General features: G+C 33.1%; 7 protein-coding genes and 1 long non-coding RNA gene across 19 annotated transcripts in view; 5 read left to right on the forward strand and 3 right to left on the reverse strand.

The window, feature by feature from the left end:
* Nucleotides 1-4,693: 4,693 nt before the first annotated feature.
* On the reverse strand, nucleotides 4,694-58,530 carry LOC132699211 (probable chitinase 10). 3 transcript variants are annotated; one of them, XM_060665799.1, is made up of 15 exons: nucleotides 58,449-58,530; nucleotides 20,564-20,657; nucleotides 18,456-18,875; nucleotides 18,225-18,404; nucleotides 17,859-17,990; nucleotides 17,631-17,804; nucleotides 17,445-17,572; nucleotides 17,147-17,385; nucleotides 16,886-17,088; nucleotides 12,370-12,587; nucleotides 9,175-9,331; nucleotides 8,838-9,124; nucleotides 5,726-6,034; nucleotides 5,470-5,671; nucleotides 4,694-5,412 (listed from the first exon to the last, which is right to left on the reverse strand). In XM_060665799.1, the coding sequence occupies exons 1-15, from the start codon at nucleotides 58,479-58,481 to the stop codon at nucleotides 5,198-5,200; spliced, it is 2,991 nt and encodes a 996-aa protein (XP_060521782.1). In that variant the 5' UTR covers nucleotides 58,482-58,530; the 3' UTR covers nucleotides 4,694-5,197. The 3 variants fall into 3 exon arrangements, with proteins under 3 accessions (XP_060521782.1, XP_060521784.1, XP_060521783.1); XM_060665801.1 differs by lacking the exon at nucleotides 58,449-58,530 and adding an exon at nucleotides 57,991-58,037; XM_060665800.1 differs by lacking the exon at nucleotides 58,449-58,530 and adding an exon at nucleotides 52,209-52,401.
* A 368-nt stretch (nucleotides 58,531-58,898) lies between these two features.
* Nucleotides 58,899-70,763, forward strand: LOC132699893 (guanine nucleotide-binding protein subunit gamma-e). Its single transcript, XM_060666865.1, has 3 exons — nucleotides 58,899-59,007; nucleotides 61,280-61,516; nucleotides 68,582-70,763. The coding sequence occupies exons 2-3, from the start codon at nucleotides 61,404-61,406 to the stop codon at nucleotides 68,685-68,687; spliced, it is 219 nt and encodes a 72-aa protein (XP_060522848.1). The 5' UTR covers nucleotides 58,899-59,007; nucleotides 61,280-61,403; the 3' UTR covers nucleotides 68,688-70,763.
* A 2,933-nt stretch (nucleotides 70,764-73,696) lies between these two features.
* Nucleotides 73,697-75,884, reverse strand: LOC132699551 (uncharacterized). 5 transcript variants are annotated; one of them, XM_060666340.1, is made up of 9 exons: nucleotides 75,764-75,884; nucleotides 75,464-75,650; nucleotides 75,157-75,366; nucleotides 75,031-75,108; nucleotides 74,916-74,975; nucleotides 74,787-74,864; nucleotides 74,677-74,739; nucleotides 74,429-74,628; nucleotides 74,010-74,373 (listed from the first exon to the last, which is right to left on the reverse strand). In XM_060666340.1, the coding sequence occupies exons 1-9, from the start codon at nucleotides 75,798-75,800 to the stop codon at nucleotides 74,159-74,161; spliced, it is 1,128 nt and encodes a 375-aa protein (XP_060522323.1). In that variant the 5' UTR covers nucleotides 75,801-75,884; the 3' UTR covers nucleotides 74,010-74,158. The 5 variants fall into 5 exon arrangements, with proteins under 5 accessions (XP_060522319.1, XP_060522320.1, XP_060522322.1 ...); XM_060666336.1 differs by having other exon boundaries at nucleotides 73,697-74,628; XM_060666337.1 differs by having other exon boundaries at nucleotides 73,697-74,628; nucleotides 75,031-75,088; nucleotides 75,157-75,377.
* Nucleotides 75,885-82,851: 6,967 nt separating this feature from the next.
* Nucleotides 82,852-105,654, forward strand: LOC132699237 (myeloperoxidase-like). 2 transcript variants are annotated; one of them, XM_060665849.1, is made up of 9 exons: nucleotides 82,852-82,991; nucleotides 89,645-90,072; nucleotides 91,344-91,473; nucleotides 97,028-97,245; nucleotides 98,363-98,601; nucleotides 98,655-98,874; nucleotides 100,160-100,651; nucleotides 102,377-104,021; nucleotides 105,509-105,654. In XM_060665849.1, the coding sequence occupies exons 2-9, from the start codon at nucleotides 89,673-89,675 to the stop codon at nucleotides 105,648-105,650; spliced, it is 3,486 nt and encodes a 1,161-aa protein (XP_060521832.1). In that variant the 5' UTR covers nucleotides 82,852-82,991; nucleotides 89,645-89,672; the 3' UTR covers nucleotides 105,651-105,654. The 2 variants fall into 2 exon arrangements, with proteins under 2 accessions (XP_060521832.1, XP_060521833.1); XM_060665850.1 differs by having other exon boundaries at nucleotides 82,867-82,991; nucleotides 89,648-90,072.
* A 2-nt stretch (nucleotides 105,655-105,656) lies between these two features.
* LOC132699238 (clusterin-associated protein 1 homolog) lies at nucleotides 105,657-111,771 on the reverse strand. 3 transcript variants are annotated; one of them, XM_060665853.1, is made up of 7 exons: nucleotides 111,692-111,771; nucleotides 109,831-110,027; nucleotides 109,581-109,763; nucleotides 109,431-109,526; nucleotides 108,266-108,483; nucleotides 107,879-108,159; nucleotides 105,657-106,692 (listed from the first exon to the last, which is right to left on the reverse strand). In XM_060665853.1, exons 2-7 carry the CDS (start codon nucleotides 110,014-110,016, stop codon nucleotides 106,442-106,444), a joined length of 1,215 nt encoding a protein of 404 aa, XP_060521836.1. In that variant the 5' UTR covers nucleotides 110,017-110,027; nucleotides 111,692-111,771; the 3' UTR covers nucleotides 105,657-106,441. The 3 variants fall into 3 exon arrangements, with proteins under 3 accessions (XP_060521836.1, XP_060521835.1, XP_060521834.1); XM_060665852.1 differs by lacking the exon at nucleotides 111,692-111,771 and adding an exon at nucleotides 110,748-111,082 and having other exon boundaries at nucleotides 107,888-108,159; XM_060665851.1 differs by lacking the exon at nucleotides 111,692-111,771 and adding an exon at nucleotides 110,748-111,082.
* A 140-nt stretch (nucleotides 111,772-111,911) lies between these two features.
* On the forward strand, nucleotides 111,912-122,307 carry LOC132699848 (sodium-independent sulfate anion transporter-like). 2 transcript variants are annotated; one of them, XM_060666779.1, is made up of 12 exons: nucleotides 111,912-111,966; nucleotides 112,753-112,952; nucleotides 114,067-114,326; nucleotides 115,234-115,506; nucleotides 115,561-115,752; nucleotides 118,455-118,675; nucleotides 118,734-118,911; nucleotides 118,964-119,128; nucleotides 120,338-120,640; nucleotides 120,692-120,837; nucleotides 120,890-121,063; nucleotides 121,122-122,307. In XM_060666779.1, exons 3-12 carry the CDS (start codon nucleotides 114,152-114,154, stop codon nucleotides 121,347-121,349), a joined length of 2,055 nt encoding a protein of 684 aa, XP_060522762.1. In that variant the 5' UTR covers nucleotides 111,912-111,966; nucleotides 112,753-112,952; nucleotides 114,067-114,151; the 3' UTR covers nucleotides 121,350-122,307. The 2 variants fall into 2 exon arrangements, with proteins under 2 accessions (XP_060522762.1, XP_060522763.1); XM_060666780.1 differs by having other exon boundaries at nucleotides 118,584-118,675.
* Nucleotides 122,308-124,495: 2,188 nt separating this feature from the next.
* Nucleotides 124,496-128,178, forward strand: LOC132699349 (uncharacterized). Its single transcript, XR_009618500.1, has 3 exons — nucleotides 124,496-124,653; nucleotides 126,787-126,846; nucleotides 127,446-128,178. It is a non-coding gene; the product is annotated as an uncharacterized LOC132699349 (long non-coding RNA).
* An 8,562-nt stretch (nucleotides 128,179-136,740) lies between these two features.
* The window catches only part of LOC132700203 (uncharacterized), a 17,259-nt gene continuing 9,820 nt past the window's right edge, over nucleotides 136,741-144,179 (forward strand). For both annotated transcript variants that reach the window (XM_060667392.1, XM_060667393.1), the window contains exons 1-3: nucleotides 136,741-137,301; nucleotides 139,269-139,505; nucleotides 142,032-142,328. In XM_060667392.1, coding sequence (XP_060523375.1) covers nucleotides 136,972-137,301; nucleotides 139,269-139,505; nucleotides 142,032-142,328 — 864 coding nt within the window. In that variant the 5' untranslated portion in view covers nucleotides 136,741-136,971. The remainder of the gene's footprint in view (nucleotides 137,302-139,268; nucleotides 139,506-142,031; nucleotides 142,329-144,179) is intronic.

The following is a 144,179-nucleotide window of genomic DNA, read 5'->3' on the forward strand; positions in this document are numbered from 1 at the left end:
TTGTTAGGAACCAATTTGTTTATTGCATCTATTGTACGTTTTATCGTTCGACTTCTGTTTCCTTTAATCTTGTCTGCATTGACATGATTTTAGAGCAGCTCGTCAATTTTAGTAGCGAATCGTTCTATAGATACGAGTTAATTAAAATACGAGTTCATTAAAAACATCCCAAAATAGGAAGCAACATATATAATATAAAGGCCAGCCCTATTGTTGTTGCTTATTAACGATTTAAACCTAAACACTACCAGTTTTAATTTAGAAGCCTCGAAAATTCTCTACAATTATCACAGAATAGTTTAAAAAGAATAAATCAATTCTAAATAAAAAATAAGAGCAACATACTTGTGTTTAGGACAAAATAGTCGAACGAAATGAGATCATTACACATGGAGAAAATAGGGGAACCAAAATTTTTAGGCATTTGTATCAATAAACATCTTGATTGATGATGCCATCAACAATTTTATAAAAAAAATCTTTAACTCACTATTTACATTCTAGTTATTTTCAGATATATGAACCAAGAGTCACTTAGAAAAATAGCTTGATACGAGTTATTTTTACTATACCAAAAGGGTAATTTGAATAATTATGAAATCAAGAAAGTTGCAAATCTAGGTTTGGAAGCGTACATGTACACTTGCATTAGTCGAAGAATCACTTCATTATATGTGTACCAAATTGTTTAATGGTCTCTCAAATAATCTTTAAGAAATATTTGTTTACAGGAAAAGTTTAAATTAGATCTACAAAAATTGTTGAGAAACTTAGTTTCTTCTTGTCTATATGTACATTTTTAGGACATCTTAATTAAGTTAATTAAGTGATTAGGTAGTTAACTGATTAAACAAAACTAAAATGTACTGATCTAAGGGGTTGAACATTGATATTTTAGTCCCTCCAAGGCACCGTTTTAATGTCATACTAATATAGTTTGCAGATGCAAAAAGTAAATATTATTATTATATAACTGGAGAAAATTTTAATGTTGACAGTTATCAAGCATGATTTTTATACGAAATAAATACCTTTCAGAAGTCATTTGGTGTGAATTTGTATTTTCGCTGCCAAAGTAAATACCAATCAAATTATCATTTCTCTAAAAGTCCATGCCTGTCTCTAGGTTAAGAGTTTACTAGTCGCGAGCAAACAGTGTTGACCGTTCACATACTGCACCGTTGACCAGGACAGGAATAAAATACCGCGAAAACATCCACTTAGCGCATACCGGGTTTTTGTAGTACCATCCACAAAGGCGGCTTTGTCGACGCAGCGTGCTTGCAAAGCGCAACACAACAAGGAAAGTTCTTAGAAACGCGACTTTGCAACATTTTCATCCGTTTTACGATAAAATAATTTCGTTTGCAAAATAAAGTTTTGCAAAAGTTAGTTTTGGCAGTTTTTTAAATTTAATTTTTATTCATGTGAGCAGCATTTCTCTACAAGGAGTAACGTAAAATTACAAAACGATTCCACTCGTTGCGATGTATGATAGTTACAGTCATCCAAAATATCATGACTTGCTCCATAGCACTACCCAATGACGGATTGATATATTGATAGTTTGGGAGAGTAAGATTTTGCCTGTTTGTTACTGAGACATAAGGGATCTGTTATGACTCCCTCCATAGACTTACTTAGGTTTCATAGCACCGGTAGTGGCTCATTGGTGCAGTTTGATGTCTCCCCTAATTATAAAAACGCACTCTCGTTGGCATACGACGTGTGGGGTAGTTTACTCTTCTTCTTTTCAGAATCTGCATTCGGTATTTTCTTCCGCTCTCCTTAGGCTTAGATGTCTCTAAAGTCAGCAGCAACCTATTAATACCATTATTCTTACATATTTTACATATTGTTACAATATTTGTCCAGTCTCGCTCTCCATCATTGCCTGGATTATTTTTTCATCTATTTCTGATTCCTGATTTTGCAACAGGTTAAGACACCTCAAGAAAGTCTTCTGGTTAAATCGTGCTCCTCGGAAAATCTTTGTCGGCGCTTTCGTTCCCTTGATCGCCTTTCTGTCTTGGTATCCCATGATGGCATGGCTTTACTCTGACATGCTATCTCGTTCAATACCTTCTGACAATGCGAAACTAACTTAGATGTTGTTTTGCCTGATTGCATAGCTTGTCTGTCGATGGTGCATGCAAATGTATTCAGAAATTCCGGACGACTTCCAAAAAATTACGGTAAGAATTCCAGCGAAATTCCAAAGAATGAGAAACTAACCAAAACAATTAAAATGTAAAGTGTACATACACTCTTCCATTTGCGGTTAAAAATAAACTTCATTTGGGAATACTCAAATCCGATAGCACGATTAAAATGTCTACTAGACTAAATGTTATACATACGGGGAACTTAATGTTGCTAGTAATATATACCTTTTACCTACCAACTTTTACAATAATTTTCCTTTGACTTGAAGGTAATGCCGAAGAAAATTGATTCGCCACTTATGTTGATGTAGAAAGAAGAGGGCATGGGCAACGTCGTGCATTTTCCAATTGGATCCTACAGATGAAGGCAAATGACCAATAAATTTTGCAATAAAATCATTTTCATTAATGAGGCTCATGTTTACTTAAACGGTTACGTATCATCAACAAAATATCCGCTATGCTGACGATGCGGTCTTAATTGCTGATAACATACAACAACAAGTCAACCAGATAGGACAACAGAGCAAAACTATGAATATCAAGACCAAAAAAACAAAATTTATGATTATCTCTAGAAACCTAAATATGTTTGAAAACTCCACCATAACATTTTAAGCAAAGTCCAAGGAAAGAGTAGATAAGGGGCATCTGGCTTTGCGAAGAATGAACATCAGACAAGGAAATAAAATGTCGCATTGAACAGGCTCAACAAGCATTCTGGAAGTTTCAAAAGGTGCTTACCTGTTTCGATTTTGACCTTAACCTAAGACTTAGATTCATTAAATGCTATGTGGCTGCACGCAGAATCCTAAAAATACCTTGAGCCGCGCCAGCTAACAAACGAAGAAATCCTGACACGTGCCCAAACAACATGAACTGTTTGAATTTGTTAAGAAGAGTAAAACGGCATAAATGGCATATATAATGCGAAACAACGAAATACTAATTCTTGCATCTGCCGATCGAAGGCAAGAGAGAGATCGGAAGGAAAAAAATGTATTGGCTACGAAATATCACACAGTGAAAAGGGCTACGCGATGTACAGTGACACCGCAAAGAATAGAAAAGTAATGAAAAATGTCAAAATTGTCGTACCTGGGGCAATAAAAATCCTAGAAAAATCTACGAAATCTCCATGCACGTTGGGCGCCAAAAGAGCAATAAACCAAAATTGTTTTAAATTTATTACACGTGTCACAGTTTGGAGCGGGTTTTGGGCTGAGAGTATCATTAGGCCGTACTTTTTTGAAGATGAAGATGAATGGAGAACGATACCGAACAAGGATTGATGTTTTTTATTGGATGAAATAATGGACATGGATATAGAGAATATGCAAATATTCAGGAAGGTGAAACAGTAAATTTATGGCGTGCACATTTTGGAGATTTATCTCCAGGAATAGGGACGTAAATTGGTCACCAAGGTCATGCGACTTGCCGCCGCTAAATTATTTTTTGTAGGGCTATGTAAGAAGCATAGCCTGCGAAAATAGTATGCAAACAATTCAACAATTAAAAGAAGAAATTAGGAAAATAATTCATGCTATACCTCAAGACATGTGTTCAGCAGTAACAGAAGGTATTTTATGAAACCTATATTTTATTTTTTACCAACATTATTGGAATACCCTTTAGATCCAAAACCAAAATCAAACGAGTTTGTTATTTATTTGTATTACTATTAATGCAGGGCTAGCAATCTTGCTCTTTTATCGCCAGCAGGTTTTCGTCTATTAAGTAGGTAGGTAAGAGTGTTCCCCATCCGGCATTAACTTTTTTCTATATACAGGGTGTTCCTAATTGGTGAAGGGCCTTTTTGATCTAATTTTAAGAAAAAACTTTATTAACCTATTTAATAAATATATAACTTTACAAATTCACGGACGAAAAATTTTCAGTAGGGTTTTTTGTTTTATATTATCTAAGAAATTAATTATTTCTGTACATCAAGAGAAATTTTGAAGAGCACAGCACTTGGAAGGAAAAATATATTTAGCAAAGTTCACAAAGATATTTTCTTCTTGGAAGTTTAAGAAAACGTTTTTAGGGCGCTGATATGACACCTTGAAAGAACACCCAGTATATTTATCATTTTCCACACTGGATGCATGTCCACAATGATCCAAGCTATCTTGAAGCACTATTTTATATATTGTCAATTGCTGTGAAGCACAAGTTGTGTACATTTTTCCCCTTTTAGCAGCTCGTCATAGATATACCTTAACTTTTAATTTTTTGATAAATTATGTAACCACGTGTGGGTTGGTTAGTTTAGATCTAGATAGATTATATTAGTTATAATTATATTTTGCAAAAAAAAATCATTTGGTTATTAAACATGCGTTTCAGTCTCGGGTAAAAGCCAAATATTCATTCATTCATCATAGTCGAAAGAATGCTTTCGAGCTACTTTACAAAAATTGTACCCAAAGACCCATAAACCTAGAAAAAGTATAGTTGTAATATTTTTTATTTCATGTGGAACTATTTGTAGTTTAGAAAGGAAAAGCAACTTTTGTGTTTATATATCTATATTTACAACAAAAATCTATATTTATATTAAATATACAAACTTATAAACATAGAAATAATTAAAAAAATATATTTTAGCGTTTATAAATAATATTTATAAATATAATACCACATTTACATGACGTAACTAAAACAACTCGAGCGATTAGTAAGTGAAAACGTAAACATGTCGATAGCGGGAGAAAGAAAATATGGAAAAACGTCTTTAATATGGCAGTGTATTGTCATCCCTTTATGCTCTGTAGATCCTCAAAATTATTCGGCATCCGAGCCGAATCTTCGTTAAAGTTTAAAATACAATAAAACGACGACGAACTCTCAATTTATACTATAAAATCGGAAAGCGTAACCGCTATAAAACAAAAGAAAAAACAATAACATAAAATCTACAGGCACTAATCGTTAGGTACATTTTTCAGTAATACATGTTATATCGTACCACGTGAAAACACTTCACAACCTATTGCAAAAGCCCATCAAACGTTTCCATGTTTATTTTATCTGCTTGCCGGTGGCGCCGGTGTAAACTGCGAGCAACTTTCAACATTCTCCGGCCAATCACAGACGTTCTGATCCGGATTGAATACCAAATTGGCCGGACATGGCATGTGGTGCTTTCTTTCTCCCTCGCACATGTAGTACATTTTGCAGTCAGACTTGTCCGGATGGTAACTGATATGGCCGTCTTGCTCATCACAAGTGATTTCATTTGCTATAAAGTACGGGTAAAATTAGATTAAAGACAAATCGAAAGCTCGAAAATAATTACGATCTTTGGTTGTATATTGCCCTGAAGACACGCTGGTTTCGTATGGACCTTCGTATTCTAATTTAACTTTGTATCCTTCTAGTTCCTGCCTCATAGCGTTTATCAGAGGATATTTACTGCCACCGCACGATCCTCTAAAATCGTCCATATCAATCGACCAAATCATTATGCCTCCGAAGCCTTCTTCTTTCAGCCACGCCATCTGAAATAAACACGAATGTTACTCAAAGTCCAATCAAACTCCTGAAAATTTTACTTTGGTTTTCAAACTTCTTTCGTCGTCGAATCCAACCCATTGGTCATTATTGTACGCGAAAGGTACTTGCTGCTCGTTATCCCATACCAACGTAACGTTGTCTTCGTGCAAGAATTCGCATATTTCGTAGAAACTCATGAATCCAGCTTCGGAGGTGTATTTTCCTGGTTTTCCTCCCCCGCTAGCCGGCGCTCCGATGTCGAATTGGGTGGTGTTGACCAACTCAAAGCTGCGCCCGTATGTGGGCATGCCTATCATTAGCTTTTCTTTTGGTGCACCTTGCTTTACCCACTCTCTCGCAGAGTAATCCTGAAAATTATTATTAACTACTAAAAACAGCGAAGATAAAATAGTTTTATTTGACTCTTCAGGAGTCCTCTAGACCTCTAGACTAGGGTGTTATTTTGGAATTCTGACTCTTCAAGCCTAACACTTGCTATAGAATAAAAATATTTTAAATTACACATGAGGCAAGCTTATAAGATCATTACGACTACAACTTTAAAGTATATATGGGGAGCGACCATTCAATTCCACCTTTTACTTCAGAGTTACAATATCTTTTTAAGATTTTATAGAGTATTTAAATAAGGCTCGTTCAAAATCGGCAATATCCATTTGATATATCCAAAATGTTTTCTTCGAAATTAATTTATAAGGACATGTCTGGTTTGATTTGGGCTCTATTTCTGCTAAAATACTATGCAAATTCTGAATCCGTTAACACAGAAATTGTATATATATATTTTGTATATCTATGCGTACTGGCTCTATTAGTCCCTTTATTACATTCAAATTTTATATACTGTGTTACGTTTGTGTAATACCTTTCCCTATGAGAAACAGATTTGTATTATATTTTGTAACATTTAATTTCGTTGGACTGTTTGCTTAAAAAAACCTAATACTCAAACAGATTTCTTGTAATATTTTGAATTATAATTGTTTAGTGTACTCCGTTGCCTATTATAACCCTAAATATAATTTTTAAAAACATTGGAGTGCTTTAGAAATGCAAACATTTACCATTGTTAAATTGTGATAAATAATAAAAAATAAAAAATATATTTCAGGATATGCTAATGCTCCCTTACGTTTTTCTCACGCCGGATTATAAGTTGCCTGATGGCACATGATGTAAGGATATGGAAAAATGCTATCGAGAAACGACTATATTCAAATAATTTTGACTTAAAAAGTTTCTCTTTGTATATTTATTTCATATCGGATTGGTCAATAAAAATATTTTGATGCACTTTTTTTGTAAAACTTTAGAATATAAACAAATTTCACAATTGAATTACATATTTGGACCTACCTTTAATTTTTAAGGAATTCTTGTTGTAGTTTGTCCGTTGTGATGTAAATCTCTTGTTTTTTTTAACAATAAAACAGGTCAAGCCATAATTTAGAAAATTGTCTATTTGTCTCATTTTATAACTGACTTTTTGAATTTATCTATAATCAATTGGGTTTTTCATTAGTTTCTGCTATTTCATTCATTTTTGGGTATTTTCCCACGTGCGAGTGTTTTTAAAGTCTACAATTATATAAGTATTAAGTGAAACTGTTAATTAGTTCGTGCTATTCGTAGTTGCTTTTAGGTAAGTCATATATAGTCGGTACGATTTGCGATGGCATAGTCGATCATAAAAGCAAGAGAAAAGGAGCTTCAGGATTTTACCTGCTTCCACCCGTATACTAAGAATGGCACAATCCACCCATTTATCTGCCAGTGTTCTACCTTTGTCTTTTACGCCCCCCTGCCGTAGACTCTCGACACAGATAGCACAAATTACAGGATAGTTACAGTAGTGTCGTCTAAAATGTCAGTTGTTAAAAACTTTCAAAAATTAGAAAAAAAAACTTGCAGTATGCTACAAACGAAATAATTACTGAAATAGGTCATCACGTTTTAAGATTGCCTCCTTGTATATTTAATGCCATAGAATTGGTATGGCCTCAGTACAAAATATTTTTTAATAAAAATATCGCAAGTGAGGCAAGGCACGAAGATACTGCAATAGTATCTGTGTGGAAAGCAGCTCTCCAGACAGTTACCAAAGAAAATTGTACCTGTTGTATAACATGTGCAGAGGATATAATAAAGAAATGCTGGGAGAAAGAGAATACGCTTGATGTAACGGTAGTACCACTTGTTATTAATTTCGACGAAAGATCATTTTCTGGTTGTAGCAGTTCTAATTTTGGCTCTGATGATAAAGATATTTCATCGTTAAATACCAAATATGGTGTACTTACGATTTTTTTTGTATTGTTTTAATTTTTATTGCATGGGCAGAGTCTTCGGACTATAGTTTATTTAACAAATCATCATATTTTTTTCATGTAGATTCACCTACTGAAATATTCGCATTAAAGAACCCCCTGATCTACTATTACATAGAAAATCCACGAATCTATATGGGCGAACTAGTTAAATTAACAAATGCCAAGTGTAACTGACTCCTTCTCTCTTACTCGCCGGTAATATAATCGTGATTGTTAGTGACGGCTGTCCTGCATTGAACAGATAGACATTTAGGGCGGAACAACATCTGTTGAAGTACAAACTGGAATAATGGTTCTATTTTACTCTGTTTGGCATTTTATTGCCGACTATGTCTTCACAAATCGTACCGACTAATGACAACTTGCAGGTGCTTTAAGAACTTTGAGTGTCAGCTGCTGCAGGTAGTGGTGGCGCTCATCAACATATTACAGAAAAACGAGTATACCATTAATAATTGATTAAAACTTACTTCCCTAAAAGCAGCTACAAATATTAAGGAGATCTGCCTAAAATATATGATTAACCAAACAATAAGCTACTTGCACCAACTAATTAACAGTTTCACTTAATACTTATATAATATTTGTAGACTTAAAAAACACTCAAATACGTGGAAAAATACCCACCAACGCACAAAATAGCAGAATCTAATGAAAAACCCAATTGATTATCAATTAATTGCAAAAGTCACGTATAAAATGAGTCAAAAAGACAAAAATACAATTTTCTAAATCAGGTCGTCAATTTATCACTAAATATTTCAATGGAAAGGAAGTTATTTACAAATAAATTCGATGACTAAGATCACGATAACCATACCACTGTCAATTTCTTTTGGTAACTTGTCGCACTCTCCAGAGGGAACAAGGGAGAATTATGACCAACGGTTCTCTCCCACTGGCCGTGGAAATCGTAAGTCATAACATTGATAAAGTCCAAATACTTGGCAATTTCGGGCACGTCGTAACCAGCAGCTATAGCTTCAAACGAAGCCGGCACGGCGGCAGTTAACAGCAATCGGGGTTGCTCGCTGGATTTTGCTTCCCCTTCGAATGCAACCCTAAGCTCTTTCAGCAGGTTGACGTAAGCGGCTCTATCGTCGGCACCTAAAAGCGACCGATGTCCAGCTAGGGCGATTATGGCGTAATGAATTTACCTCTGGGATACTCCCAGTCGACGTCCAGTCCATTAAATTTATACTCTCTCAGGAAATCGATGGCATCGTAGACGAACTGATTCATTCGGAAAACATTGCCGGTCAATTCCTTAAACGGCATAGAGCCGAATGCCCATCCACCAATAGCAAGAAGAATCTAGAAAAATATATATCGATTAACTGTTAACAGGATCAAAAATATATGGCAAAATCACTAAATTTAATGTAGGTTTTGTTTTTTCCTTATTCTCTTATTAAGAAGTTTTGAAGAATTGAAGGTCAGGATAACGCTGTTGGTAGCTATGTTGTTAAGAAAATAGTGTTTAGTGATGCTGCAATGCTTTCATTTAAATGACTTTTCACAAATCAGGATCAGGCTATAGTTACAGCAGTCAGATGCTCGAATCATTTGCCTGTAAAGAATATGCATTATCTGTCCTTGATCACTGTGTATACGTCAAATTGGACTAGAATTTTTTATCTTTTTATTTTAATAAGAGCGCAAGCCCTATCCTGACTTAAAAAACATCTTGGATCACACTGAGAAACAATTTTCAGTTTTTGGATGTTTTCGTGAAAATTTCCATTATTTATAAGTGACAAGAATCAACTTTTTTTCTGAGTTTCCTGAATAAATAATTGCAATGCATAGCTAACCAACAATTTTAATTACACCTTGGGTTAAACCGTAAGTGCAATAAAGTAACCCCGAGATTGAAATGTAAGGAAATAATATAGATGGTACCTTATTTCCATGGAGAACACTGCATTGAGTACTTAAATGCTGGAAATGGGGCTAATTTTTTTTTTTTTTGGAAAAATGTGAAAAATATTGCCAAAAGTTTTTTTAGTGTCCAAGCCCAAGTAGGCTTTTTGAAAGTTATTTTTTTAATGTAACTAGTTCTTTGTTAGTTAAAGGTACCATAAATCGAAAAACATGTAATACGTAATAGACCATCATACCCTTATTACATAAGATTTGCTCCAATTTTCTGCTATTTGGAAAAACAAATTTAGTTAAAAAGTAATATTGCTGAAATGCCTGTAGGAGTTTTAAATTGGTTAGACTTGTCCTATGACCTCAGAATATAATAAATGTTAAAATATGAAACAATATTGTCATTTTTTAGTTACACAGGTCTACAGTGATTTAGATGTTTGAAAGCTGTTTGCTTATTTGTATAATTTTGCGGCCCATTTTTCCAAAAAAACTGCATATTTTTGCTCTATCATGTAATTTTTTTATAGCGCACTATATCTTAAAAATGTTATTTTATTAATATACATACCTATGACATGAATATGTTTGTTCCACATTAGGTGTGATTTTTATGAAATTAAATCTGATTTGGCAACACTGAATAATATTAGATTTCTCTGCAAAGCAACGGAGTTGGCACAGAAGTGTCGACACAGCATTGCAACCTGATTATGCGCAGTTGGTGTTGGTCGTCGTGCTATTTTGTTTACAGCTGTTGTCTTGTGAACAATCAAAACAACTTTTGTTTTATCTGTGGTAGTTATGTAGTAGTGAAGCAAAGTCAAACTATAACTTATTTTGGGAAAAATGTATACCACGCTTATTTTGGTTTTAAATTTAGCGACCAAGACAAGTCCTGGGCTCCTCACACTATTTGTTCCGTTTCAATCTTGACTCTGCTATTCGACCAGTCCCTCACGGAACCTCAGATGTACCGATACCTATCGCCCCAAAAGAACAAGAAAACGTTATATCATCAGAATCAGAGGAATCTAATTCCGACCCAGATGACAGAGATTGCACAATAGATTTCAGAGAGCTCGAAGTGTGTGTGTGATGAAGCAGTTTGTTAGCCCTAGTCAAAAATGAACACAAATATTTGTGCCAGAAATTTCAAGCCATATCTGATGCCAAGATAAAAGAAGGTATTTTTGTTGGCCCGCAGATAAGAACATTATGCAAAGACTAGAAATTTCACAAACAATGATCAGTGTCGAGGAAAACGTCTGAGTTTCATTTGAAGAAGTAATTGAAAAGCATCTTGGGAACTGTAAGGATGAAATCCACGAAAGTATTGTTCAAAATATGTTACAAAACTTTGAGTTTGAAAGTGCGTTTCTTGTTTTCACACTTGAACTATTTTCCTGAAAATCTTAAGGCAGTTAGCGAAGAACAGGGAGAGAGGATTCACCAGGACATTAAAGAAGAGGAACGGCGATATCATGGCAGATGGAGCATAACGATGATGGCAGACTACTGCTGGATGTTAAAACGGGATATGCCCTTAAAAACACGCAGCCGAATATCGCAGCTTTCTAACAAAAAGACGAAGATTTCACTCAAAAAAGTCTACGTAATTTTTTTCACTTTTTTAAACTAGGATTCAACCATTTTGCTGAATAAAAAATAAATTAATTTAGAAATATCTTTTTTTTTCAATAATATTTACAATAAAAAAAAGTTACGCAAAAAGAAATGCATAGAATTTTTGAAATCACCCTACCAAAATTATATAAAATCAGTTTTCAAAGTAAAAATATCTGTCAAAAAGTTTAATTTTGTAGACCTGCGTTATCGAAGAGTTAGTTATATTGAGTTAATGTTCTTGGAAAATATTAAATGTTTATGGTTCCTTGTTGAACTAATGTTTAAGGTATATACTGCATGTTACATGACAATAAATAGCTTCTTAAAACTTTGCATGGGTTTATAGATCACTGATAATTCTTACCTTACCACTTCTAAAAATGGAACACTATTTCAATAAACCAACACAATTCTAATTTTTTTTTAATAGTATTTTATTTTGCATTACAGCCTGTCAATTTTGTATAGCTTCAAAAGATGACATGAGAAAAATTGCAATATCCAACAAAATGTATGTTGTATTCTACTGTGCGGTTTTCAGTATTATCAGCATTCCTTTGTTACAATGAAGGCTTAACCATAGATTGTATAAAAGCCACAGTCTTAGTTCTAGGCATTGCGGGCTAATTCGAATACCACACGTTACAATTTTCAAAGATTGACGCACGAAATTAGGTGAATCAGCACACAAAGATTTCATCGTCTAATCTATATGAATTTAAATTGGAATTTACCGCTATTGAAGTTATATGCTACCGGTTTTTCAATTTTCTGTTTTTGTTAATTGGTACAATAAAATTTTGATACATTTTTCTATATAATATTTAAATTTAAAAAAAAATTCTTACCTTCAACTCGGGATTTTTGTCTCTCAATGCGATCACTCTTTCGTACATTTCTGGATCAGTGTCCGCAGCCTCTGCCAATTTGTGATCAACCAGCGTGGCGAATGCGTAAATGACGTGGGTACATAATGCAGGGTTCACATCTTCCGGGGTGAATTTGCCAGCACCCGGTCGTTTCTGAGACCAGCTCGTCATGTAACAGAACACTTGAGGTTGTCTCACTGGAAGAAAGTATTAATTAATTAATTTCTACAGTTCAAAGAAGATAATCATTCCGCCATTATAGAAAACGTTACCTAAACTAACCACTTAACCCTAAAGATTTTTTATGTCTTTACGAGCTTTTGTGCAATTTCAATTGTTTTAATTTTTGATAATAAGCAAAGTAAAACTGAGATTGAAAGCGTCTTTCTACAAATAATCACTATTTTTATGGACTCTGTAAGTTAAGGTAAGGTTAAGTAAGTAAGAGGTAACTATGATGTCATTCTTAAAATCCAGATTCCCCGAGGTTACCTGCCAAGAACTTGACTCCAGAAGACCTGGAGGATACTCTTCATTTAAAATTGGTAAATTCACAAGAAAATACGGACAGTTTTGTGAATCCGAAATACTGGGCGGCAGGCACGAAAATAAATAAGTTTCTTCATCTACGGAAAAGACCAGCGGCGAGGAATTAGTCTTCTGTAATCCTTTTGACGAGGCTCTCAATAAAGTGTACAGTATTTTGCACTACAATATTCAAGTGTTTTATGGCGTACTTGACAGCTTTATGTTACTCTTTTTGACTTTATCTGTTTGTCTGAACAACAAATGTTTAACTAGTTTCTGTAGGTCTGATCACCAGAGAGGAAGAGTGGGTATATTTGTAAAAAATAATATTAACTTAAATTATAAAATTTTGGATGTCAAACAATTTTGCTCTGAAATTGACTGTGAATTTTGCGCCATCTATATACCAACTATGAAACTATCCATATTGATAGTTTATCGTTCTCTGAGTGGTAATTTTATAAAATGTATGCATAGTTTAGAAAGTGTAATCAATAATATTTATCGAAGAGGTATATAGGTGGTTGTTTGGAATATTTTAATATTTCCAGCTCTAGATTGGAAGATTTTCTATCGCTAATTCGCCAGTTTGGATATTCGGGAATCCACCAGAGTGGCCAATGGCTGCGCTAACTGCTTAGATAATGTTATTAGCAACATAGACAACCATCAGTTTTACACTAAGGTAATCAATCCTTATTTGTCGGATCATAGGGCTTGGACTATTCATATTGAGTCTAATAATCATAATTTGAAATTCTCGAATAATAAAATAGAGTGTCGAAATCACTATGGAAAAAGTATGAAAAATTTAATAGGTCTCTTCAATCATCAATTACACTAAATTATCATACTATTGGCACAAACGTTATTGATTTGACATTTGCCTTGGTGAAGAATATCGGGCGAACAGATGTTGCTGTGTTTTCCTTTGATTAGAAAGGCATTCAAACCTAAATCCCCAGTTCTCTGGTTCAATGACGATCTCAGAATCATGCGAGATAAATGATCAAAAATTCGTAGTATAGCGTAAATTACAAAGAATCCAAATGACTTTTCAATATATAAAAAATACAATAAAATAAAATAAAAAATACAATAAAACTAGCTTGTACAAACTATTTACAATTATCCAAAAATAAGAGCAAAAATTCTTGGCAATTAATAAATATAATTTTATGAAAGATTTATCCCCTGATGAACTCAACATATTTTTTTACTACGGAAGCGCATAAAATATTAGAAACTTTGGATGAAACTCCTGCTAGACTATCTCAGTTGATGCATGACTTGATTAAACCTAAATGCTCTCTCAAACTTTCCCTGGTTTCTTCACTTGAGGTCGGCCAGATCAAAAGCTTTAGACTTTTATTGTTTGAACAGTAGGATTATTAAAGAATGCTGCAATGTAATAGTTTTACGATTAACTGACATAATAAATAGGAGTTTCCTCACTGGAATATATCCGGAGGTTTTGAAAGTATCTAAAGTTGTGCCAATTTAAAAGAAAGGTGAAATGTCTGATTCTAATAATTACCGACCCGTATCAATTATCCTGATAATTTCCAAAGTTTTAGAAAAGATTATGTATTCTCAATTATCTTATTATTTTGAGTCAAATAATTTGATAAATCCAAACCAGATTGCATTTAGAAAGGGTCGTTCCACCATCTAAGCACTATTACGTATAGTCGCTGGCATAGTTGAGGGCTTTGAGGGTGGTGGTATAGCACTTTAATGCTGTGTCACCTCTCCAAGGCCTTTGTCAGTCATTCAATTTTAATGGAAAAACTGGAATTTTACGGTTTTGAATCCATTGCGCTAGAGATATTATCTTCTTATCTCCCTAATAGAAAGCAAGCAATTTTTTGCAGTAATAAAATGTCAAGTTTACGAAATGTAATACACGGAGTTCCACAGGGTTCCGTTATGGGTCCACTATAGTTTTTAGTATATATTAATTATTTCTTTGGCCATAGGGACCCTATGGCTGCGGTTAATTTTGTAGATGACTCTATATTTAAAACATCAAACACGAATGTAGATACTCTTAAAGGGAAACACAGTTGGGGAAAGAACATGCCAATATGTGGTTTACAGCGAATCGCCTAAAACTGAAACGCACTCGTTAGTGTTTTCAACAAATGCAAACGTTTCGGAAGGAAAATCTGCGAAGTTGTTGGATGTGGTCCTGGATGATACGTTCTCTTGGAGGGACCATATTGCTTATTTAGAACAGCGCCTCTCAAGTGTAAACTTTTTGTTACCACGATTGAAAATTTTGATATGAAAGGATTATCTAGTCTCGAGCTGCTATGCTCTTTTTCATTCAATTTGGCATATGCTGTTATCCTGTGGGGAAACGCAATAGATTGCATAAAAATTTTTCATAGGCAATAAAGCTGATTCAGAATCTTCAGGTTATGCCACTGCCATCGGTATTCATGTATCACACGGTATTGGAAATTCATAACTCAAAAAACATGTTTTCACTTCACTCAGATAATCATAAATTCCCCCACATTCAAATGCGCATCGAACTAAGAAAATTTAAATACACTAAAATCATGATAAATTCTCTTGAATTAAGTTATTCAACTTAATTCCAAATCAAGTCACAAATTTGCTATTTAAAAATTTTTAAACAAAAATAAAATCAAAACTGAGGAGGCTTTTACTTCATGAAAATCCATTTATCACAATAAATAAGAACTAAAGTTCAGATTTTCACGAAATTATATATTTTGACATGACAATTGTTTCGACAACAATCACATTTGATAAAGACACGGTTTGTCGAAACAGTTGTCATGTCAAAATATATAATTTCGTGAAAATCTGAACTTTTAGTTCTTATTTATTTTGAAAAATAAAATCTTTTTTTGAGCATTGTTGTTACTCTGTAGAGGAATGCAAACAGAAGATAGAAGATAATACCTCATTATCCGATTCTTGATGGTTTGATGGCTACTGTTTGGTTGTGTTCGGTATCTTCCTTTGTTTTTCATTTTTATTACTGTTTGTTTTTATATGTTATGTATTACGTTGTTATACCTGCGATTACGTAGATTTTATCTAATCGTATGTGTATGTGTGTATGTATATAATTGTTTTTTTTTCCCTTTTGTACTTTGACGTGCTGTAAACATACTATGTATTGTAATTCAGTGGAATAAAATTCTCTCTATCTATCAGTCACATCAAAAACGTTAAAATTAGTGCTGCATATTATATATCTTAAACCCACTCCGCATCTTATCGTTGTTAGTTTGGAGTTAGAGACGTCAATCATGTATCGCACCCCAATCTACGTATGCATATAAGAATTGTTAAAGTCAATGCCAATGCAATGTAACTGTAAAAAAGAATTGGAAGCAATTTAGTTTACGGACGTCTTTTCGTAATTGTCATACTATTATAGCACGAGTTCTATGGAGAGATTTGATCTAAAATATCTTTCAATTTTGTTTATTTTTTCTTGTCCTTCAATGTTTTAAATTATATTCCGCATAGGATTGAATGGAGACGATTACATGAATTTGTATGAAATGCCTTCATTAAACCATCGCAAAATTACTTTTATTAAGCCTTCGCGACAGTCTTATATAATACCTTTTAAAATACTATGACATACACCAATAAAAGGTCAAAGGCTTGAATAAAAGCCTATTAACCTTGTGGTGCAGATTTTCTAAATTGCCGCCGGACTGTTTTAATGGACAGCGCATATTTTTGCATTTGAAAAATAATTGTATAATATATACATTCCAATAATTTAACGTGCAGAAAATTGATACATACTAATGGCGAGAAAACCGAGCCCATTGAAGCGAAATAAATTTATGCGAGATTTATTTTGACCAAAACGCTTTTGGGCGGAACGCGGCAGGTTTTCGTATTAAATTCAAAATTATTCTAGAATATGTTTTCTCGACGGCCAAGTGATCAAAAACAAACAGGTGTGTACCTTTTTTATTTATAATGTTCTTGTTCTTTTTAGTTAGTGGCTTTCTCGCGCGTTTCAGAACCTCAGACACCGCTATCTTCATGGGTTTTGGTTTTTCGACAACTTCCTCTTCTAATTCCCCTTCTGATTCCTCGGGCCCCGCCACAGCGGCCCAGTCCACGTCTTTGGCACCCTTACCCCTAGATATACCTCTTAGTTCTTCTCTAAAGTGTAAAATGTTCGCGTTTATTTAGATTGAAAACTCAACCATTTCTTTCGTACCTCATGGCTCCTATAAGCGGATACTTGACTTCACCTCCACATACAGTACCTGTGAAGTCATCCATATCAACGGTCCATACCATGGCGCCACCGAATCCGTTCTCCTTGATCCAGTTCATTTTGTGCCTGATTGATTTTTCGTCGTCAAATCCTACCCACTGATCGCCGTGAACCAGATAAGGTACTTTCATTTCGTCGTCCCAGTAATAAGTGGCGCCATTTCGGAGCATCTCGCATATCTGGGAAATCAATTTGGTGCTAGAGTTAGATGTTCATTGTCTTCGCCACACAAAATTACCTCATAATACGCTAAAAACCCAGACTCCTTGGTGTAGGTCCCTTCTTTTCCGCCTCCGCTAGATGGAGCATGAACGCCATGTTTGTCAACGTTTGATAGCGCAAACGATCTACCATATGTAGGCATACCTATGGTGCAAAATTCTTTCATAAGTCGTCGTGCCCCCGACGAAAACAAAGTACTTACCGATTATCATCTTCTCTTTAGGCGCTCCGAGTTTTACCCATAGATTAGCAGCGTGATCTACGTTGAGTTGCTTCTGGTACTGACTGTCTGAACTGGGAGAGTAAAGTGGAGCGTTGTGGCCTGTTTCCCTCTCCCATTTACCGTGGAAATCGTACGCCATTAAGTTAATGAAATCTTGAAAAAAACAAAGATATTACCAATGTAATAGTATGTGAACAAGTGTATTACCTAAGTATGACGCAACAGCTGGTACATCGTAACCACCCTTGATGTTATCAGGTCCTACCGGTACCGCTGCTGAGAGAAGAAGCCTAGGTTGTTTAACTTCCTGTGCTTCAGCTTCGAAAGCCTCCCGCAGTTCTAACCAGAGAAAATATTTAAACGATACGCACCATCATTAGATTGATTGCTTAACAGCCAAAGAAATTAGCAATTTATCCGACAGATTTCTCACCGATCCATCATTCGTCACCGTATTTTCACACGCTATTCAAAGACACCGACTTCGGTGAAAGTGCAATTATGTGGCTATATAAATTTAAGTTGCGTATTAAAAGAAAATTATTTAATTACAGCATAATAGCGACATTCTACCTTTCAATAGCAAAACGAAATTTTTCTTATCCTCTGCGCCTTTGGGATACTCCCAATCCATGTCCAAGCCGTCGAAACCGCGATCTCGAAGGAACGGGATCGCACTGTAGATGAACGTTTGTCTCGTATACCTCGTTTTGGACATGTCCTTGAATTTTTGAGTGCCAAACGACCATCCACCTATAAGCCACTATAATTAAACCTCTCTTGTATACAAGCAAATTGATTTACCAATAGCCAGCAGAGTTTTAAGTTTAGGGTTCGCTTTCTTCAACTTGAGGATTCTCTCGTACAATCCGACTTTACCGTCTTTCGTCTCGTCGTTGCTTTCAAAAGACGAGAGCTTTCCCTTCTTCAGCCAACCGAAAGCGAAAATGATATGGGTGCAAAGGTCGGGCAGTATATCTTCCGGCGTAAACTTGCCGATTTTGACTCTGTACTGCGACCAATTGGTGTAGTAACACACAATCTTGTGGCCATCCTGGTCTTTTTTCGGGGAAGTTCCGCTGACTGCGTTGTCCGACGTTCTCTTGTTTCCCGGTCTCGCTCGCCTCAACTTCGTCACGCTAGGAGCCACTTCTTGGTCGTTCGAAGCGGATGATATGCCTTGGGATGTGGATTTCAGCGGCCTTCGAAGCCTCCGCCTCGAAGCTGTGGAGAGTATACTTTTTTAAGATTTAATTATCGTCGGTGAATGATGAAGGTGCTTAAAGAATGCCCTTGCTTTAGCACTGTAACCAATTGAAAAATTGGATTACGACGCCATGGCAACGAATTCCCATTAGCCCTGAGCTCTTGCAATTTTTCTGTTTTGCTGGTTGTCTATGTAAGATAGTAAAATAATGATAAAGGCACACCTTTTTTAATTATTTGTTAGTGCAAGGATGCTCGTGGAAATGTAAGTGTTCAATGTTTGTTGCCCTTTATTCAGCTTTTAACAAAGTGTGCTATAACCTTGATTAAATCGGTAATAGAACGGCCAGTGAAGCAAAATAACCGTCTGCTAGAAACTGCGGTATTACCAATATCTAAAATAATGTGTTTGACCAAACATGTAGATATGAGAGCCCCATATATAATTTCTGAAATCATTTGCTATATGTCCTATCCAAGATAATATTTTCCATTTAAATTTTAGACTTACTCCGAGAGGGTGATTTAAATAATTGAAGGAAACATTTAACAAATTAATTTAATTGAAATTAACCAAATCTTTATTATCACAACCAACAGCCTTCTAATATAACTAATTCTTTTTGACTTCATTCACTGGTTTTTGAAACAATATAACAATTGCATTGCTGACAAATAATATTTTTTATAATTCGCAAAATCAAATTTCAAAATTTACAATATAACCACATATAGCAATTTTTCAGCAACTTGACATTTTGAGTTCAATCGGAGGACATTTTTATCAAACTCTTATAAGTAAATTTCATAAAAGAGTCATCAGTAGTCATGTTATCTTCGATTTAAGTAAAAGAATATCTCAGACAAGTGTGTATTGCCGTCATCCTAGCATTTTATTGTACATTATTTTAATAAAAGCATATTTTTATTTTTTCACCTTTAAGGGTTTAGTTTCAAGGGTTAACTTGACCCAACCTTAGTTACCCTTCATATAACAAGTAATGACGAACGAGATAACAGGTTCCCAATATCAGGGGATTTGGCAAAAGGCTTCAATTTTTTCAAGTGAGTATGCTTTTTGTATGTTGTTTTCGGCTAGCATAGCGAAATGGCGAAATGGAAGGCCCATATTCCATTTTGAATATATATACTGGTTATACCACATCAACCACACCAACTTTAACGCATGTAATAGGGTAGCCGTCCTGCCGTCCTTTTAACAAATTAACGAAGTGTGGTGTAGATAATTGAACAATTTAAGCAGAATAGAAATTAACAACGGATCCTTGAGGCCACATCATCTCAGTCAAGGTACCAAAATTTTAACTGACTATAGTTATAGATTAAATTTTGATGATTTTGATCAAAGGATCAGGAAGTTCCATAAAAAATATTTAATGTTATTAATATTGCCAATTAAATGTGTTTTAATTATTAGTAACTACAACATTCGAAATCGCAGTCGGAAAGAACTTGCAGGGTATAGAGCATTAAACTGTTTCTGTGCTGAATACCAATAACTAACGAGATACTTCCGCCAAGACTTATTTTAGCAAGATAAATTGGCGTCCCTAACTCGTCAGACGTAAAAGACCGAGCTTCGAAAAATGTGCGCTTGTTAGACTAATTTAAACTTTGATCTATATTCCTTTATACGGATATGATTGCACTTTCAATTTCGTGTAATGTTACGCTGATTTACTTACCTCTTTCTCTTTGAGATGAAACAATTTGTACTAGAAGGATTACTACTATACATATAAGTATCACTGTCCTTATTTTACATCTAGCCCGTGGTATCTGAAACAAAATAATTAAAATGTAATAATAAAAATAGTTGTTTTCTAAAATTTTGTTTGGTGTTTATTATTTATTAGGAATTACACTTATAAGACGAGAAGTCTGTTAAATGAACCTTCAATAATTCTAAGCAAAGCGGAGGTCCCTGATGCAGCTCAAATTTATTTTTGGTCAAATATTCACATGGTTGAAAGCATAATTTTATGCATGTGTATAGAAATATACAGGGTGCTTCATAAGAAAATGTTAATTTTTTAACCTCTGACATTTCTGTATTCTACATAAAATGTTGCCAATCTGTTCAAATAAGATGTGTGGCCGTACGAATATAACTTGTTTGGCCCTCCCTATACTCGAAATAAGACATAGCGAGTTTCTCAACAGAACCGGATGAGTTGAATATTTCATTAAGGCTCGGCAAAAAATTATGAAATTTGGCATACGGGGTTATCGGTAGCGCCGGATCGAAAAATAATATTTGCAACGTTGCCAGGTGCAAAATTTTTCCTACGAACCCTAAAATTTATTTTTTAAAATGTAATGCCGTTAACTTTTTGTTCAATTAATCTATCTTCTTGAAATTGCTGTATGTAATAAAATATCAAATTTGTTCTAGTCGTGTAATTCTAACATTAAAATTTTTCGAAAAATCACATCTAAATGACAATAAAATCCATTTTTGCAGAAAGTTTGATCCGAAAATGCTATTTAGAATATCCCAGTTTTTTAAATGCAAATTTAATAATTTTTGAATTGTAGCACCAGCCGTAGCTCCCACGGGAACCTCGTATGTAGAGACATGCTGCAAAATATACCCTAAACACACTGAAAATGCATGCCAATGCACTAATTTTATGTTAAAATCGAGAATCTCTTAAGAGACCAGATCGAAATTGGAGCGTTCCTTTCTTGACTAGTGACCTCGTCTGGCGTAACAAAACCCCATATTACTTCAGCTGACTTCCTGGTCGCCCGGTGATTTCTGATTAATGCAGGACCGGTTTTCCATATGCATGGGCGTAGTAGATCAGTTTCACAATGATTATAGTTATTATCTAAACCCACTAATGTTGGTGCTGGAATAAGTGTACCGATGCGTTTTTTGTTGTGAATGGACGGGTCGCCATCGAAGCAAAAAATGATAGTTCTGACCGGTTTACTTTAATTAATTTCAACAAAACGGTTTAATTTAAAATAAGTGCTTGACAAAGGTTGCTGTCCCTCATATGAAAATTAATATCATTAAGTATTATTTTCTTCTGTATTATAGCTTAAACTCCTTTTATGGAGAATGTTTTATCAATAACATAAACGACATTTTCAAGAAATTCGTTATTAAACAGCGAATAAAAATGTTATTAGATTTCTTTCAGTACAGACCGGATGTTAGCAATCATTCAGGAAATAACAATTTTGTTTGTCGTAGCTCTCAAAAGTCTGTCGGGTAGTCGTTTTCTTGGGATTTTTCCTTGTAATATTTCCTTATTACCTAGGCATTCGAGCTTCTTTATTTTTATTGCATTAATTATTTCGCTCCCTATTTGCAATCTATAAAGCACTTTATCATAGAGATTCTCACTGCTGTAGAGCCATATCTCGAACCCGTTTAATCTTTTGGTTGTTGCTTCTGTCAAGGTACAAAATTTCATACCAAAAAGTAGAATAGAAAAGACATAACAACGAAAGATTCTTATTTTTGTATGTACTGTAAGGGACCGTAAATACTTACTAAACAAATAATGTTATTAATAGCTAAAAAAATTCCCTTATCCATTTAAAATGAGAACCAATTAACAAGTGAATATGGAATCATTTTTATAATGGTTTAAATCAAAATCCCTCATCCTATTAAGTACAGTGTACTCATATTTGGACATTTTTACAACTTCGGACTACACAGGATATTGAGGTTGTATGATATTCGAAATATAAAAAACCCCTTGATTTTTTTTTCATTTTTTTTAACTTACAACCCCAACATAAATTTGCTTAACGGAATACCCTGTATTTTTTGATGATCGTTAATGTTTACAGATTTTTCTCTTTTCAATGAAATACCACATTTCCACTATTAATAAATAATTACATTCAGGTATCAACCTTAAGCACTTTTGGAACGTTTAATAATATTAATAAAATAAATAAATAAAATAAATAAATAAATAAAATAAATAAATAAATAAAAACTATTCAAAATTTCGGAATTAGGAATATAACTAAGCCATATATTGATAGCCCCAAAAATGCGGCTGGTAATTCAAAATTTTATTTGAATAGAAAGGTGGACGAATATAAGAGTAAAGATATGTTTACCCTATATGAAGGAGACCTAACACCGCATGAATAAAAAGTATCTTTCGGTATAGTTCGACGCAATATTGGACTCTAACTGTTATTTAGATATAGTGTTGGTTAGTTTAGAAATAGTAGTCCAATAATACCAGAGTTCGAAATTCATATCTTTAAGGGTTTTCCCTACAGGCGAGGGCCAATTTGGGACGTATTGTGCATTATCGCATAACCTATATATGAAAGTGATGTTTATTTGGTTTATTTTATGTATATGTAGACCTAATTTCCGAACAGTATGTGGGGTTGGAAGCAGTATTTTGACTGTAACGCCAACGGAATCGATCAAATATACTATTAAAAAGTTTTTAAATTGAAAGTGAATTATATAACATTCAATACTGACAATTATGGAAAATTGTAATTTAAAGTAATTAAGGGTGTTTATTTATATTTCCGCTTAACGAAAAAATTAATAATTTGTATTAAATCGTTACGCTTTACCGAAGTCGTTAACGTAACCGAATAATTAAATTGACAAATATTTTGTACATGCCGATCGAGACAAATTTGAAGCGAAGGAAAGTTGGAAGACATCGTCGCTTATTAAATAAAATTAAAAATTTTAAGTGAAACCTAATAGAAAGTTTTCGTTAACAAAAACATCACGTCTTTAACGCAACGTTGCTGAAAAGAGCGAACCGCTTCGCGTTTAAAATAATTACGAACTTCCACGTGTCTAGCCGCTACATCTCAATTTTACAATGGACAGTACTTGAACTTGTATGTAAATATTTTTTTTGAAATTTGAAACGATTCATACAAGAATTTACTAATTTGAAAAAGCATATATTTTCTGCTTGCTATTCACAATTTAATTTCACTTTAATGGTACATTATTAACCTTTAGGCTAGTGTTGGATAATATGGTTATTAAAATATTTGTTTAGTCTCTCCGCTCTTAATTAGAAGTTTGTTCTGAACTAGTTTCATTTGTTGTCAGTTTTATTTGCGGGTTAAAAATGCTCTAGAAATGACCACTTAGATCACCTGATTGGTAGTCCTTGGATTTTTACTTCTGGAGCGTAAATTTTGAATGATGTAACATTATTTTTAACACAGTGCTTTGTCACAAGAAAACTGAATTTAGAACGTAATAATCCAACGAAAGACATAGAAAAACTTGGATCGCAAAAGCAAGTGAAATGAAATTAAAGTAAACGATAAAGTTTATTCAAATACGTAATAAGGTCTAGTATTAATCGCGTAGTGAATCATTTATGTGCATCTGCCATGTCAAACTTGACTAAATTCAATGCAAGAGAAAATTTTGGGGTTTATTTGACTTTTAATTGAGAATACGAATGAGCAAGAAGACTCTTGAAAATAGGTATAGAGAAATGTATGTAGAATTGCATCAAGTCATAGAATCAAAATTTATTGAAAATCATGAAATTGGTGTAATTTTTCTAACCAAGACGATGCTTCTAGTGTTTGAAAATTAAATCAAATGGTGAGAAGAGCAGTGTTTAAAAAAATCTTTAAATTAATCAAGATATTTAAGAAACTATTAATATTAAGTAAAGGGAAACTTGGAATAATATACAGGGTGTTCCATTCAAAATTAGGAAGTTGAATGTTGTAAGATGTTTGCGAAATAATGGAAACCATTATAGCATGCAGCACATTAAAAAACAATTCTATAAAATAAACTATTATGGTGATATAATAACGAGCTATCCTGCAGAGGGAAAAACGGGAATTTAATTCCTCAAGCGGTAATAGACAACGTTATATAAAATATGCCCAAACAATTCTAAGAGTTGGGTACATACCGGGCAGAGTATCTTTTTCTGTTCTAAAAATTGTTTTTTAATGTTAAGCATATTTTGTCATACTTTTGACATGATAAACCCTATTTTGGAATTGTCTGCTTAATTCGGATAATCCACCGTGCCCATGAATCACCCTGTATAATATCTGTGATTTATGTCAAAAACTACCAGAAAGTCTGAAATTACACCATCAAGAAAAAAGGAAAAGGAAATTACATTGTTTGTAGCAAAGAGAAAACAATTGCTCTTAAAAACTACTAGTTTCAAATTCCCTTTATTCACCTCGGGGCATGAATGAAATTGTGACGTCGCCACATAAAATTATTTTTTTTTACGTTCCATTAACATAATTTGATCTGATCAAACCAGTTGTCGTTTTGATTTGGTAATGAGCGGAAAAAAGCTACAAGCCGATAGCCTAAGCAACAACGAACATTATTCCGTTGTGTTGTCGCGTTTGGTGGGTACTTGTATTATTTTTCTTTATTGTCTTGAAATGGCAGGTGAAAGTTGCCGCTAAACGTTTGGTTAACTTCGCACATGACTCGATTAGTTGATGGCGATTAACCGATCGAACTGTGAAGTAATATCGATGTTGTTAAAGTCCGTTTCAGATGTTTTCGTTGATTTCTTGTAAGCGAAAAATATGAAATAACGTTCTCTTAGTCTAGAAACCTACCAAAGGGTATTAGCATTAATTTTGAATTTTTACCATACATTTATTTTAATAGCATATTACAATGTGTCACGAAATAAATATTAGTTTTTGATATAAAATTAGTTTAACCAATAATTTCATCGTAGTTTAACATCAATAGAAAAAAATGATCATAATAATTTCAATTGTTCCATTTTAAAACAAAGGAAATCTTCAAACGATAAAACGATTCTTCATCTTCTTCTTCTGGAATTTTTCTGAAAATTGCTTGGAATTCCTAGGTAACCATCAACTAACGACTAATATGGATAATAATAAAACTTCTTTATTTTTTTTACAAAATTTTCTAAAAAATTTCCGATTTCATGTCATTGCTTTCATTTTGGACAATGACATTCACATCCAATTAAATATCCCTTCATTTTATGCAACAAAATTTCAAGATCAAATTATCAAAAAATTTGCTTATGACTAAGTTTTATATGATCAAAAATAATATGTTTTGACAAGAAAAATCTAGAAACAGAGCAAATGATTTCTTAACCATTTTTATTGCATTAGATCCTTAATTCGTTTTTATGGGGCAGTTGAATATATTTTTCGCGATTCAACTGCTAAAAATAAAATTATTTGTTAACACTGTTGCATTATTATCATATAATTTGGTGTTTCGACAAAACAAAAAGAAATGGTGATAAAAAAAAACTGGTGATAAAATGCTGGTACCCTCTAGGCAGTTGCAACACTTCGATTGCCTACTTGCTATATCAATAATTATTGAAGCAAGTCTTTTATCATAGTGTGTGTTGAAAATGGTTAGTTGTGACAGAGTACTCTGTATTTAGATTATTATATAGTAGTCATCAAAGTGGCAGCATATTTCTGCTTCTGTCGAAGTCTCCAGTGCCACACTTAAAATGAAGCGTCATTTTAACAAAAAAAAAAAAAACTTAAATATCAAGTACCCAAAGAAATGCCGCTGCATAGAATATGGTGATGTTTTCATATATTCAGTGATTTTTAGACCAATAACATTTAATTAAAAGATCGTTTTCGCGTTTTAAATAACTCATAAAAGTATTCGTTGACACAGATTTTGCCAGATATGAAAAGTCGTTGCCCTGAAAGTAGATTTTGGTACTAATTACGTAACCTTTTTCTCATATTATATCTGTCACCGACAAAAGAACACTCCCAAATGTTGCTCTTAATGTCGAATATGTCGGCTGCGGATAATGTGACAGATAGTAAACCGTAGCACACACCTATTAGCGATACTTTAATTTATTTGCGGTCTAACAAAAGACATCGTAAATTCCGTAACATTTTCAACAGATGGGATTTTCATTTAATATTTGTAATAAAAAGTTTGCATGACCGCAGTTATTATTACTCAGAGTGAAGTATCTAATATTTACGAAAAATGAAAGCTTTACAAATAAGCAACGTCATTTGAATTCAGTTTTTTTTTATTCGTATGTTATTTCAAGAAAATAAAATAAAATAACTTTGAGATAATTTCTAAGCGATATACCTTCTACCATATATATTTTCAATTTTTGATGAATTGTCCTGTGCACTTAAATAGTGATATCATAATCAACTTATTATATTTTATTTCAATCGTTTAAAGTTTCCACTCCACTAGCATATTTACAGCAAAACGTCAAAAGATATTTTCTTTCTACCCTCTATTACAAAATGCACAATTATCAGCTTCTTTAATAGAGCGACAGCTCTTATGGGCCACTTCGGATATTTTCGGTATTTTAGTTACTGGTTTGGAAGCGATCTCGTTGATTAGATAGAACGACTTAAGTGGACAAAATTTACACATATCGAAAGTCTTTAGTAGTCTATCATATAACCATATTTAATAAAGGTCTCAATGTGCCAAGCAATTTCTTGTGTCGATAGTACGGAACAGAAAGCAAAATATTTCATATAATGACTATTCGTCGGAGGTTTTGACATAATACTTCAACAGTATGATTGGCGAAATGTCAAAAAGTTCGATTCAACAACAATCGAAGAAGGAGGAATCCAGAAGTTTTTTTGCTTTTGCTGTTTGCTGTCGAACTAAAAATAATATCTTCTATTATTTGAATGATTGATGTTTGCTGACCCTAGCATCCTTTAAGGGTTGCTTGGTTATAACGAAATGTTTCTAAATGTAAAATTTTGAGTTTCACTAGCAACTTTCATACAAAACTGCATTTCCACAAGCTTAATAATGTCACAATCCCTAGATCCGTTGTGTTTGACGGCGCACTCTCATTTGTTGAATATATTTCTGGCATAGCATAAATTGTAGTATTTGTTAAGCGCACCGTTGCCAGTCGTAGCATCGCTGGTGTCACGATTCATCTATTAACGAACGAACATGTTCTGCATTGAAATTGGAGTTGCTCCTTGCCACATTTCGCTTTACTTGATGGTATAAATACCATCTCGATAGCGTCAAGCTCACAGTGAGCATAAAACATCTATCTCGTATTTCGCAACTATTTTTTGAATTTTATATTTGTCTGAAATACCTACATTTACCAGAATGATAGGAGACGTTGTCCTTAACAACATTTTTTGAATGAACAATTGCTTGGCAAGTTCCATGGCCAGTCACTGGAACGGAAGTTTCACATCAAGTCTTATTATATTAAATATAATCCTCCATCACAAGATCAATTTATTCCAGCAACCATTTTGAACAATTTTAAGTACAAATTACAAGAAAGTTAGTGAGCAGTGTGGTATATATCACTTAACTGGTTATATGTATTTCGATGCGTCTAGTGGGTAGACTATAATAAGAAAGACATTGTTATTATATTTTGGCTTCTAGATAGTAATTAAATCTTTGTTATTGCAATTGACGCTAACATTGTTGGGAAATAATTGATTACGCACCGATCTAGAGTGCGGAAAACGCCACTTTACTACACCAGTTTCGTTTCCCACAAATCCGAGCCACTTCGGGCATTTCCGGGGTTTTACCGCACGGGTTTGGGAGCAATCGGATGTTTTCGGCGATATTTCCCACACTTTGAATTTTGGCGTTTGTCAATTCTGACAGTCATGTCAGTGAATGTATTCTTGTTGTTTTGCGAAAATGTACCCAAAAACTAACGGTCGTAGAAAAAGCGTAGTATGCAACACGTTCGGTAAACTTTTTTTTCTACTCCCGTCTGTAAAATTCCTAATTACCCACCGATCTAGCGTGCGGGAAGCGTCGCTTTACCACGTCAGTTTAGTTTCCCACGAATTCGAGCCACTTCGGACATTTCCGGGATTTTACCGCACGGGTTTGGGAGCAATCGCATGTTTTCGGCGATATTTCCCACGCTTTGAATTTTGACGTTTGTAAATTCTGACAGTCGTGTCAGACATTTCCAGAATTTTACCGCACGGATTTGGGAGCAATCGGATGTTTTCGGAGACATTTCCCACGCTTTGAATTTTGACGTTTGTCAATTCTGACAGTCGCGTCAGTGGATGAATTCGTGTTGTTTTGCGAAAATGTACCGAAAAACTAACGGTAGTACAAAAAGTTTAGTATGCAACACGTTCGGTAAACTTTTTAACTCACTCGTTTATTAAAAACTCGTGAGTCAAATGCCGTTTACCGCACTTGTTGCATTCTACACTATAATTCACCCGTTGCTTAAACACTCGCTCCGCTCGCGTCAAATTGCGTTTACCGCACTTGTTGCATAATACACTATATTATTATTATTATTTTAACCATGGCATTTTGAAGTTTGTCAATTCTAACGGTCACGTCACATGTCACACGATAGGGAATATATTCCTGGTGTTTTACAAAAATGTACCCAAATACTAATGGTCATAGAAAAAGTATACGCTCACGAGGTTAGGTTTCACTATTACCGACCTTTCAATTTATCCAATAAATTAGCAACGGGAAACTATGCCACACAATATCTTATGCAGCACTTAAAACGCCAATCGACAACATTTATCAAAACGTATTATGCCACACCAACATCGTACTTCACATGTTTGGAGGCTTGATCTAGTTTAAACAATTACTATATTTTTCTCTACAGCATTGGGTTGGGTATAGCTTGATGAATCACGATTTTGCGACGTCGCCCCAAGTTATTATACGCCTTGAGCTCTCATATGCATAACGTTTCGAAATGTTAGTTCCAATAAATCAACGGACGAGAATAATCATACAAAACAGGTTTTATTGAGAAGGGCGCTCTTTAATACGATAAAAAAGGGGCTCTACGCAGGGTCCGGAAGTAATACCTGTTGATGTACTTGATCACTCGCGCATTACGCATTACGCAATAACGATAATAAAATACATAGTACGCCTATAGTTTTAATTAACAAGTTATCTCGTCTTTTATCTGACCGAATGGTCACGAACCACTACCCACCAAGAATGTATAACCATTCTGTTGTATACGCGTTTCCCCATTCAGAAATTTAATTGCTGTTCCTTTATTTAAACTTAAACAGAAGATTCATATCGAAATATTACCTACTTATAAAGTCAATACAAATGAAAAATATACCGTTACCAATAATTTAGGTACAAGCGCTATTGTGGCAATCGTCGATGAAGAAATAATTATCCCTTTTAAAGCAAATATTTAACTAAGCTCTCTTCGTCAGCGGTATACACATTTTATGGAGATTTTCATAAAAATCTCAACCTTCGCATCGTTGCGAAACAAAAATTGCGGTCACAACCTATGGACAAAGGAATATAAGAGTGAAGAACGAATTTGGCTTTGTTGCATATTAGGTAACGAACCGGTGCGTTAATTATTTTTTCTGGCCCCTATTCTATTCACTTTAAGACGTCAGCTTCGATGCCTATGGTCGCGAGTCATTTTGGACATTTCTGGGAAATTTTAGTTACAGGCGATAGTATTTTCCCAGTTACCCGGTGAATGTAGCCAAAAAAACTAGTAGCAATGGAGAAGAAGGCTTCATTAATTAGGAAGTCGCTCCGCTCATGTCAAATTGAACTCATGACTAAAATTGCCTTTAAAAAATTGTCTTTATACTATACAGTCACGACTGCAAATACTTGACTGAAAAAGAAACTAACCAAACCTGTCTCTGTAAGATTGAGTGAATTTTTTATTTTCTTAAATATCCGAAACGGCTTCTGACCCCTCATGACATATCGATGTTTCTATCTCACGCCGACTTCTCAAAACTTTGGAAAATGTCCAAGTTACGACACCAATCACTAAATTTGGAATTGAAAATCGCAATTTACAATCTCACCGTAAATTTTATTAATAAACATAAAATGAAATTTATTTAAAATTACATATTATTGCGATTTAATTGGAGTTAAGATCTTTGATTGATTTGCTGTTGAAATTTCCAATTTGACCAGTTTCCAAGTCTTGTAAAAAGTAAACCAAATTTTGCAATGGGGGTTTTAAAGGTAGTATATTTTAAACGCAATATCGAAGTAAATTCTGAAATTGCATTTAATAATCAAATTTGAGACAAAAAAAATCAAGCTGTATATTTTTTAATTAAAAAAAAACATTTTTATGGATATAAAAGTGGATAGCTCATATATCAGAAATATTAACTAGTTGTTTTATAACATATTATAGTGGATTAGAATATGATAACTACGTGTAAATGATGGACGTGTTTGAACAATAGCAGCTCTTAAAATTAAATACCAGAATGTAGGTGGGATAAGGACAAAATTGCAAGAATTTTATTTATCTGATCGATCTGATCTGATAAATCTGATCGAGAGAATGTTTTGTGCGTTTGTGCGTAAGTGACTCTTGGTTAAATGGCGATATTTCGAATTCTGAATTTATTGACACTGGGCTAAGTTTATCCGTTAGATAACCTCAGAAACTTGCGGTTATCAAACAAGAGAGATGGTGGGAGCATTTTTACAACAGTAATGAAAAAATTTGACTAGGTGGAACATTTTAATTGGAGTGGCGATGGAATGTGCGAAGATCTTTGGGTGAAGCAAGTGTTGAAAATCTCACTGCGTATCTAAATAAGATGCCTAGTATTATGCAGGTGTGTTCTACAAAATAGTGTGTTATAGTGGGGGATTATAATGCATCAAAATAAAGTAGGTATTTGACTGTAGTGGCAGTTATTATGTACCTTCATTTATATCTGCTTCATACGGTGAGTTAATGATAGATTCTTTTAATTTGACTAGTTTTGATCAACTTAAAGGCGTATCCGATCCTCCGGATCCTTTCGTAAGAAAAAGAGTAACTTAACAAAAATGTATTGATATTTCAATTGAAACAAACACATTAGAATCTTTTAAGATAAAATTGAATTTTGAAAAACTTAAATATAGATATGCCAATTATCATGTAATAAATGGCGAGTTGTGACGAGTGTCGTGGGTAAATGTTTTCAATGATCTAAAAGTTGATGACTGTGTCCATATCCTTTATGACAAAATTGTTACTATAATGTGCCCAAGTAAAACACTACCAATAGGTATCCGATTTGGTATGTCTCAAGCACTAAGGAAATTTTAAAGCTGAAGTATAAACTACACCAAAGATGGCCAAAAAAAAAAACAATCTTATTCATTATGACACTATTTCTGAACTATGGAAGGGAGTTAGGGCAGCGATAAGTGTGGACTATAAAAATTAGATCATAAATTTTTATAAGTAATAAGAGGAAAGTGAACATGCCAAAGATTGTAAGGTGTAGAATGGCACTTATAATAGGGACGCGGATATCTGTGAAACGTTTTCTGCTTTTTTTCTAGTGTTTATGAGCCAGAAACGACTCTTGCAAATATTCCATTGCTGGAAACGCCATGTGACACAGTTATTTTAAAGTCCATTTCTGAGGAACAGATTAGAATTGAGCTAAACAAACTAGATATAAACAAAGGCCCTGGGCCACACAAATTGCCTCCGATATTTTTTAAATCTTGTACGGAATCTCTGCTGCTACCGCACTTTATAATCTTTAATAAAAGTTTATCAGGAGGGAACTTCCGACCATTTGGGGATGTGCCAAAGTAGTACCTGTTCATAAGAGTGGCAGTCAGATTCATATCACAAACTGCCGACCCATATCAATTCTTTCTATTTCATGGCAAATTCTTGAGGAGATTATAACAATTATAACAATTATTTTTTAAACTTAGGTACATTCTTAATGAAACGCAGCATGGTTTTTTTAGTGTATGTTCTGTATTCTCAGGATATGTCTGAAGCGTTAGATAATAGAATTCAAATGGATGCTGCAGATACTGATTTCTCCAAGCCATTCGATAAAGTACATTATTCTACAATGTTAGTAAAACTTAAAAACTTCGGTGTCCAGGGTGCTCTTTACAAAACTCTTCAATCATACATTAGTTCTAGGACCCAGTTTGTTGAGTTAAATAGGACTAGATCTAAATCAATTGATATCACGTCTGGTATACCTCAGGGAACGCACTTGGTACCTATTCTGTTTTCTTTATTCCTAGCGGGCGAGGGTAAATGTTTTCGTTTTCGTTTTCGTTTTCGCAAAATTTATTTCATATGCTGATGACCAAAAGGTGTTTGTGCCTGTCATGAGCATCGACGACTGTCGCAAGTTTCAGGAGAACCTTGATGACGACTACTGCTTAAGAAACCGATTGTTTTTAAATATTGACAAATGTTTCTATCTGAAGATCAATAATTTAAAAAATTATGTAGCTTTTGATTATAAATTCCATGAAGTAAGTGTTAAAGAACTAAAGCAGATCACGGATCTTTGAGTAACTATAGACACAAAACATATTGAAAACATAGTGAAAAAGTCTTACAGAAACTTGGGTTTTATTACAACGGTTAACAAATAATTTAGTCGCTGGTCATACTCTATAGTGCCTATATGCGGTCGCATCTTGAGTTTGCCAGTGTAATATGGAGTCCCCAATATCACAAGTATGTAAAGAGAATTGAAAGGATTCAAAAAAAGTTTATTGCTCTCGTGAACTTTCCGTACAACCACAATCTAATAGGTGTATCATATGAAGCAAGCCTTGACTTCTATCATACGTTGAATTATCTGTTAGCCGAATAATATATAGCTACATTTTTTGCACAATATTGTTAATAACAGAGTAGACTGTCCAAAACTGTTGGAAAAATTATCCTTCAATGCTAGAGTGGTAATGACTAGAACGCCTACTTTATTCTATGCGCATAAATATCGTTCAAATTTAGAAAGCAACTCACCAATATCTCTTTTGCAAAGAAATTATAACAGTTACAAGCAATAAGAGTGTTTCGCTTACTCTTTTGAATTAAGATAAATGTACTTTTTACAAAACTTCTGGATTCCTTCTGCGTCGGTTATTGTTGAGTCGAACTTGCTAACGTTTCTTCAGAGCTTGACTAAAACAGTTTCAGTTAAGCTCTGAAGAAGCCAACAGAATGATTGACGAAACGTCAGCAATTTCGACTCAGCAAAAACCGACGCAGGAGGAATCCAGAAGTTTTGTAAAAAGTAGGTATTACAGTAGCCTGTGGAAGTTTCTTTGAAAAGATAAATATACTTAGTTTTAGTGTACCTTTGCAAATGGTGACGTTAGTTCGTCATGTTAGGGTACCTTTTATATATTAAAAAAAAAACATTCCATTGCAGATAATACACACGTCTCCATAGCAGCTGTATATCATTCGTCAGGTACTAACTCAACTACATTTAAAATAGCAGTAATGTACCCAAAAACTTATCGCCTATAGTATAGAATAGTACGCGTCACGCTAATAAACTTCTTCAGTCACTCATTTATTCAACATTCGCTCGTGACTAAAATTACCGTTTTTCAAACTTGTTGCATATTATCAATATATTGTTTCATGTAATTAATTATATCGCTTTATATTATGACATTTTTCGCCAAGATTATGCAATCTACGGAGGATTAATTAAAGACTAAATATGCGCCGATTATATTTTTTAACATTTAAGCTCAAACGTCGCCCGACCATCTACATGTTTCTGACATTAACGTGCGCTTCTACTGACGAAAGAATAATAATTGTGGAGCTTGTCTCCAGTAATGCATAAATTCCGTTGACAGTCACGCGCCTAGATAGTTAATCGGTTACTTAACGATGCCTAGCCGTGCAAAACCCGTGGTTGAGCAATGGCGATTTTTTTTTTCAAAAGCCCGACAAAATATACCGTACGCTGGCGTTATTAAGTTCCCAAATATCAAAAGAGAAATTCCATTCAGCAAATACCGCGTCTATCCCCTTAGCAAAAGTTTTTCTTTTCCTTTTGAAGTTTGCTTCATTGCTTACTACCACACGCGACCACAAAATAAAACGATCTAGCAAAAATTTACGGTTTATTTATTTCAGTTTCACCATCTCAACGACGCAGCTTCTATTGACAAATGAGCTGATGCAAACTTAAGAAAATTTGCTGGACATAACCCTTAAAATATAGGCGATCAGTCTCGAGCAAAAATGTGTTTAAACATTCAATAATAAAAATTAATTTAATTAATAATTAAAATTTGTAACTATTGCGAAGAATTTGGTTGTTGTATTGGATACTCAGCTTCGATTTAAGGAACATTTAAAATCTATTTTCAAAATAACCTACTGCTCACTAAAGATGCTTTATAATACCAAGCATATACTGCGCAAAAGTTTGATAAGAAACTTATGTAAGTAATTTGTCTTGCCTAATTTTAATTTTTGTGATTGTGATTTAATAATTGGTTTTAGCTTGGATCATGAGAGTAGAACCCGAATACAAAGAGCTCAAAACTCATGTCTCCGTTGTGTCTATAGGATCCAATAATTTGATCATACTTCTCATCTCTATAGCGATATAAATTGGCTGAGTGGATGGATGTTCGTAGAGATCTACATTTTAGTTGTTTTTTAATTAAAATTTTAATTTTTATTATTTAATATTTTTTTATATTATATTATCTAATATTTCGTTATAACGTACATAATTTCAATATTATATGTACTATTAAACTTACAATGCGAACTGCGAAATACACTTTGGCGGGACACCTTGTATATAAATAATTTAGAATACATATCGGACGATGTTTTGATAGTCCCTGTCCCACGTTAATCCTATCACAAACAATGAGAATCCCTAAGAATCTGTCTTTACTACCTGCTGATTACGATTCGAAGATATGATCCAATCAAACGTAAGGCATTTGCTCCTTTACCCAATCGAAAGCTTTTGACAAATTCAAACTTAAGTGACCATAGTATACGGATAACCTGATATATTGTTCTAATTGTTTTAGGCCCGTTATACATTAAAAATGTACTATATTATCATAAACACATCAGGTGGACATGTTGGGTTTAGACTCATGGTGGAGACTGATGCATCACCTAAACAAACTTCTTCTGCATTAGCATTAGCACTATTTGCAATAGTGAAAGGCCTGTTAGTACCAGAAACTATATGATTTTTTTAATTTAAATCACGATCTATCAAACATAAACAATTGGCTTTTTCAATAAAAACGTTAATATTTCTCATCCATAGACTATCTGAGTCACCCTCCGTGATGAAAGTACCGTTAATGAAGTCGGATACGAATATTTGCGGTATTCAAATACAATAACGAAATCGATAACAACACGCCATAAATTTTAATACGGTCACAATATTAAACCGCCTGGCTTTGCGTGATTGTTATTTAAAACCAGATATGCTTAAACTTTTACTTGTTTTATTCCACTTCGCTGAAGTAAACTGCCTTGAACACTTATTTTATTTTTATTGTGCATATTTATCGCCGTTTCTGGTTTGATTTTACAAGATAAGTGTTTTGGTTTTAAGTAACAATGGATACGACGACATTTACGACGATTTTTAAATAACTTTGAGACTTTTGTATTAGGGAGTCAGAAATACAATGTGCGCTAAAAAGCAGAGAAAATAAAAATGCAAATTCTATATACCTTACTGCCTTTAACATAAGTTATCACATCAATTTGAATTAACAGATTTCTAGATACTTCCAAAAATAATTCTATAATAAAATACAGATTAATCTTCCATACTAGACTTTCAAAATATATGATTGTATTATTTATCTAATAAAACAATTTCAATATTCCTATTTTGTTAAAAAAATCGTATTTCCGGCACAACTTGGCAACAGGGTGAACTTTCTGGTTGGTGATGTGCAACGGATTTACTAGCTTTCTTCGAATTCATATCGAAAATGATCTAGAATTATATACGGCGTTTGCGCAAAACTTTTTTGGGGCCTGTAATTTCAAGGTAGAGTATATTTTAGAGAATTCCATAAGTAATCCGAGAATCGTCCAAACCACCAAGATACGTAACATTATTTCTAAATTAAAAGGTCTGCCTGGGTCCTCATTAAGGTTGTGATTGTGATGCACGCCAAAAAGTCCTGGTTAGATAATATTTGAGTTATTATTACCGTCCGTGATTTGTGTATTGTGTGTATTATTATGGTTTGGGTGTTCTATTGTATGAAATGGGAAATATATTGTTTATTTTTTTATTATTAATATAATAAGGTAAATAGAAAATAATTTAGGTTAAATTAAGTAATCTTCTTGTCCATTTCTGGATGAAGCATATTTCTCAGATCATTGAACTTGCGAGAGTTGTGTACATTCGGGCTGTTTGATATTAAATGAACGAAGATGGTTGAAAATGTTTCTGCATTGTATTCCCTTCACCAAATGGTAGGAGATGCAACATGTTGAAACTAAACAACCAACAAACAATACGAAACAACTGATCACGAAACGGGCGAGAAAAGTTGCAAATTAATATTCTACGGAGCCGATGCTCCTAAAATTTACTTTTGTGGTATGCAAATATAGCAAATGTTCTACTTTCTCAACAATGGAGAACTGGGTGCAACTTTTTATTACAGCGACGAAGCGGAAAATATATTGCGGCGTATTTATTAGAAAACGAAAGTGGTGCTACAATTCGCGGCGTATATAATAATTGTTAAGTCCTTGGAGTTCGATTAATGGAGCTTAATGGTCGCATCGTGTGGCGTTCAGTTTGACTATTCATGCTCTGTATACCATACATTAACCGCTCTAGAACTTCTACATAACCATCTGATAGCTACATGATAAAACAATCTAAAATGCACATTTAAAAATAAGGTTGCGATAGCGATTAACTGCAATGCACAAGACGATTTCTAAATTAACATTATACATCTGCTTTTAATAAGTAAATGACCATCGGACTAACACTTTTAAATACGGAACAAGCCTTTAGCTAACATCGGTAAATGAAATTATTTTCATGTTCATATCCAACTGAACGTGATCAAACCTGTCGATTTGATCAAAAATTTCGTAGTACCTAACACAGCACAAAAATATTTGGTATAAACTGTACAAAACCAGATGATATTACAAACTACAAACCTAAATTATTGAAAACTTTTCTAGCCTATTCTGTACCAATTGTCTGTAAAAACGCTAGAAGTTTAAATATATTAATGAATATATTACTGAAATTATATGCTATCTACTTGACTTTTTGGGAACTACCATCATTTGGTACTTTCCACAATTGATTTGCTTTAAGAAATGATTCTGCTCTGTTCTGCAGATAATGGGCATACAAATAATATATTGTGTAAAGTTTCACTCTTGCATTACAGACGGAACAAATTTGAGTAGCATCGAAATGTAGGCAATCGGGTGCTAATTACATTTTTCTGTGCAACAGCTACATCTTCGTTGAAAAAAGCATTGCATTTTAAAAATCAATGCTTAATTTTGATTACCGAGCATACTCACGTTCATGTTTTGGGATAACAGGCTGCCATATTTTTTTACGGGAGTTTTTTGTTTAGTTTCTATCCAATATATCTACATATTTAATAAAACAGTTCTTTTCATTAAACCATTTTCGATCTATTTGTTAGCAGAGAAGAGAGATTTACTAACAAGACAAACATGTCCTTAAACCTTTATCACTATTCAGGTCTGTTTCGACAGTTTCTTCGGCAAAAAACTTGCAAATAACGTGCAAATTATTCTTCTTCTTCTATTGTTCCTACATATTGGAAAATCCGAAAGTGATGATATACATAAATAGAAGATTAAAAATGTTTATTCTAATTCGTTGCCGCCTTGTCTTCTCGAGCTTCAATCTCCCTAATAAAAGATACAAATATACATTTTTTTAAAAGATTTAGTGTACTCCACTAACCACATATTGTCGATTGACACTTAACCTATAAATTCGTAAGAGCGCCAATTCCAGCTCGAGTGAGATTTATTACAAAAGATTTTTCAAAATTTTACTTACAATTTTGTACAAAAAACTATTTCCGATATTTATTTATTGCGGATGCATTTCGCAACCAGCCTGAGAGTTCAAAAGCGCAGATGCAAATAATCCTCTCGTAATCCAATGACCTAAAACCCAAATGCATGCGTTCATTGTCGTAGCGTGAATCTTCGAGCATCATGCCTCGGCAACTTCGTGATCTCCGAGATAAAATATTACTACTTGTGCCGCGAATGAAAATAAAAGTCAATGATTTGTCGTTATTGAATAAAAGATGAGTAAAGGTCTTCCGGTTTCGTTGCTCAACCAAGGAAACGGTAAAGGAGAAGAACCGAATATCGATACCAGTGCTGCTGATAAAATATTTAACTCGAAGCTATATTTAGTATTGATTATGGTACCGATTATCCATATTTTTTTATTGGCATATAAATGAAGAAACAACCGCTGATGCATCTCAGAGGGTAGGAGAATATAATAAAAAAACTTGCAACCATAAACTAGAATTGAAATTATGATTTAAAGCAGGGCAAAGCATATTGAATAATTAATATTGATTAGTATATTAGAAATTTCCTACAACTTATTGACAGGGTCGTTCTCTATCTCCAATGTTCTATAATTCAAGGAGAGCATTGCATTTTGGAAAGCTTTAGGTTTTAGTCGTGTTAGAATATGAGGATCTAGAGTTATGGACATAACGAATATCAACCAAACAATCCAAATTTGGATAAGTTATTATTGTTGATGTTTTTCAATTAGCCTATCATTATTGGAAATGAATAAGAGTAGCTTAGACAATATGATTAGGACCAATAGATTGTTGTTACTCGAAAAAAAAGATTTTTATAAAAACTTTTCAAGTTCTTTACTTAGTTTAAGAATTAGTTTTAACAGTTATAACTAAATTAAGAAATGACACCATGTATATTAAATGAGCAGTGGGATCTTCAAGTAAATTCTGAAAGCGAAGCAAATAATATGTGAAGAATCTGATAGAACAAAGGACACAATTACGGTTTATATTTTCTTGTGTTTATAATAAATACAAATAATCAAGATTGAACGTATAGGTAACATTTAATTCAGTTTCATTTAGTATAGGGAGTCCTTTTTTCTTGTATTAATGTTAATAACAATTCCATAATCGAAAGCCTTACGAACGAGAGAATCACAGCAATAATCTTAGAATTCAAAGGAGACAGCTAGCAAGAAAGGTAAGAAATCTTCTAGGCAAGAAAAATCCCCTCCTAAAAATATTCAAAATTAGTAGACTAACATTTTTTATATCTTCTATATGGAAATGGGATATATCACTATGTAATTTGTTCACAAATATATTGTGTGACAATTTCATAGGTATGATATTTTACATAAAATAGCAAATATCTAGCCACTCATCAGCTACGTCAAAACATTTTTTCGTGTTCGTCTTGAAAAACAACAGTCTCCAAATAATTATCGTAAATATTTGGAAATTAAAAGTTTTTGGGTTACTAGAACGGAACAAGCTTTTTGTTTTTTGAGCACCAAGTGAAAGTGGACATTCTCAAGATGTTTTTAAAAAAATGTGTATTCACAATATGGTAATAAAGTTGTGGTTGCGGACGAAATTTTATCGAGCTTAACGAGCCGTTTGCTTGAGTTTGAAATCCAAAATGGCATCGTCTAAATAATGCGGACCCTGTAAATGCCTCCCGTATCCTCGGAAGCGAAGGAAACGCCCTAACCCCTTATTAGATTACAAACCAAATCATAATTTTACTGCCGATGAGCTTATCGTCTGATGCAATTAGTAGATTGTAAAATCCACTAAGCTTTTAGTTACATTATGACGAAATTGACATTGAAGCGGCGTGTAATTTTAAGTCGTTTCTTCGATATTCTCTTTGATGAATTATTTATTCACACGATTATCATCTTTTCAACCTTGAAAGAGTTTGAGCCAGGACGATTTTATTGTTTGAGTAAGGTCGGCCTCAATGAACAAATCCGATCCACTTATTCCATTTTTCTCGGCGTACATAAATTTGAATAATAGTTTCTTTTATGACAGAGTAATGACAATGACGTGAGGGATAAAAACATGTAATCATGCGGCGCCCATTGAATGCAAATTGCTTGGCTTATTTTTTTGAGGTACGATTATAAATGGGATGGGATGATGTGACAGTATTAAACTTTGATGGCGATAGTTACATTATACTTGATATTTACAAGCCTCAGGAATGAGCAGCAAAAATATTTTTTTGACAGTCGACAATCAATAGGTACGATATTTTTTAAAATTTGTATAGGACCTTAAACTAGATCGTTTAAATAGTGATTTAAATTGATATTCATGTTATCATATATCTATTACAGATAAACTGTCCACTCTGGCTGGCATAAAAACATGTTAGAATTTTAATTATTATTAATAAATAAATACATGCACATTTGTACAGGTACAGGGTGGCCACTTTATTAGAGGCCTGTTCCTTTTCCCAGGAAAAAAAAAGTTTATACAAAAGTTTTATGGTTTAAATTAGATTTTAAAATTATTCAATTTTTATATATACAGGGTGGCCGATAAGTGCTGAACCGACATTAGTTTTAAAATTTTAAACCAAACACCCTATAGATTTTGATGTTTTTAGAATCCCTGCTAAAAAGAAAGGTAACTTTTATTGAAACTACTTATTCGAATTTTGTGTAGTTCGGACAGAAATTCAGATTATATATTTTTTTATACAAAATAATGGTCTTCCACGGCTGGCAGTAATGACTACTTAACCAAATTTTAAACACATTTTTAGAAAACTTCCTTCTAACGATCTGCGATAACTAGTTATTTTAAAATTGTACAGGGTGCCTTAAGTTAAAGGACATTTTTTTTAAACTTCAACTTGCAATATTCATTTTTTTTTTAATGAGACGCCCTTATTTTTGATATTTTTTCTCAAAGCGGGTCAAAATACCTATAATTTGGTATATGTGTGTCCTATACCTAAATTTAATGGTTTTCGAAATACTGCCACCTAATTATTTTAAAGAATTTTAAAATATCATCATTGTTATTTTTTATCTTAGGTAATAATAATATTGCTTGATTAAAATCACATCTGTCAAACTCTGACTTTTAATTATAACGCCATTTAAAAAACTAATTAACAATAATTATTATTTGGTTATTATTATGCCATTTAAGAAAATGGGAGTTTTTTTCTATTAATGAAAACTTTATTTAAATATGCGAAATTAAATAAAATAAAAGAAAGATATGCCATTATAAAATTCTTTAAAATAATTAGTTGTCAGTATTGTCAATAATTGTCGTCGGAGTTTATTCCTAAAGATTTTTTGCGTAATTTTAAAATACCTAGTCATCGCAGATCATTAGAAGGAAGTCTTCTAAAAATGTGTTGATCAAGTAGTCATTACTGCCAGCCATGGACGACCGTACTTACTAAGAACATAATTTTGCATAGAAAAATATATAATTTCTATTTCTGTCTAAACAACACAAAATTCGATTTAGTAGTTCCTACAAACGTTACCTTTACTTTTGGCAAAGATTCAAAAATATCAAAATATATAAGGTGTTCCGTTTAAAATTTTAAAATTAATGTCGGTGCAGCACTTATGGGACACCCCGTATATATAAAAATAAATAATTTAAATATTTAACTTAAACCATAAAACTTTTGTATAAACTTTTTTTCCTAAAATCAGTTACTGAGAAAAGTTACAGATCTCTAATAAAGTGCCCACCCTATACATTGTATACATATTGTTAAGGAATACAAACCACAATTTGGGTTGATTTGCTTTCAAATGCGTTTACAAGTAACCTCCTCCCGCATTTGGTTTTTTCTGATGCCCAGTGTTTGCAATGTTTATTGTGCAATTAAAATGTACTTCACACACTAAGTAAAAATAACCATGAGAACGATCAAAACAATGTGTAGAAAATAAGAATTGTTTATTTAGAAATCTGAATTGTTGTATGGGGAAAGAGTCGTTTATGATCCTATAGTCATTGTAACAACATCGTATATTTTTTTATGTTTATTCATTTTCATCAGCCATCAACGAAATAAATAGATAGAAAGCAGTTGGTTCGATTTAATGATGACCTTTACCTTTCACCTGACATGCACATGAAACCATTTAACGATTATTTCGGGAGAGTGAGTCGTTAATTCCATATTAAAAAGCTATCTTCGCTATTCTTAATTGTTCTTTTTAGACCACCCCTGTCCCTTCTCTCTGCATTCCAATTTTACATTAATTTCCCCCAAACAGTGGATCCTAACTTCACCTTTTATAATATTGTTATTGTTTACTTGATTATAAAAACTTTGCTTCTTGTTATCCAGAAAAATTCCAAATGCAACGTGCTGCAACGCAATTTACTAACATTACATGCTAAAAATTTAACAATGTCCTTTTAACCAACTTAAATAATGCATAGAGCTCGAAATCATTTTCAAAATATACGAAATTTTGTTAAGCAAGTCACAATTTCATTTACCAATACAACAGTTAACTACTCGAGATGCTTGCCACAGGAAGTATATTAAATCCGTCTGAGGATGCGTTTACCTGAAGAATATTAAATGCAACTGTTTTTGTGTGTTTGTAAATAGATCACGTCCCCTTAGCTTATATGTATTGAATACGGCAGTAGTTTTTGTTTTCACATTAAGTGCTTATACATTAAAGCTATTGATATTATATGCAACCATTTCTATCAGGTAATTCTGATATTAATAAATACTACCTGAAACATGTATAGATAAATTTATTTAGTTAATACACCATTCTACGGCGAGCCATTTACAGGATGAGAAATACATCCAAGTCCCTGATTTACTGGCTGTGGATTAAATATGAAACTAATAAAATTCTCTATACAAGGAAATATTGAGCTTCTCGGAAACTATTTTATATGATTCCTCCATAAGGATAGACTGAGAGAAATATATTTACATATATTCTAAGTTAAATGCTCGGAATTAACCTTCTAGTGGACTATGATTGATTTTGTTAAAAACGCCATCAATTAAAAATAACAAATACTTTCACATCTGTTTGGATATTTGGGGATCCAAATAAATTCTCGATATTTCCAGACATATGCAAAAAATAACTTAACAAGTGGCAATTCTGCAATTTTTTTTAGCATTTGGTATCAACACCTAATAACTAATATCCTATTTTGTGGATGAGTTCAACAAATTCCATTGAAGACCAGTCAGTTATTGAGAAGGAGTATACAACCAATCTGGGTTACAAGAAATAATGTTTAAGGTACGCCAGTTTCTTAAGGGCATTTTGAAAGTTTTGCCGTAGTGCCGCTAATTCTGGTGTATAACTTAAGGTCATCAGATAACACTAAATCACTTTCTAAGAAAGAAAAAATTCTCATTATACACATATCTTCTAAATTGCTTCGTCTCCAAGATATTTTTATTTAACTTGTACATATCTTTCATATCAAAGAGCATTTTGGTGCAAGATATATTCGTGAAATTGTTTATTAATCTATATTGGCAACTCCGCATACTCAGAGTCTTGGTTTTTATTGTTTGCGCGAAACCAATACATTTACCTACGGATACATTGCCAATTTTGCTAAGTATTCTGCACCAAAGATTGCCTGTAGTATTAAAATTGAGATAAAAAAATATTTTTTTCGTAAAACTTCAACACTATATCTCCACAAACAAGCAGCTTAGCAAAAACATTAATATACATTTTTTTTTCACCCTCTACAGTTAGGCAAAATTTAACAACTTTGTGTATGCAATTAAGATCCTTTTATTTATTATAATTTGTATTATTATTAAATAACAATCGTTTTAAAGACATAAACGAAGATTGGATTGGATTTTACATGCTCAGAATCACACCACTATTTCCAAATACCTTTGATGCATGTATGAACACCTACAACATTATTCTTCTAATTAATAATGCCCCACATTATTTAATTACCGTTTTTTACCGTAATAAAACGGTGTTCGCTAGCCTTGAGCGCACTCTCCTATAGAACCTTAACGCACAAAAACCGTTAGGATTTTTTGAAATGCTTTAATGCTGTAGTTGTTATTGTTATGCCAACCAAATTATGTGTATGATTTGAATTCTTTATATGCATATCGCCTTCGTTTTTAGCGTCCCTCTTATGTAAGTCACATGAATATTACATAAAACGAGCTACAGCAACCTTCACTTTTGAATGTTGTAAAGCAAAATTTACTTAATAATTTACGTCACCATTTTCGTTTAGGAGGTTCATTGATGAAACGTTTTTTTGTGGCCCACTGGCGTTTTCAGTGTACTTCAATTAGGTATTAGCCAACGGCCGAAAATATCCTGCAAGTTTCAAAAATCCAAATGCTTAAATTATTCAAGTAAATTAATCCTATACAATACAAGATACACCGCTGTAAAAATCAATAGTTTCTTCGAAAAAAGAATAATGTAACTAATTGCAACTGAATAGTAAGTTAAAACCTGTCGTTTATTATATTTATTCTATTTTTAAACAAATTTGATGAACACAACTTTACAATATACGGTATTTCATTAGAATTATGGAATTACTATAGAATTACAATTACATTACATGTAATACTAGTGTAATAATTCATTTGCTGCAATGTAGTGATAGTTTTTGTTATACTTTGTGAAGTTATAAGATTTTGTAGTTGTATTTTAATTTATAAAAAACCAGGATGGACTCTATAAAACCGACTAAATAGTCAGAACTCCAAAGTGGCTTAGACTTTGGAAAATTGCCCAAAGCGTGCCTATTTTTAAATCCCGAGATTAGAGTAGTTATAGATTATAGCTAACTACAGACCGATCTTCCTCTTAAGTCACTTAGGCAAGTTGCTTGAGGCACTTCTTTGGAGCAACTTTTTTTCGGAAAGATCGATCTTAACTAATTTGGTACACTTTGTTCAGTCAGTGGGTGACAATATGGAGTAAGGGTTCGAGTTTACCGCCGTTTACACGATTTCTCCACAGTTTTTCAATAAATACACCATCCAAATTTTGTCCTGAAGCTGGAAAATATCGATGTGCACGATGCTTTGCTCTGACTTATTAAGAGCATAAATATAACCTCCGGTGTACCTCAGGGGGTCGCATTTGGATTCGTTCCTGTTTGCTCTTTTCCATAAGATGTCGGCCAGCGCTTATTACATTGTACTAACTCCTTGTAGGCAGATGAGCTCAAAATTTTAATTCATTCACACGACTGCAGACTACATCTTGTTGTAGAGGGACTTGTCAAATTTTGACGAACATTTTTCTCTGAATAGATTTTTTGTTAACCCTGAGAAATGTCAATATATTTTATTTACTAAAAAATTACCACCACTGCAAACTAAAAATGATCTTGATCTAGATAACTACAAGCTGTACTTTTTGGACTTTATAAAGGATCTATGTCTTACATTGGATTCGATACCTGCTTCTTTTTGAGAAATATTGGTCAAAAGGCTATATAGAATTTGTAACTACTTTTTTCAGGTATGTTCTTAGGTATGGAAGTGTATTTTGGCTAAGCTAACACAACTTTGTTATGAATAACTGACCTTCAATACAGAAAATTGAAGACATTCGCTCAGGTAGTAGGAAGCAGGTTTTTTACCATTATTTTTTGTCGGGATAAGTCACTATTAATGGAGCAAGTCAAATTAATAAATACGTTCTGCTGCAAGTCACTTACAAAAAATCTAATGTACGCCGACGACACAGTCTTCATTGCAGACACAGCTTAATATCACCAGAGATTTACTGACAAAGTTACAGAATTATGCAAAAATGCAAAAACAAAAATTGTGATACTAAGCAAATAAGATACTGACTTAACAACAGGACAGCTTTCAATCGCATGTGAAGGGAGCTATACAATGCAAACATAGTCCAGCTCATCCAAATCAGAACGGGGTAGAAGCTTTGACCGACACTGCATGTAAGAAAAGAAGAAAAAGGTTTGATATGTGTTAAGGCGGCAATGGTAATTTGCTCAAACTTCTTCATCCGCCTGGAATTATAGATACGCCCGTCAATCAACCTTAAAATATCGATATAATCCGCATATATTTAAATTCGTCAAATACCAGAGGTGGGTTGCTTCCTGATTCTGCAATAATTAAAATAAACTAAAACACGTACGTGGAAACGATCGAGATATATCGCGGCCGTTACTACCGACAAGAGCAAAAGAAATAGACTACAAGGTTATTTTGCCGGCATTTAAAGGAGTGGACTTGCAGGCAAAAAAAGTTGTTCTTGAATCTACGAATTTTGTTGAAACGTATCCGAGCTACATTCTGACGAAAAGAGAACACACGAACGCAAAGAAAATTATCATCTACCCTTCATAAAACGGCGGCATTGTTGTTCACTTTATCATTCAATATTAACCGCTTATAGAGGCGATAGGCGATGTATTGTATTGTTTTAACAACAATTTGGTAAATATTGCCTAACTCCTGTCAATGCGAGAGTATTAATGAAAACAAAAACAAATAATCTATTTCATTACCCACTATAAATAAACAAACCTTGCACAAAAACATAACAGAGTTTACAGCAGTTAATCAGGAAAAAAATTAACGCTACTGAGTAATTTTTTTTTTACAAAAACGACACAAGTTTCTAATTGTGCATCGCCTGAATGTGAAAATTTTTACCAATAAATGATAAAATGTGGACGTAAGATTTACTTAAAAAATTAATCATAGATTGCCAAGGGCGAGCTTGTTTTATGATCGATGTAAATTTGGGTCTTGGCCAAAAATATAAATAATTCATTCCTATAAAACTCTTATTTGAGGCACTCAAGGTAATGCTTAAGCAATGCTGGAGGCTGCCAAAACATAAACTTAGATTTTTGTAGTTCTGTATATATTCAACAAAACAATAATGGGTACTTTTTTTTTCAAAATATAATTAAAACATAGTCAACATAATTAACATGTCACTACATAGTTTTTTCTAAACTCAACCTCAACTCAATACGTACAATTATGATTTTAAAATTAAACAATATACATTTAAAATGTCTTAGACTGTTGTTCGAGTCCTATATATAGCCTAGCATTGGGAAAGCATTGCGTAATTTTGAATTTATTTTGAGAACTAATGAGGGCTTTAAAAGCCTAGATACTTTAATTACAGAACTACTGAGGACTTTAAGAACCTAGATACTTTAATTACCTTATATTTCACCAGGATCGAATAAAATAAAATTCATTAATTTAATTTCTATCACTCTTATAACAAGAATTTACACTATTATCGCTTGCAATCAATGAAATCCAGGAGACAGATATTTTCTTTGTTTATAAGATAGTAAATCGATCCAGTTTTGTATGAACTACTCGTATATTTTTTTTAACGCTAGTTCTTATACCCTTCGAAATAGACTAACTTTCAGTGATTTCTTTTATACAATACCATAAGATTATGCAGGATTTTTCACCCAACCCTTTCACTGAAAATTTATAATTAAGAAACGCCTTTCAAATTTTTGGGCAAAGGTAAGCTCCAAATGCGCCTCTTTTATGTAAATTAATAATATACGGGCTGTTCCCTTTGAAATAATAAGTCCACAGCAACTTGCCGTTGAACCTGAAGTGACCTGAACTTGAAAATATTTTAAAAAAGAAGTACACTTGTCACTTACCTTAACCGCAAAAATTGAAAGACGATTCTAAATTACATCGGGCGTAAAACCCTGTATATTAATATTGCCAAATATGATAGTAATATTATATAATTTATTAATAAAAAAAGTATTGATAATTGTATGAATTATACCACAAATCTAATTTTGACAGAACTGCTCTTCTAAAAGAAGAAGGTTAGCTAGAAGCAGTAGTAGTACTTAATACTAATTGAAGTGATTTACAAAACTTACAAGGAAATTAATTTCTATAGCACTTCACTGAGATTGCTTTTACTTTGAAAACTTTTTAAGCATTATTTTTTTATGCTTGAAATTTTTCCTAATTCGTGTTGTTCTATAATTGGTCTGCTCCAAGCAGTCTGTTTAATCGCCTTGCTTGAATATGTAAATAAATAAGTAAAGATCCCTTAAATAAATCACCTGAGTATCCAAGTCTTAAAAACTCTTAGTAAATCCTACTTGAACAATGGGACGATAAAAATATAGAGCGTGTGATCATTGGACTTCTAATTGTACGTTCTAACTTTGTAAACATTTTTGTTTATTCCTTTGTTAGAGATTTTTGTAAAGAAAATTCATTAACACGCTAGCCACGGCAAGCATAAATAAAATTTTTGTATATTACAATCCACTAACACAATATGAATACGAAATTTTTTCCTTTCTAGAAAGTCTTAGCCATAATTGAGGCGAGAATACACCATTTTGAAATTAATTTCAAAAGGTAACTTAGGAATAAATCTTGTAAACAAAAAACTCTTTTGGAAAATTTTTGTTTAGTTTAGTTTTGGTTTAAAAATGGCACTGATGAGTTACTTTGACTTGTAATTTACTACACAGCTGGCTTACTAGCTGCAATAATATAAAACATACAAATTAAATTACATGCCGCAGAAATACGCAATAAACGTTTATGTAAAATATAAAGTTATGAAATGGTTTCACTACGTGTACGTAGTTTCTAATATACATCCTTGATTCATCACCAGTGAATTCTGTTAAAAGTAATTTGTATCCATCACCACACATCATAGGAATTTTTATGTTCATCCTATTTTATAGGTTTCGTGCACTAGAAAGCTTTTATTGTAGTTAACACTCCGTGGGTAATTTTGTGCTTCAATCCGAGAAGAAATTTATGAACGCCAAATCATATATTGTCAACATGGTACGCTAGATCTGAACTTACGGCGAAAATTTTGCACTGCGAAGTTTGCTATTTACCGATTACATGACAGTTACTTTGCCAAGCCTAAATTTACAATATTTATAGTCGTTCAAATATGAAGTTTTGCAACGAAAGCTTATAACACAACGCAACACCGGTTTCATAACTGTATATAATGATACAGCTAAATAAAACATATATCTCAGCCTATCAAGACTATAACACGCTAATATGTACATATTAAACAGAATTAGGCGAACTAAACGTTTGTTGTATTTACATGGGTTTTAATTTAATATCGTAATTTTTCTCTTTGCTTACTTCGCTAACTTTGTCAGCACATTTTTAGTTAATAATGGTTATGTTGTTTACCGCACACGGCTGACACAAATCCGAATAATATATTCTTCACATGAGGAGAAATTTCAAGAAAAGTATGAGAGTTGGATGAATGCAAAGTAAAAGTAACATATAAATAATTGATGTATTATTTTCCTTTATTTATTTATGGCCGGTTTTATCAAGGAGCAGCAAATATGCAAACTGTTAACCAATATAACCAAAATGAGCAATTTACGTTGTAGCAATTCCGAAAAACTTTCATTCGAGTGCAACAGAACATGCAACCCGATAATTACAAAAAATAGAAGCTATCAAATTAAATCGAAAAATTCACGACGCAATAATAAGACTACAGAAAAGGTCTCATGCAAATCTATTTATAGCGAAGTTTATGAATAATGAAACATTTATTATCTCGTATACGTTTGACGCTACCGTTTGACAGACTATCATTTTTATTAAATGCTACATCAATTTAAATGCTAACAATGCTAAAAATGATCCGATTTGTTTTGTAATTGGGACCCTTTTGTGTTGAAACTGGTATTAGCGACATCATCAAGTTTAAAAAAGAATTTCAACTTTGAATATCTACCACTGCATCAAAAAAAATTACAAAAATAAAGAATCAAAAATTAACGAATTAGAAAATGATTTATATTTTAGCATGCAAAAAATGCCAAAGTGGTATCGTCGTTTTGGAAATTTTTTCGAAAATAATTTAAAGCGAACATGGTGGAAATAACTGACATAGAGCAACGTTTCTGTTGCGAACAGCTCAAGTTTCACATTCCTATATACTCTTATATATATATATATATATATATATATATATATATATATATATATATATATATATATATATATATATATATATATATATATATATATATATATATATATATATAAAATTAATCCAAACACATTACTAAGAAACATGGGCTTTGAGTAAAAATTTCTGCAAAAAACATACGACGATTTCCCATATATGTTTTGTTTTTGTATTTTTCTGCACAATTTCCTAAATATTGCCGATTTCTGAACACAAATGCGTACTTGGGGATTCTTTGTCATGAAAAATTTAAATTTGGTTGTAGGCGCTACCTACACCTTATTTATGAAGGCATATGACTTTTGCTATGACTATCTATTAAATTATTGTTAAAAAAAAATCCTCAACACGGAAAACGTCTTCTTTATGGGATACGCTAGTAGTCACCGTTTTCGAAATATTTTGACTTGAATTAATCGATGCTTTTTAAAAAAATGAAATTATTTTAATTAATTATTTTAATTAAATTAAGTGGGTTTACTCTCCAATGGTGTTTCTATGTAAAAAATAAAGATACAATGTGACACCCTGAATCTCCAAAATGAAGCGATTTTAACCTTTTATCTTACTTTTTATAAAACTTCTGGGTTCCTCCTGCGTCGTTTTTTGTTAAGTCGAACTAGCTAACGTGTCGCCAATCATCCTGTTCCTTCTTCGGTTTCAGTCAAACTCTGAAGAAGTCAACAGGATGATTGGCGAAACGTTAGCTAGTTCGACTCAACAAAAACCGGGGCAGGAGGAATCCAGAAGTTTTATAGAAAGTATTACAGTAGCCTGTATAAGTTTCTTTGAAAAATTAACAAACTTTTTATCTTATAGGTACATTCTTGAGAAATCAATCTGTGAATTAGTTCGCCGACATTTATCATGAAGTTGAATAATGTTCTTTAAATCAGAAACATCAAAATTACATGCAATTGGGATTTTTTTTTAAATCACAAAGTATTGTTACCACCGAATTTTGATTGGTGAGTCCCCAAACGAAATTAATTCTTTTCTAAGTTGCGATGTGCGTAAAATTAAAAAAATATGAAAAAAAGAAGCAACTGTTATCTTTATTTTAAAAAAATAAAATAAAATACTACAGATGCTTTCATCATTTCATTTCATGAGAAAAATATTACAGTTTGAAATGTTTAACATGGAAAATACATAAATTCGTCTGATCAAAGTTTTTATATGGTAATGGGGTGATCAGCAAATTGACAATTAAATAATGACTTAATGATTTCATTAGAAGATATGATAAAAAAAAGCCAGCTAATTCTCCGGTTTTTTGCAATTTTACAACTATTAACACCAATTTTGCACTAAGAATCCAGTTAAAACAAAATTAGGCCCAATTAAATAGGTAATGAAACAAATTAGATTTAACAGACATTTTTTAAAATTAATTAGCCACCGACATCAACGAAAAATAAAAATAATGTAAAACAGGCGGCTTACCATTTTATCCAATTGATCTAAAAGCGTTCAGGAATAGATCTGTCAGTGCACAAATAGTACAATCCAATCAATGCACAATCACATTCGACCTAAAAACCAATAAACCGCGGGTCGTATATATCTCAGCGCGTACTATAAACTTTCATTCACGGCATCCACTTGTCTATATCGTACTACTGCACTGAAGCCGCGTAGCGTATAATTTTTGCATGCTAAGGCCCCTACCTACAGCTCGAGTGTCTTTTCTCGCACGAAAAGCTCGAATACGCACGTCTCTGTCTCAAAGAAACATATAGCACAGTAAATTCGAAAGTTAATACTCCGTCTTTGTTTGATTTGTGTAGCCGGTCGGCAATTTGTCCTCGTTGGGTATGAAGGACTGCTACCGAGTTACTTTTCTTTTTCTTCGATTTGAGGTAAAATCGGGCATGTACAAATGTTTACTGACAGCGGTGGTAGTTTTTAACAGGTATTGCGCCGGTGAAATCAACAGTCGCATACGCGACGAACCCCAAGAACAACAAATATAAATTTTGGGTTTCAAGATTTTACATAGCTGACGTTTTCTATACGAGCACAATGACTATAGCCTATAAAACCGCTTATAATATGAATTGCGAAATTTAATTTTTTAAATTACTTGCGCAGTTGAAGTTACCCTAAAATTTATAATTTTCACCTTATTTTTATTAATTTATTAATTTTTTTATTTTTATTTTTTATATATACAATGTTATCCATTTCAATTTGACGTCTGTCAAATGTCAAAATGTCAAATTATGTCCAAAGGTTTATTCGGAAATTTTAGTGTTTTTTAAGTACGACGTATGTTATTAAAAAACACACTGTATGGCTCGATTGTCTGACGTTTGTGAGATCTGATGATGTTCGAGAAATGTTATTAGGGATTTGTTTAAAACTACCGGATTTTAAATCGGGACTACCCAAAAAAAGTCTATATTTTCCAATCTTCATCAAGTTTCAATTTTTGTTTTAAAACAAAGTAAGTAACTTTTATTTTATTCATTGTTATTTATACAGTGCGATCATAAAAATTTACAAAATTCTATATGAAATTTTTGTATTTTCATACTGGTAAAACCTTATTCGGAAATAGTATATTATGCGACAGGTGCGGTAAACGGCATTTGACTCACGAGCGGAGCGGAGCGAGTGTTTAATAAGAGATTGTCTTAAAAAGTTTACCGAACGTGTTGCATACTATACTTTTTCTACGACCGTTAGTTTTTGGGGTACATTTTCGCAAAACAATACGAATACATTCACTGACATGACCGTTAGAATTGACAAACGTTAAAATTCAAGGAAATATATCCAAAAATATCCGATTACTCCCAAATCCGTGCGGTAAAATCGTCGAAATGTTCGAAGTGGCTCGGATCCGAGGGAAACGGAACTGACGTGGTAAAGTGACGCTTCTCGTACGCTAGATCGGTATATAATTAGGTATTTTACAGAAGGAAGTAGAAAATAGTATATTATGCAACAAATGCGGTAAACGGCATCTAACTCACGAGTTTATTTGACACTAGCGGAGAGTAGCGGAGCGAGTGTTTAATAAACGAGTGACTTAAAAAGTTTGGCGCACGTGTTGCACACTATACTTTTTCTACGTCCGTTAGTTTTTGGGTACATTTTCGCCAAACAACACGAATACATTCACTGACATGACTGTCAGAATTGACAAACGCCAAAATTTGAACCATGCGGTAAAATCTCCGAAAACATCCGATTGCTCCCAAACCCGTGCAGTAAAATCCCGGAAATGTCCGAAGTGAGTCGGATCCGTGGGAAACGAAACTGACTTGGTAAAGTGACGCTTCCCGCAAGCTAGATCGGTGTGTAATTCGGCATTTTACGGACGGGAGTAGAAAAGTTTATTTTCAACACTAGATTCGCAATATCAATAAATAAAAATAATTCAATTGCCATATAATATCTAATAATGGATAAAAGTTGATCAAATATTTTTTACCTATATTGCAGAAAAGGTGAAAACTTGCATATTCTTTATGGATATGCGATAGTTTTGTTTTCAACTTAAAGAGCAATTAAGTGCATAATAAAACCATTTCATTTAATTTTATTGTAGTATGATTTTATTATAGATTATTTTTCCCCTATTGTTTTTAAATTATTTAGTTATTTTATACAATTCACAAGAAACAAATTAACTTAAAACTTATTAATATTTGCTATAAACGGGATAGAATGCCTCACTAATTGACTACAAAACGTACCCACTGCCGTAATATTAAAACATTATATTGCCTGAGGATTATAAATAGACACACTAAGATGTGTCTAAGTTAGAGAAATGCTTATGTTTGGTACCTTACTAAATCCCGTTGTTGAACTAAACGTAAAAGAACATTACGATTAGCGATAACGTAGCGACGCCATTAACATTTCGAGTGCACTCAGAGAATGTTAAAAACACTTCCAGGTTGGCAGAGATTTCCCCGAATGATAGGAAATGTTTTTGGAGGGCTCCATGCTTCACTGCACAAAGCCTGTTTGGAATAATAAATCACAAACCATTAGACCCAGAGGTATTTTGAGTTGACAAAAATCCCATTTGGCTATTATTATTTTGAATTGTTTCTCTAAAAACATAATTATCCGAGTTTCTACCAAAGAAAATTATTAGAGCTTAAGTTTACCATTTTAAATATCACAAATTGCATTGCATTGCATTGAAAAGAAATTTATAAATGTGTTGCATACTACCAATAGTGGCTTGTAAAGTTACCATCAGAATTAGCAAAATTTAAAATTCCATAGTTAAAATCTACCGAAAATATCAAAGGGTCGAAGGGGCTCGCGACCGTAGGCAACGAACACTTTACGCATGCTCAATTAGAATTTTATAGTAGGAAATAGAAAAAAATGTTATATAAGAATTTGACAAACTCTTTATAAAACCACATTCTTCTTTGCAGTAGGAAAAGTTTATTTTACCGCAACTGAAAATTCGGCTGCAAGTTATACAAAATAAAAAATATCCGACCCATATGTAAAATTAGGTACATCTTTAATAAAGAGATCAATCTTTTTTATGGAAATTAATTTCCAAAAATAGGTGTATCCTGAAAAGAATTGTTAATAATAAATACATGGTCGATAAATATGCGAAGTTGTTGATAATTGAAGGTAAAATGCATCCATTACTTTTTCCTTTTGTTTTGTTATTTACTCGGTGACTCATCCGATGGCAGTTCTTTGTCAAAACGTGATATTGCACTTGGACAGGAAATGGACTCTGTGTAAACTTCCCGTTAAATATTGAACGAAAATATGTCCAGATCAATGTTTTTCCCAAGGCTACTTTCACGCCATATTTGTGTTTAAATTTGGGCTGGTAATACTTGTTCAAATTAATTGTCGATATTAATTGTTATACCAGTTCACCTCCAAATTTTGAAGTGGAAGTTGCTGCCTTCTGAAATTTCGGCTTTAAAGGTTAATCATATTCCAATAATTTATAATTTACCTGGTATTTATTTTTTGTTAATAGTTATAAATTCCTTTTAGAAGATTTCAAACGGATTTAAAACAGTTTCTTTGTGAAATCAACAGCATCTGCTTCTCACAGGCGTAACCTTCATAGTTATTAAAATTTCTGGGTGAAAATTACCAAAATGAAATTCCTAAGATGCAGTTTAATCGATGGATTGAAAATCGTCAAAAAATTCAATTGCATTTTTTTTAAACATCCAGACCTTGGATAATCATAAAGAATAAAACAAAAACTTACTTATCTAAAAAAAAAAGCAAATTAAATTTCACATTTCACAGAACTCGGGACATTTCAACTATTACTGGTTATCATAGATTTATTTAATAAATACCTGAAACAGGATAATTTAATGTAACCCACGATCCCTTCCAATCTGGTGCACTCCCAAAACCAGGTCAAAATGTGTATCTCTAGTCCTACAAAGAAACTGAGGTAACAGGTGCCCACGAAACCTGTTAATTTAATGCAATGAATGAATGTCAGTAGCGGTACTGGCAGAGGTTTTGCATAACTTTGTTTACTTTCTGTTCCTTTGCACAATCGCTGAGATCGGATCGAAACCTGGATTTAACGAGAACCGAACCCATTCAATATTTGGAGTTGTCAATAGTATACGATACCTGACATACAAATGTCATTTAAGGAGACCCTCTACTAATTTAATTTTTCTACTCGCTACTCTAAAATATCCAATTTGCACTGAGGAAGCGTCCACTTAAAGGCTTAAGTTTCGTTACCCAAGGTCGCGAGCCACTTCGAACATTTCCGGTACTTTAGTCACGGGACTAAAGTAAAAGTATGCAAGAAGTCGATTTACGCATGCCGTGCGGGCTGCGAATATTTACAAGCTACCAAACTACCGAGTAAGGTGCAAGAAAATAAAAATTAAAATCAATGCCAACATGAAATAATTTAGGAAATAGCACTAAGAACTAACCACGATTTTAAATCAAAGCTTCTAAAACATGATCGTAAAACATCGTCCACATAAGTAACAGTTTACTCAGTAACATCTTAATCAAGACATCACACGCCTATGGATGTCGGTTTAAAAAGTTTTGTCGCGTTAGTAGGTTTACCCTTTATAGTTTTCGAACACTATCCATGCACTTTCACTTAAGAGACTTTCACTATAAATAACTGCACATGTGTATTACGTTATGAAAACCGTTACACTGTAAAAACTTTGTGTAAAATCACCAACGGTTTTATTGCTATGGTTTACTAATTTAAGTAACAATTCGGTCTTTAAGTGTTTTATCAGCAGTAGTGGCAAATTACTAACTATTTAAATAAATAATTAGAGGTACTTATATTGACATGTTTTACATAAAATTCTGACTTCCCCTTGTAGACGTTACCTTACGTCTTGATTTGATTGAAAAAATATAACGGCAGCATCCTTATTTCAATAGACACAAGAATTGTGTTTCTGTTCTGGGATTTTTCGTTCATAAATCGTGCTTTATTAAGAAATAATCAGATATTTACGAGCAAGTTTGTGCTTTGATTTCAATTTTCATAATCGACTAATTTTTTTTTCTGTAAAGTTTGTCCCTTCGAACGAGCTAGCTTTGCAGAATTTTCAACTTTTTCAATCATTGGAACATTAGAAAGACACTCTGAACGGCGAACTATAGGTTTGGCGAATGCGCCAGGCGCTTTTTTTAAACAGATTGCAATGTGTTAACATTATCGCTTATCATTGAGAAATGCAGCACAACATACCATTAACAACAAAACACGAGTCAGTCTTATACTTCCTCGGTGGATAAGAAGTTTTGTGCAAAATTCGCAACGAGTTTGATAGGTATCATTTTAGCGGCGAACTTTATTTGGCACGAGCGAAACGCAGCGGAGCGAGTGTTTAACAAACGAGTAACTGAAGAAGTTTAACATGGCATACTACATTTTTTCTTTTTTTTTTTTATAACACAGCGCAAATAAATCCAGATTGGTGTCAAACAAATGGCCAAAGTACCGGAAACGAGAGTGGGGCAACCAAGCTGACATCTTAAAGTGAAATTGTGGTACTACTTCTTAGAGTTCTACAAATCGTAAACATAAATCGAATAACATAACTTTACATGAGTGCAAAGTTAATTACGTCGAATTTACTGGTAGTTAAGTTTTACAGTATCCAATATCTATTTCCATTAAATTGAAGCCTTATAAACCTTAAGCAGTATTTGCAAGGCTTTACACTCAAATAATCTTTCACTTTTTATGCGCGGGTCTCACCATATTATTGCGTTTTTTGTTATTTTAAGTTGGACTCGGCGTTCAACTTCCTTGAAACTTTGTCTTCGTCTCCGCAATAATAACGAATAGAATTATACTCGTACTTCAACGCACCCTCAAATACCTATTTTAGGAACAAGTTGACTGACTCCGACATTTTGCTCGCATTTACTTATAATTATTACTGCGAACGCCCACTCCACACCACGCGCATTTCAAAGTACATTTTAAAATAGATCCGCTGGTTATACACATTTCGTTATTTGTTTTAGATTAGTGTTGTTAATTGGTCGCAGAAAACAATTTAGATTAATAATAAACTATTCCAAAATAATTGCCATTTTAATTGACAGAATCGGAAAATAGATAACAAATCGCCTTCAAGCTATCAATTATTCAAACATTAAATAAAGGACGTCCTTAAAATAGAATTCGTTTCTATGAATTAGTAATTTTACCTTTCTCCCTGCTTTGGTTCGTCTTCTCTGCATTGACACTGCCGCTGATAAGAATAATCCTGAGCATACATTTATTTTAAACAACATTCGAATTCATACAGACGGCTATAGAGATAAAACTGATAAATATTAAGAATCCAAATTTAATCAGTAAAATAATACACATAAGTGCTTTAAAGGGAAGACGTCACCAACTCACTCATCATGTGGATTTAGTCCCGTTCTCAACTTTAGTCCCTTTTTAAATTTAGAATGCTACTTTGGCAAGAACATTTTTTTTTCGGCCTAAGAATACTTAATAAATATAATAACCTATATTATTGGAGGTTGATGCTTCCAAAAACTGTTCGACTAGACCAGTTAACGATTTCCCGATTTATGCTTGCGACACGAATTTCTTATCAATAATACCTTCCCGCAAAGACTTCAGAACTGTCCTATATAGTTTTAAATAAGCTTGGACTTAGTTTTACCGCAATTGGTGTTGTTGAATAGTACAGAGAAGTGAATTGCAAGTAGTTGGGAACGTAAACTTAAATTTATAGGAATTTTTAAAGCGGTAAGCAAAGTTAATAGTTACATTCTTATCAGTATCATAAATATAAATTAGTTTTGTTATATCGGCGCCTATGAGCAACAGTTAGACAAGTGCCAAATTCAAGTTTCGAGAAGATCGAGTTTAAAAACATTTTAATAATTAAACCATGAACGAGTTTTTGAATGGGTTTTTAATAGTATCTAAATTGTGAACAATATTCTATCTCTAATATAATTTTATAATAAATAATAATAATAATAATAACTGGCTTGTCTCATTACTGCACTGTCAAACATAAAGTAGTCTATGGGACATCAATTAACAAACTAATTATCAATAATAAGATATTTAGATATACATTCCGATGACATTTAAAGACATGAAGAATTTATGGAGACTTTTTGATGTCAAATTGTCGTTCATAAGCTATCAAAATCTCCTTTTTTATTATTTGTTACTTTTTCTGGTTTGTTGCTTGCTAGTCTTTTTCCAATATATAAATATTGGAAAAAGACATTAAAACATTATCGTGGAAAAGATATCTTGTAAAAAATTTCATACTCTACTATTTCTACTCTCATAATTCTTAAATCGTTCCATCTCAAGTTTTCCTTTTATTCATTCTTCCGGCTGCACTGGGAGGAAATGACAACGAACAAATATTTGTGTGTTGCCATCGCTATAATAAAATGAACGTTTATTAAATATTTTCCTTATGTTTTAGATTATACTGAAAACAGAAGATGATCGAAATAATTAAATTAAATGTTTTGTAAGAGATAGAATAAAGATAATTTGGTTGAGGTTGCTTGACATATCCAAAGTAAAAGAATTACCTACATTCTTATCTTATGTCATATTTAATTCTTCTTAAATCGACGATACTAAATTTCTTATATGTTTAATCGGGCTTATACGAAACGTTTTTTAAATTGATGACATGTTTTATTTCTACTTGAACTTATATGCTGAGTGTAACAAGATGTGTCTTTTTTTGGTTAAAATACGAAAATAAGTTTTGATACACTTTTTGGAAGCAAATATATGAAATGGACAAAATGAAAAAGAATTTGATACAAATACATTCTGCAAAAATATCTTGTTTTTCTTAACAAAATCATGTTATCACTTACACCCCATAGCATCAAAACCATTCAATTGTCACTATTTAGGTAACATATGACTTGAGTAATGTAGTATATTTTCTCAAAACACACATTTGAAAGCTTTAACTTCCTCATTTGTGTTTTTTGCTCCGTCAGTGTACTTCAAGCAGAAAAATAATCGTTACTTTGTTAATAATTTATATTTTTGTTAGTGTATTCTTAATTAACATAATAAATTATTGCAGAAATATGAATTTTCTCTGGATGCAAGAACCGTGTTGTAAAAATTAAAAAAAAATAAAACATTTATTTTAAATTCGAAGAAACAGCAAATCTATGTTATCATTAAGAAATGCTGGTATAATTTCCCGAGTTAAAAACAATATTCTAATTATGCTATGTGAAAATGTCCTTTCGTACTCGAATTACTGCAAAAGTTTGATATTAATCCTTGATTCAAAACTACGCTTTAGGGAATACGTAAAGGCAGCACTATGGTCTGAAAGCCATAGCCATAGGCATTACCTGCCACGAGATACCCGTAAGCTACTTTGTAATACGTTAGTTTCATCAAATTTAATTTTTTAGCGTTATATGATTTGTTTAGATGTCTTGGGACCAAATCGTATCCCAAAAATTCAAAATTCCTCTTCAAGGCCAATTCATGGAGTCCAAGATCGGAATCATATTTCGCACATGACAACTTTGGCATGGCTTCTTTCTTTCAAAATATAAATAACAATTTTAATATCGATCAGTCAGTCGTACCTGCAACTTTTAATTAAGAATACTCAGCCCTCTCTATCGCTCTTGTATTTTTTTATTGTTATTAAACTTTATTTCCCTACATTTTTAATTTGCAGTTAAAAAACCATCTGCAAGCATGTATATTTTGCAACTGCCTGGTTATCGCAATAAAGGTATTAATTATAATAAAAGTAATAATTAATGCTTAATCATCTATTAATCAGGATTAAAATTTTCAAAGTCAATTATTAAATAGAGAATGAATAACCAAAGTCATTTAAAGCTAATCTATTTATTGTCCATATCGAACTATTGATTTAAACGTTTGCACTTATTTTTCAAAATTTTCACGAACTGTTATCTAAAATGTATATAATTTGGGCAAGGATTGCAAAGCCCGCGAATTTTACCTGGAATATATGTTTATTATATACTCGTAGACTACGCTTTGTTCGAACAATCCGCTGCAATCAATCCCGGTGCTGCCATCTGTCGACGTCGTCGAGCATCAGAAAACGACGCTTGCGTATTTAGCGACGCCACAGCTTGGCCGCGCCCGTCCCGATGGACGCCAGTACGCTAGCAACCATGGACAAAGATGCGTTAAAGAAACAGATAGAAAACATGAAGTATCAGGCGTCAATGGAACGCTGGCCACTGTCGAAATCCATCGCCGCGTAAGTATTTTGTTGTGGATTTTATTTGTCGTGGACGAATCTCCGCCGGTTTCGATACACGTGCAGCGAAAATAAATGTTTGTTGTGTTGCATGCCACGCCAGACGAATCGCTCCCGCTGATCGCTAATATTTTTGCGTCAAATTGGCGGATTTACTTTTTTATAATTTTCATCGATCGGCGACGCTCGAGAAATTGCTAATGGTGGTAAATTTAGGCGCCGCGTCCGACGCTACAATCAATGCGAATCCAAAGTCGATCTTAAAAAAAATTGAATAAGTAGCGTCTAATTAACTTAGCTCGTGAGCGCTAAACGGCGTATTTTTTGCGGTTTTTGGTGTAAAGAAAAAGTATATTCGGCTGTATCGTGGTGAAACGAAGCCGATGTTGTTTAAAATCGATATTTGGAAAACCCGCACTAGCAGTTGTAATAATTTTTTTTTCGATATTTTTAATGAAATTTATTGTTTTATATTTTCAATTTGTTACTTACTCGATAGAATTGAATTGAATGAAAGACAACATAGCGCAATAAAGAAGTAGTTTCACCCTAGCAAAGCAATACATAGTAATAATAATAATAGATTTATTGCAAAAGGGTTTTATAAAAGTCCGTTATCCGGAAATTTCCTAGAAACTGTTTAAACCTTTATATTTGTAGTATGGGCTGACTAAGTTAACATATAATTCAAAATAAACAGCGGGAAAGGAAAGGGCTAGGGGCAGTAGGTAGATTACGAAAAAAGAAATATGTTTAAATTAATATTCAAATTAATTGACCACAAAATAAATGAACATTTTGTATTTTTGCTGACGTTATAAAAATTGAAGTAACGATCGGCTGGAGATTCATGATAGAAAAAAAATCCTCAAATTTATAATTTCCATGATAGGGAGAGTGTCAAATATTTATATTTTTTTAGTATTAATTTTCTAGAACTAAGTTTATCAAAGGGTCCAGGAAATAGATGTCCACATATACAAATGTTTTCCAAAAAAGCTGTAATTTTACTAGATAAATTAAAGATAAATAACAAAAATTGCACAATTCACAATTTTCATCTACTTAAAGAACAATTTTACCAAGCCCTTTATGATTATAAGGGACGTTGCCAAACTTCAACAACATCGAGCCAAAAATTTTTAACAATGTAAAAAGGCCGTTTTCTTTTTTTAATATATGACACCCCGTGTCTTAGAAACTAATCGCCAGCGCAATATCCGCGCAAATTTTTAACAACTTGTATATCGGCAGAAACATTGCTTTTGGTTTTGTCATTAATTTCAGTTGTCTCGCGATAAATTTAAACACGAATTGCGTTTTACTAAAAGCGATAATTCTAAGAAATATCCAACAACTCTTTTTTCGAACTGATAAATAACGCAAAAATTTAGAAAAATTTCCTGGGGTAATTTGCAAGGGAGTATTTTTTTTAAATTGATAAATTTTAACATATTCAAAACATTTGTCGATCAATTTGAAAGTAAATCAAGGAACGATATAATTACAGATTTTTAGAGATATACACCAAGTTGACAGCTTTTTAAAAAATATTGTTATCTTTTCGGGATAGAAAGCAAAGAACTACCATTAAATACCATTTAATGACACTACAAAAATAAATTAATATAGTAATTTAACTAATCAATTACTTAATAGAACTTTTGGCACGTACGTAAATGACTTAAATCGTGATTTTTCAGTAATCGATTTTCATAAAAAATATTCTTATTAATGAATAACAGTTATTTTTACTTTTACTTTTTACTTTCTACCCAGCGAACTTAATCTGAACTGGAATGGCAATGGCGTGATAGAAAAATGGATCAAATTTTGTAATAGAAAAAGACATCTAATAATAAGGAATGGGAAATGGTATTCTCATTGTATTTACCGATATATTCTTACTGAATTTATATATACATTATTATTTGGTGATCAAACATGTATTTTTCAAACATTTGTACTAAATAAAATTTTAATAACCTAAACCGAAATGGTAACAGCATTTTTGTTGGTTTATTTTTAGAAATGGGCGACCCCATTCTAATTGTGCTTACCGATTTATTCTTACTGCACATTCTGTTTGATCAAACAATATTTGCTTTAAATATTTATATGAATTAAAATTTAGAATAATTTAACTTCCTGAAAAACCTTGTGCAAAGTGCATATATACCAATATATACATTTTCTAACGTTCGAAAATAATAAGCAGTATATTTTTTCAGCAGTTACTTACCTAAATATGTGCATATAACGAAAATTTTTTATTTCTTGAAATTAAAAATATCAATAAAAAAATATCAAAATGATAAATTAATTTTTATATTTAAATCATACAGTAAAATAAGCAATTTTTGTTACAATAGACATACATGGAAATTGTTTATATGATCATGTTTCTATATTTTAGGTATGAAATAACCGGATGTAAAACAAAATCATATTCATGTAATATGGAATAGGTAAAAATGCTTAACTTTACTTCCTTTCTATTGTTCTTTTCTTCTGGTTATATATAAATTAATACAACCGTATGAAACACATGAATTTACGCATTTAAAAAATGTTTACTAATTAACACCACCATGAAATTATTGGTAAGTATTCAACATAATAAAATAATAATAATAATAATAATCAAAATATATCACAACCATTTAGTTCAACGAAGAGTAAGGGATTAAAATTATTTCAGAAAATCCCCTGCAGCAAACGATTAACTCTCAAAGAGCACAAAGCTCAGAGCACTGTTTTTACCTCCTTCAGATTTCAACAAAATAATCAGCACGTTGGATTAAAAATATTGATTGTAGGATATTTGGGCTTTGTATGTCGCTGTATCTGCCAGAGATGAGATAAAAGTTCTAATTGAATTTTGAAGAATTTTATGGATTGTAGTTATCTTTAGCTAGGACGTTCGTACCGATTACATAACAAATGTCTGGCGTTGAGTGTCAAGAATATTATCGCAATTAAATGTAAAAACATGTTTACAAATGTTTACGTGGGCGGCCAACTAAAAGTTCGTTAAAACGGTAAACGTATGTCGTACACTGAAAATGGACCACCGTTTTTATTAACAGACGAGTCATAAAATCTCACCAGCTCAGGGGCAGCGTTATGCTTTTCAAGCGCTGCGATGCAGTTTCTGGCGTGGGGCCAAATCGTTTTGGGGGAAGTTGACCTGGGAAAACGTCGATGATTTTGCACCCGAATGTTGACTTTTACCTGGATAGGAGGTTATGGGTTTTTCGGGACCTATATACTGGTTGTTCTTCAAAAAATTTGGAGTGAATATTGTCTTTTTAAATTATTTACAAATATATTTTTTGATTGGCAAAATATGGCACTCCGTTATTGAACTTTTTGTAATGAATTGGTCCTTGGACACTTAATACTGATCGCCCCACTGATTGCTTTTGAACGGATTATCCAAGGGTGGTCATTAACATACAATTAATAATTAATATTTAATGATTAATTAATTAATAATTACTTTAAATAATAATAATGATCTTGTTGCATTGTATGTTATATGTTGGATAATCCGTTCAAAAGCGATTGGTCACTTTCTTATATTTATGAACAGACCATATATTTATACTCACTAGGTTTATGGTTATGTCGTCAAAGAGCAACTTATTAAAAATGTTATAAAGATGAAGTATGCTATTTATAATTATTCTATTATACAGACATTAAGTTGTACTTCATGTGTAAACACATAAGTTGTCATAATGCTTCTTTTTAGTATAATGTTAGTAAGATAAACATTTTTTTCTACTCTCGTCTGTAATATACCTAATTACACACCGATCTAGCGTGTGAGAAGCGTCACTTTACCACGTCAGTTTCGTTTCCCACGAATCCGATCCCCTTCGGACATTTCCGGGATTTTACTGCACGGGTTTGGGAGCAATTGGATGTTTTCGGAGATGTAGAAAAAGTATAGTATGCAACACGTTCGCAAACTTATAACTCGATCGTTTATTAAACACTCGCTCCGCTGCGCTCCGCTCGTGTCCAATAAAATCGTGAGTCAAATGCCGTTTACCGCACTTGTTATATAATATACTACAAAAAATGTCTACCATCTGAATGTATTTTGCATAGAAAGGAGATCAAATAATCCTAGCATATTTTAATTTAGTCCGAATTAAATTATAATAAACTTTTAATATTGCTTTCTCTGACTGAAATGCTATGCAGTTTCCCAAACCAAACCCAAAACCGAACTGTACAATGTACTGACTATGCGTAAAACGTGCTGGATGAATGACAATTTTAAGTGAAATAATACTAAATGCATATTTAATTCGAGATTTCATACCTCATATGCTTACATTTATTTATACTTAAATTATTATTATTATTATTATTGTTATTATTATTATTATTATTAGTATTATTATTATTGTTATTATTATTATTATTATTATTATTAGAGAGTGACCATATTTGTAAATACTAAAATTATCGTTAACCCCTGTAGCACTGCAGAACAAGGCGTATAAGTATTGGATTTATTTTTTTTAGATACATAAAACAAACAGCCTTATTTGCGTTAAAGGGAGACTTACGCCCCAATTATAGTCTATGACTATGAAAATATCTGGCAGCGAGCTCAAAAAATTCGGGGAGATACAAATTGAGCTGAACTGTGCTAATTAAATATACAAGAAAAAAAAATATTGCGTTTTTCATACAGTTTCTGTTTAAATTTGATGTTTCTTATATGACTGCCAATATTTTTATTACATATAGGTATAATAAGAAAAACATTAAACTTTCTTTGCCGAGTAACTAGACCAAGGTTTGATTTTGTATTTCTTTAAATTGTAAAAGTGTATCTCTGCCCCTCCTTCAATGGGTGAAATAAAATTAGACATATATATATATATATATATATATATATATATATATATATATATATATATATATATATATATATATATATATATATATATATATATATATATATATATATATATATATATATATATATATATATATATATATATATATATATATATATATATATATATATATATAATAACACTTTAAGGACAGTAATGGCATTTTATTTTTTCAAGTGGAATTTCATCGTGGATAAGTGTGACCGCAATCTTTTTTTGTTAAGCTTTAATCACTCTTTATAAGTACGTTTATGAAAACCAATCGATTTAACGATTAACATCTTTTTTGTTTCAATATTCAGAAACAAATACCACAACAAAAGAAAGCAAAACGAACTAACTGAATTAATATAAATAAAAATATCAAAAATTAAATCTAATGTACCAAATGGAAGCTCCTCACGAACTTCCAAAGTTTGCAGTATTTGCTGTTTCTATCTCTGCTTACTGAAAAGTATTTCGGTGATATATCCCAAAATTTCAAGTTGAAAATTGAACGCTTCTTCGCAGATGTTTGTCGACTCTTTTTCGTTTCATATTACCTTAAAATAACTTTCCAGTAAGATAGGGAAATCTCATTTCCATTTTCATTTTCAAGTGAAATAACAGACCCCACCCCTGCAACAGAGGTTTATTTGCAGTCGTAAATACATCTATCAATTTAACTAAAGGAGGATAATTAAACTTTCATGATTTCTGTCACTGAAACTCAAATTAATATTTTTGAGGCCTAATAATCATTTTCCAGCTGTTAAACCGCTTTAGCATTTTGGACGCCTTTGTCTAGGTCTCACCTATCTTTGCATAAGCTTGCAATAAACTCAATGCTTTCTGGCAATCACCCTATTTTGGATTTTAGATTTTTTTTAATGAAAATTTTAGCAGAGTAAGGTGAACAAAATACGGTAATATTCTGTGGAGAAACTCCATCACCATCATTTTACCTTTTAAAAATATATAAAAATTGCTCAATAATTTGTCATTATTGTGTTCGAAAAAACAGAGAAAATAGAGAGATTTTTACTACAACTACAACTAGATGTATAAAATAATATAAAACATTGATATGTAATATAAGTAATATAATAAAAATACGTAACTAAGAAAATAATCAAAATTAAAAAAAAATCCCTACAAAAATTGTCATTAAATTCTGCGACTTATTCTTAAAAACATCAACATAATATATAAATACATTTAAGCAAGTATTACAATATAAAAAATGTTAGGTGCATTAAGAATTACAGTTGCATCTACAACAACTAAAATAACGATTATATATTTATGATTTCTGCAGAAATTTTGGAACCCCCGGTATGAATTACCATCAAAGTCGCGTATTGATCATTCAAATAAATGTATTGCCTAACCTTTGTAATATTTTGCACTGACGCAAATAGTATATTATGCAACAAGTGCGGTAAACGGCATTTGACTCACTAGTTTATTTGACACGACCGGAGCGAGTGTTTAATAAACGATCGAGTTAGAAATTTGCGAACGTGTTGCATACTATACTTTTTCTACGATCGTTAGTCTTTGGGTACATTTTCGCAAAACAGCAAGAATACATTCACTGACATGACCATCACAATTAACGAGCGTCAAAATGAAAATCGTGGGAAACATCTCCGAAAACATCCGATTGCTCCCAAACCCGTGCAGTAAAATCCCGGAAATGTACGAAGCGGCTCGGATCCGTGGGAAACGAAACTGACGTGGAAAAGTTACGCTTCCCGCACGCTAGATCGGTGTGTAATTAGGTATTTTGCAGACGGGAGTAGAAAAAATTTATTAAGCTTTAAAAATGCATTGTGTTTTCAAAAAACAAAATAAAATTATTTTTTTCCGAAATCTGGGAGGGAAATAGGCATAGGAATCTGTGAATAAAAGTTGCACAGAATTAGAATTTCCAATTTCGCCGTTGAGAGTTGAATTGGCAACGCCGCATTTGAACAAAAAGCAGTATTTAATTCTCCAGAAATTCTAATAAGACATTAAACGTGAATCACCTTTTATATCGTTGTAATTATAGCTTTCTTTATGAAGGAAAATTCAAAGGAAATAAATGTACGCCAAACGGAACACTTCTCGCAAAGTTTTAAACGCGACCTGAATTTTAATTGCCTCCTGTTCTTTTCAGAATGAGAGAATACGTGGAAGAAAACGAGAAGAATGATCCCTTAATCCACGCGCCGGACAAGAAGAACAACCCGTGGGCAGAGAAGGGCAAGTGCGTCATCATGTAGAATTTCCCGCCGCTTCTCATCAGTATTATAATTATCGTTTTACCGCTTTTTTTGGTGATGTTTCCTTTGGTTAAAAATCTGATGTTGAAAAGTGCAACCACACTGTTTACGTTCGAGATATTCAAATTTCAATTCCCCATCGGTTACTAAACTGAAGTTCTTCCCGTCGTAGCGCTAGCAGAACTACACCGAAATTGTTGATAAAATTGTTATGTAGTTGGAAATACTCGTATATAGTTTGTACGTCGAAAGAGTTACATAACAATCATGCGTTTATGTTAATGTCAATTTGTAAGTAGATGGTGGACGATTGTTAATAGACAAGTAGATATTGTTGTATTTTTCACGGAACTGACAACAGCGCATTTAAAAACCATACGACCACATATTACATGGAACTTTGAACCAATCAGGCAGAAGTTTATACACAGCATCAGCAGCAGTACTTTCAAAATCATATCAAAATGATAGACATATTTGTCAATAAAAGTTTACATGGCGAGATTGTATATCAAAATAAGGTTGATTTAAAGAGATTTGCAGTTCTAATTATATGAACATTCTACCACTGAGACGCATTGAAACGGAAATAGCAATTACATCAAAAATTTCTAAGGAAAACGTTTTTCTTTATAATTAAATTAGCAATTTAAAAGGTAGCAAATTTTGGAAGGGCTGTGCCAGGTTTTCATTTAATAAATGGTTAGCCACATCTAAGCCTAATTTAAAATTGAACGTAAAAACTATTGTTTGAAACATTTTTTGTTGATGGACTCAGAAAATCACTACTTTACAATATGGGCATGAAAAGGGCACAGGAAATATCAGTTCCAGGATAAACATTACAATTTCGAATAAGTACTTAAACGATAAACAGTCCTCCTCGTATTTATTATAGTCTAATTATTTATACGATGCAAAGAAACCGTTTGTGATTGTTACTTAGCGTTAGTAGTGTGTTGTCAAGTCATTTTTATTTCGGTAGGTTAGGAAATATCGTGTTCTACTATTAAGTTGAAGATATTCATTTACGAGTAACGCGATTTTAATTTTTAGAGTACCTCTAGTCAGTTATTTGTAGCGTTTTTTTTTTAACAGGCACTTATCACGCAGCCGATAATAACAAGGACCCATGGGACGATGTTTGTAAACCCATTATGATTTTACGCGAAAACTGAGACCAAACACATGTAGCGAAAGCTTTCGTCAATTGTACTTTTTGCCGCTTTTATCTGCTAAAATACAATTTCCGAAACGATGCGCAGCAAGTTTTGGTCTCAATTTGTTAGGGTTTCCACATACTTTTGGTGGCAGTATATAATCAAATATTCGTAAAAAAATACTCGGGAAAGTTCCCCTTTTAAAAGCGACTTTGTTATTCGATATCTGGAGGAAGACGGCAGTTTTACTCCGGTTATCCCTATATAAACGATATATACTAAAACCACTGATAAACAAAATGTTAAGAGAGATAGATAACTGTCACGGAAACGACTATTGACTTAATTAAGACAAATTTTCACAGCTTCTTCGCTTAATATGAACTTAGGCTATAATAAGTAATCGCATCGGGTGTGGACACAACCTAAACTTTTGACGCCTACAACAAATCTTTCGGGTTATGTTTATACCCTCTCGTAGGATAAGTCTTACGAATTAAGTGTTAACAGATACAGTTAAAGTTGCCCCTGGGGCTTTTCTTGCATTAAATCAATATACTTGTTCTACTAGACTATAAAAGCAACATTTAATCTTATCTTTTAGTTGATATACTTAAACTGTTACTACACTTATAAAACTTATATAATCCTAGGTAATAAACAAAATGTTTAAAGTAGCTAGGTAGGAAACACCATACAAGTTACTTAAGACGAAAAAATATCGACAATTCTTGAAGTTATTAAGACTACATTTCCCCGATTTTGACATATTTGGGACGTGAAAGATGTCTGTTGAACTAAAAAACGCTTTAAATGTTACATTTTCCTATTGCTTAATATTCCCAATTGACTTTTAAAGTGGATTATTTTATTCAGTGTAATATTGTACTGAGATAATAAACTTTTAGTAAATTTGCGTTATCGCTTTCATTTTACCAGAAAATTCGCAAGAATTTAAAAATAAAACTACGTTCTTGTATTCTTCAATATTTCAACTGCATTATACTTATAATATAACTCTATATTTTTACTTATACAATGTCGTAAAACTTCTTTTTGAGTTGATCTTATTGAATAGTATTTGTGACTATCGCTCCTGTTAAATTTTGACACAACCGCCTATTAGAGGTCCAAATTAAACCAAATCAACAAAAAATAAGATACATTTAAGCAGTTATAACTATACAATAGACCCGTTACTTAATTATGAAAAACAGGATTAATATGGTAAATATTAGGTTATTATAATGTTAAGTATATAGTTGGCTATGACTCATCTATTAAAAACAAAAAAGCAAATGTCTCAAAAACTTACAAGGCTGTCAGTTTTTAAATATATTTTTATTACCTACCCATTTGTTCTTTCTGTGTTTATTTCATTTTAGTTAATTTTCTATATTAATGGCAGTGAATGAAAATTCCGAAAAATATGGTGTTTTGGTATGTGTTATGCAATCCAATGTAAATGCTCAAGAAGTTTCGGAATTATATTTCCAGAGATACGATTTTTAAAGGAATATAGTCAGTATAATTTTTATATTATAGAAGTGTGTTTTATTTATACTAAATATCAACAACAACCATTTCCAGATATATTTACTCGTCCAAAAATAATTAATAATAATAATAATAACCCTTTATTCAACCACGTCCTGAAAATTATTTGAACTAGAATAAGGAGCAAAGAGAAACAAATATATTAGATTGCATAGAACCAACGCCGTTATCATCTTGCAACACATAGAACAAGTAGGTATACCAAAAGTTTTAACATTTGCATCCTGGCTATGTCGAGCGTCGGATGCAGTTTTGCCAGTTGTATTTGCAACAAATATGAATCAATGATTCTTTGGGAAGACTTGTAATATGGTCCGACGAATGTTAATTTCAAGTTCTGGAAATAAGGACGCTATGGGGTTGTAGCATTGTGTTTTATTTTGGGACAATGAATATGCGGATATATGCAAAATATAATATATAAACCTAGATACCAGTCTGTAGCAGAACTTCGAGGAGCAATTGATTTAACTTTCGAAACTTTACGAATGGCCCAATAATTGTTTTAAATGCCATTAAAAAAATAAGAAAAATGTGCGAGTTATGCATTCGAAAAAATGGTCTTCAATTTGAACAACAGATTTAGGTATATAAGTTGAAAATTATTACAAATAATAGTTCATTACGTATAAAACCCATTTAAATAATTGTTTACTTTGATATTGTTTTTAATAGAATAATACAAATAAGATATGAAACAAAAATAAATTTTCGGTTTAAATTCCATTCCATTCCATTTGAAAACATATATATTTGCTTCATAACTAAGAATGCTTATAGGAAGTGAAAAACAAGCTACGCCACTGGATTCTACGGTAAAAAATCCCCTATAAGTACGTGTTTTAAACTTTTCATTAACTTAAATGGCAACCCAAATCGATAGTTTCTTTAAATTTCATCCTGTTTCTCAAAAACCAAGAGGAGATTATGATTTTGTTGGCGACATCTTCAATTTCACAAAAAAGTAGAACAGTGTCGCGTAAACCGCGACTTACTATCTTAAAAAATAGCCGAGATACCCTATAAAAGTGCCCAAAATGGGATAACCGGAACACGTATCTATCTAATTATCAAAATTTCATGAACATTTTTTATTTCTTGGAAAAGGGAAAAATTATAAATCACTATTCTAAATTCTAAATAAAAAAACAAGCAAGCAATTATCTTAATTTTTTGATAAATACATGAATGCAACCGTACGTAACACGAGAATTTCCGTTCTAAAATAGGGTCAGCACTGAAATGATTTCACAAAATCTTGTTACTTGTAAAAAATCGAATTTTTCGAAAGTATGTACTCTCGTACAAAAATTTCATATCTCGGTAACAGATGATCGTAATCGAAAATTCTTTTTTTGTCTGTCTGTTCACTGTGGAACGAGTTTTAAAACGATAACTTTTGAACCGTCAGATCCAAAAATTCTAAATCTTAGCAGAGGGGTGAAAATCATTTTGAGTTTCGGTTTTATTTGTACTAGGAAATATGGGAAAGTTCGAACATAACTTTTATTTTGATTTTTTAGGTTATAAGCAAAAAAACCTGCATAAAAATTACTTAGGATTAGCGTCGAATGAAAAAACGTAAAAAATGGAACAATTTAGTGAGTGATGTAGTGCACATCAGGAGCAACAATTTTCTTATTTCCAGTTTTTGTTAATCATACAGGTTGCACAAGATATTTAATCGAATATCGGTATTACGGGCCCAAATTCTTATATTTATTTGAGATCACTTTTAACATAGCATGAGTGCATATTTGAAAGGCACAACAATTGTTATTATACTTATCGGTCATTAATATTATTAATTGTTACACTTCTCATTATTAATAACAAATGCTTTACAAAATCGATACTGGCTGCATTATCATTACCATTACAGTTGAGATCGCATTTACGGCGAGGTACTCACTAAAAAGAATGTTGAAAATGAAATTTTACTGCATTAACTGGAACTGCCAATCTTAATTCAAATTTAATAAACCAATGACAATAATAAATTTTAAATAACAATAAATAATGAAAATAGCAAAAAATCTCTTCTCCAGCAGATGTTTGAGTTACTTTTCATCAGTTTGCAACTACATAATTATTGTAGTTTGATTTTTACCAACCAAATCATACTATGTCAAGGTTTTACTCGAATTTTGAACAAAAGCCATAATTCTGATCAGTATGGTAGCACTAGAACCCTGAAGAAAAGGGCGCATATAACCATAACTTATTACACTTCTGTTTGCTTACAAAATGCTCTCAATAGAGTTGTTAATCGGGCCCTTCTTCAAAAAAATTCAAATCCCTTTAATACATTTATTTACTCTTTGCTTTTGTTTCTTAACACAAACACTCCCTCCAGGCTTTTCGGCATCACTTTCGGTCTCTTTCTTGTGGCTTTCATTACCTCGAAGGTCGTATAGCAATGAAATCTAGTTATTTTAGTTATCGCATATCTAACGTCGTATTCCACAGCGTCACCCCTGTCTTCTACTAAAGCATCTAACCCGGAATCAAGTGAAGATGTAGTTGATATGGCGGTACTGGTGGAACAATCGCAACATGCTTTAATTTTAATCTTTGAACTGTTGGATGAAGAACTGCTTTTCGATTTTCTTTTGCATTTGCACTTCTTGGCCACCAGATCCTGATTGCTTGGGCATGGAAGACATGTACACGAGGTGGAGGAATCCTTGAAACGCGAAGAATCACTATCCGCGCAACCGCAACATGTACAGATCTCGGTGGTACTGCCCTTCTTTAATATAGATTTAGAATCCTTTGAGTGAATCTCCTTTTCTTCTTCACTTTCCGCAACGATAACTCCTGATTGAGACCGTAACTTGTAAGGACCATGAGTTTCTTTGCGATGGCGTGCAGACCCCGCAGAAGGATCGTGAGTACTACTATGAGATGCAGTTGCGTCTCGCTGTGCTGAAGAACCCTGTTCTGCCTCATGAATATTTTTCTTCGAACTAATTTCGGTCATTCTAGTGGAATGTGAGTTATGAGAGAGTTGCTGCCGTGTACCGTGAGACGTTTTAACGGCCGAGGATACAACTTGACTCGAGGGGTGCTGTGCAGGGGTGTGGTGCTCGTATGACTGTTCGTCCAACATTAAATTTTCCTGTATTTTGGCTTTAATTTCTTCGGATTGTTCCGTTTGAAATTCCCTCGTTTCCAGATGTAATTGCGGAGTTTGGCTTTCGCCGCTTTGTTTCATAGGGATCCTAAGATAGTAGCGTTATAGAATTCGTAATTATTATTTAGTTAACGACCTGTCCGTGGAAGAACCCGTGCTTACAGATCTTGCTTCGTCGTTCACCAAGCCAAGATCTGCGCTAAAAATAACCCCGTTACGAGCGACGATATTAAAAACCGCATGTACCTCTCTGGTATCCCGTAATCGGCAGAACTTTGTCCGAACTGATCAAGCACTTCTTCATCTTCAAGCGCATCGCGAAATCTACAATTATACAAACATGAGAATCGTAATTACTCAAGAAGTTTCAGCAACCCGTTGCTAGCCTGGTGCGGCATCTTTGATTTGCTCAAACTGATATCCGGTTCATGAAGTCTAAAATTAAAAATGTTTAAACTCTACGAAACAAACACGACATGTTTGAACGCGCCTGCTAGGTTGTGATTTTGTTCTGCTGCTACCATGAACTTCCATATCAGATTCTCCATCTCCAGATTTTAGATCGAATCTATTATTATTAAAAATGCAAAGTTGTCGAGACTGACTAAGTATCTACCTGGACCGTTTTTCCAAACTTCTTGACGACAAACCAGGACCAAAAATTTCGTTTTCAATTCTTTCATCGGCCCTTTCGGGACAGCTATCGCACAACTTTGCAAATGTGGACAAACCGAGCAAAATTGGCTCGTCAGCTGTCGGACCCAGCACTGCCCCATACAAATTTGGACCGCAGACACATTCTGGTGGTAAGGATACTTGTTTTCCCCTAGTAATATACTTATAGATCATCAAGATGATTTCGAATCTTTTAAGCTTTAACCCTACAGCTCAGTGCTATTGCTATGTAGCTAACTAAATATTACCCTTTTACACGTAAATCTCCATCACGACTTAACAGTTGTTTCTGATCTGGACCAAAAGTATGTGCTCTTTTGAAAGCCGGTTGATTATTTAAATTCTGTGTCCTACTAGGAGTTAGTGCGCTTCTAGTTTCGCTGCGACTCCTTTGATTTGACAAAACTCCTCGCTTTGAAGTTGTTGATTCCTCTCCTGAAAGAAGTTAGTTTTGGAACATGAAGTAAAACATTAGCGACATTACTAACACAATTAGTCTTTAAATCTTAATTTGCCAAAGCAAAGACTCACAATACAGAGATGCTTACTACGGGAATTTCCTCTGGCGGGAGTTTCCTTCGACATTATTGTATGGAAAATTTAAACCATTTTATCTTAGTGCTGTGTTCGCTGAGAATTTTGATCACTATAGGTTCTGATTAAAATCCGTCACTGTCATATCCCGCTGAAAATGCCAAAGTTGCGAATTGAGACATTTGTGAACACCCCTATTTCACTTCTCTTCACTCATTTGCCGACAAAAATGGTTCAAACTTATATATGTTTCAACAACTCATTCTTCCTAGGTCATAAAAGGATGCCGACACATTAAACACGTTTATTATTTCATAATAAATTAATAATAAAGGGTTTGAATTAAACTGGATAGTTTGTTTATGATATAAATCAATTAGTTAAGTTTGACTGCACCTGGTACTTGCTAATGAACTTAATACATTTATTACACTCAAAATCAGACTGTGGTATATAGTATGAATGCCATTTTTCTTTGATCAAATCTAAATAGGTTAGATTTAAATATCTATAAATCACATTCTCAATAAAACCTCCAAGTATTGTGAAAAGTGCAGAAAACGAAATGTAAGTGAAGTCAATAACTTTGGACTATGCCAAACCGTCTTTTACTAATCTTAAAATTGTTCTCACAGCACGAGCTTAGGTTTTGTTTCCAGCTTTAGGAATTGTCTCCAACTGTATATTGTATTTTATTACTAGGCATAGTCTGCTTGCATGTGATACGATTGCGTTTAGGCTGGTAACTCCTCACTACTCACGTAACACGAAGGCTGTAGATATTTCAAGCTATCTATTAATAAAGTTCAATTTAAAGTTCTAGAATGGAATCAGATCTGTGGATTTGTTTTAGAACTCAGACCTTTAGAACTGCAAATTATGGCTTACCTAGTCCACTTATAAGAATGCTAACATTTTTTATGTGTGAGTTCGAGAAATAAGAAAAATAGATAAATAAAATAAAATATTTATTTTTACTAATTAAGCTACGAATCAGAGTGAAAGACACAAAAGAGTCTCCAAGCTCTAAATAATATTTAGTTTAATTTAGGAGTATCTATTTAAACTAAGTAAACAATCCCCAAATAATTTTGTTTTTCTATCGCCATTTTAATAGAATTAGTAATTGCGAGAAATTAGAAATGTCGCATCTTAAAAAGTTAGTAGGTCGATCATGTTTTTTGATTGAACATTGGTGGTATCCTAGATTTTTTTTAAATTTAATTTCATGCATTAGAAATGAAATTCGGTAGATTGTTTTGTACGAATTCCACACTGGAACGCTTTTCCGTTTTGCTTTAATATGGAATATATTTTTTTTAAATATTATTATGATAAATTTCATTTATTGCCCAGAGCAATATATAGATTTTGAAATTTAAATAAAATTAATCACGAAATATATAGACTTGAAACGTGGAATAATATTTTTAATCGTATTTAAACGGTTATATGCACTATAGGTATAGGACCACAGACAAGGCATTGTATGTATTCCTAAAGTTGCAAAACATATTTCTATTGTCCATTTTTCCACAGTTCTAAAGATTGAGGGTTGAAGTGTGGCATTGCCTCCTTATTATCGAATTTGATTAATTAATTTAGCAAACACTGTTTGATCTAAATCTACATCCAACAAAATAAAATTAATTTAAAATTTGGCTAAGTTTAATGTGGTCTCAAATTGTTGATACGAATTTCAATAGTTCCGGGATAAAACTAAAGTAAATTCTAAATTGTGCTGACTTTCTGGTGCAAAGGGATAATACAATAATAATAAGTATGTTATGCAATAAGTGCGGTAAACGGCATTTGACTCACGAGTTTATTTGACACGAGCGGAGCGCAGCGGAGCAAGTTTTTAATAAACGTGTGAGTTCAAAAGTTTACAGAACGTGTTGCATACTATACTTTTTCTACGACCGTTAGTTTTTGGGTACATTTTCGGTCGGTAAAATCCCGGAAATGTCCGAAGTGGCTCGGATTCATGGGAAACGAAACTGACGACGTAAAGTGACGCTTCCCGCAAGCTAGATTGGTGGATAATTAGATATTTTACAGAAGGGAGCAGAAAAACAATATATACGCTGAGGTTAATAACAAAATATTGGTCTACATGCAGCTGAAATCTTAACCTTATCCGAATATGATCTCTATATTGCTTTCTTTCTGATGCATTTTAGTATCCTATCCCCTATGTGAGGTACAAGTTTCATTTCAATTCAATAAGTTGTAAAGGTACTGTATACTATGATGGGAAAACAGAGCAACTCTCTATGTTTAGCTGCGTGTTTAGCAGATACGCAAAATCTTGAAGCTTGAATCCTGAAGCTTCAAGGTTATGCACAAAAAGTTATATGAGACACTCAGATCTTATTTGTTTAGTCAGCTACACGAAAGAAGGACTTTCATAACATTTATCAGATCTATTCGAGATCTAAAATAGGATTGTACTGAGGTGGCTTTTACTTGATGAAAATCCATTTATCAAAATAAATAAGAACTAAAAGTTCAGATTTTCAAGAAATTATATATTTTTTCATGATAATTGTTTCGACAACACCGTGTCTTTATCTGAAACAGGACTGAATAATCTGGTTGAAAACGCATCAAAGAAGTATAATAAACTTCCTGCTGGGCATACCCTGTTTGTCAAATATGTGAAGCAAAAAATGCACACTCAGTATGATGGACTCCAAACATAATTTATTAGTTGACATATTGAGTAAGATGTTGATTCTAATGATACTAATTGTCGTCCTTAAATTTGAGGGTCTTGTGCAAACAGGTACTAAATACTGATTTTGGAGTTTTTCTGCAAAAGCGTAAATTATAATCAACAAATAATGTCATATTTAAAAAAAAAATATGTAAACACAAGGCAATCGAAAGAATTTTTTGTTCGTCAGTACACATAGTTCCGCAGTTTCCCGGATAAATTGTTAGAAGCACCGCACGCTGATTAGGTCTTCGCACAATCGTTCTCTCTTAGAACGCCAGAAGTTAACATGAAGAATACCGCGGAGAGAGTGGACCTCTTGACACAGTACCGACTGACGCAAACGAACTGAGTTTACTCAGTCAGTGTGTCGATGTGCCAAACATATAACCTGCTCTCTTGTTGCATACGTTTGACGACTTAAGAATTGGTGCAACAGGATACGGCGGTTTGCTTTTTGTTGTTTCGTCACGAAGCGGGAATCAGGAATGTAAAGTAAGTACAGGGAATGTCGTGCAAATTAATGCCGATTTTAAGAATGGGAACGGTCGCTAAACGTAGTGGTAAATAACGATAAAAAATCACATTGGCCATTTAGAATTAATTTGTTTTGTAGGTTGTCGATTGAAATATAAATTTATAACTGACCGGTGTGCCGTCAGATGGAGCGGTTAGTGAATTACAAATTAAGTTTTTGCTATCAATTCCTCAACAAGATTGACGGGTAGAAGCGTATTTGCTTTAAATGACAATCAGTTTGATTCAAGTTTTAAATTAAGAAAATTAGCACCCAAATCAGAACTAACCTAGATATTATACTACATCAAACTTTTGAAAAGTGCTGAAAAGTATCTATTTGTGCTGAATTTTTCACATAAATCCCAAACCATACAATACAGCTGGAGTAAAATTTATTTACCAGCAATCTTAGTTAAACTAAATGTGCAGGGTGTAGCACATATGTCGGAAACACTTAGTTTTCAAGATATAATATGTTAAATATTTTTGCCCGTTCTTTTGAAATCTGATAAAATTATTTATAATGATAGAGGGCTCATTGTGCCAACTAGATTAAAATTTTGTGGAGTCCCGAGAGGTGTCTTAACTAATAGTATTGTACGCTTTTGGCAATTTTCTTTATTTACCCTGGTGGTTTTCAAACTTTTTGGACTCTTGACTTTCGATAAAAAAATAAAAACTATAAAAAGTGACAAAACATATTTTTATGAACATTTATTACATGTTATTTACATGTATTAAGTTTTTACAAAATATACTAAACTAACAAAATCGGCAAGCACATAATCTACTATGTAAGAATTTTCGCACAAACATTTATGGAGCTTTTTCCTTTTTTTTTTGTTTTTTAGTTGTGTAACAGGTTTATTTTTTGAAAAACCCTGTATGAGGTCGAAACATTAAAATTCATTGGAAACCTATTTTTCCAAAATTTAATTATTTAAATAAAAAAATATAAACAGCTATTAATTAGACCAAACTTTACAGAATTGTAACCCATAGGAAACTAAGGTTTTTACATCAAGACAGGATTTAATACATAAAAATATAAAATAATAAAATTTAATAAAATAATAACAACAATAAATTTAATAATAAGAAACAGTTTGTTATAAGATAGTAGTACTCAAAAATACAACTCCCCTCTTTTCAAGGCTGCAAAAATGGAAAGGTTATGTCATTTTAGGTTCTATATAATAAATTCAAATAAAGCAGGCAGAGCAATAAACACACCCCAGATGTCTGTGACGCAACTAACGAAATGGGAGGAGCCTTAAGAATGTTTTAATGTCTTATATTATTGCAGACCTTCAAACTGAAGTTATAAATTAAAATTTGTCGATATATTAGAAACTCTTCCACATAATGTGTTTTTGGAACGAAGCACCTACAGATAACCTTTTAAAACACTGCACATTGGGACAAAAAGGGAAAAAATATCAAGTACACATTTTTTGTTTGCATATAGGATATACTATAGTACTAGTATAATAAGCACAAATTATCAGTAAAACTACCATTCCTGTGAAAATAAAAATAATTTACACAAAAAATAATTATTTATTTCTGATATCAACCCTTAAAGTTAGTGCTGGAATAATTAGTCTAAAATTTACGATTTATTTTTCAATATATTTTGTTTATATTGTATATTTCTTTTGTTGAAATTTTTTGTCTTATAAAATAATATATATGTATTATAAATAATTTATTTGTGATGTGTTTAATGCTTATATATTTACTTTTTATTCTCAATTAGCTACAATCAGAATACTGGTTCAGCTCGCACGATTTGTCAATTTTGCTAAAATCAAATCTATGTTAAATGGTCAATAATTGGATCGTTTTGAATTATTACTTTTGAAGACAAACACCTCAAAATTTATTGATCTGAAGAAAATGAAATCAAAATACATGAGTATGATTAAAAAATGACACCATACAATTTTTATGCTACGTATTATGTTTTAAAAACATAACTTTTACAAGGAGTTCTTTCTTCTGCAATATTCTGGGTCCGCCAATCACGGTGTATGACGGTACTTTAATAACATTCTTTGCGGAAATTGAGACATAGGATTGTTCTCAATTTGATTGATTTGTGTGCAAAAAAACTTATCAGCATCTACAAACGGTCAAAACTTTAGGAGGTGAAAGTACCACACTCATTTAACGGATTCCTTGTTATTCTGGCCTCTAAAATCTTGAAACTATAAATAGAACTACCAAATTCCGACAAAAGAGTGGAGTCAGTATGGTCTGCGAAGTAGTGCGGAATTGATGATGGGTAAAATTTACCGGGCATTGAGCCAGGGTTGCGTAATGTTCGCAGGAATTTATCGCGTAAAAAGAAATGCCCTAAAACGCGAAATCCGAACACGAAACTCATGCAAAATTATGCAACACTCGGTTGATAAAGTAAATGGCCGTTACGCAAATTTAATTCTATGGTAATTTGCAAAGTGTCTTGGCAAAATTGTTTCTTGTGGCGTTAATTGTTTGGTTTGTTATACAATCCGAAAATTCCTCAGCTGATTGTCTATCTGCCTGTATTAGATATCTCCCTAACATCTTTCAGCGCCTACCGAGAAAATGTGCAGTGAAAAATGTTTATCGTTTACTACGACTACTATTATTCCATATTTGAACATAGAACCCAATTTTGCGTTTTCTTCCGTTTTTCTTACCATACTTTATTGCTACCGATTTATTTTAACGGTTCACAGATAATAAGGTACAGAAGATAGCCCGAAATATTATTTTAAAAACATTCTAACGTTTCTGTCTCCCCATAAAAAACTTTATAGTACTCAAAGTTCCAGTTCCTCCAGGTATATGTAAATAATTTTGATAGGCCTTCAAACAACCATAAAGTAAAATAGTGCAGAATAAAAACACCGAATTATAGAGATTTCAGATTGCTTTAGACAATTTCCACTTAGAGCGCAGTAACTAAAAAATTCAAAACAAAACATTTGTGTGGCTAAAACTAATACTAATACTCATTATGTTGAGAAAATTAATTTATTCCTGCATTTCCTTATAATATTGTTCGACATACTTTACTTTGTTTTGGGAATTCTTAAATAATAAGAAATAATGATCTTGCTAAACAACGTCCAACGTGAATTTCACATAAATGTGTTTTATTTCGGGGACTATTTTGCTAAATTCGTAGTTATATACACTCATACCAGTAAACGTAAAACCTCCCTTTCTACCATTGTTTTTGCTCTTTCAATAAAAACTCTCAAACAAAAAAATGCATTTCCATCACTCATAGCGGTGGCTTTAGGAACTTAAAAATCATTTTCGTCGACTTCCTACCACCAATTAATGATTTACCCGATACATGCTGTAAAGCTGATAGCCAATTGTATAGAAATTGCAGTCAATCAAATAACAAGTGTCTCACAGTTTATATTAATGGGCTGGTATTTAATTTATTTAAAAAAAAAAGGAAGACTTAGTTGTTCTTTTCGCGAGTAAATTAACTCGTTTAATATTGAGTAAATGTTTTAATTCCTAAAATAAAACTCTAGGATATTACAACAAAATTTCTGCTTTCGGTGTCGCCATTTTTTGACATAATCTAGTGGGGTCAACTGAGTTTTCCGATATTGAGGTTGTTGGTTTAAATCGAAACCAAATTTATTGCTGAAAATGTTAAGCGACAAGTCAATCTAAGGCAACAGTTTTATAGTTTCTCGAAAGAAAATTAATTAGTAATTTCAGTTTATTGTTTTCCAAAACATTTAGTAAAGAATAATTTGCGATCGACTTAGAAAAAATGCCCCATAGTTGCAAACCGATCACATTGCGTGACGCCAACAACAACACTTACTCGGTATCCAGCAACGACATCAGCGACAGGTCAGGAAAATCAGGAAACAAGCAACGACACATTCAAATAACCGCGAAGGTGCTCTTCGGATCTGTACACGCCATTAACAGACTCAAAGAAGAAGAACGGATGGCTAAAGAGAAAAACAAAAGGATATAGGGTGAGTAAAATTAAAAATATTATAAATGTAAATATTGACTAATACCGATTCAAGTACATCAGTCTCATCACAGTTCCTTTTCCAAATGTGCCGTACGGCCTTAACAAAATGATTAGAACTTGAATCCGAAATAAAATTTGTTTTTTTCTACATAAAACCACTACGTAAATAGAGTGAGAAACATCTTTTTTTGTTGTAGTTGGTTACTTTTTATTCAAACTTATATTCTTGATTCGTTGTGCAAAGTACTCCGTACGTACGATGAAGCAATCTAATCGTTTAAGCTACTAAAGGTTTTTTAAACCTAAAAACTACTTATTAGAACTTAAAAATCATATTATTTTGGAATTTAGTAAACTCCTCATTCCCTATAAGATGGGGATATCGGATGCGAAACAATACTTTACCTGAATAACACCCAACTCGAAAGAAAGGGGAAACATTATTGATTCTAATTAATAACATAAATTTAAAAAAGGCTATCGGAGGACAAATATCATTGTTCCCGATATTGGTTTTGAAAATATAGTTTATAGCCAAAGATACGTAAAATCTAATATTTAAAATAAAAATAAATAAAAGATAAAGAGCAATAACTTCACAAAAACTGTTGACTAACTTTTGATCAAAAAACACAATAATAAACAAACAAAATTTTTCAATGGAACAAACACCTTTGGAGATATTTCTATAAAAATTAATGAGCTACTCTACTACTACATGAAAAAAGTGGTTGATTAATTCCATGTATTAAACTGCAGCAAACTGATAGAGTCGTAGACCTACAGATTAAGATAATTTTGGGTAAAATCCGAATATCTCTTTATATATATGATATGTTATCAACCGACACATTTTTAAAATATAAAAAATATGAACTTTCAGTAACATAACTCACTAAAAGTGATCAATCTATTTTTTTTTTAATGAAGTGTGTTTGAATGGACTTTGAGAACGAATTTGTTACATCAATAAAGGTTCAATTTATATTTAATTTTGGAGCATTCAAACATCATCTGGCAGAATAAAAATTAGATTTCCTCGTGGCCTTAAGTTTATGCTTTCACTAGCCATTTAAGATGATAGAACGGCGAGACTTTCTTTTCGCAGTATGCCGTTCACATTACGATGCGCCCATACGCAGATAATTAGACGCGACTCTGCAAGTTATTGCTGTTACCAGGACCGGGACAACCGTAAATACCACTAAAAAGTTAGTGCTGTTGGCGACAATCCAATATTAGTTTCTGCACTTTTTGATTTTTTTTTTAGAAATATTGAAAGTTTATGCTGATTTTGTGCTTTTCGTTTGTGTAACTTTTTCTATGAAACGCATTTTTTTTAAGTAAAGCAATAGACTCTTTTATAATTTGTTTTTCTTCATGTATTTTCTTTTAAGTCTATTGCTTTTGATATTTATTATTCAAAGGGATTAAAAAAAAATGACGATTACGTCAGGGGTGAAAAGTTATTAGTTAAATTATGAATAACTTTTGAAATTCGCCAATTCTTGATATAATTGAAAAGTCGACGATAAAAATGGCAGTTACAAAATTGCAATTTTAAAACACCCCAAACGAACATAACAAACAGTATAGTGCGATCTAATGATCAGTAGGTAAAATCTGTTAATAGATATAAGAAAGTGACAAACTGATACGAATTAAGGAAAGCTGTAAGAATGAAATATGGCCGAACAGGTCCGTACTTTGCTTAGAATTTAATTATTTGGGGTTTTGTTAGGAAAGATACTAAACAATATTTATTTATTTATGTATGTATTTATTTTTAAATCCAAAATAAAATTGCAAATTATTTTTATTTCCCACTTAAATTACTTAAAATTATTCACATAATATATCAGTATCACTATCGCTATCATCGTCCGTTCTAATTATTATTTGTTCTATATTATTTGCAATATGGATATACGATTGTTCTGCTTTTTCTATATGTTTAACAGAATTTGCTCAACTTTATGGAGGGATGTTAAAAACTTCGGTTTCTATAAGTTTGAGGACATTGAAGTTGACACGGGGAAAAACACTGTTAAGACGAATGGCAGACTTCAGTTGGTGCCAAACATGTTCAGTGGGATTAAATATACAGTGGTAAGGTGGAAACCCTAAAACTGTATGCTCTAGATTTTTTGCATAATAATCACAGACGTATTCCTTTTGTAGGTTCAAGCTTTGTAGAACCTCAATTTTTTGGTATAATCTTCGTGAAAAAATAAATGTAGTTATTATACATGTAGTTTTGGATTGTTGCTTTTGTGTCACATGAGGAAGGGGTTTTGGACAACTGTCTACTGTGATAACTTGCATTGTCCATTACAATTATGCTATTAGGAAACATGTTTGGAACTAGTTTGTTTTTAAACCAACTTTCAAATAAATCAGCGGTGGTGTCTTCAAGGTAATCCAGAGAAGAATCTTTAATATTTTTCACACAACGAGAAAGTCCATTTGGAATCCAACCATCTTTAGAGCCAGCATGCAAAATGGTTATTCTTTTACCTCTTTTTGATGGCGCGTTTGTTTTACACTTATCAGTTGAGTCAACCCAACCCTTTTCCGGGGAATCATAAGGATTTCATCCAAGTACATAATTGGTCTTTGTAAATCCTAATTTTTTCTAGATATTCCAGTCACCTTTTCCGAATTCTAAAAGATTCCATTAAAACTTGCCTTTTGTCAATTTTTTAAAATCTAAAACCCATGTGTTGAATACACTTCTATATAGGTAGTTCTGTCACATTTAACATCGGTTTCATCTTTTTCAAGTTTCCTAATTAAGATATCTAATGTAGGCATGCTTTGTTCCTCGTATAACTCGTAAATTTTACTTACTCTTGATCACTTTCATCTACACTCGAGAAAATGTCAGCATCGCTTCTTTTTTTTTTCATACAGTTGATGTTGGAATTTTCGTCAATATGGCCGTTTCTTCTAAAGATGCTTGCTTGCTGGCACCACGTTCAATGAGAGTCAAATAAACATTGTTTATAACTTCTTTAGTCTCAATAGAATAGTGTTTTCTACATTTGGGCGGGAGCATCTCCTAAGATACATTAGACTCACACATATTTTGCACAATTCGCACACGATTCAACACACGCTCTATTACACACGAAATAAGAATGATTAGTTATAAACTTAAACTAAGTTGTATACCAAACCAAAGAATATTGAACACAGGTAGGTATAAAATTATTTTCTATTACGGACCACAATTTTACCTGAATTTAAATTCCGAAACTTTAGATAATAATCTTGTTGCATTGTATGTTAATCGCCACCTTAGATAATTCCATTCAAAAGCAATTGGTCATTTTCTTATATCTATGAACAGACCTTACCTGTACTTCATTGCAATTTTGAATTGATGATGTTTACCATGTTGGCGGGCTCTACTAATCGTGTTTGCAGAGAAGCCATTGTATAATGTTCGTATTAAAAGCGATTTTATTTTGTTAGAAGTATTGGCCCACCCTCTAAATAGCACTTTCAACAATAATATCATAAATAATTTTTAAAAACATTATTAACGAATGACAACAAATAGTTAATGCTATTGGTATTTATTGTAAATCATTATAAATGATTTACAAATAATTTTTGTTTCAAAACAATTTAGTTCCTAATTTAGACTGGAATAAGCAATACAAAAAAAAATAAATTCTATTTTCCTCAACCTCAAAGTAATTTATCTAATGACGTATTTATTATTTTGTTTTACTGTGTAATTTTTTCTATGGCTCAGAATTTTTAAGAAATATTAGTTAAGAAAAATCTTGACTACACATTTCTTGACACAATAAAATGAATTTTATTAAAAATAAACTTGATTTATTTTGATTGATTGTAAAGACAGTTAAAGCATATTTAAGATAACACAAAAAACAAATTTCAAGAATTATTTAAAACGTACCATTTACCATGTAAGAGATACCTAGGGGATATCAAATATCAAATTATTGGAATAAATTTACAAAAAAAAACTTTTAATTTACTCTACGTAATTAAAAATTAAAAAAGCTTTCCTTCGTTTGTCACTGTATAAATGTTGTTTATACTGTACACAATTTTGAATTTTAAAATTAACTCATCCACAGAAAATTAAAATCAATTAAAACGAAATATTGGGAAAAGATTTGTAGAGATGGATCTTTTTGTTTAATCCCACCCCACATGTCAATACAAAAGTTTTTACGAAATGTGCACATTGACAATATTATTAACGCTTCAAGTTGTCGTTCGACGAGTTCTCAAAAACAAATCAATTAAGCGATATGATGGATGTGGACTTTCGTTGAGTTTCTGAACTAACTTTACTTAAGCACCATTGACCCGTAACATTAAAATATATGTGTTATTGCGACTCCTTTCACCATTTCTCGTATTCGGGAAACGTTAAAAAAAATGAAACCTTGACATTGACCCATGGCAAAGAAAGTGACATTCACGTAAAATTAACGATCGATAGGATAGTTTTCCTAACTGACCGGATTTCACTTTAGGTTGTTTACTAGTAGGCTCGCGTTCGCAAGAAACGAATTTTTTCCTGCACCAATCGATTTAGATTCTCTAATTCTCTAAATTCTCTAAATCGATTCATATTTCAAGCGGACAGTGTGAAACATAATTTCTTCGATTTTCTTGTAATATTTATATAATTTCATTCGTGATACTTAATTTCTTTTTCTTTATTTAACCATTCACGCCAATTTCGTGGAAAATAAGGGACGTTCTTTCAAGTAAGAAAGGTTTAATTTAGTACTCTATTTTAAATATATCCAGTGGGGTCCAGTTTAGGTTTTTTGGGCGGAAAATCGTTTGCTAAAAAGTACTTTGTAAAATCAACTTTAATCGGTTATGCTTTCTTGAACTAAGGGTTTGTGATGTATGTTGACTGTTTTTAACGGTGACAATCTTGCGTTTGTAGAATATCTACTTAAAATTTCATAGTCGTGTTAAATATTAAACACTTTCTCCAAATGGTGAATTATTGTGTTGCAATGTACTTGCAGTAATATATATAGAGGATTTAAAAAAACTGCGGAAAGCGAAAATTCTTACGTGGTATTTTAATTAAAGTTAATTAATTAATAATCAATACAATTAAATATTGTTGAAATATGTTTACTGTAGTTGTAGCTCTAGTGGTTATTCAAAGTAAAAAAAATACTTTTTACAAAACTTCTGGATTTCTCCTGCGTTGGTTTTTGCTGAGTCGAACTTGCTGACGTCAGTTTTAGCCAAGCTCTGAAGAAGCCAACAGGATGAATGGCAAAACGTCAGGAAGTTCGACTCAGCAAAAACCGACGCAGGAGGAATCCAGAAGTTTTGTAACACACAGTATCTGTACCACAGTAGCCTGTGGAAGTTTCTTTGAAAAATTAAAAAAAAAATTGCCAAGCGGTCAGTGGCGTACATCCCATTGACAAAAATTTACAATTTTCATCTAGTTCAATAAAATCGGCCAAGAAATATTTAACATATCGTAAAAAGCTTTTTTTTAAACTGGAATACTAAGCATTTTTGGATATTATATAAACTTTGTTTTTGTAAGACGAATTTCCAGCAGAGCACAAGCTTTGAAACACCCTGTATATTCGACAAATCCTATTTTTTGGACACATAAAGCTCCATTTACACCTATAGCATATTTGCAAAATATTAAGTATTTCCATATTACAACAAGTATTATCCACTGTATGACACGATAATGCCATTTTTGTGTGTATTATTTAGGAAGAAAAATGAAATCAGTATTTTGGTATTCTGTACCTAAATTTAAAAAGAAAATCGAATATCTTCCTTTTTTCAAGTATTGAAAAAACTAAACTTTTCTTTAAATACTCCTGAAAAAATACATACAAATTTTTTGGTAAACATTTTTTGAAAACATTATAAAAGGCTTAAATGTTTTAAATTTGTAATTATATAAATTTATTTAGGCTTTTTTACAAAATAAAGTTATTATATATATATCATTTTTTACAAACATTTAAAGAAAATATCGTTTTATCGTATCGTATAAAATATCATTAAGAATAATACCGGTAAAGTCGTTAAACAACAACGACGATTACCCCATATGCATGAGCAAGGCAAAGACAAGATTCTTCATTAATTATCCTTTTTGTAGTATCAAATTTTGTTCAATTTTCTATCACGCTGATGCGTTTACAGTTTAAATCGACTTTACCAAATAACGTCGAAAAAACACCAAATATTTAACTACCATAGAACGGAGTCCAATTTTAAACAACACTAACGGTCCTCGTCTGAGCACCAGACTCCATCTATCAGAAAAACCTACAAAATTGCGACTATACGGTCGTGCAAAAAACAGGATGCCTTTAGGCCATCGGAATTAACGCATATATAACTGTGCTTTAGCAGCATCATCAAGACATTTGAGCACTTCTTCTCATTTGTACGCGATGCCTGTTTAGTACTTTTGCATATCGGAATAGTTAAGTTGTGTTGTGATGTGCATGCGAATTTTGCAATTAAACTAAGTGCATGATGAGGTATACGTTAGCCATATTTTGAAGAGAATGAGCGTTAAACGGTAGCCCGTTGCCAACCGAAAGTTTCGGAAACAAACGCCCGCTAGCGTGACACTCTTTTTTCTTGTTTCAGAAGAATCGCGAACGTAACATGGGTGACGATGGCGCTGGTGGCACTTTTTCCAATCGCAAACGAAACCACGACTATAAGACGAACAATACAAAACGACCTAAATAACGTAGACGAAATAACATTTGGCGAACGTAACACACAAACAAACGATGATAGACAAACGACTTATTCTCAAATCCGTAAAGAAAACGAAAGTTCCAATAACTCGAATCTTAAGGTTGTTAACCTAGGTGAATTTTCTAGACACAATAGAAATTTAGGGGACCGTACACTACTTAATAATTTTAACGCTAATAACATATCGAAAAATAAATTTAAAAAATATGACGTTAGACCGCAACAACAAGAAGTTGATCAAGCCGTTGAAGATGGAATGGAACTGTTGCGTAATTTAGTGCAGATTAAAGAACCCTTATGGTATAAGCAAGGTAAGTGTGATCTATGGTCAAAACCAATATTTTATTCAATTCATTTGCGAAGTGGTACAAGTAATTTCCATTTTTTCAGTTAACTTGTTACTAATACTCCACACAACCGCGTTGCTTGTACTCAATTATAGCTCTCAGTTTTGCGCTAAATATTGTCCTTCTCATTCACTCTCTGATTCTGCTCTTTTAAGCTAAAAATGAGACAATAAAATTTTTGTACTCCTTTCAAATTTCAAACCGAAGTGTGAGGAAAACCAATATGAAAATACAATTGTGAGAAATATGAACCGGAGTTTATTTCTTACGTTCCCCCACGAAGTTAGTCGAAAACTTTTTTTTTGTTGGTGAAAAGGAAATATTAATATACTATACTAATTAATTAACTGTTTTGGTTAGTTTCCCTAGAGGTAGTTGTAGAAAGAAAAACAAATGTTTTTATTTAGTAACTTTTGGTTTGCGTATTGGTTGGAAAGTTTTGCACAAAAAAAAATGAACTATGTGAATACTTTGTTGCCCTATTTCTTGTCACTTGCTGTTTTTGAAGTTAACTAGTGTGGTTAAAAAAAGTTTGAAACATTTTTGAAATATTTACTATAGTACAATTAATGTTTCCCAAAGACCATTTGCTTTAATGCTTCATGTCTTTAATTATTCGGTCGTTCAGGATGGCGTAAAAGTTGCAGAACAAAATATGTTAAAGCAATAAAATCCTCTAAGATTGTTATTGTACGAAGGGCTGCCAAAATGCAACCACTGTCGCTCTTCATATTCTGTGCCAAAGATGAGTTTCAAGTTCAACCAATGTTAGGAATTGCGACAACTGCTTTGCACTACTAATACGTTCGAATTTTAAACGGAAAATCAGATGTTCTTCAAATACAGTGTCTTTTTAAACAAGTTTCCGACTGCTCGATTTTCAAAAATTTTAAAGAAAAATATTTTGATATGTACGTCGGTTCGCGAGAGATTCGCGCTGTTTTTTCTAAATAAATTTTGAGAAAATGTACTTTAACGTGAGATATTCAAATTTGATCTGAGTGTGGTCCCACAATAAAATTCCAAACTAAGATCGATTTGGAACTCGACATTTTAAAAATCAATTTTTAGAAAAACTGAATAAAGAAAGAATGTTTGACAAAAGAAGAATTCAAAAACGTTTTCTCTTTTCTTGAAGATATTTGAGGAATAGCCCTATGAAATCTTATTAAAAATACCCTCTACGTTATCGTAATTAGTAAATACAATTTATTTAATTTTTTTGGTCTGTTCAGGGTTGTATTTGGACGAAACTCATCCGGCCACAAGAGTGGCAAAGTTCGGAGCTCCTATGAACAGAAAGGCCATCGCGTTGTCCAACATGGGGTACGCAATGTTGGAAGCGACCCAAAGACTTGTTCAATCGTAAGTGAAATACATTTTTCATAGTGTAGGATGAAACTCCAAGAACCTAAATTAGAAATTAAAGGCACGCATTGATCCGAATCTACTGTTACAAGTGACTTACTTTTATGGGACTAACCTCAATGTGAATCGAACGAGCAGTATTTTTGTCTCTTGATTCGCATCATTTCAAAATTTAATTACCAATTTTTTTCGACATTAACGTTGATCTAGATTTGCGGAAATCGATTTGAATAGTCACATAAATATCGGGCTATTAATTGAGTCATGCCTGCGGCTTTTTATTAACCCGAGCTAAAACAATCTATCAGCGATATGGTCGAGTACAAAATTCGCGGTTTTCTATCTGAGGAAATATTAACATCTACAAATTTTTGTGACGAATTGGTTAGATGAACAGAATCCTGTTCCGCAATCTCGATTTGCTGTGACGATATTGCCGGCGAGCGAAATCCTTGCGGTCGGTTATATACTTTAGATTTGTAAATTGTATCAATCAAAAATTCGAATCGTTACCTCATCGACTTCCGACCCGTAACAGAATTATTTAGTACTACATGTAGGTGCCACAAAAGTGAAGAAAACCTTCGGTGCGTAAAACTACAGAGTGCAATTGTCCTAAAATCATTTTTTTTTTTTCAAATAAATCAATAACATATTAACTAGTCTCTTTGCCATTTACAAATCTTCAGAATTTCCCTTTCATCGATTGTTGATGAATCAAAATTCCTGACGTTTCGCCAATCACCCTGGGAAAGTCTCTTTGAAGTCTCTTCGCTGGATCTCAAACGTAAATTAAATGTCTATCTACAGTACGTCCTATTCTTGACCAGTTGACCAAGACTACTTTTTCTTGAAATAAAGGGTGTCACAAACACAAATGTCACAGCCATCTTGGATTTTTAGATACAGAGTGATTTTAGAAATTTTGAATTTTCACACACCCTTTGTAGCGGTAGCCTATCGAAAATGTAAAAACTGCATAAGGCCTTTTAAGTAGGATTCAGTAGCGTAGTCAGTTTTGTTCTCAAATTCACAAATTTTGATATACAAACTAAAGTTTTGTTATATATAAATTACACAATTTATTACAAGAAATTAGTTGCTTGTCAGAGTAAACTTGTGTGCGTGCACTATTTATTCACACCTATAAGGCCCAATAAAATTTTATAATATATACAGAGTGTTCCAATCAAGAAATCACAAGTTTAGTTTGTACACCATCTGTGAATGTCAGAAAAAAAACAGAGAAAAAAGAGTCCTACCTGAAGGACTCTATCCAGATTAGTTTTCATTATTTTTGCAACAGTTTTGAAATCACCCTGTATCTAAAATTGCAAGATAGCTTTGATATTTGTTTGTGGCAGTTTCAATTTTATATATAAAAAAAAAACACTTTACGGGTTGGGTCCAATAGTTCAAAACGGGTCAAGTATGAAAACCTCATCCTCTTAAATGGTGAAATTTTTAAGTTACGAGGAGATTCTCAAAAGTTTTAATTTTACGAATGGTTCGATAACATTAATATTTTTTTATTTATTATCGCTGTTTTTCCAAAGAAACTTGTTGTATTGGTATTATTGAATATAAAAAATCACTTCTGCAATCCTGAGTGTTGATAGTCCAATCCTTAATTTCATGATGCAGTTTTTCTGCACTCTTTTTTCACTATTCTAAGTGATAGAAATGCAGAGTGCCCAAATAGTGTACTATAAAACTATTTACAGATCTTCGGGATTGCTCCTGTGTCGGTTGTTTCAAACTTGGTGAAGTTTCGCCAATCATCCTGCGAACCAGATTCAGTTAAGTTCTGAAGAAGAGGATGATTGGCGAAACCCCAGAAAGTTTGATTTATAAAAAGCAGACGCAGGAGAAATCCAGCAAACTTGTAAATAGGTTCAATAACTGTTTTCTTGGTGAAATTTTTGTTTTCGTGTAGAAAACTTTTAATATATATTTTTGTTAATACATTTTTTTCTAAAACAGCCCGTCATCAAGATATTCATCAAATTTATTTTTTTTCCTTACGGAACCCGCATTTTTTATTTTTTCCTAACTCTTATCTTATAAATCTTATTTATTTTTGTCAAAAAGGCACAGAGCAGACGATGAATTCGATCCACCTCCCAGTGAATTGGTTTATTAATTTACGCTCATAGCGTTTTAAAGACATTTTATATAATAAATAAATAAATAAAAAGAGTTGCAATCTATCAAAATAGAAGCTTATCATCTTTTAAAAAGGACATGCTAATTATGTAATTCGATCAGAGATTAACGTTTTTTCAAAAATAGTAAAAATTATGACGTCAATCGACTGCTTTATCAGCCGATGGCATAATAGTGACTATTAAATTTTTCTATCTGAATCTAAAATGAAATGAATACTTAAAAATGCAAGTTTTAGTGATATCGCGAAAACTGGATATATTATAAAACCTGTCTTTCGACATATAAAGAAAATTTATATGTATGTAATTATCTTAGTTTTTTGCAAAAGTCCTTGGTTTTAAAACTAGTATTTAAAGCTTTTAAAAATTTAAGTATGTATTGAGAATTTGTGATTGTAATTATTATTAGATAACTATCAATGAATAGAATACGAAGAATCACCAACTAATAGAATTATAGCAATTTTATTACATTCAAACAACAAATTTTCAACATTTTAATTAATTTCAAAATTTTAGTTCCTTCAAAAATTAACCTAATGGGATCTGAGATTGAGAGGCAATGTTTTTGCGCGGCAACCTATAACGTCACACTATTTATTACTAATAAATCGGATCCTAATTATAGCTCGATTTCCTAAATTACCTCGAAAATATTTCTTTTTTAACGATTCAAACCTCTTACTTTACACTTAAATACCGTCATTATACTATCTTATTCCCGAAAAATAAACTAAATTTGACAATCAATTTATATTGCACAGCAAGTTCTGTAAACAACAAAAAGGTTAACAAAAATCCGAAGCTATTAAACGAATTGAATCCATTCTGCACGGATAATTCGAAAAAGTCTCGAAAGAAAGCTGCAGTTGATATCTCTTCCTACTTTAGCTCATTTTGGTGGGAAAGTATTCTTATAGGAGGGACTGCGAAACGTGAAGCTTTTAAGCGTCCATCTCAATTTTCATCGATTTAGTTTAAACAATAACTGCGTCGAGTGACAATCACGATTTCCATTTCGTAGACGTCTTTTGACGGGTTGGTTTAGGAAAGGTTAGTTTGTTTTTTTATTTTGCTTCTTCCGTCTTGTCCAATTGCGAATTCTACATTGAAATCATTTAATTAAAAATAGAGTGAAAGCAACAAAAACAGTATCGAGAAATATTTACGTGTTCTTATTTGGAATAATTATGCTAATATAAAATAAAAGCTTTGAGCCTAAACTAAACATACAGAGAAAAATATTATCATTACCTTATCCAAAACTGCTTTTTAAAAGGGGTGGTTTAAGGAGCCTTTCAACATTTTTTTAATTAATTTCAAAATCAACAACTCCGATGTATTCTAATTTCAAAAGGGAATACCAGTTAAGTGGCAACTTTCTAAAATATCAGCATTTAAAAATATAATTACAAAATTTCAAATTCTTTGGGTTTTGACATCTAGAGCTAAACTTTTTTTACGCAACAATTCAGAGACTCACAGTATATTTCCTTTAAAGAAAATAACCTGCGTATACTTTTACTTGATTCCAATTGTTTTTATTAATTATTAATATAAGATTTTTCAAATAACAAACGACAGAAAAAAAATGTATAAAAGATATTTAAAAAATGAAGCTGCAATGAAACTGTTGATGGTAATTTTCAATATATTCTTTAAGGTTAATTTTTTATAACAAAGTTTATTTGTGCATCAAAAGGACCAAAAAATAAGTCTTGTCAATTTTCAGTTTTGTAAATTTTACTTTTTCGCTTGTAAACAATTGAAGAGTGAAAAGAATTGTACTCCCAGTGACTTATTCAAAGTTTAAAACAAAAATTCCGAAAAAGTCAATGACGTACATCTCTTGGATGACGGATTTCGGACCGATTGTTATCGCGTGTATTGTAAAACGTACTGCATATAAACAACATGTCACTCAATACATCGCTGGTATCAAATTTTGCATATACCTAAATAAATATTTAAATTTTAAATCAATAGTCAGATTTTTTAATGAAAAGAGAAAATTTTTTCAATCAAAAATTATTATTTGATGGGAATTTTTAATATATTTATAATTTTTATATTCGATTTTTAACATTAAGTGACGTTAAGTAACGTAAAAATATATAAAATGATAGTTTTCTTACAAACCTTGTCAAAACGGAATAATTTTCATTTTTGTGGGACAATAAAATGAATGCCGTTATATGTTGTTGCAGATTTGCGTTTGCATATTTGTTGCTTTATTTGGTTATTTTTTGCTTCATTGCTTTGCTTTTCTGTTGGCTATTATCAATTCTACTAATGAATTCAGGGCTAGTTTAAATTCTAAGTATTCTTTTTTTAAAGAATTCTGCAGACCTTTTATTTTCATAGCTTCGTGTTGTTCAAGGCCGTGTTTAAGCTTATCTTAATTCAATTAAAATTAAACTACTACATCAGATCTAAAGCTCAACTACCATTACCGAGATGACACAGTTTAATTTAATATTCAATGGCGAAGATGGTTTACTAGACGTGAATGCACCAATAACATTTATTTCCGTTATTTAGATTGCTTTCAAGGAAAACAATAACAAAACGATTAAACTATAATTAACCTTTTCTGCTCTTTATTATTATCATTTCCTTTTATTTATTGGTCAGCAATTTCACTTATTTCAATCGGGTCAGTGGGACGAATGAGTTTTTTTCCAAATTTGTTTTTCTCCTTATCTCTATATCGTAGAAATTTTAAGCGAGGAGAAAGTAAGCTGCGAGATGGCATTGTAAATTGTCGGCTGAATGTGGGTTACATTTGCTTTTATTATGTGCAATTTTGGGCTCCGCCGTTTAAAGGGAAAGTCACTTTCGTTATAAATTTCTTTTGGCTGGCTGTGTTACTGGAGTTAGTAATTAAGGGTGTGTTCGTCCTATGTCACATTTAAGCAAGACATTTTTAATTAATATAATATGCAGCGTGGCTTAAGTATTAACTGGCATATATTTATTTTTCATAAAAACTGAATGCTATCGAATTCCAACGATTTAATCATGATCATAGATATGAGTTGCGACCAGTCTTCTGTCGCACTGCACTGTTATTTTCAAAATTTGGTGTTATTCTAAATTGAAAATATCAATATAACACTAAAAATTATCTTAACCAGATAAACCAAGTTTGTTTTTACTGTACAGAGTAACCAGAGTCAATAATTACATGTATGTGATTTTATCTGTGCTTATGTTAAGAAGACAAATGTTTCCTACCATTGGCTTCATTTTGAGCAAACAGTCATCGCACAATTTTTAATATATTCTATCATTTGAAATTTAACTACTGGAATAAAAGCAGCTATAACGTGCCCGAAATCTGTATTCTTATGTCTCTAAAGTAGAAAATAAACGAATTTCAGATATCGAGAAAATGTTCACACGAAATCTCCGAGCTTCCCAAATGACATACAACCCAGGATAAGTCCCGACGAGTGTCCCTTCAGAGATCACGCGAGATGTCCCCTCGCTTCCAAAAGATTTAGGACGCCAAATGGGATATGCAACAATGTTGACCAACCATGGAGAGGTGCGGCGATGGTACCTCTCCAACGATTTTTGCCTCCAGCTTATCAAGACGGTAGCGCATTCTTCCACTTTGTCGTGCTTAATTGTTTGTCAATATTGAACGAGATAATTCTTCAATTCATTTCAACAAAAAAAACGAACTAACTTTAAAGTAAACTTTTCCACAAAATTCTCTAAGAAACGAATTCTAGATATGAGTGTGGAAATTGGTAGGTGCATTCTGGTTCATGGAAAGGCAATACTTTTTCTTATTTGTACCAGTAGCTTCCGCCTTCGTATAGCATATTTAAAAAAAAACAACGGTCCGCCACCGACGTTTTGTGAATATTTTCATTGCATACTGTAGACATTTCTGCGTTTCTTCTGTTTTTCTGGGCGGATGATTCTTGATTAAAATATTTACAATTTAAAATGGCCGCCTTATCTACCGGTCTTCGCATTGAATTGCATAGACATAGACGAACATTCATCAACTTACCTTCAGTGCCTCAAATCTTCTTAAGCGTTAAGAAGAGTTTTAGGCATTTAAGGTGGTCCCATAAACATGAATCTAAACTATTGGGATCGGGAGATCTTATCGGCCATTGTTATGGCCTATCTCCGATTGTGGAGGTAACAGATTTGATCTCTCACTGCAATTGAGATAGAAAAAAAATTACATGATTGTTGAATGAAATTGTTCTTGGACAGAACTTTACAAGGTGTGAAATTTCTGTCGAAAATAATGCTTGTACTTTTAGAATGTGATACTCATATAACCAAAAAAAGTTTCTTAAGAAGTACAGAAGCACGGTGAATCTTACAGGAAAAAACCGCAAACACTGATGGCTTTTATGCAGAAAGGACTACACTATCCAGAGGAAATATTTACCTGAAAAAACGTCAGTAAAGTACCATTTTTTCCAAAAATATGCAGTACAAATCGCCGGCGTATTGGTAGGAATAAAAAGTGTTGTAGACATAAAAATGCCTCTTCATGCAGAGAACGGGTTTAATTTTTTTTGATCTAGAATAGTTTCTTAGAGAAAAAAAAATGAATATTTCCTGAAACTTTAACCGCCCTGTACCTCAAAGCTTAGGATATTTTATCTTAAAATACCCCTTTGTACTCATACACCATTAAACAACGCCCTTTATAGAGGCTCGAAAATGAAGAATTTGTTCTACAGGAATTCAAAGCATTAAACGATCGATTCTCGGGCATCAACTTCCATCACCACGCGAAATCAGCACCAAGATACACAGAGACAAAAATGTAGAACTAGAAAGCGTGACTCTAATGTTTATGCAGTGGGGTCAGTTCATTGATCACGATCTCGTCTCCGTTGTCAAATCTAGAAGCTTTAACGGATCAATTCCCCGATGCTGCGATATGATGGGCCGCGGATTTCTTCCATCTAATTTTACAGTACTACGCTAATATTACAGCTTGACATTTCGATGCTCATTCTATATTTTTAGCACCCGTCTTGCCTACCAATAGAAGTACCACGCGACGATTGGTTTTTTAGTCAGTTCGGTATTCGTTGCATGGAATTCGTACGATCGGCTCCATCTATCGGTATAAATTGCCACTTGGGTTGGAGAGAGCAAATCAATCAAGTGACCTCTTTCATAGACGCTTCCATGATCTATGGAAACGACCTGGAAACTTTAAATTTCATCAGAACTTTTAGAGGTGGTAAGTTAACGTAATTCAAAGTTTGAATTCAAAATTCATTTGAATTTTCATTGAATTTAATTTAGTTGTATATTTAATTGTCAGGTTCGAGATATTTTCATAGCTATCATTGCACGATGATAAAGTTTAACTGAAAAAAAATATTTTTCTAAAATGGAACCATCAAATTTTGTAATATTATTTCTTCTTATCATTAAAAATTAACGTTTGAATGAATTTTCAATTAAATTGCTTATTTGGACATGTTACTATGACACAAATTACTTAACTATGTTTGAAAAATATTTCCAATAAAAATTTTCGCATTCCCGTAAACCTGTACATACGTGTATGTAATTAGATTTTAAAAAGTTTTTTTCCTACAGTAAAATTTGGTGGGATCTAGATGTACTCTTTTCCAAAAAACCGTTGCGATCATAAACATGTTGTACTCTTCTATATCTGCGACTCATAAGCTTCATATTTATCAGTTATTGACATTTAAGAACAATTGAGTGCAACAGAAATGTCATAATTTTACATTATAATTTTTTTTTTTTTTGATACACAAACGTTATTTTGGATAAGTAAATATTTATTCTTTTTCCCAGTAAAAGTTTTCCCAACGAAGAAATTACATTTAACTAATAATATTTTTCTACTCCCGTCTGTAAAATGCCTAATTACACACCGATCTAGCGTGCGGGAAGCGTCACTTTACCACAACAGTTTCGTTTCCCACGGATCCGACTCACTTCGGACATTTCCGGGATTTTACCGCATAGGTTGGGAGCAATCGGATGTTTTCGGAGATATTTTCCACGCCTTAAATTTTGACGTTTGATGTTTGTCAAACTAACGGTCGTAGAAAAAGTATAGTATGCAACACGATCGGTAAACTTTTCAAATCACTCATTTATTAAACACTCGCTCCACTGCGTTCTGGTCGAGTCAAATAAACTCGTGAGTCAAATGCCGTTTACCGCACTTGTTGCATAATATACTATTTACCACTCCCTCCTTTAAATGTCCAATTATACACCCATCTAGCGTGCGTATTCGTTTTGTTTTGCAAACATGTACCCAAAAACTAACGGACATAGAAAAAGTTGAGTATGCAACACGTTGGTAAAATTTTTGTCACTCGTTTATTAATCACTCGCTCCGCTGGTCGTGCCAAATAAGCTCAAATGCTGTTTAGCACATTTGTGCATAATATATTATTAACGTAACAACTTATATCCAAATATACAAGTAAGCAAAAAAAAGTTTTCCTCTGAGCGGCCCAATGGATTGATTCTTCTAGGAAAAATCATTTATGGACGTTCCCATCTCCGCGGCCCTTTGAACCCTCCAAATCCGGAAAAGAGTGAATTGTGCAGAGCGGGTGCTATAACCGAAGATTGCATGGAAGCTGGTGATGCCAGACTGGGCGAACAACCTGGTCTCATAGCGATGCATACAGTTTTTGTCCGATACCATAACAAAATAGCCACGGTTTTGTCTAAGCTTAACAAACATTGGAGCGACGAAAGAACATTCCAGGAAACAAGAAAAATTGTTTACTCTGCTATCCAACACATAACGTACAGAGAGTTCTTACCCCTCGTTGTTGGTCCCGAAGTAACAGACTTGTTTGAATTGAGGCTGAAGAACAAGGGATTTTATACGTTATACGATTCAAAATTTGATCCGGGTGTAGCGAATTCGTTTGCTACTGCGGCCTTTCGATTCGGTCATAGCATGGTTCAGAATTCGTTTATCAGGACTGACAGCCAGCATATGCCTCTCAGTAACAGTAAGTTCAATGGCAGAATTGTGCTGGCTATAAATATCTCGAAATCGGTTACAGCACTTAATTTTATTTAAATTTTATAAAATCCTTTAACTAAACATGCTTCTTAATAATAAATAACTAGTTGGCTACGACTATGAATCAATTGGATTGGAAGTTTGAATTACATTAGATGATAAATAACATAATTTTTCTTCTCGAGTCTGTAAAATGCCTAATTACACGTCGATCTAGCGTTCGGAAAGCGCCACTTCACTTACCACTTCAGTTTCGTTTCCCACAGAACTGAGCCACTTCGGACATTTCCGGGATTTTACACGCACTGGTTTGGGAGCAATCGGATGTTTTCGGAGATATTTCCCACGCCTTCAATTTTGACGTTTGTCAGTTCTGACGGTTATGTCGGTTTTGCAAAAATGTACCCAAAAACTAACGGTCGTAGAAAAGGTATAGTATGCAACACGTTCGGTAAACTTTTTCAGTCAATAAAATGGCACCAATCGTCTGTAGTATAAACAATAGTTCTCTTTTATTATTACAGAATACTAGTTTATTTTCCCGTCCGAAAAACAGCAGATCTCTATCCCTTTTTAATCTCGATGCAAGTAATTCTGCAGGGTCTTTCAGGAGGACCAGGGTCAGAGGACTTTCGGATCTTCTTCACCTGGTCCTCTCAGGTCAGAGGCGAAGTTTTGAAATCCGTTTCAAATTTCCTGTCGTTTCCCGATTGACTTCCTTGAACTTTGTCAGGTGTTAATGGTTCTCTAACATCTCCTGTGAGTTCAGGAAAACTGCTGAAGAATGGAACGGGTTTTCCTTCCTTGTATACTATAGGTCCTCTTACAGATCTAGGTTGATTGATTAACGAGACAAGAATAGCAGTCTCCGTGATGGTTTCGCGGTATTCTCCAAACCAACACATGTCTTACACATCAAAATGTGAAGATTAAGACTTATCCTGACCTCGCAAACAAACTCCAAAATAGGCTACTCTTCTCACAAAGTCAGAAATAGGTTTGCGTAACAAAAACCATCGGGATGATTTACACAGTTGTTTAAATTCAGTGTTTTGATGCTATAAAACCATCGTAATCAATTCTGGTAAGTTAGTAATAACGTAATTAGGATCAATGAATTAGGTAGGGCCAGTAAAACTAGTTTGGCATAGTATATAAAAAAAATTGGCTAATTAAAACTTAATTTTCAGTCGGAAATTCCTATTTTGGCCATTAAGTATACGTTTTTTCCTTTACCAGAACTACTTTCAATTGTTGCAATCAGCACAATAAGCAGACTAAAAACACTTGTTGAATGTTCGGAACCATGTTGTTTTATTTTGTTACATTATGTAATTTATTAAAATTTCATCTACATCTAAGTTTCCTCGCAAAAGCTTTCATAAATTTCGTATTTTTTGTAAAATTTTGTTTGGTATTTTAAAAAGCTACTTGCCCTTTGGCTCATATAGCTTTTAAAATTTACAAGAAAATGTATAAGCACTGTTAATCCAAAAATTTTAGAAATAGAAATGAACCGTTAAATAATATCCAATACGACAAAAATTTTCTTTAATAATTTAAAGCCTGTCGCTCTTGGAGAGATTCTAACTGCTTCGTTAAATATTACTTCCATTAGTTTTTATTAAAAAATGAAGGATTTGTCTAAACCGATTCCGAGATATACTTTTTGGACCAACTTTCTACTATGTCTTCATCGTTTTCATTTAAGACGTATCCCTCCACGAAGAATTAAATAACGCGCAAAACATCTGGAGTTTTGGAGCCGTGGACAGACTGCTTCTCGGTTTAAGTAACCAGGCGTCGCAAAAAAGAGACGAATTTATGGCAAGCGAACTCACAAATCACCTGTTCCAATTTTCCGACGCCTTCTCATTTGGCATGGATCTGGGCGCGATCAATATCCAAAGAGGAAGGGATCACGGCATCCCTTCGTATACATCCTGGAGGGCGCCATGCGGATTAAACCCAATAAGGAATTGGACCGATTTGGAAAAAATCATGAACGTTGAAGTTGTTAGCAGGCTTAAGTCATTGTATGATCACATCGACGATGTCGATTTATTTACCGGCGGCTTGGCGGAACGACCTTTAAGAGGATCCGTCGTTGGTCCTACCTTCGCGTGCATCATCGCTCAACAATTTTTAAACCTCAGACGAGGAGATCGATTCTGGTATGAAAACGGAGGATTCGAGTCCTCCTTCACACCCGCCCAGCTGCAGCAAATCAGGAAAGTTTCCCTATCGCAGATTTTATGCCAAACAATGAACGAAATCGAGACTATTCAAGAGTTCGTATTTCTATCTCCGGATAATGTAAAGAATAGGCGCGTACCTTGTAATAGTAGGGAACTGCGCAGCTTCAATTTAGGAGTTTGGGCCGAAAAAGCTCCTAACGTTGAAAACGACCAACCGAATACTAAGAAGATTAAAAGATCGAGTGCGTCTCATGATCCGATATCTGCCCAAACGAAATATGCTGAACTAAATACTGTACCCAAGCGGCCAGCGTTTCAAAGCAATCGCATACGTGTGCAAGATTCGCTGCATTCTGAAGTTTCGTACTTGTTCGGAGTGGTGCCTGAACAGACAACAATCAACAGCAGACCCATCGAAATTAACATTAATATTCAGTACCATCCCCAGACGACGACGAAACAAAAAAAGCGACCGAACAATTATTACTTGACAACCGGGGGCAACACTACAAGAAAACCACAAACGTTAACTACAGAAAGACCCAACGGACACTCTAACTATCACGTATATTCTCAAACGCATGGCTACCACGGGCCGACACCAAGACCTGTTACGAGTGCTATAGTTACAATAAACCAGCAAAGACCTAATAATTATTTCGACCGAAAACCTCTAGACGATTACAACTACAACCTTAATCAACAAACATCCCACGACTCAACTTATGAACGCCCCTTCGTTTCTTTAAACAAACCGTTGTACAATGACGATTACATTGACGATGACGGCGCAGTAACGTACAACATCGACAGTCACAGACCACACCACTTACAAGACCCCTACCACAGAGACCGAATTGACGTAGATGACATTCAGGAACAATTTTTTGCAAACATGAAAGACGGCCCTCTCGGCGGGAAACTTGACATTGACGACAAACTTGACTTTAAATCTCGAGTTATTAGCAACAGAGACACAACTGACGACAAAAGATTCGTGAAAATTTCAGCAGCCCACGCCGATACTGTATCCGATGGTAGGAATTATAACCATCACGTTCGTGTGAGCGATTTTGCCGAGAGAATGATCGAAAGGAACAACAAGCCACCTCGAAAAGTACGAATTGTTGATTTGGATGTCGTTCCCAGTGGAGACAGGTATATTTAACACCCTATAAATTTTGTTTAGCGCATGTACCTAGAGAAGGATTCATTTGTGATGTAGGAGGGACGCTAAAAAAGATGATGTTCTGTCATGTTGGTCCAAGCAATATTCATTAACAATTTATTTCCTGGAAATTGGTGAAACTTGATATGAGAAATTCTGTAACCTTTAGTTTTATAAACGCAAAACTGATTATATGGACACCCATCCAAAACTTTCACTCAATTAAAAAAATAATGGACTAGTTGTGAAATAGAACTAAAAAATATTTAATACATAAAATTTATACATAAAATATATTTATTACTAAACAATTTTTATGAATATTTCATAAAGCTCAAACAGTCAGTTGTTAATAACAAATTATTAAATCCTTTATGGGGCTAATGATTTGCAGAAATGGATAAAAGAATAAGATAAAACCTTACGGACCCCTTACGTGATGAAACATTTTTATTATTCTTGAAATGTACTTCAGTAACCTGTGTAATACTGTTTTTAAATTCTGGCTTCCTTCTGCGTCGGTTGTGGATGAATCGAACATTTTCTAAGTAATACCAATACTATGGTGACGCTACTTTGATGATACTTTTATTAAATTTTTCTAATGGTTAAAAATCCCTCCGAGATTTTCTAAGCCATTTATACTTTATAGACCCGAATATGTGTATTATCATTAAATTAGAAACTAATAATAACAACTATTCCTAAATATACTTATTAATAGAAAATTAGACCTACCATTGTCACATCGCTATCCTGCCCAGAAGTCATCAGATATCAACTCCCTTGTTTACAGAGTTGTAAAGCTACCTTAATCCGAATCACTGGACCCAGAATTAAAACACCTTACAGCTGCTCTCTAATAATTTTACATCAGAGATATTAAACGTTCCCTCACAAAGTACACCTCACCACAACCTCCCAAATACAATGAGTGCGAAGACAACCTCACTCTTGCCACTGTGGCCCTTCCTAACATTACAAATCAAAGGTTCTTAAGAATAATTTTTTCCATTGGTCCAAAAATCTCTCTGTTCCATGCATATACGGCAACACATTGGAGAGACAGGACAAAAACGGTCAACTAGGCTAAAAAAGTATGTAAGAGCCTAAAGACTATAACAAATAATCTCATCAGCAGTTGCCAAACATACCAAAATAAAATTCTTGCATGTAATCAATTCTTCTACCCAAAAGAAAATTCCGAGAATCAGGTCTTGACCCTTCACTGGTTTGGGAATGCCCCAATATATAAGCAGGTACACCGTAGAACGCAAACCAGTTTCAGTTAAACTCTGAGGAAAACGACGAAAGTTCAGTAAGTTTCATTCACCATCAACTGATGCAGAAAAAAATCAGAAGATTTGAAATTACCATTTTTATTGATGCCTTCCTATTTCCTCTTGGTCTATTGATTCGCATTAAAAAAATATTAGTACTGCTTATGTTTTATTAACAGGAATAATATTTCTTTTAGCGATGATTGGGAATTTTCCTATGCAACAGAACCAACACCGGATCTAGTGGATGTGCCCGAACTGCCTTCAACTAATCAATATTCAGAAGAACTCCCGAAACTGATGACCAAAAAACAAACTAATCGACAACGTGGCTCTTAACTTGAACGTAATTAAATGTTAAAGGATATTTTGGAAACAACGTTAGGTCAAAGCGTCCATTTGCTTTAATATGAAAGAACCGACGGCACGAAAGCGAAGCATTACATATCGAAAAACATCGACTAGACCAAACGAGACTGACTGAAATCTACACCTTACCCAACAAAAGACTGACAACGACGACATCTAAGCTCCAACCCCTTAAAAAAAGGTAGATTCGACCCGCAGAAAAAGGCCAACTCACAACTTAAACGTCCAGACTAACGACTGACAGACAAATGATACAAAATTAAAACCAGGCTTTCCCTTTAACAACGTTAGTATTTAGTGACATAAAGAAAAGCATTGTTGCGTCGCAACTATGACTATGCCTTATCAGTGACAACATACGATTGAGACCGTGTTCTCAGGACTCTCCTCACGCCAGTAATATATCTTCTTCTTCATCCGCAAAATCTGACTTGACATTTTCACCCGACAAAATCACTAATATATTTCTGATAACTAGACTGAGAATAAAGACCAATGACTGACCGAGGATTTATTGCAGATTATTTACTACCAAGACCTGACTGACTTGCTATGACGTCACCATGACTACCCTAGTACGTTCGCAAATCCCATTTGCGTTTCATGTATTATAATATTAGTAACCGGCTATTAGGCTGCCAACATAGGTGATATGTGATATGCTTTACGTTTTATATTTATTTATATATTCTATGCGTATATTTATTTATTAACGAATAAAATTTTTAATCCATTATACTTTGGGTGATTTTCCTTTTCGTCTAAAAATCATCGTCGCTGTTTTGTTCCTGCATCCTGCTACTGGTCTTCCTGACTGTCGGCGCCCTTCGATCGATTCCGGACAACTCCAGAGCTAACGATTCCTCGTCTGAGTGCATAAGTTCGGGCTCCTCCTTGTCTACGAATAAATCGTCAGTCTCGGTGTCGGAACTCAAGTCCAACGACGATTGACTCCCTGAGATGGGCGGTCGCATGCTTCCGAAAGATTGCTGAGTCCGTTGCGATTTTCGACCTAATACCGATCAAAAAATTATTATAAATAGCAACCAAATTATTAATACTATTAAGTTATTTAAGCGGAAAAAAGAAATTCAAGTCGATATAAACAATAGTATTTTTATAAAACAATATGTTGAACAGTGCAAAAAGTCAATCAGGCGAAGATTGATTGACGATTAATGATGATGCGGTGAATTTTATAGTGAAATCTTTGAATCTGCTTTAATTTGCGCAGATATGAAGATTAATTTTATCCGAAATTGCAAGGACAAAATGTTAAAATCGTAAGTTCAAATGAGTATATAATAAATATTAACTCAGCTCGTCAATAAAAATCAACAACCAAGAGTGAAACATTCGTGAATGTCATTTATAATTAATTAATAGGATAGGGCCAACATGCGAGTGCAAAAAACAAATCTTACACATTTTTACAGGCCCGTTTTTATAATTTCCTAGATGGGAATTTAAGGCAGAGTTTTATAATGTTAACATCATAAAGTGGTTTCAAAAAACATCTCAAAAAAATTTGTTCTATAGGCAGCAATAAATAACTTAAAAAATATAAATGCACAAAGAATAAAAAGTAAACGAAATATTGGACAAAAAATAGAGAATGTCAAAACTAAGACGTCTAAGATTTATATATTTTGCTTTTGATGTCAAATTTAAAGTTTTTTTTTACTATCTGGGCTAGGCTTTGTATTTTATATAATTTATTTTTGTTTTTAATTATTTGCGCTTACACAGCAAGCGATAATTCATTTCAACAAAACATAAATCTGCTTTATAATTTTTCGAAGAAACTTCCACGGGCTACTGTAGTACCATTTACAAATCTTTCGCCAATTATTCTGTTGGCTTCTTCAGAGCTTAACTGAAATTATTTTCAGTAAGTCAGTTTCAGTTAAACTCTGAAAATGCTAACAAAATGATTGTTGAAACTGCTGGCAGTCAGTCAGTTTCAGTTAAGCTCTGAAGAAGCCAACAGGATGATTGGCGAAACGTCAGCAAGTTCAGTTAATCAACAACCGATGCAGGTGGAATTCAGAAGATTTGTAAATAGTATAAATCTGCGTCTGTATGCGCCGGCGATTGTCTTATATGCATTAACCCTTGATGTGCAATTTGATAGTTAAAAAATATTTTTTACCGGTGTAGTCGCGTCATTGTCAAAAATAACCAAATTTCCAATATACCTCCCGTACTTGGTCTAGGCCTGTCCTGTCTGTTAATTGCCCCGGGCCTTTGTTCTTGGTCGATTTCAAGGTCGACGAGCGAATCGATCCTGTCTGGATTCTCTAAAGGAACGGTCTGAATAGACGGCTTGATGGTCTGCAGCTGCTTTTCCAGCTGTATTCTTTCCGAGTCCGCGAACTGCTTTTCCAGCAAGTTGAGACAACGTCGACGAACGGAGTACTGTACGAAGAGATGTTCGAGCTCGTGTTCCAAAGTGGTGAATTCTTCCAAAAATGCAGGCCTAAATAAATAATAAAATTGTACTGTGAGCTCTATTTTCTATTTCAGGCTCAGCTATTGTATCTTACAAGATAGAACAACACTTACATTGAAAACGTACATCATACCTGACTTTCTTAAGCGTCTGCAGTCTCTTTTCGAATCTGTCCAATTCAATTTTTCTTCTCTCTATTTTTGAATCAATGCTCGCTTCCGTCGCCGTGTAATTTTCAATCAGCTGCTCCGTCTCGGATATTTCCGCGGATACTGATTCTATAGCTTTTTTTATACCTTCCTCCACCTCTGATATTTCGAATTGTCTGCCAATACTTTTCTGCCGTTCCGACTAGAATATACCGGAAAAGCAACATAATATAGCGATCTCAAAGTATATCGTGTTGCTTTCGACGGACCTTCCCCGATAAACCTTTAACGATTTGATGACCTATTGTTGAGTGACAAGGCAGGGGTGGACCAAAGACTTTTGGATTGTCGACCATCAGGTATAATATGTCGGCTGATATATTAGTAGCAGTGCGTTTGGAAGAGGATGTTTTGCAAGAATGACATTAGATGCAAAAAAGCTTGTGAAATTAAACTTTAATTAGTAGATGATTTATTAGGCAAGAAGCTATATAACAAACTTACCTGTTTTTAAAACCGTAAATATTGTTGTGAAATAGTAAAGAATTGAATAGGAAGGAAAAACAGTGATTTTCAATCTCATTTAATATTGAACAAAACTTAATGAGAAGGAAAATATTCCTATATTGTGTTCATCACAGCGAAATTTTTTCTACCTTAGATAAACTGAAAAAAGAAACTAGAAGAAGATAAAACCACTATAGAATGTCAGTCATCGAGTTAGACAAAGTAATGGAATCGCACGCACTTGGAAATTCCTACAAGAAATTAAAGGATATAGGTTATATAAAAACTCTAACCTTTATATAAAAAGTAGCTCATATTTAGAATAAAAATGTAATTATGTATTTAATGTAATTATGTATTAATATTTAATGTGATAAGTTTTTCTTAATATAATTATAATTTTATCCCTGAGGTTCTGTCCTTTAATACAAATACAATACAATAATAAATTAATCATTATTATGCCGAAAATGATAATCTATGCAAGCATCCCACTTATATATCTTGCCTGTACTTATCATAGGTGTTTAAAAAAGTTGAAAACAAACTTTAGTCCTGTCCGTCTCTAAATCAGGCAGTCCCTAATACTCTACACTCAAAGAAAATTATATATAACTAACTGCAGAACATTTCCTTACTTACTCTTAGGTTCACTTCTTTTCCAAGCAAATCAAACAATGTTGCCCCAGTCGTTGTAATCTCGCTAGCTAGTTGTCTGGAGAGTTTCAATTCGCTCACCTGCGGAAGAAAGTTGTTATGAAGTGGTGGCAAAAATTGAAATGTTCTTGTCACCTTGTCGGAAATGTCAAAATCTCGGAAACTGAAACTATCGTTATTTTCGTCATCATCTTCAGCGTCCAAATCGGTGCTCAGTGCATTGTACAGAAGAGTGGTTATTTTTAAAAGTTCTTTAACTGAATAACCATCAGCTTGGTATAATCTTTTCGTATTCAGCTTTACGCTGCCTTTCAGAGCCTAAGTAAACAATGACAATGTCAATACGTAGGTAACTAGAGGGGAGATTGGATAATGGGTGTCATACCATAAATTGAGCAACATTTCGAATAAATTTAACTCTATCGTCTTCGGTGGATATTTCTAGAGGTATGTGGGTATCGGGATCAAACAGTTTTGCAAGCCACACCAAAATGTCGGCAATGAGCGCAAAGTTGTTTTTTCTAAAGCTCTCCATCGATATCAAGTTCGGGTACTCCAAAGCTCGTAGCATTTCGAGCAAATCTGTTGTTAAAAGTAAAATAAATTTGCGTTTACACGAATTATATGTGGAAATTTGTTGCTTTACTACAAAAACTATTTTATGATATTAAGAGAGATAAACAGGAAAATGGCTATTGTTAAAAAACAGAGGACAATTTTGAAGGAGTTACCATGACAACCCGTAGGTTGTTTGCGAAATGCACGTTTATCATGCAGGTATAGTATTATTATGTGCTATAAATGAAATTCTGAACATAAATGAAGCAGACATATACTACATTTATATAGTACAATTATCAACAGGTTGGTATTTCAAAACTTAAATGGAAAAGGGAACTTACCCCTGCAGTATTCAGCAAATAGTAGTGAAAGCTTTAGATACTCATTTGAGAAAATTTATGAAATTATTTAAAACATATTTACGGAAATGTTTAAGAAACGTAAATAAAGAAAACAAAAAGACTACACCAATGATTTTAGATAAAACGCGAAAATATGGTGTTAGCAATGTAATGTAAAACATTTGATGTAATTGTCCCACTTTTTATCAGCACACGTATAATTTAATAATATTTAATAATATTTTCACCACAACCCTAGGTACTGACATTTTTTTCTTCTAGCATATATGTTTGTTTTGTTATTTGTTTCATATACTATCATGAACCCACATAATACTAGCGAATCTGACTATGGACATTGATTTACATTAAAAATACATACATTAAAAATATTACTTACTTCTCACTTCTCTGTACGACATTTGTGCTTATTTTATTACTGTCTAAAGCAACAATTATTGGACTGAAGGGAATAGTAACTAACATTGGTTTGTTTGAAAGCACTGTTGCTTGGCAACCTGAAGCAGTAGGTTTGTGTTTGGCCCTCGGTTATTTCTATATACCGGCGCAAGCGACTGAATGTGTCGGAGTTTCTCACAATCAAGTAGAGTCGAATATCTGCTCAGCGAACAACTGATTTCTTTGAAATTATACATTTCGATATCAGCGAAGGTGCTCTCCCTTTTTATTGTTTTTATTGTTTAGATTTACGCAAAAAGCGCGTTTGACCACACCCTTAAAGAAAACACTACGTATTGCATTTCTTAAATTTATCGAAAAATTCAACTATTTCAGGCGGTTTAGGAAACTATACGGGGCTATTCCAACATTAGGTTTTAGAAGGGGATTTAGCAAATACTGACACCGCTCGTGACTAAGGTGTCGTCTATTACACTTATTGCATAATATGCTATCTTATTTGGAAAAGCGTAGAAAATTTGGATGAACTTTGTTTAAAACTTTTCATAGAATACGAAATTAAAGAGAATGTGCGTGAGATATATATTTCTGCGATTACTCAATATAAATTTGTTTTTGGAAAGAACCGTTAACATTCCTCTAAGGGTTCAAATTGCTAATTTTTTTCTATTCTTTTGTGTTTCTGCGTTTCCTGCTAATAATATGATTTATGAGTTTCTATAAAACCATAGCTGAATTAAACCTTAAAGATTGCGAAAACTATGAACACAAAATAAAGTTAAATATTTTATTTTGGCCTCTTTAAAAAATTACTTTAACCACATGCTTTCGGTAGATATTGAAGACACTGTCGGTATTCTGACGTTTATCAGTTCTGATGGTTTTGTTGTATGTAATAGATTTATAAATTTGTTTAATAAATACCTTCTAGCGATGAAACAAACTCATGACCAAAGTGCCGTCTTTAAAGGTAATTGCACATCATACTAACACGTATGTCTTTCAGCACTTTAGGAAGCACGAATCTGAAAAATCATGTTTTCCCAATTAGCTGCACGTTTGTATTTTGCGTGCATCAAATAGAGAAAATTACCTAATTTGGGCGATTTGCAGAATTGAACAAGATAAATGCAATAACAAAATGCAGAAGTTGTAAGCGGTTCTTTTTTATTTTCCATTCCATTCAGCCAATCTGACGGGTAAGATAGTTTTATATTAGCAAAACCTTTTATTTGTATTCTATATTTGAAACTTTGAATCGATCACCATATTTCCATTACTTTGAATTTTCTTGTGTATATTTCGTGCTATTTCCGATTTGAATAATAAATAATTAGAAACAACAAATCGAGTAATAACCGCATCGAGGTATTCGTCAGTTAATAGGAAATGCAAGGACGATTCTAAAATATTCTCATTAGTTCTGCTTAACAGCTAATTTACTTTAAGAATTTGAACCGTGTTCCAAACTTTCCGTATATATGTACATTTTTACTCCTATATTTTAAAATTGTTATTACATTGCAAAGTCTTAAAAAAATTGTAATGAACATATACTAAATTACGTTCTTCTGATAAATACGTATCTGTAAATATTATTTAATTTTATTTTTTGTCATGACCTCTTTCGCAAAACTGGATTTGCTTTATGTTAAATACCATCAAGATTATCTAAAACCAAGAAAGAACTATTGAATTGCTAACACCGATTCCTTAATTCTGGTGAAGGTTTGTCTGTTTTTCAAGCAGCCTTTGCTCCATTATTGCATTCAACGTGCGCCATAGAATTTCCGAGACCTTAACTTTAAGCGTTAACATTAAATACTAAATATCAAACAATCGTAAGAATTTCACGCCGGTAAAAAATAACGGATAACACTAAAAAAAAGAGAAAAAGTATATCGAACTGCAAGGTGAACGAAGAAATGTTACGGAAAACGAAATTCACTTAATTTAACAGATCAATTATAAAAAGGTTTTTTTAGCAAATTCACCGTTAAGTTTTCCTAGATCGTTCAGTCGGTATCAGATCATCAAGTCGGCAGCATTTTCGTGCATCGATGATCACTATTTCATTGACGAACGATTTCCATTATTGTAATTTATTATACGTATTGTTCAAATCGTTGTCGACTTAAATCGATTCCGATTGGGAAAACTTCCTGAATTCGTTTGGACAAATGCAGTAAGTGAATCTTTTATATAGTTTAAATATACAGCGTGTAATATGACAAAGTCAAAATGTTTTTTTAAATAAATTTAGTTTTAGTTAGTTTACCCGCCAATTGCTTACTAAAACTAACCAAAACTAGCCATTTTAACTGACCGAATAACACCCATAAAGTAGATTTATGTCTAACAAGCGTAATAAATTACTTAACATTAAAATTAGTTACTAATCACTCTTTCTTCACAATTTCTTCTGCTGTCAAACCTATAACATCGAATACATTCAAAGTTTCACACGAACACCCTGATCAGTGTGTACCATTTTACTTAAAATTGCGGGGTATCTCGGTTATTAGTAACAAGAGAAATTTTTGCGAAACTGAGCTTTTTTTATGAAACGCAAGATGTCGCGATACAAAATTGTCCCAGTTGTTTTGAATCTGCAGGGCGATATTGCAAAAATTACATTTTATCTCTGCATTGGTATCTTAATTGTGTCACAGTTTACTGAATAGGTGAAAAGACACTTTTTAAATAGCGCTCAGTGACGATGTGTGTTTTTTTCTAAATATTACTGTTTCTGAAACATTAATCAACAATTTGGCTTTTAAAATGTCGTTATACAAGCTTCTGAAGGACATGTATAGTCGATACGACTTCCGATAACACAGTCGGTCATAAAACCGAGAGAGAAGGTGCCTTAGTGTTTTACCTGCTTCCACTCGTAGACTAATAATGGCAAAATCCATCATTTACCTGCCAGTTTTTGAATTTTTTGGTAGAATTTTTGAAAAATCTTAGTTGTTAAAAATTGTCAAAACTTACAAAAAAATCGTGCCGTATGCTACAGACAAAATAATTGCTGAAATCCCATCGCATAATTAATACCATCTGGTCTGGTTTCAGTGCAAAATACTTTTTAATAATAATATTGTAAATGAGGCAAAGCAAGAGTACTAGGAAAAACAGAATGCACTTGATATAACACCACTTATTATTAATCTAGACGCACTAGTAACTATCTACTGTGATAGCAGCACTTTAACAATTTTTGTAAACATCATTAACAAAGCCTTTAATGAGAATTTTTGTCTTAGCATCGAAAATAAACGGAACCTCTATTATTCTAGGAACCTGGAACCGAATAATTCCATCTTTGAGTAAATAAATAGTAGGACTCCTAATTTTAAAAATCTACAGAAGTCGTCGGCAACGATGACCAAATACAAAATAAATAACGCAAATTTGTCTGCCGACAACAATGTAACGCTGACCTCATTCATGAATGGAGAAAATGCCAATTCACACTATATAACAAATCCCTTCAATAAGGATCATCCGGACAAGCCCAACAATATGGAATTACCCGAAAAATTCCATTCTAAAAAATGTACGTAAAGAACATTTCAGAAAGTCTCCCTGATTATTTAAATGCAATAAAATTTAAATGGCTCTCGAGGCTCTTCAATACACTCAACGCACTAGCACTGCTTCGTCAATTTTATAGATAATATAGGGCTATTAAATTATTACTTATTACCTGTTGTAAGAAAAGTTGCCAACCTTCGATCATGTTGGAGGTTCGTTTGCTATTTCTACTTTCAATTCTCCCACAGTTCTGGTTCGGCCAGCTGTCTTCTCTTCAGAGAACTTCTTCACTTCTCACCTGATAGACCTAATCAGATGCTGACACCCAAGGTCTTAAGCAGAAACTTTCGAAGTCGTAGCACAATCTTTCTAATGCCGTTAAGCATTGTTCCTTGATTCGGGTACGGTTCTTAAAAAAGTCTGTCACGTATTTAAATGATGCAAACGTTTAGTTTTATGTTTTAAACTAGAAAATTTATTGTTGCTAAATTTTTGAAAGAGTCTTTGGCTTCCTTGATCTTGCACTGACTGCTATCACGCTGTCATCCGCATCCAGGATATTATTAACAAAGATTACGTTAACGTTATTATCAAAAGAAGTATTTGAGATTCATTTGCCAGTCAGTTAAGTTAAAAAAAGCCAGTCAGGTCAGTGCTATTCATCAGTTGACTGCATCCCTCCACATCACACTATTTTTTCTTCCATTTAAATAGTGTATGTTTCTGGGGAACTATTCAAATATGTGCCTCCATATTATATAAACTAAAAATATAAATACACTCATAAGGAAAAAGCAAAACAATACAAAGCAACGTTGGACCAATCACATAACAAATTTTATTGCATTCAACGAATCAAGGAATATTCCTGAAACGTACCATGTAGTCCTCTAAATTGAGCTGCCTTGCAAATATCACGCGTTTTGCAGGCGGATGGGTCATATTAAATTTACCGAAGCATAAATTGCGGAGGAATTCCGTACAAGAAAAATTCAGGGAAACGAAGCGTTTATTGGCAGAAAAGACAAAAAAGTTGTGTAGCGTAAAAACGCTTAAAAGGAGAGTCCCTATCACCGCGTATCTTCCCAAATACGACTTGGAAACTGCAGTCTCAGATTTCGTTGCCGGTTTGACTGTGGGTTTGACAATAATACCGCAAGCCATTGCTTATTCAAGCGTTGCCGGATTGCCAGCGCAAATAGGTAACAAAATTTGATCGATTTGGCAAAACAAATGACAACATTGAATTTTTTTAGGACTCTACTCCTCATTTGTAGCCCCATTTGTCTATGCCGTGTTCGGTAGCAGCAAGGATTCCCCTGTGGGACCGACAGCGATTGAAGGATTGCTGACTCGGGAAAATGTCCACGAGCTAGGCCCATCTGGTGCAGTACTACTGTGCTTCTTGAGTGGATGTGTGGAACTATTAATGGGTATTCTTAATTTGGGTAAGGTATAATAATTCATTCCTCGGTAACATTTATATCTATGTTTTTTGTCCAGTGCAGGCTCACTTCAAATCACTTCTCAGTGTTATTTAACGGGTCCCTATATTTACTACCCAGGAGAGTTGATGATACATTTGGATAAAAAAAAAACTCTTTCTGCAGTACATATTTGCACTAATTTCTGTATATTTTCAAACATCATATTATCCTACTATTCATAAAACTTCTGGATTCCTCCTACGTTCCTTTATGTTGAGTCGAACTTGCTAACGTTTCGGGAATAACCCTGTTGGCTTTTTCAGAGCTAACTGACACTGAATGAGGGGCATAAACATGACGGATTCCCATATTGGTGACCTAAGTCGTTATGATTGTATGGTTGCTTACAGATTTCTATAGATTCTCACTTTTTTTTTTGGTAGAAGAATAGATTGCATGTAAAAATGTTAGTTTTGTCGAATAAAATTTTATGTCCGGTTTCGTGATTGTGATCGGCGACTGCTGAGTTTATTTGTCTTATTCTTAAGGCTCTTTCATTCTTTGACATTTTTCGTCCGATCTCTCCAATGTATTCTTTGCCGCATATGCATGGAATTCTGTAGATTTCTGGGATCTCAAATGGAATTTTGTCTTTGACGGATCGAAGATGTTGAGAGATTTTTTTACAAGTGGTAAATCTGTTAAATAGATATTCTTATCAATACAAAATCATACCTAACATTACCTAACACATGGCTATCTGGCCTAGTCATCAGATATCAACTCTCTTGTTTACAGAGCCTTAAAACTATATCAGCCCAAGTCACTGAACCCAGAATTAAAACACCTTACGTTTGCTCTTCTCTTTAATAATTTTCACATTAAAGATATTAAGGGTTCCATCACGAAATACACTTCACCACAACCTTCCAATAGCAATGAAACTGAAAGCAATTCCACACTTGCCACTGTTGTCCTTCCTTACACTCAAAATATCACTGACCACATTTTAAAAGATCTTAATAAATATAAAGTCAAAACCAGATTTATCACCTGAAGAGACCAGACGAAAAATATCAACTAGGCTCAGGTCTTTACCTGCAGGTCTAGAGTAAAATGCGAGCCAGTTTCAGTTAAGTTCTGAAGAAGCCAACAGGATGATTGGCGAAACGTTGGTAAGTTTGACTAAACAACAACCGAGCCAGGAGAAATCCAGAAGTTTTGGAAATAGTATTACAGTAGCCCGTAACATAAATCTTTACTTTGTAAATGTGACGCTGATATATCAACTAGCCACGATATTAAAGCTTGACAGTGGTTATGATCTTTCTGTTCTACCGGTCCTACAATTTTTAATTAATTGTATTGTATTTTCCAACTTCGCTATTTCTTGGCCGATATTGGATTTGTAGTCACTGGTGCAAAATGTCATCTTTGGATACGCCAGTATTGTTGGATTTTGTTTAGCCGTTCTATATGGTGGGACCGTAAGGAAGCGAAAAATTTCCAAAAAAATTGAAAAAGATTGAAAGTCGTGTTCTGGATGCTGGGAGTATCACATTGCGTTGCCATAGAAATATATTTTATGAAATTTTGTTTTTAATTTAATATTACAACTAAATAATAACCAAATACCGCGTAAACTGCATAACTTGACAAAAGCTGGTCAAAACCAGTCAAGCAATGGGAAAGTTATCTAGGCTAGAAGAAGACCAAAGCTATTCTTATATAATATTATTTAATTTAGGCACTTTTTGCTGAGAACGCAAGATAATAATAACAATAATAAGGACTTTATTGCAATGTAAAACTACAACGCCGAAGTTGAAGCTTAGTTTCCCAACTTTATGGCAACTTTAAGTAGATAAGCAAATAGGCTTATAAGGCAACAGTTATTTGAATATAAAACTTAGCCACCAAAAGCTCCTTATTAAATTTAAAGCTAGTGAGACCTTTTTAACCACTTGGTCGGTACGTTATCATAACAGATTTCATATTGTGCCGTTGTTTGCAAGGGTAGTTATCTGTTGTGCATATCTTAAATCCATATGGCTTTATTATAAAGTTTTAGACTATGAAAAAGTCATCTTTCTCTAATAGGGAACCACACAATTTGTTTCATTTTCTCAGACACAATGGTTTTTGAAGAACCGTATTCGTTTCGCATCAAATTCTAAGAGTCATGGACTGCACACAACCTCACAAAACGTAAATTGTTACATAACTAAATAGAGTTGTCAATATGTCATGTAAATCTTAACTCATTCTCCATTACCAGAAACGAATTCCTAGCATTTTTGGTAATATCCAGTTTATCTATACCTATACTAACTGTAATTGTGTTGGTTCGAAAATTGTGTTCTTCGAAACTGATATTATATATAGCAAGCAATGTTCTTCGTAAAATGTAGAAAATTGAAAGAAACTGTTTTCTTTTTTACTGGATGCATCTGAGTATCAAAGTCTAAAGCAAACAAAGTCTATAGCATCACTTAACAAAAATATTAACAAATTGAAAAGGAATAATTAAAAAAATCTAACGTACAGACCAAAGACGGCGCTTTGCGACTGAATAGGTGAAGTAGGCGATGCCATAGATAGTCCAAGTACAACTTTTCGGGTGTCTCATTTTACAAAAAAAAAAACAATTCCTCCAAATGGCTATACAATCGAAATTAAATATAACAAAATATAACAAAAGCACTTTAACAAAATCCTTCTAGGATTCCTCATAGACTTCATTTCCGGTCCAGTAGCAATAGGTTTTACGTCGGCAGCAGCTATAATAATAGCCACTACGCAAGTGAAAGATTTGCTGGGCTTAGATTATCCAGGGGAGAATTTTCTTACAGTATGGGGTCAGATTTGTCAACACATAACAGATACCAGTATTCCCGACTGCACTATGGGATGTATTTGCATCGTTGCTCTTCTAATTTTAAAGGTTTGCAGTTGCGAAGCAAAAATCAGTTTCAAGTTGGAATATTCTATTTTGCTTTTAGAAAACTAAAGACATTGAGGTATATCCCAACGATCCCAAAAAAGTAACGGTTTTCCACAAGACCGTGAAAGGATTTCTTTGGCTGGTATCGACTTCGCGAAATCTTCTAGTGGTGGTTATTTCGGCCAGTATTTCGTACGCTTTTGAGGTATATGGGAAAAAGTCGTTTCAGCTCACTGGTAAAGACTGGCTCTGCCACCGGGTTAGTAAGACTTCATTCAATTTTTTTAGGATTTGTAAAGCCAGGTTTACCGGACGTTAGTTTGCCGCCATTTAGCACCACAGTCGGAAATGTGACGTACGACTTTGTAGATATGGCGTCGACTATTGGATCGGGCATTATAATCGTTCCTCTGTTATCTATTCTGCAGAATTATGCTATTGCTAAGGTTTACTGTAAGTGATTTGTTTTTTTTTTTCGATTTGCACCAAAATGGTTGTGGAAATTTGGGCCTGTCTCCTGATTCTTTACCTATAAATAAATTATTAAGGTTTTAATTATTTATTGGGGGAGAGTCCGTCAGAAGCAAATGCTTTGAGACACACTTTACTGCAGCTATTAAATATATTAAATGACCCAGGAAGCAACACTAAACGATGAATAGCGATATTGATTACAAAATTATTCAAGGATGAGTATAATATCAAACAAAACTAGCTGCACTTTGGTCATACAATTTTATGTTTTCCCTGGCATTAAGTGTATTAATCAGGAGAAAAACATTCCAATCCAACATTTTTTTTAAATACTAGATTAAGAAAAGTGCTATCACAATAACTAAACCTGACAATAATTTTTTTTACTGCCGTCTGTAAAATGGCTAATTACACACCGATCTTGCGTGCGGGAAGCGTCACTTTACCACGTCAGTTTCGTTTCCCACGGATCCGAGTCGACCGCACGGGATTGAATTTTGACTTTTGTCGCTCCGCTCGTATCAAATAAACTCGTGAGTCAAATGGCGTTTACCGCACTTGTTGGATAATATACTATTATACACGTTATGTAATATGGAAATCGAAACACAGTGGTGGTAAAAAGAAATAAACATACAAATACATACAGTTAGGTTGAACTGATTATTCTCTATTTTTTTTTCTCTACTTCTTAACTCTAAAAATCGAATTATACACTGTACTTTGCCCATAGATCAGAGAGCATTCGGATGTTTTCCGTAGAATTTAGATTATGAGTTCCACCCAGTGAATATATTCTGGCTGTTTTGCAAGGATGTATCCAAAAACTCATGATCATGTATGCAACACGTTAAAGACTCGCTCCCCTGGGGCCAATTAAAATTCATGACCAAAATATTGCTGCATAACATACTATTAAAATAACAGAGCTTTTATAATATTACTAAAGGGGAAACATAGTTCTTAGTTTTGTAAGATATCGTTTTAAAGCAAATGATGCTCCTGAAACCTTTTAACAACTTCTAATATAAAACAATTAGTTTGGTGATAGCTCAAGTTTACTTTTACCACATTCTACCAAATGGGACTCAAATCTAATCCAATTTGGATTACCTTGAGGTTAGAAAAACCTCAATTGTTCAATTTGTTTCAGTTTCAGTCACAAAGAGCGTAAATAATGTTTTTCAGGTGATGGAAAAGCAATAGACAGTACCCAGGAAATGCTGGCGCTAGGAATTTGCAATGTGGCTTCTTCCTTTGTGAGTTCCATGCCAGTATCAGGTGCTCTTTCCAGGGGAGCAGTAAACCACGCCAGTGGGGTTAAAACTACTTTCGGAGGAGTCTACACGGGAATCGTGGTTATTTTGTCTCTGCGATTTTTGACCCCTTGGTTTTATTACATTCCGAAAAGTGCCTTGGCGGCTGTCATTATAGTAGCAGTATCTTGTATGGTGGAATTGCATACGTTCAAACCTATATGGAAAACGAATAGTATGTAAAAGCTAGCTCGGCTCGTTGCTAGCTCAGAAAATTTTATTTCAGAAATTGACCTAATACCAGCGGCAGCGACATTTTTCGTTTGCTTACTAACCAGACTCGAAATAGGCATCAGCGTTGGGGTTGCAATTAATTTGTCGTTTTTATTATACGCCGTGGCCAGGCCGACAGTATACGTTGAGAAAATTGTGGTAAAAATGTTGAATAACAATGATACGTTATAAATTTCGAAACAATTTACAGAATGCCTTCGGCTGCGAGTACGTTTTGATAACTCCGGATAGGAGCTTGTATTTTCCTTCGGTGGAGAATGTGCGTTCGATCATTTCCAAAGCTGGAACTGAATCGGGATCCAACTCTACGCCTCTCGTGATCGATGCCAGACATATTCAAGGAGCTGACTTTACTGCTGCCAAAGTAATACCATTCACGCTCGCATTGCAACCGATCACCTACTGGTTCCATTTTTTTTAAGGGGATGAAGATGCTGATGAGAGACTTTAACAATAGAAATCAACCAATCATATTTGTTAATTTAAAGCGGGACGTCGTAAATACCTTTCAAGGTGTGGGCCCCAAAGCTTTTATTCACTGCCAAAACATCGACGAACTCAACGACCTGCTTAAAACGTATTCTATGAAACCAAGCAGTGCCCTAAATGGAGTCGAATCACAGAACCAACTAAACAGGAGTCGTTTGTAAAACAGACTTGAGGAGGTAACTAGTCTTGACACCGCTTGGTCCGTTGGAGTTAGCGGCGTGTATTTCGGGATCGTTTTGAGGGATTGGAATACTTTTTAAATTTTTTTTTGTTTGGTACTCTTTGAATGCAATCTTGTGTTACTTATGATTAGTTCCTGCATATTTATGCAGAATGGCCATTTTCTTATGGAATGATGTCTGTTAAAAATTTCAAAAAACCAAAGTTTCACATACCAAAGTTGTTTGGATTCATTTACACTTTTAAAATATTATATACGGAGTGTTTGTATTTTCGTTCACAAATAACAACTTTGATATTTTGAATAGAACAGCATATATATTAAATAATTTTTGAAACTTACAAGAAATGGCAGAAATGTGTATGTCATATAAAGCTATACATAAGTATACCAGCTGACATATTTTCAGTTTTATGTCAAAAAGTGACATTTGCCTCTACCGATTTACCGATTTTATATTTTCGGGGATCATTTGCTGACAGAAGGGATCTACTTTAGTCTGTATTTATATTTTAAAAATAAATAAATATAAGGTGATCAAAAAGTTACATTAAAAATTAAAATGAAAAAATCGTAAAAAGTAATTTGTATTACACTGTGACGACAAAACATGGTAAAAAACTATGGAACATTACAGAAACGTCACGATTTTGACTTCGAAACCAATATTTCACAGTTTTATGTTACCTATCATAAATGTGTTTACCTTGTCCATATATAAAAATAAGATTTCTTACAAAATGTAATGATCTAAATTTTTTTGTTAATTATTTATATTGTAATTCACTTGTAGGTTTTGTCCATTTGGATATTTTTTTGCAAAGGGCTAAATTTTTGTTATAACATTGGTTCCATTTTTACATGATTTATGATTTATACAAAATTGTCGAACTGCAAAAACAGTAGTTGGTATTTCTTTAGTGCTCGATTGTTTTTATCTGCCATGTTTCGCAGTTATCTTCTTGGCCAATTAATAACCGTTGAAATAGTAAATCTTAAACTGATGAATTAAGGATTTTTTCATTGAACCTAGTTTTGACTACATTTGCTTTAAAGTATCAATACATACCACTAAAGCTGATCCCCTTCTACAGGGACCCCAAAACAAAGGTTTTCAGTCGGAGAAATGCATAGATACATTTAGACTTAGGATATTATATATAAAATATATCGTGCAGGATAATTATAAAAAATATTTTAATAATATTTTTAAAAGTATAAGTGAGTCTAAACAACTATTGTCTTTATGTTTTATTGTTACTCTTCACAGATCCTGAGATAAGGTATCATCCCATAATAAATGGGCCACCTCGTATATCAGTATTAAGATATGTATAATTTCCCTGGTCTTTTGCCAAGCTAGCCTTGAAATGTCTTATGAAGTCTGTTTGGTTTTGCTTACTGAAAATATGCCCGTGAGAATTCCTCACGAATGAGAGTATGAGAGTGCTTAGTATTTAGAAACGTCAGTAAATTTTACGTAGTTTCTAGTCCTTCGATTCTTCCTCAGCTGTGATATTGACCGAGAACGTACTCAAATTTGATTAAAGTACATAAATGAATAACTTTAGATTTCATAAAAATGTATTACCATATTTATGTAATTTTCCGAAACGAGTAATAAAAGCAAGTCGTGTAACTCCATTATTTTCTTGGAAAAAGAGAGCAGTTTTGCAAAATCGCAAAATATTTTAACCCAACCAGTCAAATAACTGATATCGCCGCGCTAACAACACTTTCCAAACGGTTCATTTTTTATAGCTGAATGTATTCTGAAGTTTATCAACGTGATAACGTGAATCACGTGTTTTGCGAAAAATCCGCCTGGCGTACGTTTAAATTATTCACTTGGAAAATGTTTTAAGTAACGGGGATTACCGAGAGCGTATTGAAGCTCGACCTTGTTATCGAATCGTTAAGTGATCGCGAATTCAAATTTATGATTTTCAACAACAATTTTACAAAACTAAACTAACCAAACAAGCCATTACTTTTGTTTAAGATTCGAACTTCTTTACAGTGTTTTTTTAATGATATTTTTCACAGTTTAACAGCATTAAAAATGTATTTTAAAACTCAAATTCTGAGAAAGTTACTTAAAATATTAAAAAATGAAAAATCGAAAAAAGGCTAACCTATCTAGGGTTGTTTTCAGTGTCTTATGAAAGCTAAAAAACACTTTATAAATTCGCTCGCGTCAGAGTTTCTGGAAGCCGTGACGTTTTCAAGTGACAATTACATTACGCGAAACGAAATGTCAAAAAATGAGTTGATTAAAAAAAAAGTCATAAATGAAAGTTATCAAGACGCGGTTACCAAACACACAAGATGCCAAAATGCAGTGCTATCACTTTCCTTTAAAACTCAAATTCTGAAAAAGTTGCTTAAAATATTAAAAATTGTATATTCGGGTAACAACAAAACAAGTCCATTCTTAAAAAAAACATATTGCAGCCTTGATATAAAGAAAAAAGTCTAACCTATCCCGGGTTTGTTTTTTAGTGTCTTATGAAAGCCAAAAAACACTTTACAAATTCTCTTCCGTCAGAGTTTCTGGAAGCCGTGGCGTGTTCCAGCGACAATTAAATTACACGAAATGGCAAAAAATGAGTTGATTAAAAAAAAAGTAATAAATGAAAGTTATCAAAACGCGGTTACCTTTAAAAGGATGGTGTCAATAGGATGAAAACTATATCTAATAATATCTGAAACACGGCTGTTTTCTGCCACCATTTAGAATATGGGGCTATAACTGTAAAGCAATAAAATTGTTCTGTACTTCGTAAAGATGCTCTACACTCTGTAGTCTCGCGAAGTTTCGCGAGACGGTATAAAACATGGCAGCACCCCAAATCAAATCGGAAAACTTTTACTGGAGAAACGAGAAAGTTTTCAAATAAATAGAAATTCTCGTGTGCAATATAAAACTTTAAATTGTTATCGAGAAGCTTGTGGACCCGTGAAAAAACACTGACATCAGCATATTAACATTAAACAAAAATGTGAGACAAAAAAAGTTTTGCTTTTGTATTCGGAGAATTGGCAACGGTGGAATCCATTTTGTGGGATTTACGTAGTTTCGTTAGAGCAATTTAATTTATCAAGACGTGTAAAATTGTTATCGATGTGTCTGATTATAACTCGGTACATTTTCGGTGCTATAAAATCGATGCCCGCTCAAACATACTCGCAGTCCTTTCAAACTTCGCACCAAAATGTGTGTTAAGAATCGTGCCATGGCCCAGGCGGTGCGAGGATGCAGCGACGCCCGACTTTATTAAAAGGTAAGTAATAGCGAATTAATATTTGTATTTAGAATGACGTTTGGTTTATTTTATACCTGTTTCTAAATGTAATCCCCAAATTAAATGGCGAAGCCAATGTTTAATTATGACAATTGATTAGATTACGAATGCAAAAATATTAGAGCATAGGTTGCGCGATAACGACGAAATTATTTGTTTATCCTGGCCTCATACATTTTAATGAATAAAGATTCAGTATTAAAATTTTAGAAGAACAATTAGTTTTCATTAGCTGAGCTATTTTCTTGAAAATAAAAACCGTTAACACTATATAAAATACATGTTACAGGATTGACTACATATTTCACAAACAATAAAAATACTTTACCATTTGGTTAGTTTCACATATTTATTCAGCATTACCGTAATACTAAATTAAATGACATGCTTTTATTAAAATTAATAAATACAGAAATCAGCGGTTGGTGCTTTTGCACTTTGCTTGTTAATTGCATAAAATGAGAGAGAGAAACAAATTTGCAGTGGCAAAATGATGGAGCATCTAAAGCGGAAAGCCAAAGAATTCTGGATGCCTATAACTGCCTCCGCTAGCATTCCAAATACTAAATTTTCAAGTAATCGGTGTATAGACTCGTTGGTAATTAAATCTACATCTATGTTCCAAATCGCCGAACATTTTAACTGCTATAAAACGAATAAAATTGTAATAAGGACGTTACCATAGATCAAATGTACGAATTATTTTTGTTCATAAAACGCTTTAAATACAACACTAATCTTGATATGAGGAAAACAACAATTACATTTTTTTTTCTGCATGATGGTATTTATTTTTAAGATAGGCCGCTAGTAAGTTAGGATCTTTAATACCCGAAGCTTCCACTGATAATCGAATATTATTGTCATTAATCGCTCCAATTATTAAAGACACTTTGTCACTGTCTGAAAAGTTCACGTGAAGCTTGTTAATTCTAGCCAAATGGTCAAAATGAAACTGATATAATGTTGGTCTATCACAAATACACCAACAATTCAACAAGTTCGCTCGAGAGCCCGCCACTTCTGATGTAGCCTTTATGAAATAAATACTACTTGTTTTTTAATACATTTAATATCTAAAAATTACATGCAAGGCGAAGAGTTGTACTGTCACATTCAAAACTTTTTAATAACTGAATGACCCAAGCCTAATTTTATCCTTTTGCGGGCCTCTAAAAGCTAATAGTGTTTACAATATGGGAACACGGGGTATTGGGCGCCACTTGAAAACGCGGCCAAACTTGCAGCTTGTGAAGAATAATACACGGTCTCAATTTAGAACTGAGTATGTCAGCTTAAAATAAGAAAGAAAGCTTTGAAATGTTTTGTGTTGGATTGCATTTTGGTACACCTAGAGTACACTTCCAAAACTCTGCATTTTAATAAACAGTTATTTAGCTCTCTATTTAATTTTGAAACTTTTTGGTCCTTGTACCGTTTGAGATAAATTCAAATTTTTTTTTTAACAAAATAAGTTTGTAGAAGAAAATTTGTCACAAATTTGACACCCAGTGAACCGAAATACTGTTTTCTTCCCACTAATAAATGCTTTCAAAAGCAGGTTAGAAAAGTAACAATTTTGTTATAAATCAATAATAGCTACTTACTAGAAAGCAGATGCGGCTAGCTAGTATGTTTTATTTATTATTAGTAGAACAATTTTTTATATCTCAATTTATTATATTAATTATTTTATTTCTAGTTTCTAATATTATTATTAATTACTAGGACGGATTTGATATCAATTTTGCTAGGATGGGATGGAATGTGCTTATTAGTAATTTATTTTCAATATGTTAAATCTATTAATCTCAACTGCTTTGTCTAATTGTATTGTAATATCATGGTAGGAGGTATTATTTAGATTTAATAACAAATTATTTTTCGAAACAAGTAGTGGCATTATTTAGTTGCTTTTACTAAATTTTCCCAAATTCCGTTTTTTTCCAATTAAAATCATTATTTTCAATATTATGCTAGGAAATTAAAAAGAAACACCAAAAATCATTTTATATGTTCATGTTCATATATTTTATGGTAAGGAAAACGTAGTTTTACGTCTTACAATCACTTGACAAATCTCATATTTTAGAATTTCAATTTTCCTTTCAGGCTCATTTCGCACCGGATGATGATAACCCAACATTAGGTTCGCATAAATTAAGTCCCAAGGTAAGCAATTGTAACTTTAAAATTCCACTTATTTTTATGTTTTTACTAAAATTAAGCACAAACTATTTATCAGTATCAGTTTTTTATAGTCCAGAACTATATTCCTTGTAAGGCTTGCTGAAGTTTTAGACAGTCAATGTAATTTTTAATTAACATTAAGTTTTAGATCATCAGCATATAAAAGTATTTCTGAATCATAAACTAAAGCAACCAAATCATTAATAAACGAAAGAAAAAGCAATTTCACAAGATTGGAACCCTGCGGAACACCTAACGTTGCGTAATAATAGTCTACTAGTCTACCACGACCAATACGTTTACATTTATTACACTCGCAAGCGTATCCAGATATATATTTTTTTAATTATGTTAAATTTAATTTTCAAAATAGTTTTGTCTTCAAATACCGAAGGAGAGAGGCACTTCGATTTGATGTTAGCAAAAGATCCTCAAAATATTGTATGTATTATATATGGGTCGTATACCAAATTTGGGTAACTTTCCTTTGTTCTTTTCTAGAATATTTAATATTACTTAGAAGTTACTCACCTTCCGTGTATGTGCTAATAATTTCAGTTGAAATAATAGCGTTTTTTTAGGATACAACAACGTACACGCAAAACACCACCCCCTATTTCGGTCACTGTTGGTACAGGTTTAGAGTACTAAATCACCGCGCTGTCGTGACAGGATGGTTCTCCCGTTGGAGCGATCCAAGTGGCTTTTTTCTCAATAAAAAAGCAAAAATGTTGTTCGTAGTGTAGGCGCTTCCTCCCACTTGAGCATCCAGGGTTTGGCGTAGGTCTCCTATCTTAGAATCTTGTGCTCAACTGGCGGGCGGCATTACATGCTCCAAAGAAAAATAAACTAAAAATTGTAAAATCCCCCATTAATTGAAGTAACGAAATTACCCGAGAATCATTAGAGTTACGCTGCCGTCGATTTTGAACGCTGAACTTGGGTCAGCAGTAAATGTTTCGGAATTTCCATTGCCCTTCGAATAGCCATTTTGTTATGCTCGTGATAAAAGGAAGCGGATCGTTTTTTGAAGTTACGTTGTCGTAGTCGATAATTGTATTTGGTTAAGACGCCCTAGTTAATTAAGTTTAATTTATAGGTAAGTATAAAAATGGAGCAAAGTTACGCAAACTAAGGCATATTGTAAGACTCGTTGTTAGGTCTAGTAAACTGACTTAGTTAAGGTAATTTCTCCACTAAACAGGGACTGGATAGGGCCTCTAGTCGTAAGCTACGATAGGAAAAACGAATTGCATTCTTTTATCAATTGCATGTGTCAGCGAAATGTGTTTTCGTAATAAAGCTGTATGAAAATGTGTAAGTTTTATTTAGACCCCTGCCATCGCTAATTTAAAGTATATAATTAATCAACCATTATTTACAAAAAAAAGCAAATTAAGTTTTAATAAATATAGCTTTTTCTGACGCGATTTTTCTAGGCACTAGCTTACGAAAAAGTATTAAAGATACATAACGAAATTTTGTGTGGATTTTAAATATCATTTATCATCCTAATCAATAAATTATCATTTTGTTTGGCAAATTAGGGCCAAAATTTTACCATATTTTTGCCTTATTGATATTTTAGGGTAGGATAAAGATGTTGTGACTTGCTTTTTACTGGATTGCTTGACCATCTAATGAAGTAAAATAACTGCTATCGTTACATAGCTTATTTTCAGAAAATTATTTTCGTTTTCTCTCATGTTTGCCATCTTCGGGTTATCAACATGATTTTTGATGCCATTACAATTTTCTTAAAAATAAAAATGCAGTATAATGCTGAAATTTTATATTTTTTCGTCTAAAACTAATTTTGACAAAAATTTTGCTGGAAAAAAGTCACTGGAAATAACTACAGAAAAATAATTACTAATATATCATACGAATACGCAATGAATGAGAAATTTCGTTTCTTCAATTCTTCAAAGATAATTACTAACTAACTACCGTTATTACTGCTACTGACTATTATTCTGGGTTCACTATGGTGACTTCTTGGTTTGTGTTTTATAAGCAGAAATGAAAGACAGGAATGAAAACTAATTGGTCAAAGTATTACGTGTATGAACATGATGCAATCGCTCTACTCCGGATTTTCTACATTTTTTATTGAGAAGATTTGTTTCTTGTGTTTACCACAGGTGTAAATTTTAATTTACAAAATTTTCAAAATTATATGATTAGCAAAACGGAAACTTTTAAGTCAGCGTAAGAAATTGAAAATTGCATTGCAACGATCATCGAATTCTGTAAAACGGAACACTGAGCCGTGAAAACACTGGAAAATAACCACAAGAACAAGAACGAAAGCAGCACGCCGAAAAAATATTCGCCGAAAAATCGAGCTTCTAATTAAAACACTTTTCCGCGGATATTTATACGACGATCATTCCTTCTTCTTCACCACTAAAATTAGAATTTCATAATGTTTAGGGTGTCGAGTAGGTTTCATATCGTTGTTGTCTTATTTTTCGCGATCGGTGGGCAGTCTCCGTACCCCGGGTCGTTGCCGCTACCGGGAGAAGAACACCCTCCCGTTCTGGCGTCTCCGCAGGGCCATGACCCTGGCCTTCCCCCTTCTTCACGACATCAGCTGATACCGCCGTACAACAATAACACGACCGGGAAGAATGCATCGTAACAGAAGTCTCTGCATCTAAAAATGTAAAAAAAAAATATTAATATAAGTGACCATATAAGTCAAACTGGTGCAGGATGAACACCAAAAAATATATGGATGTGAGTAGTAAGGGAGTCTGGAACACTGGCCATACAGAAACAGTGGCCACCTATTCGCTATTTTCATCCAAAACAAGATCTAGTGCTGCCATCTAGAGAAAGGGTGGCCAAACAAACACGAATTAGATTCACGAAGTTACGGGTAGCAGTATCATATTATTCACCCAGAAATAAATAATACTTACAATTTGTGTTTGCAATAAATCATAGCAAGCGCGAAAATTTATTGTTAGTGATTTAAGGAATAAATATTACAGTAAACTTAAATTCGTGGCTTATACCTATTCCATGTAAGTATTTATTTGATTTAAAATATTTTCTGTAATGCGTATTTTTTTAATTTCGCTTCTTTTTTTCAAAACATGTCTTTGCCAAAACTAACCAAATGTAGGTGCAGTGGTCATTACTGAATTAGAAAACAAGCGATGGCTACTTGTCAGTCCTTAAGCAGGACTCGCGATTTATTTCTCCAGTTGTTATGTATGTATGTAATTTATTCCTTTAAAACGGTGCAGTGGTAATTTTGTATTAAAGTTTCTGAACGTTAAAAATAATTAGTAGTTTTTATTTTTTGACGCCGAAATTAAGTAATAACAGAAAAAAATGTGTTTTTGCTGAAAAATTTCAACAAAAACAGCCTCGGTGGACGCCAACAGATAGACAGAATGAAAGGAGTACAAAAAGCTATATCCGAAAGAAACCTTCAAGCTGGTGACTGGAACCACGGAGACGTCTGGAGAATGGGAAACGGAGGTCGTAGACTCTCTATACACAGGGTGTCCCACGACATGACTGCCATAGCTTGAGAGTGTGTTTCTGGGGTAATTACAAGTTAAAAATCTTAAATGAACATACACTCAGAAAGCTATTCTAACTCAGCTACAGTCATTTGAAATTTTAAAGACCATTTGAAATAAACTAATCCATATGTCTGATAAAAGGTATAGAAGAGGTATATGGAGGTACATGAGAGGTATGTGGAGGTATAATGGGAGATATATGGAATTATATGTTCACCATATGCAATATGTAGTTAAAATGTACCTATCTGCCTCGCCCCAGCGACGCAATACCTACTCACAAGTCTGTTTCTTGCAAATAAACAAAAACTTTACATTTATAACAATTTTCGTCGGAAGAAAAACTAGAAATATTAAATAGAACTTGCGGAATTCGGCAAAGTCAGCGTTAATACTCTTTCAACGTTGAGTTATAAAACGGATATGCCAATGAATACTAGATCTAGATACCTGCTTATAATATAGCATGTATATATTTGCAGTGAACTAAATAGCTTTTATTTTTGGACAATTATAATTCTATTTTTTTATTGTGTTACTTCCTTATAATCCTCACCCCCATACAGCTCTACAGAGTGTCCTGGAAAAGGTGGGATTAATAAAAATGTTATCTGATGACCATTAGTAGAGACCCATTAAAATAATATCCTTGAAACATATTGTCCGGTTGACTAACCTAACTAATTAACCAAAAGTAACACGCTTTATGATAAAGACCTCAATAAAATATTTTGACTTAATTAACTTAATTTGTGGTGAATCCCATAAAGCAAATAGTGGGACCTTTATTTCGGGAACCGATGAAAAAGGTACGACGGAGAAACGGCAAAACGACCAGACGGACGGCAATGTGCCAGCTTTCCGGGAGTACCGATCGATCGATATCCGATACCGATTGTCCCGATTCTAATATTTTACTTTTATAAATAAACAAGAAGTTAGTTCCACCTTTTTATTTGTTCGGACCCTGAATAAATTTTATGCATTATTCCTGTACGTATTAGCCAGTATTTCAGCAAAATTATAACGATAGTATATAAAGTCCATACGTTTGATAATTTAAATAAGGTTACTCACCAATTTTTCTACACCGAAGATGGATTAATGGTTTTTATCAGATGTACAATCGTAAAAATATTGGTTAAAACAGTTACACCAATAAAAAAACATTTGTAGCAACGGAGCCGACGTAGAGCGAGTTGAGATCATATTGCAGTGCCCAGACTGCTTGCAGCAAGTCCGGGCTCTGGAATAGGACTGAATTACAGATTTGAATGATCACGCACTCAAATATAAGTTTGTTTAATGCCAAAATTACCACGTCGAAAATTATTGCCACTCGGGAAAATTTGAATTACCTATAAAAGGAGAATTCTTATCCTCTTTATTTTCTCATTTATTTGGTTTCACTTAATTTCCCTTTTAAAAATATTTGGGTGTATTATAAGCGGTACATAAGGTTAGGAGATTGAAAAAATTAAAATAAATAGTATATTATTCTGGACACAATTTTGAAAAAATAACATAAGATATACATACTTATTAGAAATCAAATTAAGGTTGATCGTGATTGGAGTTTTTTGAAACCTAAACTAGATGGTACAAAATCGACTTACGACTTAATGCTGAAATCCCCTTTTTGATTTAATCGCACCCGACAGAGTTGCAGGGCGTTTTTCAATTTTGGAGCATGTTCAAAATTGCCTGTAAGGTATTTATTCATACAAAAATTCTATTTCAGATAAAAACATTATTACAGCACTGTTTTGAAGCAACTGCAGCAGCGTAATTAGATTTTTTTTTCTATAACTCTCTATGTTTATAACATTGTTATTTCCTAATTTTAATACTTTTTGAATTGCTCAGTTAATTATAAACTTAAATTTGACTACTTAGATTATGTGCGATATCAGTCAAGATCAATTGGTTAATGTTATATTATGTTATAATTTTTGCTCTCCCATCTTTACGATTATTATATAAAGCTTCTCTTTCTATTAAAATTGTAGGCCAACAATAATACTGAACATATTAATATACTAGTATCAACAATATTAACTGTGACTCATTCACACTCAAAATAATTTTAACCTCCGATTATTAGATGTTCATAAATGAATAATTATTCCGTTTTTTAAATAATCCTTTATTCAGTCAGACACTACATATACATATAATTATATTGTAATACACTATTATACTATCTAGACATGAATTAAGGTAACTTTTTAAACAACGCATTAAGCATTGATACTGAATTATGTAATAATAATCTAATATAATAGGTTCGAGTCTTGCAAGAAATGTATTATTTCATTGCATTTTTTTTTTACTTTTTGACAAAAATTCTATAAGCCGCGCTTATTGGATTTTGCAGTTCTTTATTTGTTCTGTCATTCCGTAACTGAATGTCAGTGTGATTTCTTAAGTTCTGCGAGTGTATTTCACTGATATGGGTTGTTTTGGTGTTGTTTTTAGTTTTGTTCTATATTATTTTAAAGATAAGTTTAGATTGTCCAAATTTTGATATAATTGCTATCGGATTAATTTCAAGTGATTAATACAGCGTGTCAGTGTGCATTATATATTACAAATTAAATAGAGATTTGAGGATTTTATTTTGTATTATTTTTATTTTATTTAAATGTGTTTTTTACATATACCCTAGACTGCAATAAGATACTGTAAGCCGACAAGAACACGCATTAAAAAGTCAGCAATTTACATAAAAAATAGTTCCATCTATATCATGCTGCAACTAAGGGAACCATTTCGTTCTTTATATAACTAATGTGAGCATACCAACTAAGCTGCTCGTCATGCAGAAACCCTAAATATTTTATTTTATCATCTCTTTCCAAAATTAAATCATTAATTTTAACGTTAAAGTTATTTTCTATTATTTTTTCGTAAAATGTATTTAGTTTTCTCAATGTTTATTTTTAATTTGTTATTTAATAACCAATTGTAGTATCCTTTTAAGTCATTGTTTGCTATATTTGCTAACCAAATCCCACATACAACTTATACAAGAGGGACCCAAGAACCGAACCCTGAGTTACCCCACGATTATTAACTCTGATACTACAGTCCTCCAGAGTTACGTATTGTCTCCGGTTGGTTAACTATATTCCAGTCCATAGTGGTATATGGTATTTAGTGTACCACTATTAGATGTAAATCGGTACTGAAACGGGTCAAGAGTAACGTACCTTTCTAGAAAACACGTCACTCTATCCTTCAAAAGAATTTCGATTATTGTTGAAAAAGTACCTATGCATGATATTGGCCTGCAGTTTCTCCTCGACGTCCTTGACTTCGATTTATATATTGGGCATACTTTAACAATTTTTAGTTCCTTTGGAAATTCTCCGGTAGCCAATATATTATTTATTAATAGATAGGATGACATGATCCTGATATCTTACGCCATCGTGTTCTGGTGCGGCATTTTCCTTATGGTTTTTTATAACATTAGCAATCTCGGTTTCACTAGTTGGCTCCAAAAATATATTATTTTTACATGACATCTCGTTAAACGTTAATACCGTGTTTAGAGAATTTTTCTTGTCCTCCATTTCTTCAATACCTAATTTTTTATTGCTTGATATTTTCTTACTGTCTGTTTCTAACTTTTTTATTCATTGTTTTGTTAATTTAACCCTAATAAATGAATTGATAATAATTTTTTTATTCGATTATTTATGTTATTTTTTAAATTGTTCAACTTTATTTTTAAATCGTTATTATCTGGATTGTTTTTTACAGTGTTTATTATATGCATTATCTCTTTGTTTTGCTATTTGTATTAGATCTGGTGTAACCCAGTTGTTATTCTGGTGACACTTAACTTTTTTGATTTGATTTTGATTCATGTTCATGTTTCGCCTAACTGATTACATCAATTAATTTTTTAAATGATTTTATTTCGCAGCTTAATTGACTTTCAATTTTTTTTTATAATTTTATTAATATCTAGTACTGATTTTTCAATGTAAGTTTGTTCGTTGTGATCTGATATTTTAAACTTTATTTTAACAGATAGTTTTTTCTGACACGACAGATTATCTTTCACTTTAACTGTGCACCTGTTTCTAAATGCATATATTGGTGTTGAAGAATTTTCGGACACTTTGGTTACATTGTGGACATTAACCTGGTTAACAATTGTATATCCATTAAATAGAGCTAACTCTTTATATTCTTTGGTTGAATAGGAACCATTTCAGAGTAAATTAACATTGAAATCACCTACAATCATATGATTTGTTGGATATTTTCTAAATAGAGGCTCTAATTCTTTCAAAAATCCTGAATAGGAAGAGAAGGCAGTCTATAAACTATTCGTATTATTGTCTCCAAGACAAGCACCCAGTCAATTCACTAATTCACTAAGCCATCTGAACTGCTTTCTAATATTTCGTAATTTATACATTGGTTTCCTACAAGAGTGCAGCCATGTTTCCACAAGCACTAAAATATCGTTTTGAAGATTGGAAGAAAGTTCATCAATTTTATTTTTCAGGCTTTCAATTCATATATTCAATAATTATCGAGTTATTTTTTATTTCATTGAGTTTGTCAGTATTTCCTCAGTATCAATTTGGTGTAAGAGAAATATATTTAATTTAAATATCGACAATCTCATTAAGAGTAATAATAATAAAGTAAAAATCATTTGAGACACTTTATTTGGAAAATTAGAAATAAGACAGTTTTGGAAGCAAGAAACTATGTAAAATAGGTCTCCATACACTTTAATAAATCAAAATTTAGAACTGCAGGTAGAACTGTTAATTATCAATATTTTATCAAGTCAGCTTGTATCAAATTTCGCCTAAACAAGCGAGTTATATCTGTTTATTTTTGACGCCACTTTTAAGTAAAAGCAAAATGAGCGCTAAAAATTGCGAAATTCCAATTGCGCTTCGAAAAATCATGGTAGATTTATGGAAAGAGAAAACATCTTTTAGAGATATTAGTAAAATAATTAAAAAATCACTTTCAACTGTACAGTATGTAAAAAATCAATACAAATCCACAGGATCTTATAAAGTGCGGCCACGCTCTGGTCGCCCAAGGAAGTTAACTGTACGAGAAGAGTCTTCTGTTGTGAAAAAAATTAGAATTAATTCTAAAACAACCGCTCCGAAACTTGCAGGGGAGAGTTCTCGTTAGCCCTCAAACCATTAGAAACTGCTTGCATCGAGCAGGTAATAACGGCCGCCTTGCCAGAAGGAAACCATTAATTTCGGAAAAAAACTAAAAAAAACGTTTGGAATTTGCCCGAGAACACATTCACAAAAACTCCGTGGTTTTGGGAAAACGTTATCTTTAGTGGAGAAACAAAAATTAATCTTTTTGTGTCAGATGGTCGGGGTAAAGTTTGGAGGAAAAAAAATACAGCGCTGAAAATTGAAAATGTCTGTCCTATGCTAAAGCATGGTAGAGGTAATGTTTTATTGTGTGGGTGCATGTCAGCTAATGGGACAGGCAATTTAGCTTTTACTGACTGAATTATGGACCCACTTGGCTATTTCAACATCCTAATGAATAATTTAAACCAAAGTGTTGAAAAACTTAACCTTTTGGGGCGTTATTTATTCCAAAAGGATAACGATTCCAAACACATTGCTACGCTTGTGCGTTACTGGATAATCCATAATGTCTGCCAACACAATCTAAGGATGTTAACCCCATAGAGCACCAGTGGGAAGAATTAAAACGACGAGTGAAAAAACATTAAATTACAAGTAAAAAAGACCTCAAAAATAAGATAAGAGAAGAGTGGGAAAACATATCGCCAGAAGTTACAAGAAAGCTTGTTTTAAGTCTTCCAAAAGGACTTAATGCCATTATTAAAGCAAATGGCAATTGTACAAAATATTAAACTTTAAGCTTCTTGTTTCTAAAACTGCCTTATTTTTTATCGTCTAAATAAAATGTTTCAAACGATCTTAATTTTATTCTTATTACTCTTACTGCGATTGCCGATATTTACTTGAAATCTAATTCTCATTAAATGTAATTGAAAGAAGAAACTAAAAGAAAACTGAAAAAATACTTGGAAGAAAAACACGCCACAATAGGAGAAGGAGAATAACAAAGAGGTAATGGCTCAAAGGCCATTAGAAATTCAAATTTTTGTCCGGATTGAGAAGTGTCAAAATATGAAGCATAAATTAAAATCGATAATTAAATTCTGCCGATCGAATATCTTAAAGGCGATTGTCCCCAACCTGGGCAGGCATTAGCTTTCACCTCTTGGACGTCTGCAAGAACAAGCGACTAGCGCTTTGAAGCAAAAGTTTATTTATTCTTAGTAATTGAACGGTACCGGCGAGTGCAGTGGTCGTGGATATTGATATTATTCCGAGAACGTGAGTTTGAAGAATTCCGCTTCGTGTTTGGTTTATCGCCGCCTCGAAATGTAACCGAACCCTCGCGCGTTTCGTAACTTTATATTATAATGTTTACATCGTAAAATTTCACGATTATTTTTTTTCCGTTTACGATAAACACTTTCTTTCGTTTAATATAAAGTACGTTCAACGAAATTTGAAAAATGAATATAGACGAGCAAATTTCGAAAATGAAAAACCAAGTGGAAGCGCAGCCGCAGGATCGCGAGTCTGAGGACAAATTGGAGAACGAGTCGGAAAGGATCAAAACGTTGGAAACCAACATGACGATTTCCACTAAACTGTCGACTGATCGCTTGATATGCAAAACGCCGCATCAATCCCTTACAGGATCGATCAAGTCGGTAACGTCGAAGAAGAAGTGCAATCCAGACCAAATAATACTGTTCTTGGGTACATTCCAGTTCATATTGGGGTTTCTCATGATGATTTTCGGCATTTTTGTCATCGCACATAAGGCCAGCTTGAGTCAGGTAAGGTACCATAGATAAAACTAAAAAAAATATTTTTAATTATTCTCTTACAAATATTATCTAAATAAGCTACAAAATCAAATTGAATTTACACACTATTCTACAGATAACATCATATTGAGCGTTTTTTGCAATGCTTCCTCTTACATTTTAGATTCTTGAAATCATATAAACCTATACAGATTTATTACTGAAACAAATAAGTCTCTTCCATAACATATCCGTCTTCGAGAATACTCTGTTTAAACTGTTAAAATTATTACGTTATTATTACCTGAAGAGGAATTCTAGCATGGTGATGATATAAACGATTTCAAACTTCAAAAAAATATGCGAACCTAGAAAGAATTGATCAAACTGTCAAACAATAATTTTTAGCGACTGCTACATATTATTGACCTAATTTCAGGTGTAATAACGATTTTTTGCCAAATTTCAATGTTTTGTACATTTGTAAAGGCGCATGTTAATTTTAAATGACATCATCATTTCTCGTTTTAAATTTTCGTTGTATTCGGTGTAACTAACGAGATGGCAAAAATTAATGGACACTAACTTCAAATTTTAATTTACAGTTGCCAACCACGAAATTAACTTCGTAGCTGTAAATTACAAAAAAGTTACAACAAATTGTTGTGACCATCCGTTTCAGATTCGCGTATTAATCAGTAGTGCATGTGATTAAAAAAAAATCCATTACTTTAACTTCACTATTGTCAGTGTTAAAAAGTCATGCTTGTAAATTAGGATTGCCCAGGAAAATCATTTGTAATTAAATTACGAAAATTCGAGAAATAAAAAATTTGGGGCAAATTTTTCCCACGCCTCCCCTCTGTTACCCACCCCTGAAATCAATACTAAGGTTTAGTTCGTTAAATAGAGCCTTAAAAGTTTAGTAGCTGTACCAAATTTTATTTAACACCCTGTATGTTGAAAACTAAAGACGTTTTGGAGCCTAGTTTCTACGAAATTTTATTCTTATTTTGAGTCACAGAATACGTGGTCAAAATATTGACGTCTGATTTCGGGACCGTATATCGATATCGATATTTTAAAGATACCGGCTTCCAAATAACGGTCTTTTATCCTTTCACTGAGAACCACGCTCTTAATATTAGTTATGTTTATATTAGCTTCTGGAATGAAACTTTAGTATTTTATCATCCTTGCATAACCATAACATAAACAAACCACATTAATTTATTATATTATTATTGATTTATTTATATTAGGAATATTACTTACTTGATGGATATGTTTTAGAAATGTTTCTTTAATGGAAGAAAATTAATGTTCATAATTATATTTGTAGTTTATTGTTAAATTCAAAACAGATACAAAATTAGGCACTAAATCACTATATAAATATTATTTTGAATCAGTGATGGACCATAAAAGTCTTTGGAAAGTTGTTTTTAATTTTCCAAAACGCATTTGTAGTTTTTCCTTTACTAGCGCATGTTTTTACATGCCTCTTTTAGCTATGCCAAATTCCAAGCCTCCGATAAATAATGTACTAGAAACCTTTACATTAATTGCTGTTGGTTGTGGGCTTGGCGCAAACTTAGTAACCTTGTTCTCATTCCGATAATATGATATTCGGCAGATTTACCATCGTGTTAAATTACCATCCGAAATGAGCATTTAGTGCAGGTTTGAAACGGGGAACAATTCGTAAAACAAAAGTAGTAATAGAGGAAAAATAAAACACATTTCGGCGCACTGCTTATTGGCACTGAATATGCCAAAGATATTTTTCGTGATAGGTCAACCGATTCAGCTGAAAACGTTACACGTAAATCACTTTTACCATAACAAAATAATTGCTACAGCAAAATAATTTAAGGAGCTGTGGGCTTCGATTATTTGTATACAAGCATGTTCCGACATGAAGAAAAACACTAACAATTGATCACTAAAAATATAGTGCCCATCGGTAGTATAGCGATTCTTTTTATTTGTTTCAGCTTGGAGGCGGAATTTGGGGAGGGCTCCTAGCGATGGCTACTGGAATTGCTGGAGTCTTAGCGTCGGCGAAAAACGTCTGCCCTCTCAAAGACACTGCTCAGAAAGTGGCTCGTACCGTTTTCCTCGCTCTGAGTTTAATAAGCCTGGCCGTTGCTCAATTAATTGTAGTGATAGCTGGTACGGGATTGGCTAGAGATATTAGAAGCGATTACCGGGAACCTTTGAATAATTTTCAGGTATGTCAGCAAATTCTTCCATTTAGTTTAACAATATTTTACTTTTCTACAATAAACATAGCTGACACAAATACCCAAGCAAATAAATTATACATCCATCCATAGACACGTACACGCATACACATTAAACTTTAAACGATCCGTAAAATGATATACTTCGATATGACGTGAAAATGTGCTTTAAGCATTAGACTAAAAATAGCTCTAAATCGTTCTTTTAGTAGATTATTTAAAATTGAAACTGGTAAGTTTCTTTATTTCGATATTTGACAGCATGTAAGCTATAAGTATTATTCGAAAAGAATCGTCTATCTCTATCAACTACTCTCACCTATGAATTTTTCTGTTGCATCCAGTTCTGTATATTGTGCATCCCTGAAAATTATGAAAAACGTTGCCTTGGCTTTTATGATATTTAAAAGACGCAACGGCTTTCGGGAGATGTTTAAATTTATTGGCATATATTCAAAAAATTAGATACTTCTTCATTTGTTTCTTATATAATTTTACTTAACTTACATTACTGATAAATTATGAAAATATATAAAATTGAATACTGCAGTTTTTTGATATCTAAATTTAATTTTCATGACTTTTAGTTGCCTTGGCTTATGCAGTTATAGCACTGAGCTTTATTTTCTTATTAACGATTTCAATTTGAAAATGTGCAGCCCAAATCTATTAAAAATTATCAAATTTATTTCCGTTAGAGAAGAAATTATTTTTTGAATCATTAAACAGTAAAAAAGTTTTGAAATAGTTTTTGAATTAACCCTATGCCGGAAGATTTGCATTTTTCATTCCGCAAAATGTCAAATTTTTTGGTCACCAGCTTTATTCCAACATAACACGAGAACGGTTTTAGTACGGTAATTTCCAGTCGATTAATTTATTTCTCAATTTTTCCAAACCTTTGGCGTGGCAAAAAGTGTTTGGCCAACTGAAAATTACCGGTTCTGGCGTGGTTCCCTATAGTATTGGAGCAATCTTTATTATTATTGGTTTCGTTCGGATATAGATTTAACCTTTTTTCGCGAAATAAGCCACATTACGCGAACATAATAACGTAATTATAAAGACACGATCCTCGGTAATTCGGCACTAAAAAAACATTTATTCGATGCTTAATTGGCAAGGACAGTTCCTCTCAACTTGTTTTATCAAATAGAAAATTTTGAATAAAATATTAATTTTCGTAATCCTATTTTGTCACCTTCCATGTTTAATATGTATTAGAATAAAAATAGTCTCTTCCTGCATTCATAACAAAAAATGGGTTCCAACTGCCTTAAAGAATTTTGAAACCATTAAGTAATTGTAAAGAATATTTATTGGCTGTAATTTAACACTGTCATCAAATAGAAACAGTGAGATTAGAAAGATATTTGGTATGGTACAATTCTTCATAACAACGTTTACAACATATTTGACTAATACTTGAGGCACGTAATTCAACTTGAATGCAATAACTGCCGGGTATCAATCAGACAATAGTTGGTGTTGTAGTCCTTGACATACCCGAAATATTTCACAATGTTCTCATCTAAAAGTTAAAACATTATTTGTTGTCTATAAAGTAACGTTGTTCGCAACCGACGTATAAAAAATTATGAACAAATGAGAAATAAATGAAGGCGGTAATTTGCTAATCCGCGTAGTAGTAGAATATTCATTTCTTTCGAGAGGCGATTTTTTAATTTCAGTCTTGTAATGCAATTAAAACAGCTTCCCTACAAATTTGAATGACATACTTTACCGGCTGCAGCCGGGATGTGAACCGTGTTCTGGAATGAGTCCTTCAATCTTTACGATTTTGTTTATAATTGTTACTTTAACTCTATTATAATTCTATAAAATTAAGTAATTACGTTTAAAAAAATTGTGATGTGATGATAAGAAATGTTATCGTCCCTAAAAGTAATATATAAGCAAAATTAAGTAATTAAAATAGAAGCGAAAACGCGTATTTTGATAATTTGATAAATTAATTCATTTTGAGTTTGACACGTACAGGTTTTTTAAACTTGATGCACTGCCCTGCTATAAAAGGTACAAATTAAAATCATTTGGATACTTGAAAATTTCAAGTCCAAGTGCTGTATTAAAATAAAAAAAATACACTTGGAAAATTATTTTATAGAAGAAGTTAATACAATAATCTTAAATCCTTAACGTGAACTTTTGTCGTTAAAAACATTCTTTTTGTTTTTGTTTGTCGTACATTGTTGTATTAATATTGAATATACAATGAAATACATTCAAAGAATTCATCTGATATATCTAACAAAAAAGGACAAATGTAGCAATAAATGCGTATATACTTTTTAAGTGTTGCACTGAGCCCAAAGTTCACTAATTTTAATTTAAATATACTTTATTTCCATTTTAAACTTGGTTAGTTTGTCGGAAATATATTTCGATACAACACGCTAAGGTCAATTTTAATCCGAAAATTTACAAACGCTATCCGCACCCCTTCTAAATGCATGCATGTCATTTTAATCCAAATTCAATTTAACTTCGTAGATATCGCACGCAATGCCGACAGCTGACTGGGCGACGAATGCTCATCTCTTGTTCAACGTTTGCTTGATAGCGGCATCCAGTCTGGAGTGCATATGCGCTATCCTGTCAGCGTACAAAAGTTCCAGAGAACTATGTCCTTGCTTCAAAAAGGAAGAGGAGTATTACCAGGATAATATCAACATGCATCGAAGCCACGCTATCGTGAGTTCCTGGCTAGGGAAGCACAGTCGCACTCATTCTCCACAACCGATCTACGTAGTTACGGGACCTCCATCTAGCTTAAGTCGAGGAAGCAAGGTAAGCGCTACTTATATCATATCGTTATTCGTCATTTATTGATCGGCTCTTCAAATGACCGACGACTGTGTCGTAATAAGTGGGGGGCTTCTATGTTAGTGTACACAGATGCACCAACACTTCTATCAAAAACAATTACCTCTAAATTACCACTGATTACTGATTACTGAATTACTTTAGCCGCCTCACTTTTTTCGCCAATTAACCAACAATATAATGTGCAAACAACAGAGAGGCTGGAAGCAACTTTAAAGAAGATCAATGTCCACACCACTAGGAAATTTTAATTTATTTAATTCGTAAACTACTAAATAACAACTGACTTTATTAAGATTTACTTAAATTATACATGTAAACAAGTACAAACGGCATGACCGGAGGTGTGGTAATATATAATTGGGACGGCAAAATACTGGAATCAGTCGAAGCAAGGATAGTTCAAGATGTGACGAAACTTATTAAAGCATCGGACAATATTTCTTTAATCATCTTTCTAAGCTGACTTCATTTAAAAATTTTGTACTGAATGGGGGATGTTATTAGATAGGCGATACATTGAGTAGGTGAAACTTCTCTTAAACGTAGCTGACTCATGATGCGTAGAAGTAATATACCCACGGATATTTCATTATCAATTTTCGAATATATCGTTCTTCATAGTAGAGATTATTTTTTGATTTCTAGAGGACCTAAGTACAAAGTATTTCTCGACATATTTTTAGAATCAGCCATGCTTTGAATATAAATTATTTTCATTATTTCCTTAATTAACATAACATTACAACTATTATTTCAGTGATTATTACTATAATTCAACTAGTTACTTGTAATTACCACTTCCCTCTCAAATTTCTACTAATGATCACGATTGTGTACCCTAAATTACCATCCCTTCTTTTGACTAGAAGAACATCTTTCATAGATATTGTTGTTCATATGTCCATTTCAAATGTATTGTCGATAAGTTACCAACTGTACATTTTGCGCATTCCTTTAAAACTAGCTTAAAATGAGACGATTTCTACACAATAATCCTCCAGTCGGTGCCGATATTGTTATTCTTCGCGCAGAACCTGCATGTGACACAGTTTCACAACATGATAATGCTGCAGGCGTAAGTAAAAGTTAATAAATATTTACTAAAGCCAATAACCTAAAAGCAAACTGAAAAAAGCGAGAACGTACGTTTCATTCAGGTTCATATCGACGCGACTTTTAACATAATAAAATTTTATGTTTTATAGTTATTATGAAGAAGGGGAAATTTAGGCAGACTGGATTTTAAGAGTTTGAGCGTCTTAACAGTTCCTGTTCATGTTCGTGGTAATTGGAGATAGAGACAGTATACTAATACCAAAATATTAAATTACTTTCTTTAATGGAGGCTGGAATACACAGCCATAACAGTTTTCCGCAGACTTCCGGACGATCTCAGCAGAGAGAATAATTTAAATAAATTAAAAAAAAAGGTGATAGTCAATTTTACAGGATTTTAAATTCATAATTAGTAGATTAAGTGTATGAGCTTAAACGTATATTTTAGAAGTTTAATATTTGTATACCACAGAATCTGGTTGCTTTCAGGTAGTCTGAGGGGCTAGCTCTGGATTTGTGCAGAGCCTTATTTCTCTGTAAAGCTTGTTAGCACTAAAGGACTTACTTATTTATTACTTACATACTTAGTATTAGATGAAAACAACCATTGAATGCAAAAAAAAATTCAGTTTTGAAAACAATTACCTTTGTATGTGGAAAATGAAAGTTTTTTTTATTAATATTATTTATTTCTTTTATTGCAGCAAATTAACCTGACCTTCCTCTTACATTAAATTCTTGCCCAATAAATTTTAT

Source organism: Cylas formicarius, unplaced genomic scaffold, assembly GCF_029955315.1.
Source record: "Cylas formicarius isolate icCylForm1 unplaced genomic scaffold, icCylForm1.1 PGA_scaffold_3__17_contigs__length_32017465, whole genome shotgun sequence".
In the NCBI taxonomy this organism is placed as follows: domain Eukaryota; kingdom Metazoa; phylum Arthropoda; class Insecta; order Coleoptera; family Brentidae; genus Cylas; species Cylas formicarius.

What these genes read in the sequence shown, in the direction of transcription:
- LOC132699551 (XM_060666336.1), bottom strand. Translation starts at nt 75,800, where the DNA reads ATGTCGAAGGAAACTCCCGCCAGAGGAAATTCCCGTA. An exon ending in ACAAAATCACAACCTAGCAG is followed by an intron (nt 74,976 to 75,030) that starts GCGCGTTCAAAC and finishes TTTTAATTTTAG; the next exon opens with ACTTCATGAACCGGATATCA. An exon ending in GATTACGGGATACCAGAGAG is followed by an intron (nt 74,740 to 74,786) that starts GTACATGCGGTT and finishes GGTTATTTTTAG; the next exon opens with CGCAGATCTTGGCTTGGTGA.
- LOC132699238 (XM_060665851.1), bottom strand. Translation starts at nt 110,769, where the DNA reads ATGTCGTACAGAGAAGTGAGAA. An exon ending in GTCGTACAGAGAAGTGAGAA is followed by an intron (nt 110,028 to 110,747) that starts GTAAGTAATATT and finishes TTTTAACAACAG; the next exon opens with ATTTGCTCGAAATGCTACGA. An exon ending in CAGACGCTTAAGAAAGTCAG is followed by an intron (nt 108,160 to 108,265) that starts GTATGATGTACG and finishes TTATTTATTTAG; the next exon opens with GCCTGCATTTTTGGAAGAAT.
- LOC132699893 (XM_060666865.1), top strand. Translation starts at nt 61,404, where the DNA reads ATGGACGCCAGTACGCTAGCAACCATGGACAAAGATGCGTTAAAGAAA. An exon ending in CTGTCGAAATCCATCGCCGC is followed by an intron (nt 61,517 to 68,581) that starts GTAAGTATTTTG and finishes TGTTCTTTTCAG; the next exon opens with AATGAGAGAATACGTGGAAG.
- LOC132699237 (XM_060665849.1), top strand. Translation starts at nt 89,673, where the DNA reads ATGGCGCTGGTGGCACTTTTTCCAATCGCAAACGAAACCACGACTATA. An exon ending in GCCTCCAGCTTATCAAGACG is followed by an intron (nt 97,246 to 98,362) that starts GTAGCGCATTCT and finishes TTTGTTCTACAG; the next exon opens with GAATTCAAAGCATTAAACGA. An exon ending in TTCTTCCATCTAATTTTACA is followed by an intron (nt 98,602 to 98,654) that starts GTACTACGCTAA and finishes CTATATTTTTAG; the next exon opens with CACCCGTCTTGCCTACCAAT.
- LOC132699848 (XM_060666779.1), top strand. Translation starts at nt 114,152, where the DNA reads ATGACCAAATACAAAATAAATAACGCAAATTTGTCTGCCGACAACAAT. An exon ending in CGGATTGCCAGCGCAAATAG is followed by an intron (nt 115,507 to 115,560) that starts GTAACAAAATTT and finishes GAATTTTTTTAG; the next exon opens with GACTCTACTCCTCATTTGTA. An exon ending in ACCTATATGGAAAACGAATA is followed by an intron (nt 120,641 to 120,691) that starts GTATGTAAAAGC and finishes ATTTTATTTCAG; the next exon opens with AAATTGACCTAATACCAGCG.
- LOC132699211 (XM_060665799.1), bottom strand. Translation starts at nt 58,481, where the DNA reads ATGCAGAGAAGACGAACCAAAGCAGGGAGAAAG. An exon ending in TTCATCTCAAAGAGAAAGAG is followed by an intron (nt 18,876 to 20,563) that starts GTAAGTAAATCA and finishes TACTCTCCACAG; the next exon opens with CTTCGAGGCGGAGGCTTCGA. An exon ending in TTTCGTTTTGCTATTGAAAG is followed by an intron (nt 17,991 to 18,224) that starts GTAGAATGTCGC and finishes TTCTCTGGTTAG; the next exon opens with AACTGCGGGAGGCTTTCGAA.